Raw genomic sequence first — 144,179 nt, forward strand, 5'->3', positions numbered from 1 at the left:
AGCTAGGATTTGAAGCTGGAGGAAGTGGTGGAATAGCTCTAGAAGCTGATCCTGCCATGTGCTGAGCACCTACTGTTTCTATTGCTATCACTCACTGGGTTTTTTCTTTCCTTCTATCCCTGCATTGACACCCCCCCCCCCACGGTATTAATGGCATTATCCGCTTGTTTTCAGTGATGGATGCTTTCTTACCACATCCATTTATTTTAAAATTAATGTCATATTTGCTCTCCTGTAACTATATAAGAACAACCATACTGGGTCAGACCAAAGGTCCATCCAGCCCAGTATCCTGTCCTCTGACAGTGGCCAATGCCAGGAGCAATGCTGCAAATGTACTGAAGATGAGAAGAAATTTAGAAGAGAGTCCCAAGCTAATAACATACGGTTGCAGTGCTCATTTGATGCACTTCCTAGCCAAAGACTTCAGTGTTCCAGAAGTAAAGGCTACTGTTGTTGAAATTGCAAAATACTTCCCTAACAACCACTTTGCAGTAGCTGCTCTGAAAAAAGTGAGAGGAACCAAGCCAGCTCTCCCAGAAGATGTGCGATGGAACTCAGTAGTGGACTGTTTTGAGCACTGTATCAAGAACTGCCCTAATCTGATGACAGTTTGTGAACAGAACTGTGAAAAAATAGATGGCACTGTCACAGCCAAAGTTCTCTGCATTGGGCTGAAGAGAAATGCTGAACACATGCTGAGTACCCGAAGCCTATTTCTGTAGCCTTGAACAAAAGGCAGGGAAATAGCTGTTTTACCGCTGACGCTGTTGAAATTTGGAAGGAACTGAGTGAGATCTTAAAAAGAGAAATATGCAATGACAGAGATAAAGTACAAGCATTAAAAAAACGAATGGGACTAGCACTATCTCCAGCTCATTTTCTTGCAAATATTCTCATTACGCAGTACCAGGGTCAAACCTTAACTGCTGAAGAAGAGGAGTTGGCTATGACATGGACATCCAGCAATCATCCCTCCATAATGCCAACTATAATAAACTTCAGAGCTAAGGGTGAACCATTCAAGAAATATATGTTTGCTGATGATGTCTTAGAGAAAGTCACACCAGTGAACTGATGGAAGTCACTTAAGTGCTTGGATTCAGAGACTGTTGAAGTGATAACCTCACTTTTAACAGCAGTAGGTTCTCCTCCCGGTGTAAAAAGAATATTTTCTTCCTTTGGACTAATTCATTCCAAACTGAGAAATCGTTTGGGACCTGAAAAAGCAGGAAAGCTTGTTTTTCTTTTCCAGATTACGAACAAACAGGAAAATAAAGGTGAAGATGACTGAGTTAGCTGCAGAAGCCAATATTTTAAGTTTCTCACGTTGACCTGGCTGACACAGTCAATTTAATTTCTGTTTTTGTTTTTTTAAAATATTTCTTTTAACTACTTCAGTTAAAAACAATTTTAACAAAAACAAATCTGGTTTTAAAAAACTTGAATGTTTAACTAAATTCAAAAATTCATATGTTTGTTTTGTTAAAATATTATGTTTGCTGTTGAAGAAAAAAATCCAGAATATATAATGTTGTTGTTTTAGTTAAATAAAACAATTTAAATGTCTGTCTAGTGATGTTCACCTCCTCATACAGCATGGCAAGAAAATCCTCCAAATATTAATGATTAACCTGTTGAATTGGAGATAGTTCATCTCCCAATGACTTCATAAATATCTGCTTCAATTACCTTTTGTAAATGAAATAACCAAACACTCATTCATTTTCTGAGATAGCTATAAAACTAATCTGAAAAGTTTTCAGAACAAATCACTTTAAAAATGTATAGTGTGAACCTTCTAAACATGAAACCTACATCTATCTCTGAGTTGTGAAGAATATGTATTAAGGTTATAACAACCAACAAGAATGCACTTTTATGTAGAAATCCATGATTAAATCAAGTCTTCCTGACTAGTGATTTAAATCATGATTTAAATCAATTTGATTTAAATCAAATCCACCCTGCAAGAGTGTCACAGTTTTCAAACAATCACCATTTAAAAAGTATAAATACTGTCCCACAACATTTTTTCCTTTTTTTCTAAAATAAGGATGTGGGGTGGGGGAACAGGTCTTTCAAGTCATACTACACCAACATCCAGAAGCAGCAACATTCAAAATTAGGCCATTGACAAGTCTGAAAATCAAATCCTTCATGACTTGCCATGACTAGAAACCCATACTCTAGAATTTTAGGCTACCCAGCATTCACTGTTACCCATGGCAGGCCACAAGATAGAACACCCTAAAGTGGTTACACCCAAGAGATGTTTATTTTATTAAGTTCTCAGTGAAAATTAAGCACTTGAAGCTGGACTCTATTGTGTGGACATTGATATGGCACTAACCAAATTTTTAAAGGCCCATAACCCTGACTGTTTCTTTTGTTCTGTTTCTTTGAGTTTAAAGTCAGATTGACGCTGCTGCAATCGATGCAGCAGGTGTCGATTTAGCGGGTCCAGTGAAGACCCGCTACATCAACAGCAGAGCATTCTCAGGTCAACTCCGGTACTCCAGCTCCCCGAGAAGAGTAAGGTAAGTTCACTGGAGAGTGTCCCTCATCGACGCAGCACAGTGAAGGCACTGGGGTAAATCGACCTAAGCTACGTCAACTCCAGCTATGTTATTCACGTAGCTGGAGTAGCGAAACTTAGGTCGACTTACCCCAGTAATGAAGAGAAGCCCTAAGAAAAGGAAAACATAGCAGGAATTAAGGATACTTACCGCTGAGAAGAAAGCAATAAAAAGCAAAAAATTGCATAATGACCCTACCAGAGCTTCAGCACATCTCTCTGTCCAATTAAAGGGCCCATCCCCCAGAAAGGCATACTGAGGAAGTGTTCCTGTAATGGGCTATTAGGATCGTCAGTAAGGAGGATGCTTGTGGGAAAGGAGCTGTGGCTGTTTCTTTGCACCATCACTCTTATTCTATGGTTAGTAACTCTCTTTTCCTAATTTACTGAAGGTCATTTTACTTTTCTTTTAGTGCTCATGCTCGCTACACTTCAGATATGGGGCTAAATCCAGTTTATCTTCAGGAAGGCCACCGTGTGAGCAGGGCAACCAAATTTTGGTTCTTGATCTTCCTTTCTGCACCATTCTCCAATATACAGGTGAGTCGCATCATACGCATATCTAACTTACGCGACTTCAACTATATGCGCTCTGCAAAAAAAAAGAAAAACAACTAGATACCTCTAAATAGTGCGGGCGATTCCGCCAACCATTCCACTCAATAAGTATATGCCCCGGAGCGAGCGTGAGATGGGAGACGTGAATCTGCTGTTCCCTCAGTCGGTCTCAGTTCCCACGTGCCTCTCATAGTGTGAGCATCTCGCCGCGCTGAGTGTGATTCTAGTGTTTAAAGATACTGTACGTATTTTTCGTACCACATGTCCCCTAAACGCAAGCCAACTACTTCATCTGGTGCTCAACTGAAGAAACAGCGATCTGTTCCAACACTGGAGGAAAAACTCGCTGTGTTGGACTTATGGAGAGATGGTATGTCGGTCTCCAATGTGGCGCGTAAATATGGCCACAACGAATATGGCCACAATGAATGCCATCAAGATTTGAGAGAGAGAAATTCATCAAGCCGTGGCATCAAGTACTCCAATAACTGCTAAAGTGATGAGCCAGATGCATGATAAGACTTTAGTGAAGACTGAAAAGGCATTAAACTTATGGCTGGAAGACATGAACCGTAAACGTGTGCCTATCGATGGCAACACATTGCAAGAAAAGGCTCTTAGCCTCTACGTGCTGTTCAAACCTCCCGCCGAAGAGGGACAGCCTTCTGATGAGAAGGAATTCAAAGCCAGGCAAGGTTGGCTTAACAGTTTTAGGAACTGCTTCAACCTCAAAAACGTGCAGACTACTGGTGAAGCTGCATCTGCCAATGAAGAGGCAGCAAAAGCCTACCCCGAACAATTAAAAAAAATCGTAGACGAAAAGGGCTATCTTCCGGAACAAGTTTTTAATGCTGACAAGACTGGGCTCGTCTGGAAAAAAATGCCCAACCACACTTACACTTCAAAATCAGAAAGACAAGCCCCGGCTTCAAAGCAGCTAAAGACCGTGTGACTGTGTTGTTTTGTGGCAATGCGGCTGGGCATTTAATAAAGCCGAGCTTGCTCTACAGGGCTGCAATTCCCCATGCCCTAAAAGGCAAGAACAAAAATCTCCTGCCTGTGTTCTGGCAATCAAATACAAAGGCTTGGGTGACTGCAGCATTATTTCTGGATTGGTTCCACAAGTGTTTCATTCCGGAGGTCAAGTGGTACCTCGAAGAGAAAGGACTTGACTTTAAAGCGTTGCTAATCATAGACAATGCTCCTGGCCACCCTGCGGCACTCTGGTTTCCGCATAACGACATTGAAGTCGTCTTTCTCCCCCACGAATACCACCTCCATCCTCCAACCTCTCAACCAAGGCATGATTCGCTGTTTCAAGGCCACGTACACGAGGCTTACATTCTCACGGATACGTAGCGCTATGGATGCTGATCCCAATCTGAATGTGGTGGAGTGTATACTGTACTTTATGGGCGATTTAAGGGATTTTCAAGGGTAATTTTGACTATACGCGATTTTCGCCTTACGCACTGACTTTAGAACCTAACCCCCGCGTAAGATGCAACTCCACTGTAAAGGCTAATTAAGGCTCCAATCCTGGAAACCCATATGTGCATAGTTTTAAGCATATGAGAAGTTCAACTGAAGTCAATGGTACTACTCGCATGCTTAAAGTTAAGCACCTATAGGTACGTGTTTGCAGGATCAGGGCCTAAAAGTGCTATCTCAGGTTCCTCGATGTACATATGCTCATCATGCACAACATTTTAGCTATAACAGGACACTTAGATGCCAGGGTGAAAAGTACCTTTGAAATGCAACACACAGACAAACAACCCCTCTCTTTCTGCTGTACAGTTATAAAGGCAGCTCCACAGATCAGGAGGGACTCATATTGTGTAGACTGACTTTCTTCTGCTGCTGCCCCTATATGCCCTCAAATGATAGGTAGGGGATCTAATGTTCACAAACTACATTCCTTTTCTATTGTAAAAAACTTGTACAGATTGCTAAACGAGTATTATTGCAACATGTAAATTGGTTACAATCTCTGGCGTCTGGGGCACTAAAAGTCTCTAGATTTAAAAAAGAATTAAGCTTCATATTATAATCCAAAGCAATGGAATGACTAGGCTTCTGTCTCCATTGGGAACTAAGTGTAAGCTGTTACAGAAAAAATAGCTTTTACTGCTGATATATGAATTTTAAAAGAGACAAGTGTGAGCAAACAAAATCTGTTTCTTCAAATACTGTGATAGCAAAATGCAAGAAAAAATGCCAGAATGTACGATGTTAAATAGATGCATTTATTGGTATTTTTAACCCTTTCATTGTCAGTGAGGTTGAAAACCAACACACTGATTACATTATTCCCCTGCAGTGTGTATTCTATTTGCTTTGTCCTGGACAAACCCAGTATTTCAGTCCACTTCGAAGTTTGTTTCAGTACAAAATTTCCCTGGGACACAGTTATATGACCATTTGACTTAAACAGCCAAGCAGAAAGATGGCAATGCACATAGTAATCTTCTTGGAGTGACTTTTGCAACTTACAGAGAGAAGGTAGGTGAGGTAATAAGAGCTTTTATTGGACAAACTTCTGCCGGTGGAAGGTACAAGCTTTCAAGCTACACAGAGCTCTTCTTCAGGTCTGGGGAGGGAAATCAGAGCATCTAAGCTAAATTCTAGTTGCGACAGATTGTTAATCAGAAAGGGTAATGCACATTGTAGGCAATCACTTGAAATGAAGTGGGCAGATGAGGGTTAGATTGTCATGCATAAGGGATCTGAAGTGGGAAATTAAGGAAAGGAGGCAGTGTAGTGCACTACAAATAGTTGTAATGAGCCATAAAACCAGTGTCCCTGGTTTTTGGTGTCTAGCAGAATTATGAATTTAAGTTCCCAGACACACCTTTTGAAGGTGTTGTGCAGGTTTCCTCTGAGGATGAATATAGAACAATCAGCTATGGCGCTTTGTGAAAAGCGTTTGCTCATGGTGATGGAGTGTTTTTGTCTTTTATCATATATCTGTATGAGTTCATTCAAGAACATAGTGCAGTGGTTCCCAAACCTCACCTCCCCCGCAATCCCTGTCAGCATCCCCCTCCCGGAGCCGGGAGTGGGGCCGTGGCTCCGCGGGGGGGGGGAGCACAGACAGGGATAAGGGAGCTGAGGCTGGGCCCTCTGCTGGGGGTGGGGCCAGGAGCGGAGCCAGCAGCCAGGGCGCCAGGCTGGCAGCCCGGACCCCAGGAGTGGGGCTGGGAGCAGAGGAGCCCCAGGCGCAGGAACGGCAGCCAGGGCCAGCAACCAGGGCCAGGAGCACAGCTGGGTGGCACTACCTCTCCAACCCCGTGGGAGCTGGCCCAGGCCCCAGGCGTGCTCCCCTAGGAGGTACGCCCCACAGTTTGGGGACCTCTGACATAGTGATTGTCTGGTTTCACCCACATAATTGTTATATGGGCACTTAATGCAGTGGATGAGATATACCTCATGTTGTGATTCACATGTGTAGGAACCATAGATCTTTAAAGGTGTGTTGTGAGGGGTACAGATCATTATAGCAATGGATATATGTCTGGAGGTTTTGCATCCGTTGCTCTGGCAAGGTATTGGTGCCACTGTGAATTGGTGTGTCCTGGTCTGTGGGGACCTGGCTTCTGAAGATGAGCTTGGGAAGTTGTTTGATGGTCAGAAGAGGGGATTCAGGAAAGATTTCTTGCAGGAAGTGGTCCCAATCAAATATGGATTGTAACTGCTCGATGATACCCCACATGGGTTCTAATGTGGGGTGACAGATGACAACTAGGGGTGTGCGATCAGTGGGGGTTATTTTTCTGTATTGAAGCAGGTTCTTCTGGGGTATTAGGGTGGCCCTTTCCTTGATGCAATCTACAATTGATGTTTTGCAACTGCTGTTACTTACATGCCAGGAGCACTTTCATCTGTAGAGTAGCAGCCATGTTAGTCTGTCTCCGCAAAAAGAAAAGGAGTACTTGTGGCACCTTAGAGACTAACAATTTTATTTGAGCATAAGCTTTCTTGAAAGCTTATGCTCAAATAAAATTGTTAGTCTCTAAGGTGCCACAAGTACTCCTTTTCTTTCATCTGTAGACTGTTTATTGGGTAGTGAGATAAATGGGCTGATCGTGTGTGACAATTAAAGATAAAATGTTGCCAAGAGCCAACCACAAGAATAGGCAGCCAGGGATTTACAGGGAGCGAGGATAGTTAACCAGAGCTGGCAGAGGAGCAGAAACAAACAATTGATACCTGAATGAGATTGAGACACACTGAGTTATTCATTTTTATGGCACCTCTTATGATAATCTCACTGTACACGGTTTATATATAGTAAGGCAAGAAACCATTCCCACATATAAATACTCCACAGCCCCAATCAATACTGTGGCTTTACAAGGATAGAGTCTAAGGGGTAGAACCACACAGGGGATTTAGGTGCAGCATTGCAACACCTGACTTTAAGCCCCAGGCTGCCTAATGGAATTGACAAGTTAGGCACCCAGGATTCCTATAGGATGCATAGGGAGAATTGGGCACCTAAGAATGGGATATACAAAAGCCAATGAGCTGAGCAGGGAGCTGCCTAAGTTAGCCAATAAGTAATGCTGATGAGGGGCTGTGGCCTAAGCCTCACCCCTCAAAGAGACATAGGCACCTAAGTCTGGGTGGCAGGGAAGCACCTATCGCCTCTCAAGAGGCGCAGGCAGGAACCCTCTCCTGGAGTTAGGCACCTGAGCCCTTTCTCACAAGTAGTAAAATAGCAGCAGACTTCCACTGAGCACTCCCCTAGGCTGTGGAGACTCAGGTCCAGTCCCCACTCTGCCTGAGTTGAGCAGGGATTTGAACCCACATATTTTAGCTCTCAGGAGAGTGCCCTAACCAGTGAGATATGGACTATTCTGGGATGGGACCTCAATCTCTGCTGTTGAAGATGTCCCACTGTGTATAAATAATTAAATAACCATTGGAACAAGTGCTTGAACTTAGGCTCCCATATCCCAGGAGAGTACCCCAACCATTGAACTATAGAATATTTCTCTGGTCCAGTGAATATTTAGATACTTATACCAAGTGGGAAAGCTTCAACAGGCTATGGCCCAGTGGTTAGGACACTTGCCTGAGAAATGGGAAACGTGAGTTTAAATCCCTGCTCCAATCAGATGGGGGAGGGGGGGAAATTACTTACCTTATGAATTTAGTTGAAGCTCTGATCAAGAATTCAGGGTGGAAATCACATTAAATGTTGCCTTCTAAAATTTAAAGATAAGAAAACATGCCCTATAGTGACAGACCCAGACCAGTGGGGTACAGGAGTCTGGTCGAAGGCAAATATATTGGCCACTGGATGAACAGGTTTCTGTTCCCTGAGTGACCAGAGCAGGGGCTGCACTAGAGCAATCAAGAACCTGCTAGAAACAATTAAGACAGGCAAGCTAATTAAGACACCTCGAGCCAATTAAGAACATACTAGAATCAATTATGGCAGGCAGACTAATCAGGACACCTGGTTTAAAAAGGACCTCCCCTCAGTTGTGTGTGTGTGTGTGCAAGGAGTGAGAAGGTGTGCTGTTGGATGACTGAGGAGTACAAGTGTGATCAGGCTTCAGGAGGAAGATCCTGTGGTGAGGGTAAAGAAGGTGTTGGGAGGAGGTCATGGGGAAGTAGCCTAGGGAGTTGTAGCTGTCATGCAGCTATTACAAGAGACACTGTAGACAGTTGCAATCCACAGTGCCCTGGGCTGGAACCTGGAGTAGAGGGTGGACCCAGGTTCCCCTCAACTCCCTATTGGAGACAAGAGGAGGTAACCTGGACTGTGGGTCCCACCAGAGGGGAAGGTCCCTGGCCTAGCCCCTGACCCACTAGGTGGGTCAGCAGAGACTGTGGGGATTGTTCTCCTCCCTTTCCCCTTGCTGGCCAGTGATGAGGTTAGCTGAGTGAACGGCAGGTTTGAGCCACTAGCAAAAGTGGCCAAACTGAGGGCAGCCGTGAATCTCTGAGGCAAGCAAATCCACCAATAAGCGCAGGACCCACCAAGGCAGAGGGGGAACTTTGTCACAAGTGATTGAGCTCTTTGAGTCTATCTATTTAGTGTAACAAATAGAAGGTTAAGGGGTGATTTTAATTACTATCTGTAAGTATCTGAATGGGGAACAAATATTTAAGAATGGGCTCTTCAATCTGGCAGAGAAAGATATTACATGATCCAGGGGCTGGAAGCTGAAGGTAGACAAATTCAGATGGGAAACAAGGCATAAATTTTTAATGGTGAGAGTAATTAATCATTGGAACAATTTACCAAGGGTTCTGGTGGATTCTCTATCACAGACCATTTTTAATTCAAAATTGGATTTTTTTTTCTAAAATATGCACTCTAAGAATTATTTTGAAGAAATTCTATGGCCTGTGTTAGGTCAGACTAGATGATCACAATGGTCTCTTCTGGCCTTGGAATCTATGACTCTCTGGTAACTGTTCCAGCCAGGTCAGAACTACTGCAAAGATATATCCTTTATTGTGTTGTTATAGAACTTCTGCTTGGAATGCAGCCACTTCAAAACAATGAAATATAGAGGAAGCTCAACATTGGGAGCTGAGGGTTATAAGTTTATGCATTATATAGTGGGGAAGAGAAGAGTAAAGAAAACTACAATGTTCTCAGTACCGCCTTTCAGAGTATCTTGTCAAATGTTTTATCTTTTAGACTGCAAGCTCCTCAGGGCAAGGACTATCTTTATTTGTGTTTTGTACACATCATAGTCAGAACGCTCTCATTATTGACCGTCTGGTACAATTCAAAGTTGGATATGTTTGTATTTTTTTTCTGAACTGGTGAACCCAAACATGTAGCATTTGGTGAACCTAGCCAAAAGACTAGCCGGTTGGCTTCAAACATTGGACTGCTGAGAATTGCCTTTAATCCCCTTCTTCTGTTGTTGTATCTCTGCTGGTTGGCCTTTAAGTTGGGAATGGGGGGCTGTTTTTAAACTGAGCTTAGTTTATGTAAGCAGAGTCAGGATGAGCTCCACCCTGACATCTGGTGGTGAGTTGTGGAAAAGAACTTCAGGGGCTGATCTCATTTGCATAGGCACACCCACCCCACCTAGCATGAGCCCATACCTGCCCAAATGGTCACTTTGGCTGCTGTGGGATCTCCAGTTTCTCTGTTATTGGGGCAGGAAGAATAAATTGTTATGCTGATTATGTGAATCAAGGACAGTGGAACTGTACTTGGCCTTTTGTTATGATGGAGGGACTCGCCATCAACAAAGTAGCACTCGCTAGGCAAGGGACATGGGTTCCAAAATTCAGTGGGGTATGGGCCCCACATGCTAATTACACTGCCTCCTCTCTCCACTGTGGAATATCAGAGCTCATTTTGATTCCATTAGGAGTCTAGTTACAGGCTGCTGAGCTGAATTCACTTTGGGCCAATGATGCACCAGCATTGAGGCTCCCCCACTAAAAGCTGAAATCACAAAAGAGCTAAACTTACTAAGAGCTGAAATCACTGAGTATTGTTAAGTAGGGGGGGCCTGAAGATATATTGTAGAGCAGTTTGTGGGACGGCTGGCAGAGCAGAGCAGTTCACAGGATGGCTGGAGCAGCTCATGGGACAGCTGGCAGGGCAGAGCAGTTAGAGCAGCTCATGGGGGTGGCTGGCGGGGTGGCTGGCAGAGTGGAGCAATTTGTGGGACAGCTGGTGGAGCAGTGCGGAGTCCCATGGAAAGCTGGGGCAATTGGCTTTGGACCATGTAAGGTGCCCCTTAACCCCCCCCCCCCAATCTCCACCCAGGTTGGGAGGTAAAACTCTGCAGATAAACTTTCAAACTCTGGTGCTGCACTGACCAGGGACAGGCGTTTGGATTGCTGGACTCAAGAATCACAGGGAAAGGATACGCCCCAATTTGCTTGGGGTGGGTTTTTTGCTCATGGGTTGTGTTATGAATCCTGTTGGTGGTGGTTCCCCAATATAATGCCACATTATGGAGCATTCTCTCTGTTATTAAAAGGCTTTTGCTACATTCAGACTCTGTGCTTGTGAGAGGGGAAGTATTGCCTCTTGGAGGCTCCCACCAGGGGTGGTATATATTTGTCCCAGGTCACTGGGTGGGGGCTCAAGCTAGTTTTGCATTGTGTTATTGGAATGGAACCCCTAGATACTGAACCTGGCCCTTGTTGCTGCCAACTCCAACTCACAGAAGGGTTACATTTAGAAGAAGGGATAGTAGAGGTGTGCCATAGAAAAGCCAATACATCACTCTAGTGCCTCACAAACATTCATTTTCTCTATTGTTCTGTTTGGGGCCTTTACATAAAAACAACATTTTACTGGCACTACACTCATACAAGGAAACACTCCCTGTCCCTTACAGTTTACAGTCTCTGTAGTGATGAATTCCTCCTCCTAACACCCCTGTGAGCTGAAGAGACACTACTAGTCCTATTTAACTTCTGTGCCTTTGTTTCACATCTGTAAAGTGACTTCAGAGTCCTTTCTGGTGGACCACAGAATTAAACCTTTTGGGAGCCAAGCAGTGGGAGATAGGAGAGCTGAGGGGAAGAGGCCCAGCAGGAGCAGATTTCTCAGTTATTAGGTAAAGAACCACTGCTGCAAGTGCTTGCAAATTGTATGCTCTCTCCATGCAGTCTTTCGGTTAGCTATTTTTAAGGTACTTTAGATGAGCTTAGGTTGATTATAAAATTCCTTTCTGAAAATTCTCTTTAATGCTGTGAAATTAGCACGTCTGACACAAAATACATGGTCAGGCTTTATATTCAGGCACCATTTAGAAACAGTATATAAAGGGTTAGTCAAAGGTTAATAAACATTTTAATAAATGGTTAATCCATTTTTTTATAGATTACTGAGTCCCACAGGGCAATAGGTTGCTTTTTATCATAACTTATAGCCATCTAGGACACCTAATACTGATGTGTTGACCTAACCACCTATAACACATACCACTTGTCTACAACAAGCTTACAACAAGAAGAGGAGTACTTGTGGCACCTTACAGACTAACACATTTATTTGAGCATAAGCTTTCGTGAGCTACAGCTCACTTCTTCGGATGCAACATCCGAAGAAGTTAGCTGTAGCTCACGAAAGCTTATGCTCAAATAAATGTTAGTCTGTATTTGCAAAAAGAAGAGGAGTACTTGTGCCACCTTAGACTAGCACAGCTGCTACTCTGAAAGCTTACAACAGCTATTGATTATTTACCTAAATTGTTGGTAAATGGAACCTTGATATAAAACTGGTGACAGGGTACATTTTGTCCTGCAGGTATGAATTAAATGATTTAATCACACCCCTCCTGAAATGTCTGTCAGTAGGTTGTGCCAAGAGGAGTGATCTGTGCTTATTAAGTAAACAATAAAGCTGCTACTTGCACTGGAAAACTCTCTCATACGCTGAGGTGACAAGTTGAACCCAGTGAGTTGCACAACACTGGGATATGCTGGGGAGGTTTCCCTCTCCTGACTGGTATAACGAGCTATTTGAGGATCAGCCTGAAAAAGTGCTTTCCTTTTCTTAATACCAGAAGCTCCCTTCCACCCTGAGGGTGGGGGAGGGATTTCAGAAGCCATCTCCCCTGAGTCATTGCACTCCAGGAGGGATTCACCCCTAGGGAAAGGCAGGTAGTGCTGGCAATGCTGCTTTCCCATAAAACAGCTGTCAGGTCATGGCTCTACAAGAGCCCCAGCAGCACAGGCTTTCCAGGGGATGCACTGAAACAGCACATTCCCTGGACACTTCCCTTCCTAAGCCAGCTGCTCCCACTCTTTGGGCTTCAATTATCGCAAGCCCAGGGCAGGGCGAGAGAACTCCTATAATCCCATTTCCAGTGGACTTTCGGCTGCTAGGCTCACGCATAGAATTTTGTCTAAGAGTTGGGAGGGTGTGAAAATTTTTATTTTCTACTTTCAGACATTAACTGTAGTCAACATATATCCCTAGTGTCTTATGCTTTCTTGCCACAAGTTCACAGAAGGGGTAGATACAATGCATCAGGGACATAGGAATCGGGCAATTTTAATTCAGAAGGTATTTCCAGAAGCAAATTATTTAGTAATCTTAATCTTTACATCCCATTCACAAAATTCAACGTGGTGCAGTTAAAAGATGCTAGACTAGACTTACGTTCTGTTTCTGGTTCTGATATTAAGCTGCTGCATGATGCTGAATAAATCACTTCTCTGTGTGTCTCTTCCAAGCCTTTGTCTGGCTTGCTTATTTGGACTGTAAATTGTTTGTGGCAGGGAATACCAATCACTATGTGTTGATGCAACACCTAGTGCTATGGGACCTTGATCTTGGTTGGAGCCTTGAATACAAATAACCATAGTAATTTGATACCATTCTGAAGGGTTGTAAAAGTCCTGCAGGATCAGAGAATCCATAGGGAAAGCGAAAGCACTGGAAGCAGAGGTATAGACAATTTAGTTGGGGAACTTCTTATCCCTCAGAAATCCTTGAGCCAAATGTATCACAGGGCTAACTTCCAATACCCTCACTCACACTGAATAGCACCTTACATCCAGAGTCACAGTCTGGGCCACATTACATAAGGGATTTTCAGGATCAGCCCCAAGAACAAAGCAGGAAAAATGGAGGGTGATGTCACTACTGGGGCATAATTAAGGTTGTTCAGGAGCTTTAAATCAACATATACTTATAAATGTTTGGGTTTCTTTTAGCAATAACCTGAACTGTGAATTTCCTCATTTTCTGATGCAATTTTAAAAATACAGTTACAATGTTTGTGTAGAGTGTGTGTTTGTGGGGTTCCTTTTGTAGGGGATGGCTTTTCTTTCTCATTCCCAAGTTACTATTATTTCCTTACAAACTTAACTCCAGTTTAGTTTTTTTAATCCAGGATTCCTTATAATAAATGTACACTCCCCAGCATGTAGGAGGAGCATATTATTTTCAAATTAAATAAATGAAATACATTTCTCTCTTAATCTTACTTTCCACTATCTCCTTACTACATTTCATTGCTTATAGTTTGGCCAAATTGCATCAGCAGTGAGAAATGCTGGGCATACGAAATAAGATATAGTTCAACTGAGACAAGATCCCAGGACATTATTTTCTGTCTGCCGATTGGCTTTTACCACAAACTCCTCCTGCCCCTTTTTCCAATCACAGTCACTCTGATGGCAGCTCACTCTTCCTGCCTTCCATACAGTATTCCCTCTCTGCTCTCCAAACAACACTTCCTCCCCCACCTTCTCAATATACCTCTTCCCCTTGCTCCTTTTTTTACACACACACACCATTTCCCCTGGTTCCACGCTATCTACCATAATAAAAACAAACATCTACAGAAATCAAATAAATGATCATTGATTTTAGAAAAGAAGAGCTGACAAGTAGCTTGTCTACCATCACCGTGATTACTTCATTGATGTGTAGATTCTCCCCCACCCTTTCTCCTCCTCATATATACACACACGCCCTTTTCCTCTTTTTTGGGGCAGGGACTGTGTCTTCCTACATGTTTGTGCAGCACAATAAGGCCCTACTTGGGGTCTTCCCAATATAAATAGTATCTTGTCTGTAGCACACATGGAAATACAAGATCATAAAAGAGGAAGAAAATGCCCACTTGGGAAGCTACCGCTTAGAAATTATTTTTACCCAGCATTTCCTTGTCTCCCTACTCCAGCTCAATAATCACTCATTTTTTTTTTACCTTATACAAACAAAATATGGCAGCTTTCATTACATTGTCTTTGTCTTATTTCTTCAATTATGTGATTAAGAACAACTCTGGAATTGTTTGCATGCCTTAAAACACACTTTGCCAGTCAGCTTGGCAATATGCAGGACCAACAGCTATATAATGCACATCAACTGAAACATTTCTGTATTTAAGTCTGATAGCAAGTAACTGCATTCCCGGAGACCTTCCCCAGCTCAGCGTGCATGCATTCACAAATGGTTGTAATATTTGCAGTAAGACTATGCTTAGATGACAAGTCTAAGAAGAGGGTTAATGTTTAAGCTGATCAGATGAACAAGGTAGTCACTGTAGTGGCTTTAGCCTACTTTTCAAGAGTACTAGACAAGCATGTGACTCGCTTGTAAGTAGAACAGTATTCGTGTATAATTCAGAAGGCATGATTTTCAAGAAATTTCAAACAAATCCAAATAAAAGCCATTAGGGTATTTTCAGGATTTGTTGATAGATTTTCAAGAACGCTTTCTTCTGCTGTACGTCAAGGAATTTTTGTTGCTCTCTGTTATTTACAAAGTGAGGGACTAGAGAGACAAATATTATTTGATTACATTCATTCTTTTCTACACTTTAAATGCCTTCATATACTTTAACTAATATCTTGTTCTTGATATTGTTGGCTTATTAAACATTGTTGTTAATGGCAAGGTGAGGAGATAAAGGACTTGGTCCAACAAGCCATCCATGGCTCTGACTCCAATGAGCTTTGAATCAGGCCCAAGGTGTGAGGAATTCCATTAAAGTCAATCGGAGTTCCACAAATAGACTAGATGGGCTATTCAGCCTGCTTCTATCCTTTTAATTTTCTATGACAACACAATATTGCTGTTCACATTGGGTGAAATCCTGCCCCCCACAACAATCAATGTCAAACTCCCATTGACTTCAATGCGGGCTAGGATTTCACCCATGAGAATTTAATCTGATATTGCATAAAAGTTAACTGGACTTGCTTTGTATTAAGATCCAGAATGGCATTACCTCCAAGAGTCACTGAATGCAGGTCCCCTAAAAAAAAAAAAAAAAAAAAAAGTATCAAAAGAAAGAGGTAGTGATTGACAAATGTTGAATTTACCAGCTCAAATGCATAAGCAATCATTTCCAATTTTTCACATATCTGATGCAATTTCATTAGCAGTTGCAACATAATTCTAAATTACTAACAGGGCATCTGTCATTTCTTTTCTTCTTCCCATTTCCCCCCTTAGGATGCAGCTGCAAATCACTCAGAACTCATTCATCAACTTCCTTGGATGAAACTTCTATTTCATAAAATGAACATTTGTGCTTTGAGACGCCCTCAGTAAACCTTCAACCATTTTCCATAATTGGGGCTTTCCTTACTACAGGTCACTAGTCTGAAAGCATGTTTTAGCCCTTGAAAAGCACTTGTTCTCTCTTTCTAAAATATGCTTTTGTCAATCTGCACTGAAGTGGAAACTATACATTTGTAAATGAAGAAAAGAACGGGGCTTTATTATTTAAAACAGCAAAGGTAAATCTAATTGCCTCAATCCTAACATCTTACTGTTGTTGTTTTTTTAAAGAAATCTTTATGCCAAAAACAGCAATAAAATAGACCAATTCCCAGTTTCCTATGTTACAGCCAACAAACTGATTACATTAGTGGATAACATCAGCTCTTTGGAATTAGGCTGCTAGCTGAGGTAAAGGTTTTATTATAGCCGTATTGAGTTCACACCATTATGGTAAGCATTTCTATTATAATAGCCTCTTCTGCTCTTTTTTTCTCAAAGGGTTACAGTGTGCACATAAAAATTAACTTCATGCTGAAACACTGATGACATGATGCCAGCCCCGGGTCCAGGGTTGTGGGGTTTTTTAGCACATTTGAGACAAATAGCTTTGGCTGTTCTAAAAAAAATCACGCCGGATTCTGCATTCTCTGCATACTCAGAACTTCCTGTGCATATGCAAGGAACACAGGACTCAGTCCTATGAGTTTAAAAATAAATGTATATTTAAAAATTGTCTTTAGCTTGTATAAATTAAAAATTGGCTTTGAATTCAGAATTAAAATGTGTTTAATAATATCTAACTATTAGGGTACAATTGCTTTTGGAATTATATCCACAACATAATCAAAATGGGCACGTGTCCACCATTTGCAAAGGTAACACATTCTGCAATTGACATAGCATGTTTCTTAAGCATTGCAGTACTCACATTACATAGCATAAATGTCTAAAAAGAGATCCACACAAAGACTTGGGTTAGAATTTGAACAGAAGCAGAAGAATATGTGAATGCTCAACATGAAGGTTTTTGCACCACGCTCTATCTGGGCCTTGCCACAGACTCCATGGAAACCATAAACAGTTAACAGGCCTGTTTGGTAACCATGACTGACCAGAAATACATCACACTTATGCTCTATATTTTTCACTGGCACTATGTCTGATTCCAGGTCCTTTGCAAAAGTCTTGTTTCCTTTTTCTAAATTATTTCCCTATTGAACAAGGGCCAAGCTACCTCAATCACCACCTCTTCCTCTGAACTCCACTATAGTAGCTCAACCAGGACTGATGATCTCAAGGGTGAAACTGTACAGTGCTAAGCACAGAGCATTAGCCGTGGAGGGCCCTGAATTGTAGAATACACTGCCACTAGAGGTCAGTAAGAGCCAGAGTCTTGCAATTTGCCAGGCCTGGCTGGAACAAAATTCATCCGACTAAGGTCTTTCATGCAGCTACAGAGACCAGCACAACAGCCTGGCAAGATTTCCTTCCCCCTACTCTCCCTGAAAGACAACCACAAAGAATATCATCAATTCAGAAGGCAGCTTAGAATGGAGAATGGTTCATATTTAGACACATATAAATGTGACCCTTAATTTTGCATATGGCGCCTAAATCCTTACAGTAAAGTACAAATTTAAAAATGCACATACAGAGTAGAGTTACGCACATTGTACTCAGTATCCAGGCAGGGTTCCAGCTCTGTTTGTGCCCTAGATAGAGAAATGATCTTTTCTGTCAAGGGGCATCCATGCTTCCTGTCAAGCTCTAGCATGCCCAGCTAAATCGCCTCTGTGCTCACTAGGCCCCATAAGGAGGCAGACGTCCACCCCAAGCCCTGCAGGGCCAGGACACACACTGCCCTTTCATGAAAGCCGCACCTTGCTTTTGCCATCCCTCACCAAATAGCCACTCTGGGCAATCATCTATTTAACAAGTAAAGCTCATACAGCCCTGGGAGAGTGAGGTGGATTCTGCCTGGGCTCACCCCTCTTCAACGGCACTGTCAGCTCAAGCGCCATCATGGCAGAGTGATGGTGCAGAATCCAGAAAGAACCGAGCTTGACTTTCAGATCCCTGGGAGTGGGGGGGAGCTGGCCGGCCGGCTGGCAGGGGGAAGAAATCAAAACGCCTCATGACTTCCGAAAGGAGCAGCCTGGCTCTGGCAAGCACCGACTCACAGTCCCCCTGGAACACCAGCGGGCCTGCGGTCTCCAGAGTCCCCGAGCGGCAGCAAACTGCTCTTACGTTGGGCGGCAAAAGCAGGGGCGAGCAGGTGCGCTCCCGGGGCAGCTTGGCCGAGTCAATGCCCCTGCGCTGTTCTAAAAGGGGGTGCACTGGGGCCAGTGTAACACGCTGCTGGGAGCCGGGGGGCCCGTGTCTCCGGCCTCCAGCCCGCCGCGGAGCAGAGCAAGGCGGTGGGGCAGGAGCGCGGCGCGGCCCAGACCTGCCTCCCGAGGCTCGCTTGACTCGCTGCTCCGCTCTTCGGCGGCTGCTCCGGCCCACGGAGAGTCACCTCCCGGCCGAGGCCGCCGCAGCAACATCAGTATTCCGGAGACATTGGCAGGCAGACTAGAGCGCAGGCTTGGAGCCGCCGCTGTCCTCAGATGAACCCGGCTCGGCTGCCAGCCGCCGGCGGAGTGCGCGCAAGGCTGGGGCCGGGGCTCCGAGCGCCGGAGGCGGCTAGCCCCCCTTCTGTAGAGTTCTTAGAGATGCCTCTGGCCACATAGAGTTAGGCGGGGGGCCCTAGATACGCTCCGCAGACAGACTGGCAAGGTAAGATTCAAAGGGAGACAGACACCGGTTGCCGCCAAGACAGAAACAAGGAGGAAGCTGCCGGCGGCAGCCTCAGGAGAGGAGGGAGCCGCGGCGTGGGGAGAGCGCTGCGCCCGGGGGAGCGGGGGGGGGGCTCCTTGCAGGGTGCCGCGCTGCCGGGGCTTCCAGATGTTGCGGGCCTGCAGCAACATCTGGAAGCCGGGAGGGTAGCGTCCAGCGGGACTCGTTTGTACTGGGCGGTAGCAGCAGGCAGAGACTCCTTGGCAAGTCAGTTTAACCCTCAGCCCCCCGGAGCCCTCTCCGCTCTGCAAAGTTGGCCATTGTTCGCCAAAAACTGCCTGCTTATATTGAAAGGTAGCGGATAGATACGGGGGGGGGGGGAGGGGGCAGAGAGACAAATCCTCAATATTCTGCATGCGGGGGGAAATAAATCATTCATATGAACAAAATAATAATGAATACTAATCCGGAAGCCCCTGTTTAAACCCTGGCCCCCGCCCCTTTAAAACCAATAACCCTTTGCACAGTGTGCGTCAGCAAAGAGCCAGAGCCACTTGGGCAAAAGGTGTCTTGTTATCTAAGGAGCTTATCGCCTAAAACCTGGAAGCAAATGAAAGGGCAGCAGCGAGGCGCGCCGCAAAATCAGTGCTCCCAGAGGTCCCTGCAAGTTAGCAGTCCTGTCTCCTTACTCCTGGCCTGGCACCAGGGCACTGGTGTCTCCTCAGGACGATTTTTGCTTTGCCCCCTGGTCACTGTCCAACCCTATCCCCCGCCCCCGACCAAACATTTCTCTGGTGAACCAAGCAGGGTCAGGCTCCGGGGCGGGGGACACATTTCATGGCCTCCCCTTGCTGATTTCGTTAGTTTCGCCTGCCACTTTTTTCCTGGCAGATGAAATAGGCGAGGTCCTACCGAGCCATTAAAAGAAAGAAACACTCGAAATGCCCCCTGCTCCCCGGGGATCCTGCACTGAGCGCAGGCCAAGCCTTCCACGGCCTGAAGTCTACCAGACATTTATCCCCTAATCAAGTGCCCCCTTCTGCCCCAATGGAAACTTCCCCTCCGCCCTCTTAATGGCTTCCAAAAACCTGTTCTTCCCCACTGATTCCCATGGGGCCGGGGGGCGCAGAGCCGCCCGAATTCGAACACCTCCAAATCGAATTAAATGCAGCAGGAGACCAAAGCTCCCCTTGGGAACGGCTGGAACCGTGTTCATCCGCCTTAGAGGGGCGGGAGGGAAGAAAAGAAAAGAAAAGAGCGGCTGTTCAAGCGTGTGACAATGAGCGTGGGGGTTGGGGAGACGGGGTCCTGAAAGCAAACCTATTGGGGGGGGGGGTGTAAATGACTCATTGGGAGGCACAGCAAGCTTTGGGGAATCAGGGGGAGCGCCTTTAAAATTATTCTCTAAATGGGGGAGGGGGGAGAGATGATCTCCTTGCCAGGAGTGAGACGTGGTAGGTCTTTGCACAGGAGTGCTTTCGCGTTAATATTATAACTAGCCAGGAGTACTAGAACAATTGGTGTAGCGGGGGTGCTGAGACTGAGAGCCATTGGCCCGAACTGTAAACCCTGTATATACTGGAAACCACCCTGCACCCTGCACCCCTAGTTCCAGCACCTATGTAACTATTGGACCTTACCACCGATCTATGGCACAGTGACTTGTCCCCCTTCCCAGTCTCTTGCAGCTGCCTTGATTCCTTCTCTCCTTTCCCTGCTTTTGCTTTATTCCTGAGAACCACAACACAATAGCTTCAGAACCATCATTTAAAAATCTACCAGTCTATCGGCGGGGCCTTAATAGCCCTGCACACACGCCCCCGCCCCCTGCAGGGAAAGGAAATGGCACGGTACGAAAGCGTTTGCTGATCGCGTCCTCCCTCGCTCTGGGATGCGCAGCCTCTGGTGAAAGGACCTTGTCCTCAGATGACACCGTCTGCGGCTCCTCCTCCAGTCCCTTCCCTCCCCACGCCGCCTCTCTTCCTCTCGCTTCTCTCACAGCCCTAATTGGGCTCTTGCTAATATGATTAAAGCCCAGTTAAATGTTTCTTGATAAATCTTGTTAAGGGAGGATTTCTTCCCCCCGCCCCTGCGGTTGCGGGTTAAAAGCCCCGGTTACAGACAGGCGACGTTGATGGGGCGGGGGTTGGCATTTCACAGTTGCTCCTTTAACAGGCTGTTTTTTTGGATCGGTTCCTACGGATTGTTCATCCTCAGGTCGGGCTGGCTGATAAGAACCGCCCTTGGCTTTATGTAACACGTTATTATTTGGTCACGATCCCAGATCAGAATGTTTCCTTCGTTGAAATGACCATTCGTATGATCCGCTGAGTTCCTGGGCTGTTTGTTGCCAATTCCCGCACAGGGTGTGTGCTTCGGATCAATTTAAGCTGGTTTTCGGTTGTGCCCTTGTAAACGCTGATTGTTAATCATGTATGTGTAAGAATCAAAATACAATAACACCCCGCCTTCCAGGAGAAAACTTTGGGATCTAAACCCGTATCACTTACAGTGCAAGGTGTAGGTATATTTCGCTCCTTGTTGATTCTGCGGTTTGTTAATATCATTTGTAAAATGTACATTAGGGGATGGTACTTAACTCATACGCTTTTGCGTGGCCCCCTCCCGCTACACCACTAGCCATGTCAGCAAAACTGATCTTTGCGGCTGGCAGGTTGATTTGTTTTTATTTTTCAGAGTAACAGCCGTGTTAGTCTGTATTCGCAAAAAGAAAAGGAGGACTTGTGGCACCTTAGAGACTAACCAATTTATTTGAGCATGAGCTTTCGTGAGCTACAGCTCACTTCAGCGGATGCATACTGTGGAAACTGCAGAAGACATTATATGCACAGAGACCATGAAACAATACCTCCTCCCACGCTACTCTCCTGCTGGTAATAGCTTATCTAAAGTGATCATCAAGTTGATCATCATTCTGCAGTTTCCACAGTATGCATCCGACGAAGTGAGCTGTAGCTCACGAAAGCTCATGCTCAAATAAATTGGTTAGTCTCTAAGGTGCCACAAGTCCTCCTTTTCTTTTTGTTTTTATTTTTGTTTTTCACTGTAACTTTGCCGGCATCCGTTTCGACTCAGCAAATGTCGAAATTGAAATATTGTGATCAAGTGGCGGGGGGGGGTGTCCACCCAACCTTTCGATAAAGGATTTGCGTGAGCTGCGGGGGCGTGTTTTGGGCTTACTGACCTGTCTAAAGGAAAGTAGGGGGGCTGCTCTGGCTTGCTAGCATCCGATTAATGCAAAGAGCTCAGTGAGTGATGGGCGTCCAATGAATTTTCGTCGATCATTTTTCCAGCCCCCCCTGCCCCTACAAGCGGTGCCTGCATATTCGAAATCTCATTGCCCTGCCGCATTCCTTACAGTTGGACTAAATGGGGACAGGTCGAAGGAGCAGCAGCCGGCTCGCTTCCCCTTTAGATGCAATGGGTTTGTGTTAATTGCACTTCCCAAGTAAACACATTTGTCCCTTGTGGATAACTTTTCCTGGAGGATCTCGAGAGGGGCACAGCTCACAAGGCTATTGAACAACTTGCTGTTTCTTGTTGAAAGGTGAAAGATCCCTTCAATGGAATGCTGCTTGTTCGTTGTATTTTAGTAATGACTCGGACAGATTTGCTTATTTTCGTCCCTTCTCTTCCCGGCCCCCAACTCTGGGTAATGAATTTTTTAAAAAATCACACTTTTTTCCCTAATGAAATAAAAATAATTTCGACGTCTCCAGCATCTGAGGATTTGAAAGCACTTGACAGACAAGAATGCATTATGCCTCTTAACATCTGATTGACCCCTGTCCTCACATACCCAGTGTACTTCCTTCGCCTTCCTGTGCCCAGTGGCCGGATGACAGCACTTTACAGAGGCTGGTTTTTAAATAAACGTTGAGATCAATAGACTATGGGAAAGGAGGACAGTGTGTGAAACATCCCAGTTGGCCAAAAAGAAAGAAAGGGAGAAGGGAGGAGGGGAGAGGAGAAGAAGAAGAAGAAAAGAAACGAAAAATAATTCTGAGTCCAGAAAGAACCGTGCCTTTCCCCTTGCGGGAGGGAAACACAAGCAGAGGTTTAAAACAGATTATTTTGGTAAATCCAGATCTTCAGCCCTAAAGAGATGTGGGTGAAAGGAGCAGATCTGCGCTCTCTTTGCTGCTCGAGGGCTGGAAATGGGTAAACTAAGAGTCGAGGGGATGCTAAAGGGAAAACAGCAAGGCTGAAATAGACAAGAGGGAAGGTTAAAAACGTAGCGTTCTGTCCCGTAGCGAAGGGGCTCCCCCTACCCCCCTCTTGAGAATCTCTCCAGGTCTAAGCGGCGGATTTATTTGTTACATTTAGCGCAGTTAGAGAGACCACAAACGAGCCATTGGAGACATTTGCGCTTATTCGCGGATTCCAGATCAGGCTGCCAGAAGCATGAGGGTGAAATGGATTTTATTCTTGCTAATGTAACCAATATCAAAAGTAGGAGCGGGGAACACCCAGCCCCCTGTACGGGGAGAGGGCAAGAAGGTAAATGGATGAAATTGCAGCTACAGAGCGAGGCGTGCAGAGCGCGAAGGTAGCAAGGGGCAGATTGGAATCCAGTCCGCTGCCTCTCGGTGGTCACAGTCAGGGAAAGACAAGGGGCGAGTACAGATAAGGGACTTAAAAGCTGCGCTCATGGCACTAGGCGCCAAAGGAGGAACATCCTCCGGTGCTGTAAATCGGCCCAGAGCCATTGGTTCCAGGGGAGCTACACCGATTTACACCAGCTGAGGGGCTGCAAGAAGCAGCAGCCCTGGGGTCTGGCTTTCTGAACTCTCCTTTCCCAACCCCCCCCCCCCCCCGCCCCCCTCTACCAAGCCTGCAGGGATCTGCATTTGCACAGCTCGTGCCAGGAAAGGGAGCTCACAAGAAGCGCTAGACATGACCCCCGTACCTTGATTTACCCTTCCCCTTCCCGCCCATAAGTTGTACGGATAGTTACACATACAAAGCGGATTGCGTTCAAGTTGGAACGGTCGGTTCTTTCGAAGAACGAGGGCTTTTCTTAGCTGGATTTTATGATCTGTGGCTCACTATAGCCTACAGCGCTTCTGGCATTTCGCACCCCGTGCCTGGCGTGCAGCGAAAAGCCCAAGCTTCCTCCAAGGAGTTCCAAAAACGAGACATTTCTTCAAATAAAATAATAATCAACTAATCAGAATAATTTGCACTTATACCGCATCCGAGGATTTCATAGCGCTTTGCAAACAGCAAAGCGCTATGCCTCTTAACATCCTTGCCTGATAGCTATTATTAGCCCCATTTTACCTGGGGCTACCTGAATTGTTCAAAGTCTCACGGTTAGAGCTAGGAATAAATTATACACTCCTCACACCCATTCCTGATTTAATCACTCACTGCCCACTGATCCCAACAATCTGAATGATCGTTTTCAGTGTTTTGTCCATGCAATTTAAAAAAACAAACACGCTCGGCCAGGAAACAGTTACCTTCGATGATAGTTCTTAGGTTTTAGACTGATTTAAAAAACAAAACAAAAACAAAGCTCCTTTGGACCTTAACTCATGGTCTATCCTGGTTTTAAAGAAATCTGAATGAAGTTTCCAAACTATTTCCTATGAACCCGACACAGAAATACAGCAATTGTTTTCTTTCTGGGTGAATGGAAAGACCTGTCTGACATGCATGTGTTCAATGTAGACAGAAAATACCAGACTCAAATCAACTTGCTTTTCTTACAAAAAGTTGTTCATAGGATTAAGAAGGGAAAGCTCTGAACTTTTAAGATCATTTTCGTTTTAGAAACAGCTTGCCACACAAATCTGAAACAGAAACTGTTTACATTTGAAGATCAAATAGAAGCGATCAAGTACAATTTACAAAGGGGGGTGGAATACCTTGTTTGAATGTTTAGGAAAAGGATAGCTCTGTTTTCGTTTCAGGGCAGTAACTTTTAAATAATATTTAACAAAATAATTGACCTTGGTGTTTAAATTACAACTCCCTTCAGGTCAATAAGCCCACTGGTTTTTTAAAAAAAGTTCAGTATCTGAACTCTAGCATTCACTCTGTTAATCTCGTCACAACATTTGTTTCTGCTGAGATTTTGTTTAATGAACTAATCAGTGAAAGAGAAGTAAAGTTGAGAAAGAGCTCCCTCACAACATGTGTTTTAGAGCTCATTTATATTTTCCTTCCCCCTGAAAAACAGAAAATAAAAAGATATGTGGAAATAACTTTTCAGGTGGAAAGGAACAAGAAAAAGTTTTAGGGCAAATTATGGTCTGTCTGCCTCTTAAACATGCATTCTCACTCTTTAAATGCATGGTAATTATTCAGCACAGGAAAGAATCTGGAAGACAAATTCCACAAAATCATTAGGGCTTCAGTCTGCTTTCTCTGTGTGAATAAAAAAGGAAATAACTCCAAAAGTAAGTGTCTCATAGTACGCTACTAGGACTGCTTAATTTGGTCAGAGATCTCCACCTGCAGAAAGTGGTGCATAGCTACAGAGTCACCTAGGTCAAATATGTTCATTTTTGGCCCATTTCTGTCTTCGTTGCACACTCAACTCTTACATGGAAGTTTGAGTGCACAGAATCAAGTGTGCTTCATTGCAAAATGAAGCATTTTGCTAGCTGTACAGTTTTCATGCATGGAGGAATGTATGTAAATGATCCTACATACCACTTGATTCATGTCCTTTTATACATACTGAGACACTAACTGGGTCCCTCTTGACACATTTTTCTCTCCATCGAGATCCTCCTATCACATCATGAATCTGATCTGTATCACTGTCAACAAAGCACACATCACTAACTGCAACTAACATCCAGTGATCAACAACATTTGGACTCTGAATCCAGCACACAAACAGCCATCTCAACAATCATTGGAGGCCCAGAAACTAAAGTACATGACGGTGTTTCACAACTGGAGACATGACATTATCTTGCAGTCCTGACAGGGTCATATTGATCATGGGATAATGAGAGTTCCATTCAATGTCATGGAGAGCATTGACACAGGTTAGTATCTGTTGTTTCAAACCACAGGCAAATGACAAGAACCACCTTTTGATTTTTAAAAGACTGAACTACAAGGCAATGGGGAGCTTGATGTGACTTCACTTCCCAAGTAATCTGGGAATATCTGTAATAGACATATCCTAAATCCACAATAATCATATGGAACTGCAGTTTTCTGTGCCATGCAGCTGATATTCAAAAGCATGACACACACATTTGCTTTTCCCCTATAGCCTGCCACAAGCTATAGTGATATGTCATATAACATTTCAGACATACTGTGCTGCCATGCCTACATCATCTCTTGTCATTTTGATGGTGACTTCATAAATATCCCCATTACTTCTCAGTCTAATGGCAAGATTGTGCACGGCTGTAAACTGGGGGCAGTGCAGAGCCAAACTGCCTTGCATGCTGCACCTCCCAGACTCTTTCAGAGTGATTTACCCTGTGATTGTCCAAAGTCTTTAGGTGAGATGTGCAAGGAGTCCTCCAGAGATTTCCCTACACCCCCTCTGAACTCCCCCATCATTCCCCCCATGGTCAAACCAACCAAGATGACAAACATAACATGTTGGTATATTCTTGGTTCTTGGTATGTGAAGGTTCAAGTGTTGTATCTACATCTGAACAGCCCAAAGCACAAACACAGCTACTTACTGAAGAAACTATCTAAAGGCAGTTCCTGATTTTGTCAGTCAAACTTGTCCATTTTATTGAAATTAGAAAAGATGGATACTAGTACACCTCTTGCAAAAAAGCTGACAAAGAAGGAAAGTTTCCCACTGCTACAACTGGTAAAAGTGGAGAAGCTTGATTTTCCAGACAGATCAGCAAAGCCAGTGCTGACAAACTACGTGAAAAGGCTGCAAAACACCATGCCTCTGGACTGCATCCACATGTAGAATGCCTTATAAGCCCATCACTGTCAAAGCCAATTTTAGAAGTACTTAATGAGGCTGTTAAGAATGCTGGAGACACAACACAGTTTATGCAAACAAACGTGGCTGTCGCATCATACTTTCTATTTAAGTAAGAGATATCACACAATACAAGCTGTAAATTGGACCCCAAACAGATGTCTGCTTGTGCATTTGTGGAGCTGCAGGCTTCTCTGAAAGACATGGTGAAGCATAAGCAAGAAACAAAAAGTAATTCTTCCTCTCTACTCTGCACTGGAGTATTGTCAAGTTTTGGACACCACATTTCAGGAAAGATGTGGACAAACTGGAGAAAGTCCAGAGGAGAGCAACAAAAATGATGAAAAGTGCAGAAAACATGACCTATGAAGAAAGAAAGAATTGGGTTTGTTTAGTCTGGAGATGAGAAGACTGATGGGGGACATGATGACAGTTTTAAAATACATAAAAGGTTGTTACAATGAGGAGGAGGGAGAAAAAAATGTTCTTGTTAACCTCTGAGGATAGGACAAAGAAGCAATTACAGCAAGGAAGGTTTAAGTTGGACATTAGGAAAAACTTCCTAACTATTAGGGTAGTTAAGCACTAGAATAAATTGCCTAGGGAGGTTGTAGAATCTCTGTGATTGGAGGTCTTTAAGAGCAGGTTAGACAAACACCTGTCAGGAATGGTGAGAATACTTAGTCCTGCCTTGAGTGCAAGGGATTGGAGTATATCTCCCAGGGTCCCTTCCAGTTCTATGATTCTATGATCTATTCAGCTAGCACTAGTACAAGCTGCAGAATCTTCAAAAGACATTAAAAAGCCATACATTTAATGTCTTCATTGTACTCTTTTTTCAACAGTCCAAAAATACTGAACGTCCTGTAAAAAATAGAAGATGCTGTGGGACTGAAGTTCAATTTAGTACAACCTGGGAAAACCTGCTGGCTTTCTCATGAGTGATCCTTGGGTGTTGTCTTCAAATTACTGCAGCTGTTATTAGGTGGCCGTCCAACGTCTCGACAGATGAAAGGAGACACAACAAAGTTGGTCCGTCACTGGTTCTTAGCAACTGTATGGGAAAAGAGCCCAATGTGCAAGTGGCAAACCTTTCCACAGTGGCTACAGGTCCACTCACCAGATGGAGGCTGAAGCACATTCTGCTTCCTGGCTCACTTGCGGGCCTCAGCCTGGACTCTCTGGTGGCTCTTAACGGTGACTGCATTAGTCTTAACCCAGCTTCTCCAAACTAAATGATTATGGGCAGGATTTTCCTAGTTGTCAATGGGAATGCTGAATTTCTTGAGGCCTTGCTTGACCTTGTTGCTATATCGGAGCTTTGGCCTTCCTCTGTAGTTCTTAAGTTGACCATAGAGCTCAACCTTTGACCATAGAGCTCAGCTCCATGTGTCCCAGCCAGCGAAGCCTGCAAACATCCAGCATAGTCTGCATAGACCATAGGCCAGTTCGCTCAAGGATCTTGTTACTGGTGATCCGTTAGTCCCAAGTAACACCAAGGATTTTTCTAAGACAGCGGAGGTGGAGACTGTTCAATCTCCACTTCTGCTTGGAGTACGTAGCCCAACTTTCACAAATGTAAAGGAGGGTACTAAGGACACAAGCCTGATAAACAGACATCTTTGTGTTCAGGGTTAGCAACTTGTTAGTCCAAATACATGAGGTAAGTTTCTCAAAGGTAACAGAAGCTTTGCCTATTCTATCACCAAGTTCCCTATCAAGGGTAAGTGAGTTGGTAAGTCATAATCACATAGCTTTTACAGATGCCAGTCTTATAAAATACCGACAGTTGAGTGGAGTGAGGGGCTGCAATTTGATCAGGACAGAATAGAGAATTTGAACACAGAGTGGAATGTCATACAACAAATGAATAAAGATTTGATTTCAACTTCTTTTTTTATCATCATTAGTGGCTTGACCTAACCTTTGTGCTATGTTTCCTGGGATGAAAGAAGCAGGAATTCATTTCTTGCTACCCCGAGCCACCACAGCTACAGCTGAGCGTTCTTTTTCATCATTGAATAGAATTTTGTGTTCTGAAAGAAGTCGCCTTCTGCCTGATCATGTGAATGAACTAATGAGCATACCAACTGAAGGACTGGAAGTACCGAACACACAAGAAGCCACCAAAGATGAACGCACTGCATTCGAGAAGTTCATTAACAGAGTTATGCGAAATTACAACAAGAAACCAAGAAGGATGTAGTGCTTCATAGAAGGCTTGAGTAGCCAACTTTAATTTGTGTGATGATTTTAAAACATGAGTTAAATCTCATAAAATGGTTGTGAAACATATTTCAGTTTTTATTATTGTTCCATATAGACCACCCTCACCCTCACGATCTCACACCTCGGCCCTCACCTCCCTGGAAATTTTAACACCCCCCTAATTTCAATTCCTGGGGAAAATACTGACCTCATTTCTCCCTCATTCTACTCCTTATCCTCATTCAGTGGCAGAGACAATTAAGGGGCTCTGAATCCTGTGACCCTCTAGTTTTCTTGTTTTAGCACCATGTTACCTGCTACCTTAAAAATCCCCCTATAGTTTCAGTTGAACACAGTATTTTTTACCTCCTCTTCTACATTGTTCCATGCACTGTTAAACACCACTCAATTTTATCCTGCATTTCAATGGTGGGTCAAGAGAGTCTTGTAGAGAGACGGTTTGTAAAGCTCTTTGGGATCCTTCTGAGGGTAAGGTGTTATGTAAATGCCCATAATTACTGATGTTTTCCTAGGTTTAAATGATCCCTTGCTAGACATATTTCCCCTGCCCTTTTTAAACATTTAACATTGTATCAAGCCCATAATCATCCCTTTGTTTCTCTGGACGTGTAGGTTACTGGAAAAGAGGTGCTAAAGGACCCTGGGGAGGTTGAAACCACGATGTGAACTCAAGCTGTGTAGAGAAAATTAGGATCAAGACTGATAGAGTTCTCTGGCACATCAATTCTGCCTGCTGTTTACCAAAGCAGAACAGTCTGCTTGTGACTGGCATGTCCTTCACTTCACTGAGTGATGTGGCGTATGCCAGAAAATAGACCAGCCAGCCTGACTTTGGTACCTCAGAAGCTACTAGAGCAATGTATAAAACATTCAATTTGCAAATACCTGGAGTTTGAAGGGGTGATCACTAGTAGCCAGCATGGATTTTCTAAGAACAAATCATGCCAAACCTGCTTCATTTCCTTCTTTGATGTGGTAACTGGTTTGCTAGTTAGGGGGAATGTGGTGGACATAATATACCTGGACTTTAGCAAGGCTTTTGACACAGTGCCATAGGCTTAGTTTGACGGCTACATTTGGGGGGCCAAGCCCGGTTGCGCATGCACGCAGGCATGCATGTGCACGCTGAAGCCAGTTCCCTAGGTTCACTCCCCCTGCCTGCAGTGGTTCCTGGGCTGCTGGTGCTGGGTCAGCTTAAAGAGGGGAGCCCCAGCTGCTGCTGTAGCGACCTGAGCACTAGCTACTGCAGCGATGTGGTTGCTCTGGTGCCTCCCTGCACTCCTGTGGCCACCTCCTTGCTGGGGCTGGGGCTGCTGCTGCCACTGCCGAAGAGACACCACATACCGGGCTCCTGCTTCCCCATCCCACACACACATTTCCATATCCCATTCTCTTCCCCATCCCCCTTCCCCTCCCCACTGCTCCCATCCCCTTCTCTTCACCTAGCCCTATCCCATCCCCCTTCCCCACTGTGTCTTCCTCCCTTCTCCCCACCCCCACCCCCACCCCCCTTGCTCTGCCCCCTCCCATGGGCACTCACAGAAAACAGGTGGACACTGTGACCCAGCAGGCGGCCTCCAGCTGCAGAGGTAGCAACCCGGAGCAGCTGATCCATCCCACTCCCTGCCTGGACCCGGCTGTCAGGAACAGGGGCCTGGCCCCAGGGCGGGGGGTGGGGCGCAGCATGGGAAGGACAGAGGCCCCCCTCTCTCTTCCCCTCCTCAGAAGGCCAGCGAGCAGAGCAAGCCTTGCAGGGCAGTTCAGCACTCGCAAAAATTGGGGAGGGGGGAGTGGCATGTGACTCTGCCTGCCACCCCCCATGCCTCATCTCTGTTGGGGGGAGGGGGCAATGCCCTCCCTGCACTCCCCAAATTATGCCCAGGAACAGTCCCTTATGACATTCTGATAAGTAAAATGGAGAAATGTGGGCTTAGCCGAACTACCATTAAATGGATACATAACTGGTTAAACCGCAAACAATGACTAACTCTTAATAGAATGATGCCAGCATGGAAGGAGGTCTCGAGTCGGGTTCCACAGGAATCTATTTTGGGTCCAGTGTTATTTAACATCTATATTAATGACTTGGATGCCGGAATAGAGAGCACACTGATCAAATTTGCAGATGACACAAAGTTGGGGGAGTTGCAAACACTTTGGAGGATAGAGCTAAAATTCAAAGGGATCTTGATAAATTGGAGACCTGGGCTATAGACAACAAAATGAAATTCAACAAAGACAAACGTAAAGTGCTCCACTTAGGGAAGAACATCCAAATGCACAAATACAGAATGGGGGATAACTAGCTTGGCAGCAGCACTGCTGAGAAAGCTCTGGGAATTGTGGTGGATCACAACCTCATCAAGCAATGCGATGCTGTTACCAAAAAAAAACCAACACAAATGCAATTTTAGATTGCATTAACAGAGGCACAGCATGCAAGTCACAGGAGGTACCGCTCTACTAGGCCTCAGCTGGAGCACTGTGTCCAATTTTCTATACATCCACCAATGTACAGAAAGGATGTAAAGAAACTGGAAAGGATCCAGAAGCAAGTGACAAAGATGATCAAAGGGATGGAGGCCATATGAGCAAAGGCTGAAGGAACTGGGTATGTTTATTTTGGAAGAAAGGAGATTAAGGGTGAGGGGGAAGGACCTGATAGCGGTCTTCAAATATTTGAAAGGCTGCCATGAAAAAGATGGAGAAAAGCTGTTCTCTCTGGCCACAGAGGGCAGGACAAGAGGTAATGGGTTTAAACTACAGCATAGCAGATGTAGATTAAATCTCAGGAAAAACTTCCTAACTCTCAGAAGAAGTAGGGGACAATGGAACAGACTGCCTAGGGAGGTTGTGGAAGCTCCTTCACTGGAGGTTTTTAAAAAAAGAGGCTAAATAGCCATCTGCCTTGGATGGTTTAGACAACAAATCCTGCATCTTGGCAGAGGGTCAGAAGATGACCCTTGTGGTCCCTTCTAACTCTATGGTTTTATGATTCTATTAAAATGTGTCAACCCACTCTCCATCTCCTCAGCATTAATACTGTGGTAAATGAAAACTAGTCACAGTAAACGAATATGAAAGTTTGACAGGCTCTGCCTAATCCATTCGCACAGTCACAATTACACAAAAAAATTCAATGAAATTTCTTACACGAAGAGTCTGGGGTTGTGTCTTTGGAGCTGAAGTAGGCCCACTTCCACATCAGTGACTGGTTAGCTGCATCCATAGTTAAACTGCAGTTGGACTTTACAATAACAGCCATTTGTATCCCTTGCTGTAGCTCTCAGAAAATAGCACCAAAAGGCCATCGTAAGTACCCAAACCAGGGTGAATTGCATCGGACAAGATTGTCACTTTACAAATTGCCTTGATCAGTGGGCTGGTGCATAGCTGCACTGTCCCAGGAGCAGAATAGGGAGGAAATTCTGATTCTAAGAGTCACAATTAGCTCCCCTTGCTCAAAGGGGAAAGTAATAATCTACAGGTCTGAACCACCAGGAGCAGATTATTTTTCTCCATGCTAGATCAGCATAGGTGGTGAGGAGGCAAGTAAAAGCGCCACTCATTCTGCCTATTTGCTTGTTCCCATAATATAAGAACTAGGGGCCACCAAATGAAATTAATAGGCAGCAGATTAAAACAAATAAAAGGAAGTTCTTCTTCACACAGCACACAGTCAACCTGTGGAACTCCTTGCCTGAGGAGGTTGTGAAGGCTAGGACTATAACAGCGTTTAAAAGAGAACTAGATAAATTCATGGAGGTTAAGTCCATTAATGGTTAAGTCCATTAAGGATGGGTAAGGAATGGTGTCCCTAGCCTCTGTTTGTCAGAGGGTGGAGATGGATGGCAGGAGAGAGATCACTTGATCATTACCTGTTAGGTTCACTCCCTCTGGGGCACCTGGCATTAGCCACTGTCGGCAGACAGGATACGGGACTGGCTGGACCCTTGGTCTGACCCAGTATGGCCGTTCTTATGTTATGTTCTATCTACACCCCTGATGGAGAAGATCTTCCCCCCCATGCTCTAATATGCAGTCCTCCACCCAGGAGAATTGCATATCACAGAAATGCTATGATATGCAATTCACACAGGAGAGTTTTACCCAGTGAGTCAGACTAGAGAGAGGAATCTGTGACACATGTCACATATGTGGCACATGAGCAGAGTGGCATCACATTTCCAGACAAATGGATCTACCACCCCGTGTGAGCATAGTATCTGATCGTATAGATGGTGTGTATTCTCTGTCCCTTGTTATTCATTCATGTGATTAGTCTGGTTCTGATTAGTTTTTTCAGGCACCCTTACTCCCTTGCATGGGTGCATCGGCCAAACCACAGTCTTGCCCTTAAACTATGCAGCAGAGAGAAAAGAATAATCAGAAACAGACTTATCACATGAATAAATACCAAGGTACAGAGATCAGATACTGAACTCACGCTGGGTGGGAGATCCATCTGTCTTGAAATGTGATGTAACTATGCTCGTGTGCCAGATGTGTGATGGGGGGGGGGGGGTCACAGATTCCTCTTCACAGCCCAACTCACTGGGTTAAACTGTGCTTGCTCAGGGAAACCAAAGCTTGTTGAAAAAATATCATTTCTAAATATGAAATGGCAGTCTGGTCTGTGTTCGCATGGAGAAGTTAGGCTGCATGTGACTCAGAAAGAGCAACTGAGCTCCTGTCATTATTGGTTGCTTTCCTGGGATTTACAATCAGAATTGGCAGTGGTCTGGAAACACAGAGATATGCAGCACCATTGCTATGGATTAGGTGTGTCTCTGTGTGCACAGGCCCATTTCTTCTCCTGAAAGGGAATGGAAGAACATCAGGGTTTGCTGGGTGAAGTGACAATATAAAGTACAAATAAGCAAGAACACAATGACAAGTTAACCTAGAGAAAGAGAGGCACATAGTTGGATAATGATCTATACTTCTCAGTACCATTAAAGTACATGCACCATGTCTATCAGTGAAGCTCCTCACTCACCTCCCAAGGGTAGCTCCGCTGCCTGGGAAAGAGGAGTCTCCAGTCACTAATCAAAGACATAAGTAGTGCAGTAACTTGGGGTTAAGCAGAAAGGGAGGAGGTGCACGGTGCCAGACCCCGTTCCTTCCAAGACAGAAGAATTTTCTGAAATGACTGAGGTTCAGTCCCCACAATGTGCTGATACTTGATCCAGGCACTTTGGCAGTATATAAAACTGCCAGTCCTTCACTGAACGTCATATTTTATACAACCTCATGACTTCTACATCCCTGTGGTCCTGCAGCCCTACATCCAGTAATCTCAGTGGCTTTTTATGAGTTTGTCCGTGTGGTAGAGTAAACAATGGGCATATCCTCCAAAAAGAATAATCCACTTGTTTCTAATTGTGAGGGACAGATCTTTACGTCTCTTGGGCCCAATGATGAACAGATGCAGGAGGAGGAAATGAACTCAAACTGGGAGTGAAAAGTTAAGGTATTGCATCTGGAATCAGAGCACTCCGTCTGTGAAACTTGTGGGTGGTCCCCAACTTTTCATGACTCTTCCTGCATCTGCCAGGTACACAGGCTAAGAATTCTGAATCTACAACTGACCACCCCACCCCACCCCCAACTTGCCAGGCTTTGCATTATTTTAGGATTACGTATGCGTTAAATCTGGAAAAAAACATGATATGACAGATGTGAGCATGAAAGGAAGAATGAGGATTCCTTACTTCCCATAAGATATCTGATTTAGAAGAGCCAAGGAGCTTGCACTCAGCCCCACATATTGCAACAAAATTTTGCAGATCTACATGAATACTTGGCCTACATTCATCAGTCATTAGCAGAACTTGTGCAGTTGTACAAACAGCAGATTCCTACACCTACAGGCCCTCATTCATTTCCAGTGAGGGTTTTAGTTTTATTGGCTGCTAGCCTATCTAGCCTACCCGATAAGAGAAGAGCAAAATCATCCTCTAATCTTTGTATCTCAGCTGTCTGCTCTCTGATTCTCATAATAGAAATGTACAAAGATATAGATTGATCTCACATATTTTTAGCCACATATTTACCCTAAACTAAGTGGATTATAATATTTGCTTACTGTATCCATTGCCATGCTGGCATATACTCAGAACTAACTCCTTGGAATGCTACTGAACATTTTGAAATAACTTTGTTTATAATGAAGTGTTTGCCAATGATTGCACATTATACGCATGAATTATCCAAGATGTGCTGGTATTTGAGGGTACATCTGCACTGCAAGTAAAAGGCCTACGGCAGTGAGTCTGAGGGCCCAGTTCAAAAGATTTGGGCTTTTGGGGCTCATGCTGTAGGGCTAAAAATAGCAGTATGGATGTTCCCACTTGGACTGGAGCCCTGGGTCTGAGACCCACCCCCCTCACCGGGTTGAAGAGCCTGAGCTCCAGCCTGAAGAGGACTGTTTACAGTGCAACTGTTAGCCCCATAGCATGAGCCCGACTTGGGCTCTTCGAGTTGCTGGAGCTGGTGGGGAAGGAGTTGCAGTGTGGACATACCCTCTGTTCACAGACCTGCATTTTGGGACACTACATTGTTGTTCTGGGGAAACACAAATGTATCTCCAAGAATGGTGCTGGTGTGGTGCCCATTTACCTTGGTCTTTCACAGGGATATATGGAGTTCTTCCAAATGCTGTCAGGCACTGCAGCAAGGCTAGAGTTTGTGTAGACATCTTCAGCGGAACGCTGTCTGTCAGAAAATGCAGTTTCATCTTCATCAAAGCGTTTCGTGGGAATGTGTGGATTTTAACAATTTTCAAGGGAACAAAGTCAAAACGATTCACTGCAACTTTCTCGTTCAGTTTTGATTTCATTTTGTTTTGACTTTTATATACTATTTTATTAGATTTGTACGCTACCTTCAATATTAAATACATATTATATTACAACATTTCATCATTATCAAAACAAAACAATTGGGCATTATCAAAACAGAACATTCTGATCATTCTTAAGCTTAATTTTTCAAAATTTGCATTTCGTGGGAAATTGAGAAACTTCAGCGTTTTGTTCTGATTTGGAATGAAAAACATTTCAAATATGTCAGAATTTCCCATAGAACAGAATTCCATTTTCCGTCCTTCTCGGATTGAGACCATTGCTCAGGGCTTGCTTCTGTACAAAGAGCTGAAAAGGAAGGACTCATAATCATGCCATTGAAAGCTCTCCGGGTGCATTCTCACCATGGGCCCACATTCTGGCCTCTATTGTGGTAGTTTTTGTTCTGTGATGGAGGTGTAAAAAATGTACATGTATGTGCAATCTTTTGTAGCTGCTCTTTCAAACAAAACATGGGAGTGAGCGCTGAATGAAGGAACTGAGCATAGCATGGGATGGCGAGTTAATCAGCGAGCTAGAGTACAGACACAAAATATCCGGGATTGAAAGACCAGGGTCACGAAGATGGAAAGGTTGAAGCAGAATGATACAAAACAAGACAAAAGGGATGAATGAGGATGTAGCAAGAGAATTTGGCCCCTATGTGCCGACGTTCATCTTCGGGGGGAAATTTAACTTTCCAACACCTCAGAGGTTTGATTAATCAAAGCTTAGAAAACAGAAGTTTCACCATAATCACCATTCAGTTGTCCTTTCTTTCTCATTTACCTTATACCCTGTACAGTTGCTTTACTAGCTTCTGCAGGGATACCTGCCAGCCACACCCAGAGCAGGACCACTGAAAAATTCCCGACTAAAATGCTGCCAGAGTTAACAGTTACTTTTTAACTAACTTAATGAAAGAAAAAAATGCAGTAGCGAATGCTCTTTTAGACAGTGTGAAATACTAAATAAATAAATAAATAATAGTTTAAAAGGTGTGACGTTATAATTCAGGGCATTATTATATTGTAAGAAACATTGCTTTGAATTATAATATAGCTTCAAAATACACTCAACACTTTGAGTCAGATCAAACTCCAGTAATTTCTTTATCAGCTTTCTATGATCACCTTTATCAATACTGTACAATAAACCCATCAGACCCTCTGTTTTCATTCTTAAAATAAGGTATTCTTGACTCTTTCCATAACAGATTGATTCTTCTTGCTATCAAACCAATTTTATTTATCCTTTTAGGCTAGGATTTTCAAAAGAACCTAAGGAATTGAGTGCCCAACTCCCACTGGCTCTTAATTGGATTTGGGCACTGACCTCCCTTCAACTCCTTTGAAAAATCCTTCCTTATAGAGTCAATTGCTTTTTCGCCCTGATCTACCCAAACAACAAAAAGGTAGCTGGAACAGGTGTGCCCATTACAATAGAAAACATTTTATCATCCTTTCTGTATTTCCCAGCCTTATTATTTAAAAACAACTTTTATTGATTTTCCTTTGCGTCAAAAATAAACATGAGAAATTCAAAGTCACAAAATAATATTTTTACAAATAGTTATAATGCAAATAAGAGCTTAGAATGGAATGGTTCCTCCAACCTTAAATTATGGAGTTGCAATTACAGCTCAGTAAAATCACAGAACTTAGAGATGGAAAAGAACTCTTACACCCTCCAATCTAACAATACGGTATTGTTTCCTAAGGTATGTTTTATGGTGTTTTGTCCTGTCTGAAAAGTCCCAGCAATAGGAGTCCCCCTTGAAAGATCATCCTACAACAGTCTAATGCCTCTCAGTTTCAGAAATACACCACAACATGGCTTAGTCCTACAGCCCCACCACTCCAGTGCAATAAGTGACTACAGGATCAAGTCTTTAATTAATTCTGCTCCATGCTATGGGGCAGATCCACAGCTAATGTAAATCAGGGTAGCTCCTGACTTCAGTGAAACTAATTTACACCATTCTTATACTTGTCAACTTTTACCCTACTCCCCCAAGTCAAACTGGGCTCATTTAGCCTCCAGTCTAGCAATGCACATAAACACATGCTTAATTTTGAGCACATCAGTAGCGCCACTGAAGCCACCTGGTAGAGACAGCTAATGGGGTTACAAAGGGAGTCAATGGGACTATTCATGTGCTTAAAGTTAAGCATGGGCGTAAGTACTTTGCTGGATCAGAGCCTTAATCTTTCTTTCTAAAACAGTTTTTCCAATCCCATGGATCATTTTTGTTGCAATTGTCCAAACTCTCTCCAGTTTGTCAATAACTTTTTGGTAATATTGAGCCCAAAACTGAATGCAACGTTACCAGAACCTTTCAGGTGGACTATTTTCTCCCTGCTCTGTGAGATGATGTCTTTACATATACAGCCCATATCACATTGCAAACTCATATCTAATTTGCTGTCCACTGCTGTCCCTATTTCCCCCCTCCTAAGTAGTTTATACATTTCAGATTATCTTTTTTTAGATGCTTGCATTGTTTCATGCTAAACCATATATTTTGTATCCATGTTTCTAATATGCCTACGTCACTCACTTTGTATTATTTATCTGTTGCTTGCATCTCCTCTTGGGTTAGTATCATCAGCAGATTTTACTCTTGTGCTGTTTACGTCCTCTTAATCAAGACATTAAATAGAACCAGACCTAATGACAGTCCCTGCCATACCCACAAGCCATCTCCTCCAACTTTGAAACATTGCAATTTATCATTACCCTTCTCTTCAGCCAGTTTTCAGCCCACATGACGGCGTTCCTATCCAAAACAATTTAAGTTAATTTTTCAAGACTTCATGAGCCAGTATCAAATACTTTAGTTAAATCCAAATATATTACATCTACAACATTCTCTTTATCCACTACAGGCCTGCTCTTACATACACTCTATTGGCTGACCTGTTTGTCTATCTGTTCATATACCATGCTCACTATCTTAGTATCCGAACACTTTCATATTGATGTCAGAGGGAGTTCCCTTTATGGAAGTATCTATAGGATTGAATCCTAATTCTGTGTTTTTTAAATCAGGTTTATTTGGCAAGATTCATACCATTCTAAACCCTAGTTGCTTATTGTTCATAGTCCTCTTATTCTCTATTCCTTCCTTGACATTGGTGAGACTCCATTGAGGCACAAGATGAGAAGGATTTATCCCTAGATGTTTACAACCATTTCATAGATTCAGAGAGTTTAAGGCCATAAGGGACCACTAAATCGTTTAGTCGGTTAAATTTCACCCAGTTACCACTGGACTGAGCCCAATAACTTGCATTTGGCTAAAGCATATCTTCCAGAAAAACCTCCAGTCTTGATTTGAAGACATCGAGAGAGAGCATCCATCATTTCCGTGGGTAGCTTGTTCCAATATTTAATAATCCTCACTATTAAAAATGTGTGCCTCATTTCTCATTTGAATTTTTCTGGCTTCAGCTTCCAGCCCCTGGCTTGTGTTATATCTCTCTGCTAAGGTAAAGAGCCCTTTGGTACCCAGTATTTTCCCCCTTTAAGGTACTTGTATACTGTAATCCATCTTCCTTTTGATAAGCTACACAGACTGAGCACTTTACGTTTCTTACTCTGCAGCATTTCCACCAGCCCTTGTACCATTTTAGGGGAACTTTTCTGCATTATCTCCAATTTTTCAACATCCTTTTTAAAATGTGGACACCAGAACTGGATGTGGTATTCCAGTATCAATCTTACCAGTGCCATATATACAGGTAAAATCATGTCCCTACTCCTCTGTTGATACAGCCAAGGGTCACCTTAGTCCTTTTTGCCTCAGCATTGCACTGGGAGCTCATGTTCCATGTAACATGAGGTAGCACCATTCCATGGCTGAAGTTGAAACTAAACCGATTCAGAATGGAAATAAGGCATACATTTTTAAGAGTGAGAGTAATTAACCACTGGAACAATTTACCAAGAGTCGTGGTAGATTCTCCATCAATGACCATTTTAAAATCAAGATTGGAAGTTCTTCCTAGTAGGAATTATTTTGGGGGAAGTTCTATAGTCTGTGTTATACAGGAGGTCAGACTAGATGAGCAAAGTGGTCCTTTCTGGCCTTGGAATCTATGTTCATTTGCTTGCCCACTACGACCCCTAAATCCTTTTCAGCGTCTCTGTTTTCCAGGACACAGTCCCCCATTCTGTAGCTATGGCCAGCATTCCTCATTCCTAGATGTATGACCTTGCATTTGGCTGTGCTGAAATGCACTTCGTTTGAATGGGCCCAATTTACCAAGCGATCCAGATCATTCTGTATGACTGCCCTGTCCTCCTCATTATTAATTCCTCCACCAATCTGTGTGTCATCCTCCAATTTTATCAGCAGTGATTTTCTATTTATTTCCGGACCATTGATGAAAATGTTGCATACGGCCAGGTTTAGTACCAGTCCCTGTGGAACCCCACTAGAAACACCCACATTCGACGCGGAGTCTCCATTGACAATAATGTTTTGAGGTCAGTCAGCCAGTTCAGAATCCATTTAACATAATACTGTGCTGATTTTGAAATATGGATGCCTATACCAATAGGCTTATTTGCAACAAGGGCTCTGTGGGCAGTCCACTGCATGATCAGGGCCCTGGAAGCTTAACTTTCACTCTTTCTTTGTGCAATCCTATCTTTGCAGCCAGTTTTTTTAAAGATATAATTTATTTTTTCCATCCACCAAGAGCAAAATGTGCTTTCAGTCTGGGGGACTTGTCCTTCAGACTAAGAACACCAGAGAGAGAGAGAGAGAACAAGACTCCTAGCACTGCTCCTAGCAGGCAGACAGGCACAGGGCAATACTCAAACCTTTACAAAGCCACATACGCCCTCACCGCGAGTTTCAGACCACTCCTAATTTATAAATGAACTTTTCTTTTCCCTGACACTCCTTTCCCGCCCCCCAATATATTTGTAGAAGCTCTTATCACCAATCAATTCTTTTTCTGCCCTTAGCTTTTCCCTGCAACCTTAAATGACTAAGCATGACTAATTCTTGTTTGCTTGCCTCCTCTCCTTCCCCAGTGTATTTAACCTCAGGACAGGGAGCAGAGCATATCTAGCATGGAATACATGTCCAACAGTGGCAGCAATGGGTTTCTAACCAGCCTGTTTCCCTATCTGCCTCCTCCTTTCTCTTGGTCAAACAAGCAATTTTACTTTCTACTCATTTTTAGCTTGTCCCTGTTCTTCCTCACATACTTGTTTTTGCCACCAGCCCATGCGGCTGACAGAAAATGCAATTCCTCAATTAAACTGCAAGGAGCATGCTGGGAATCACAGGTCAGTTTGAAGAGTTCTGAGCTAAACTGGGTTATTGTAACTGACAAGACTTCCAGTAAACAAGTCTGGAAGTATCAGAATCCCCTGCTCCCCGTCGAGAAGGCCAAATTAGAAAGAGCTAACATTTCTAATTTCTATTGTGACTCATGCCCATGCTGAGTACATGGTTGAGGAGGTCAGTGACAAGGGTTTCTGTGTTTGGGCTATAGGAAAAAAATGGACTCTGCTAAATGATAAAACAGCCAGAGCAGAATTAAAAGGAGGAAGAGTGCAGAAACCACAAAGGCCCATCAATCACAGCAGGAAAGCAGAGGAGATTGGATAATTCTTCTTGGAAGATTAAGCAGAGACAAGTCACAAGGGACATTTTGTACTTCCATTCACCTACCCTTTCTATTCCTTAACATAAGCTTTTCCTCCCCCAGGAATGTTAAACAAAATCACCTATTCTGCTCAGTTTAAGTGAAAGTGAAATCTCACGGGGTTAGAATAATTTCTTATCTCTGAGTTTACAGTCCCAGTTTGAAAATAAAGGGTCTGATCCTAAAAAACCCTATTGGCATAAGAAGTCCTTACTCATATTAGCATTCCTATTGACACAGCAGCCCCAGTTCAGGATGACCCTAATCAGGACAGCTTTTAAGCACATGCTTAATTTTAAGTATGTGCTTAAGTCTCATCAAAGCCAATGTAACCCAGCCACGTGCTTAAGTGATTACCTGAATCAGGACCTGGGTGAGTAAGGAGTACTCATGGCAACAAAGGGTTGCAGGATGGGACTAAAACTGTCACGTAGGATTGCTGACTATTACCACAGGTGGCCAATGTTTTTTATTTATTAAACAAAGTGACATCATTTATGACACCAGCTGAATATAGAGCCCATTGAGAGAGATGACAAAACCTCCATCCTACTTTAGCCACTGGAGAAAAGAGCTGTAACGTCTAATATGTAATACAATGTTCAATTTTAAATGCTGATTGTTTTTTTAGGATTGTTAAGTACCAAAGCAGGATGGAGACATGCTTTACAGTCTATTGCATTGGGGTCCTGTTCAGCAGGATGGTGTCTGCCAACAGCAGGTTCAGAACTGCCAGTTCTAATTAAAAACTTTATTTTAAAGATACATTTCACAGTTTACTCACGGGAGTAAGTGCTTCTCACCCTCAGAACTTTTAAATTGCTGGATTGAGCAGAGGGTACAGTTTCCTTTTTAATGATTCCCAAGAAATGGTTTTAACTAATTGTTCTAGCAAGTCAGGATTGATGTTCTGTGCCTGTTCAAGTCACTTTGCTTTTATCGATTATTCATTTAGTGTAGACTTTCTAAGCTATCTCCATTTCTTTGCCAGTGGTTTAGATGGGAGGTTACTAACCATTTTATTTTCCTTTGTAATGTTATAATAGATGAGTTTAAAATGGACCAGGATTAGAACAGCTTCAGCAATTTTGATTAGAAAGCCCTTCGGTAGCCTCAGTTATAACTGAATATGCAGCTCCGATGATTTCCACTGGAAATTCTGGTAAAGTAGTATTGTGAAATCTGTATTTTGTAAGCTTATTCCATGGTGCAAACAACTAGGAAAACATTTTGATGACCTTTGCAACTCATGCTGATGGCCAGCTCTCTACCTTACAGGGGAGGAGAGGGTGAAATCTTTATTTGCCTGTTAGAGTCAGTGTGAAAATTTCTTATAAATACCAGCGGCAACAGTAAACAGCTTGTAAAAATACCAGCTATGGAAACATTTTGCACATAAATAGCGAGATTTTGCTTTGGGTTACACCCATGCAGGCTCAGGGTCGGCAGTCAAGTTGCATGAAGATAACTGAGATTCAGAGATTCCAAGGCTACAAGGGACCACTGTGTTCTTCTAGTCTGGCTTCCTGCATGGCACAGGCCAGAGAACGTCCCCATAATAATTCGTATTTGATTTTGAGGATCTTTTAGAAAAACATCCAATCTTGATTTTAAAAAGGTCAGTGAATAGAACAGAATATAGCCTGAATTTCTGACTCACTCTCTCTCATTGCATGATTGTTATTTCTCAAAAAGCTCTTCCAGTGAAGAGATGGATCAGGATCTTTTTATTGGATAAAGGCACAGCTAGAGGTTGGTCTAAGAGAATATCTACACAGAAGCTGGGAGTGTGCTTCCCAGCACAGATAGCCAGACACGCTAGCTCTCTTGGAGCTAGCACACTAAAAATAGCCATGGCATGAGCAATGGCAATGAGCATGAGCAATGGCATGAGCAGCCGCTTGGGCTAGCCACCCGAGCAGGCACCCAGGGGGTTGGATGGGATTGAATATGAGAGGCCGCCCTTGCCTCTGCAGTCACATTGCTATTTTTAGCATGCTAGCTCAAGCAGAGCAAGCATGTGTCAATCCAACCAACACTGGGGCAATGGGCAGGATCTGGCCCAGTATCTTGGGGATTTTCAAATTACGATCATGTGTGAATTGGTGAAATTCAGCCCTGTGCAGAGAGCGAACACGAGGCCTTGGTAAAATTTCACGAGAACAGTAATAGGCAAGAAAATGTCTTAGATAAAACAATGCATAAATATTTTCCATATATATATTCTATGTTTACTTAACAAGAACTGCTCATATCAGACCAACCTCAGTTGTTTCAACCACTGACTAGAATACACTATGCAATAATGAATGAAGTGATTTAATAGTGTCAGATTTTCTGTATCATTTACTACAGATATACATTTCTGGATACAACCAGAGTACATCAGTAGATGTTCCAGTACACCACACTTCCAGCATTTAATTGTCTGTAAAGCCACATCTGAATACATGCAATGAGGGCCTGTTAATTCATTGTAGATCGTTGCACTTTAAGACCTAGTCTACACTGGGAAATAGGGTCGGAATAATTACGTTGCTCAAGGGTGTGACAAATCCACACCGCTGAGTGAGGCAGTTAAATGTACCTAACCCCAGGTGTAGACAGTGCTGGGTCAACAGGAGACTTCTCCCATCGACCTAGCTATTCCCTCTTTGGGAGGTGGATTACCTACACCGACAGGAGAATTCCTCCCATCAGCATAGGTGTCATCTTCACTGAAGTGCTACAGCTGCATCAATGCAGTGTTTTAAGTGTAGACAAGCCCTAGCTCTTGCCTTCCTCACTCTCCTTTCAGGGAAAGCGAAAATGCTTGGCAGTTGGTTGGGCCTGTTTCTGCTCCTACTGAAGTCTGTGGCAAGATTCCCATTGATTTCAATGGAGCGGAAGAGATCCCTTGTCACTGAAAAAAAAAATCACATTCAATTCATTTTACCATCTCTAAGAGAGTAGAAAGCAGGTCATGGGTATGATGCTTCCAATAATAAAGGAACTAAATGGGATGTAGCTGATGGTTTTAGTATAAGTTGAGCTGAAATAATAATGACTTATAAAACATGATTCTTGTCTGATGCACTGCCAGCATATGATGCTTCACAGGAATAGCCTAACATCATACTTCCGTAAAAGGTTAACAGGCTGATTCTCATCTTACTTACACAGGTGTAAATCAAGAGATAACATTTGTACAGTTCCATTTGCTTCAGTGGAGTTAAAGTCTTGAAAAGAGAATCAGGCTGAAGGATTTATTTTAGCATGGCAGTGAAAAGAAAATGTTATCTAGTCTTTGAACCTCATATGCTCAAGTGGTTTGAATCCTTCCGGGACAACAGTGATGAGAAACTGCACCTCCATCACTAGACCTCTGGTTTATATAGTTCCACAAGGATCAATTCTCTCTCTGGTCCTTTTCAGCATCTACATACAATGACTGAGTGAACTGGTCAGACAACATGGACTCAAGAACCAGCAATATGCTCTACCTAACCTTCACCACATACGACCACATCATTACTACCATGATGGCCCCGTGCTTGGAGGAGATCCGTTCCTGGATGAACAGCTGGCTGAATCTGAGCAAGACAGAGGTGATGCTGGTCAGAGTAAGGTATTTTGAAGAGCTTGCAGCCACTGTGCAGTCTCTGTTGGCTGTAGATGCAAACCCACAACTGGTCAATTCAGTCTATAGTCTAGGATTCCTTGCTGATATTGAATTCTCACATAGCAGCATCTGAAAGGAATGCTTTCTACCATCTCCTCTTGGCTAGGAAACTCCATTCCATCCTGGTGGACAAAGATCTGGCCTCAGCACAGGCCCCTCAGCACAGTGCCCCACCCCCAGTCCACCCCTTCTTACCCCCACTCCGCCTCTTTCCATCCCTGCTCCGCTCCCACTCCACTTCTTCCTGTCCCATTCTGCCTCCATCCCCAAGCCCGCTTCACCCTCACTTTGCATCTTCCTGCCCCCACTCCTCCCCCCTCCCTTGCCTCCTGCCTGCCACTGAACAACTGATCAGCAGCAGGTGTGAGGCACTAGGGGGGAGAGGAAGGAGCTGATTGGTGGGGCCTACCAGGGGTACTCAGCATCCACTACTTTTTTCCCCGTGGGTGCTCCAGCCCCAGAGCCCACGGAGTCCACGCCTATGGGCCTCAGTTATTCATGCCTTTGTCACCTGTAATCCAGACAAGAAGAACAATGTGATATACCTGGGTATGAAGCCTTCGGTGCTGAGGAAATTCCAATCAGTACAGAATGCTGCAGCGCTGTCCTCCCTCTCTCTATCTCTCTCTCTCGACTGGCTTCCCATAGACTGTCAAATAGAGTTCAAGGTCTCAGTCCTTCTCTTCAAAATGCTGGATGGCCTGGGTCCAGGACATCTAAAAGATCATCTAATGCAGTGATTCTCAGCCTTTCCAGACTACTGTACCCCTTTCAGGAGCCAAGTTTGTCTTGCATACCCCCAAATTTCACCTCACTTAAAAACTACTTCCTTACAAAACCAGACATAAAAATACAAAAAAAGTGTCACAGCTCACTATTGCTGAAAAATTGCTTATTTTCTCATTTTGTCTGTATGAAATTTTAGTTTGTACTGACTTTGCTAGTGCTATTTATGTAGCCTGTTGTAAAACTAGGCAAATGTCTAGTGATGAGTTGATGTCCCCCCTGTATACTTCCAGGGGTACACATACCCCTGGTTGAGAACCACTGATCTAAAGCTCTGGGATGAAGACCACAGTCAGCTCTAATCCTCTGACACAATGGAACTCTCAATAATAAGTGTAAAGCTCATGTGTGGAAGACAGAACTCTCTTCCGGGGTGGTCTGAGACTCTGGAATAAACTCCCCCAGGAACTAATGACTATCACAAACTTCACCACTGTCTGCTCCGTGTGCCAGGCACATTTCTTTGACCTTGCCTTCTCTAAGATAAGTGCCTGTTGCTATGTGGTGAGGGTTTTTTTTGTTTGTTTTTTTAATAATAATATAAGACACCCACTTTCAGAACAAGACAATCCACTGCACACACTTCTCCCTCTTGGAAGAGGATAAGAGAACAAACAACCTGTGACAGATGTGTAGTCACATGGCTTAATACACTACTGGAAGATGCTCGGATACAATGGTGATGAGCGGGATATAAAAACCTGCATAATAGAGAATAAAATTGAACCTCTCTTATTCTGATGCAGGGGCAGAGTCTGCCACCCATGCTCATGTATAGAGCTGACCTTGTGGTAAAACTGCAGTGTCTTGTCTTCACTGTGTTTTTACCTCAGGATAACTCACATGTTACTTCCCCTGAGGTTTAAAAAAAAATAAAAGTTGTTTTAATCGGCGAAGACAAACCCAGTAATGGCTCTGCTCTTTCTTTAACTTGGTTATATTTCCAACCGTGAGACTCTCATTTGAGGTGGTAATGTGTTGTGACTTATCTTCCCTATCATGAAGCCAGATTCTGCTGTTCTTACTTACATTGAACGTTGCTGTGCCCCATCAGTAGTCCCACTGAAATCACACAACATCTTACAATGTGGCAATTACACGGAGCGTTGCAGTGGAGAATATAGCAAATTCAGCGAAAGAGCACTCCGCTGATGGAGAGTCATAGGAAATTGCTATAACAATAATTACTGGAACCCGATTATTTTGGGCAGATTCTGCAAGCCTTACTCATGCAGAGTAATATCCTGCCCCACTAGCAGTCCCATTTATTTAGCCCTTTGATACTACTCAGAGTGTTTTCTTTTAGAGTTAGGTACGCTCACATTGCATCTTGTTCTGCTGCAATAACCAGGAAATTTCAAAGCTCAGTGCTGTTCTTTCTTGATCACTACAGAAGTGTCTGCATTGTTTCTCTCTTTTAGATATGGGAAATATGGGCATTCACACACTTGTGAGCACTCTCATTATGCACTAAGCTGAAATTAGGAGATGAATGGCTTCTGCAAAAAATCTGAATAATAGTTTATAAATTAATGGAAGCTTTTATCTTACGAAGGAAGTGGTCATCAGTACTAAACCTTTAATAAGTATTATAATTATATGCAAAACAACATCTTTTGTAGACTATAGCTAGAGCAGTACTGAAAAGCTTAACAAAAGGCAGCAGTGTTCTTAAAAGTGTAGAACCACACTACTAACTCCTAGTGTAGAAATTATAAATTCATTTTATTTAATCTATGGTCATTTTTCTTGAATAAATTTCATCAGCTAAAATGTGTGTGTGTATATATCTATATAGACAGAGAGAGAGATAAAGACAGATGGCTATTGACAATTAATATTGCAGACTGCAAGATCATGGATACTAAAAAAAATTTTACATAGTCATTTAGAACAGTAATAAGTAATATAAAACTTTTTTCATTTACATGGCACCTTATGTCTGAGAACCTCTAAACACTATACAAATATGAATTAGTTCTGAGGACATCACTGTGATGCATGTATTTTACAGAGTTAAGCTTTCTGTGCCTCAGTTTACCCAATTTCAAAATGTAACAACCTAAACCAGTAGCAGAACTAGACAGGACTGAAACTCAAGAATTCTGGGCTTCCAGCTCTGTGCTCAAACTATTACCAGATCAAATCTCTTACCAACAGGAAACAATTTTCTAAGATTTAATGTAGACCAACTGACCTGTATCCAAGAGTAGGATCCAGAAGTCCTTAGTCCCCATGTACTTGACACTTAGAATCATAGAATATCAGGGTTGGAAGGGACCTCAGGAGGTCATCTAGTCCAACCCCCTGCTCAGAGCAGGACCAATTCCCAATTTTTGCCCCAGATCCCTAAATGGCCCCCTCAAGGATTGAACTCACAACCCTGGTTTTAGCAGGCCAATGCTCAAACCACTGAGCTATCCCTTCCCCCCAATAATTGACTCACTGCATTATTTCATGGTAGTTTAGTTAATAAATATTGACTTCTAAATAAAACAGGTCCAATCATCTACATACTCTACGTAAATGAATAACAAAGTAATTTTCCAAGTTTCTTGATTAAAATTTAAGAATTTTGTATACAACTTTTATTGCAATAAGAAATTAAATGCCCTTCCACAGTTATATCAGTAAGCTCTGAAAGGCTAACTAATGTCATTTTGCATTTAATATAGCTTTCTTGCAGCCAATCTCAGAAACCTATTGTGGGAAGGTGGTGGGGGGGAGGGTATTTTGTATTTAACTGTTGCATAAATTGGTTAATTTCAATATTTCTTTTAACATAGCAGCTAGTCTGCCCTAGTCAGTCCCTGGATATTATCATCAAATTTATGCATTTACAGACATCAGCTTATTGAAAAAGAATGCTAATGGTCTCAGAACATTTCAGGGCTTTTTGTACATTTTTATTCAGTACTGAAAGGGCCTACTCTACAATTTTTATTTTAGAGACCATCTTTAAATAAATAAATATATATATCACACAGGGGTCATCCATCAATGCATCCGGCACTGCATCCGTGCCAACTTGGACTAAACCTAAAGTAGGCAGTGCCAAGAATATAGGCAGAGGCCAGGTGTTGGGGGAATCATTCTCGCTAACTTCACCTGGGAAAGAGAGGTTTGGGTCTACATGGTATTCAGCAAGATGATTGGCAGTGAATGTAGGGCCTGACTTTCAGAGTTGTTGAGCAGCCACAACTCCCAATAACTTCAAAAGGAGTTGTGAGTAAATAGTATCTCTCAAAGTCAGGCCCCCTGGTTTGTTCTTTCAGTAGGCCTACTATGGACTGTTTCAGGGTGTCCTCTTGTCAACAGTCAGCCAAGGCTTACCTTGCTGACTTGGAACAGTCAAGAATGGCACGAGACTTGATCATAGGTAGTGGAACAAACTTTTTCAGTGTACCCATTACCAATTTCTGTGGGACTAGGCCCAGTTCTGACAAGGTGGGTGGAATGCATGGTTCTCCCTGCTCCAGCATGTCTCTCTTCAGGTGCAGTAGACTGCCATGAATCTGCACGATTTGGGCAAAGTATGGAAAGAGTTTCTGACAGTGGCCATTGGGCAGGGCTGTGGTTGCAAAAAGACAATCCAGATTGTAAAAGGGTTGGAAGTGTGTTTTAACAGAACTTTAATAAAGAATAAACTAAAATACCAAAAGTAATTCATGGGAAGAAGAGCTACATTACCATTATATTAGGGCTTTGACTTATACTTTAGAATCGTCTTTCTTCTGTCAGTGTAGCTGCCACTGTGTCCTTAACTCACTGCATATGTTCCCATGGCTGCTGTTTTCCTTTAGAGGTCATCTTTGTTCACTTTTTTTCATTTTTGGCTGACCATCAGGAAGGGGGCTTTGTTGTTATGGGCTTTGGTTTGTGTCGGGGGGAGGGAGGCGGGTTTGGTGGTGTTTGTTATTTTTGTGCATCAGTGTAAAAGAACAAGAGCTCAAAATGGGATTTTTTTCTGTCTGACTGCTACAAAAATCTCTTTTGATTTCACAGACTTGATTTTGTTTCATTAGTACCATCAGTTTATCTTGTCCACTAGAGCTCATTCTCTGAGGTACTGATATTTTATGTACACTAACATTCATAGAGTTTTCCAGGGAAATTACTTTAACAACAGGTGATACAAATACATCAACTGGGCCAAATTCAACCTTGGAGTAACTCCCTTGAAGCAAATAGGATGAATATGGCCTATCATGATTAAATTCCTTGGTTTCCCTATTGACTAAGCCATCCTTCTTTTTGTGCAGCTTTCTCTTTCCACAGTTTTTCCTGACTGGATACCAAAGATGGGTTTAAACTGTATCTTAGCTATTTGCACTGGATTTTACTGCAAACATTAGTCACTAGCCATGAAAGTAACTACTGCATCAAATGTCTGTCTTTCAATAAGGCCCCCTTTCCAAAATGCACGTGCCATTTGATCCAAATTGGAAACAGCATGTGTCAGAGATTTGCTTCTTCACATGCAGTCATTAATACCAGAGGAGTTCATCATGTAACACTCAGGAATAGGATGAGTACCTAATCTACTTTCTAAAGAAAAAAAAAAAAAGTCAGGTGGCCAGATGTTCCCTCCCCAAAAGGAGATACATATGTAAGAGGGCAAAAGCTGCATGTTCCAGGATGTGAGCAGTGTCTGCACATTTGAACATAAGAACGGCCATAATGGGTCAGACCAAAGGTCCATCCAGCCCAGTATCCTGTCTACCGACAGTGGCTAATGCCAGGTGCCCCAGAGGGAGTGAACCTAACAGGTAATGATCAAGTGATCTCTCTCCTGCCATCCACCTCCACCCTCTGACAAACAGAGTCTAGGGACACCATTCCTTACCCATCCTGGCTAATAGCCATTAATGGACTTAACCTCCATGAATTTATCTAGTTCTCTTTTAAACCCTGTTATAGTCCTAGCATTCACAACCTCCTCAGGCAAGGAGTTCCACAGGTTGACTGTGTGCTGTGTGAAGAAGAACTTCCTTTTATTTGTTTTAAACCTGCTGCCCATTGAAAACCTGCTGCCCATTAAACCTGCTGCCCATCTGGTCATGCAAACTGTCTAGTATTCCCCACAATGATTGTCTCCACCCCGGAACATGCCCTTATCTGCAAAGAAATGGATTTTATCTCAGTGCTCCTGCCTGCAGTCCTCATGGCCAGAAGTAATTCACAACCACCAATGTGCTTGGATCCATTAAGTTCCTTTTGATAGCACCGGGCTGTAACAGCATGTTGCGTCTCATTGTCCTTTCCTGTGAGCGTGTGTATCTCATTCTCCTTGTGCCCTTTACAACACTTGTGCTTCAGGCCTTCTCTTATTGGGGAGGCTTGTCAGAACCTGACCAAAAAGGATGACCAAGAACAGTTTCAGAGGTGGGATGACTGTCATGGGGTTGCTTGCCACACATATCAGACATAGCACTAAATGACACTTATTCCTCTCTAATGAGCTGCAGAGGATATTTGTGGTGGATTGGGAGCTTACTTCAAAAGTTAAATTCCCATTTACTCAGTAAGCCAGGAAGTGATGCGAAGCAACACCGCAGTATATATGAACGTAATACACTCACTGTCACAGCAAGCTGTTTTGGCAATACCTATTAATGGCTCACTTAGGCAAGTTATGGCCAAAATTAAATTTTCTGCAATGAATAGTCTCATAAACACCTTTCCCAGGTAGCAATATATAATTCACTCCTGGCTTCAGAATACCCCACCCACTTTCTCAGAGACCCGTTCCATTTTCTGGCATTGTCATGGTACAGCACCATAGCCTGCACATCTCAGGAATAGTCGTTTGTTTGGTTGGTTGGTCAAGCTCAGAATTGCATCACTTGATCCACTTCTGAGACCCATGCTTATGCTCAACTAGAGATAGAATTTGGCCCCTGGGATTAGCACCTCACAAAAAAAAAAATCAATAGAAGCAAATACCTTGATAAATGGGTCCCCACAGCCTAGCCATCAGCTCCTGAATCTTAATATTAGCCTATTTCATATACTATATTTAATATCAGGGGGAAATGACATTACCCAGCCAGGAACACCTATATGTAGTTCTCTCTCCTTTCCCTTAAATATCTTTATACCTTGCTTAGACCCCAAGGGACTTATGAAGGTGAATCCAGTCTGACACAGAAAATGAGAGGGAGATGCAGGATACAAGGGAAATGCCCACAACACACATTTACAATCCCACAGGAGAGCTATGACGAGACAGAAAGAAAAGTGTCATCTCATGCACCATAGGCATCAGTTTGAAATCATAATCTGTTCTATGTCTCAGCTTCTTGGCAAACATTGAAAAAGAACAAGGATTGGAAGATTAGCGTGACAAGACTATTTCCAGATAGCAAATTGCTTGAAAAACATTTTTGTTAGAATAAGGGAAACACTGTGTATAGGCTACTAAATAAGTAAAAGAAGCCTAACCTGGGATCCAGTTGTGTTTTACCTTCTCTCATACTCAAGTACAGTGAGTTATTTCAATGGGAGTACAAGGGATCTTGCTAACATAAGGCAATTTTCATCAACTGATCCCCCATCTTATCTTGATATCATGTCTTGATGTCATGTTGCTTCCAATTTAGATGATGCATTATGTTGCCCTTAAGCCTGCATTACAAAATAAATAAATAAATAAAGCTGAAAGAAAACTTTCTCCAGTGCTCTGGATTCTATTAACGGACTGAATTTCCCATTATATAATATCTCTTTCCCTTGTGGCTGGAAGCTGTGAAACAGAGCCACATCATACTCCAAGTACGCAAGTCTCTGCTGCCAACAGTTTAATCCCAAATGGTGTCAAAGGGCCCACTTCCAGCAGTTATGCATATATTTTTAAGACACCCCACCACAGTCATCTACTCGGGATATTCCCTCTGAACAATGGATGATTGGCAGATAACATAATGTTTAACTTCTGTCTTTACTTTTGTACATGTTTATGGCTAAATTGCACAGCTGCTCATTTATCAACTACACAGTCTTGTAGCATAGATGACATCAGATATTCCTTAGGCACTGTCTCATGATCTCCTTTGGGCTCTTGAGGTGGACTGTGATGCAACACATCATGTTGCTAGATGTGTAAAAGAATATACTCTGGCATGCTAAAAATGAGCTGATAATGCCTTACCCCTTCTTGAGGCCCTTTAACAGCCTCTTGAGGAAGTTTGAAGAGCTGCCAAGTATTCAAGATGTGCTGTGTTCTGTAGAATATGGCTTGCCAAAGAACAATTTCTCTCCTCCCTTCCTCCCCTCCCCCCACCAGAAACCGTTACACGGAAAATAGATAAGAGGAAAAGAAAAACTGTACGTGAATAAGTGCAGCAAAGAAGAGGCTGAAGTACTTCTGAGATGGTGAGTAAAGGAAAAGAAATCAGGGCTGTCTCCTCTTTCACAGAAAGACCTCTATGTTCTAGGGGACTTCATGTCCAAGTGCCAAATGGAGACAGCTCCAAGGAGCATTGAGCTCTTTCTATTTCAGAAACCCAAGTAGTACAACCTAAATACCACAGGGGCAGGACGGAATACTTGTGCAGGCTATCGCTCCTGTCAGCTTCTGACTAGTGGTGAATTTAATACTAATGAAAGGGTTAAAGCCTGATATGCCAGTTATTAGTTTAGGGTGACTGGGTTTTGCGGGAGTGGGGTGGGGTTTTTGTTGTTGTTGTTGTTTTTTGGTGTGTCATACAAGTACCATGAAATACAGTCCCTGTTATAAACTTTCTTGAGAAATAGGACCCAGTGGTTCCTAATCAAGGCTTCAGTCCAGGAAAACACTTAAGCATGTGTCTCTCTATCACCTGCAAGAAGTCCTACTAACTTCAAAGGGGCATCTCATGTGCCTAAAGTTAAGCTTGTGCATAAGTGCTTTGCTGAATCCAAGCCTCAAGAATTATTGTTTACTAGATAGAATGTAGTGTACTTATATGCAGTAGTTTCCACCTAGATATATCTATATCACGTCAGAAATAAGAATAATTACTTGTCTCCTGGAATGATGGGAGGATTAATTTGTTCAAATTTGCACAGCACTTTGAAGATATAAATTATGATATAGTATTAATAAGCAAGGCTTCGATTAGGTCATGGAATCTGTGACTTCCATTGACCTCCGTGACATTTTCTGTCTCAGGGCTGGAGCTCCCAGCCAGCCCCATACCTGCAGCTCCCAGCCCTCGCCCAGCCATGGCGGGCAGTGGCAGGACCCTGCAGCCCAGTGGCAGCGGGGGGGACCCCATAGCTTCCCAGCCACAGCAGGCTGCTGGGGGACCCCCGCAGCTCCCAACTGCCCCTGGGGGCAAGGGGACTCCGCAGCAGCCCAGCCCCGTGGGCACGGGGTCCCTGCAGCTCCCACACACCGCAGAAGTGTGGGACCAGAAGCAGCAGTGGGTGCTAAATCCGCCTATCCCTTTTGTCAGGGATATTTTTAGCGACAGTCAGGGATAGGTCACGGTTTCTGTTAATTTTTGTTTATTGCCCATGACCTGTCCCTGACTTTTTCCAAAAATATCTGTGACAAAAGCTTAGCTTTATTAATAAGTACACAATACCAGTAGGAAACACCACTAACACATTTAAGGTCCCTGTACTAATAGCTGTTTTGTTTCGCACTTGCAAATATAAGTGAAATTAATGCTGTTTAAATGTGCTGGATCCTCAGCACAAGAGACTGAAGTTCTCCGTTTCTTCACCCAACAGGTACCTCTCCTAGGGTAGAGGCAATGCAGACAGCCTCGCACACCCTCACCAATGTGCCTTATTAGCAGCCTTGGAGAGATGAGAGAGTAATTCTGTCTCTACAGCCCATTTATTAGCTTTCATGATCTAGATATACTGCCTAGGATCTGAGAATACCTACATATTTTGCATATAGCACTGAACTGCTATCAGAAGGGAATGGCTTGTGGTTACTCACAATGTAGGCCAAATTCAAATCAGTGACCTAGAGATGAATGGCTCCCCACCTGAGTACCAGCCAGCGGAGCAAACCAGACTCCTCCTACTAAAATTTCATTGAATGAAATTGTATTGTGAGGTTTAACTAAAATATCTGTTGACAATAGCTGTCCAGAGTTGTCCTTAGGAAGCACAAGCCTTGGTCATGACTGGCACCCTAGTCCTGTTATATCCTTTCCCCAACCCCCGAGGCACTGGAGTCAACATTAGAATAGCCTATTGGCTCAGACCAAAAGTCCATCTAGCTCAGTATCATGTCTGCCAACAGTGGTCAAAGCCAAGTGCCCCAGAGGGAATGAACACAAGAGGTAAACATCAAGTGATCCATCCCGCGTTTCCCATTCCCAGCTTCTTGCAAACAGAGGCTAGGGACACCATCCCTGCCCATCCTGGCTAATAGCCATTGATGGACCTATCCTCCATGAATTTATCTAGTTCTTTTTTGAACCCTGTTATAGTCTTGGCCTTAACATCATCCTCTGGCAATGAGTTCCACAGGTTGATTGTGCATTGTGTGAAGAAACACTTCCCTTTGTTTTAAACCTGCTGCCTATTAATTTCATTTGGTGATCCCTAGCTCTTGTGTTATGAAAAGGAGTAAATAACACTTCCTTATTTACTTTCTCCACACCAGCCATGATTGTATAGACCTCTATCATATACTACCTTACTCGTCTCTTTTCCAAGCTGAAAAGTCCCAGTTTTATTAATCTCTCCTCATAGGGAAACTGTTCCAATCCCCTAATCATTTTTGTTGCCATTTTTTGGACCTTTTCCAATTCCAATATATATTTTTTGAGATGGGGTGACCACATCTGCATGCAGTATTCAAGCTGTGGGTGTACCATGGATTTATATAGAGGCAATATGATATTTTCTGTCATATTATCTGTCCCTTTCCTAATAGTTCCTAACATTCTGGTAGCTTTTTTGACAACTGCTGCACATTGAGCACATGTTTTGAATACTATCCATGACAACTCCAAGATCTTTCTTGAGCAGTGATAGCTAATTTAGACCCCATCATTTTGTATGTTTAGCTGGGATTATTTTTTCCAATGTGCATTACTTTGCACTTATCAACATTAAATTTCATCTGCCATTTTGTTGCCCCGTCATCCAGCCTTGTGAGATCCCTTTGTAACTCTTCACACTGTGCTTTGGACTTAACTATCTTGAGTAGTTTTGTATCTGCAAATTTTGCCTCCTCATTTTGTTTCCCCTTTTTCCAGAGCTTTTATGAATATGAATATACAGACCCCTGGGGGATACCACTACTTACCATTCTGAAAACTGACCATTTATTCCTACCCTTTGTCTCCTATCTTTTAACCAGTTACTGATCCATGAGAGGACTTCCCTCTTATCCATGACAGCTTACTTTGCTTAAGAGCCTTTGGTGAGGAACCCTGTCGAAGGCTTTCTGAAAATCTAAGTACACTATATCCACTGGATCCCCCTTGTCCACATGCTTGTTGATACCTCAAAGAATTCTAGTAGATTGGTGAAGCATGATTTCTCTTTATGAAAACCATGTTCATCTATGTGTCTGACAATTCCATTCTTTCTGTTCTTAGATTCAACCAGTTTGCCCGGTACTGAAGTCAGGCTTACCAGCCTGTAATTGCCAGGATCACCTCTGGAGCCCTTCTTAAAAAATGGCGCCACATTAGCTATCCTCCAGTCATCTGGTACAGAAGCCAATTTAAACGATAGGTTACATATCGTTCACAGTTAGTATAGGTTACATATCATATCATTCACATATCATTCACATCATAGGTTACATATCATTCACAGTTAGTAGTTCTGCAATTTCACATTTGAGTTCCTTCAGAACTCTTGGGTGAATGCCATCTGGTCCTGGTGACTTATTACTGTTTAGTTTATCAATTTGTTCCAAAACCTCCTCTAATGACACCTCAATCTTGGACAGTTCCTCAGATTTGTCTCCTAAAAAGAATGGCTCAGGTTTGGAAATCTCCCTCACATCCTCAGCTGTGAAGACCAATGCAAAGAATTCATTCAGTTTCTCTGCAATGGCCTTATCTTTGGGTGCTCCTTTAGCATCTCAAGCGTCCAGTGGCCCCACTGGTTGTTTAGCAGGCTTCCTGTTTCTGATGTACTTAAAAAAAATTGCTATTATTTTTTGAGGGTTTGGCTAACTGTTCTTCAAATTATTTTTTGGTCTTCCTAATTATATTTTTTTACACTTCACTTGCCAGAGTTTCTCCTTTCTATTTTCCTCACTGGGATTTAACTTCCACTTTTTAAAAGGATGTCTTTTTGCCTCTCACTGCTTCTTTTACTTTGTTGTTTAGCCACGGTGGCACTTTTTTGGTTCTCTTACTATGTTTTTTAATTTGGGGGATATATTTAAATCGAGCCTTTATTATGGTGTCTTTAAAAAGTTTCCATGCAGCTTGCAGGGATTTTACTTTTGGCGCTGTACCTTTTAATTTCTGTTTAATTAACTTCCTCATTTTTGTGTAGTCCCCCTTTCTGAAATTAAATGCTACAGTGCTGGTGTTTTCCCCACCACAGATATGTTAAATTTAATTATATTGTAGTCACTATTACCAAGCAGTTCAGCTATATTCCCCTCTTAGACCAGATCCTGTGCTCCACTCAAGACTAAATTAAGAATTGCCTCTCCTCTTGTGGGTTACAGAGCTAGCTGCTCCAAGAAGCAGTCATTTAAGGTATCAAGAAAGTTTATCTCTGCATCACGTCCTGTGGTGACATGTACTCGTAAATATGGGGACAGTTGAAATCCCCATTATTACTGAGTTTTTTATTTTTATAGCCTCTCTAATCTCCCTGAGCATTTCACAGTCACTATCACCATCCTGGTCAAGTGGTCGGTAGGTAGTGTATCCCTACTGCTATATTCTTATTATTCAAGCATGGAATTACTATCCATAAGGATTCTATGGTACAGTTTTGGTTCATTTAAGATTTCTACTTCATTTGATTTTATGCTTTCTTTCACTATAGTGCCGCTCCCCCACCAGCATGACCCGTTCTGTCCTTCCAATATATTTTATACCCTGGTATTACTGTGTTCTTCTTTATGTAGAACAAATACATAAGTGGGGAGAGCAGCAGAAGTTTTAAAACAAGCTGAGCTGTCTCTGAGATGCTAGGGGAAAGACTGAGGGAGGGCAGCCTGTGAGTAGGGGAAAAGAGAAGGCTTCAATGAACTGGCACCACCACCTCAGCACTTCCTCAAAAAATATGTAGGACTGTCACTGTGGCTCTTCCTCGGCCCGTTAAAACCAAGGATCAGAGGGTGAATATTTCACCAAAGGAAAGCGCCTCTTTTCCCTCTGGTACACTGATTACTTTAAAATTTCTTCCTACCCCTACTCTCTGCTCCCCACCCTCATCCTCACTCCTGCTACCTCTTCAGTATGAGCCCCAGTTAAGAAAACTGATTTAGTCAAAGGTTAAATTTTGCCAAACACATGACATACCAGAGATTGGCATTAGGTGTGACCCTTTCTGAGGTAGGGACTGTAGGGAAGAAAAAAAAAGCAGGAAAGGTTGTTCTGAATATGCATGGCTGGTGGCCACATCTTCATAGGCCTGTGTATTTGTGCAGTTGCTTTTAATGCCATCCAATCTTTCCTTCTGTCCCTAAATGGCCTGTGTTGAAAATGTCCCTGCCTACAGTTGCTCAACTGGAATGAGGACAAGTTGTTTGCAATGGCCCCCTTCCAAGTGCTTGTGCTGTAACTTTTGTCTTGACTAGTCTCTGAAGATATCTCTGGAGTGATTTTCTTATGCCTCACTTGCACTCCCCCCAAAGTGGTGCCTGCTTTTCTTGCTCTACCCTCTTGTAGCTGGATCCACCTTTAAAACTATCACCAAACAGAAATTGATAATATCTACTCACCTAATGCTGGCATAGAACACTCGCTCTTGTGAATTCACACTGAACTGCAAAGGGTCCAGATGTTGCAGGAGTAGAAACACCGGGTTACCTTTGCTCCTAGCAGAACAGAATGGGCACAGATAATGGCAAAAGGGCTGTGACAGTCTTCTGCCAGCTATTACAGCTGATTTGCCACTTATTCCTAAACGCAATGATCTAAGTTCTCTTCTGTGCTAACCTATGAACCATTTTTCTGACGTAGATATTTCTTATTCCTTGGTTTCTCCTGTCTACTTAGTTTTACCAATGGAGGGAGGAGATGTCCCTTCCCTTTAAATCCACATGTGGTTTAATCCAGGCAGAGGAGGAAGAGAAAGAAGCGAGATAACAGATACTGAGTAAGGGGCTATAGCTCTAAGATCACTGGATGAATTTGTGAACATAGACACATTAATATACATTACAAAAGAAAAGAATAATTTCCTCTCTTCTCTATTAGATGTATATGGTACATAATGGCTATAAGGGTGTATGTGTTATCTCTCACCTATTATTTTATTCATCAACCAAAATCTATGTTTCTAAAAGTATCTATGTTAAAAATGTCTCAGCAGAGATTCTTCTTCTGTATGCGGTGCCATAGGTGCACATGTCCCTTTAAGGAAAAATAAGGGACAGCCCTTGTCACAAACAGGACCATAAATTGGCTCCATTTTGCTTGGGTGCAAGGAAGGGGTGTATGAGAAACTCCTCCTTCTCTGAACAGCCGTGCAGGAGCTGAACAGAATCTTATTGAGACAAGGTTGTGGTTAGACTGTTGAGGTGGTAGCAGGGACTCGAGGTGGAGCTTCTGTTACTGCCCCAACAGTTGCTAGCTGCATGCAGGGGCATTAAGGCCAGGATAAGTGGGGCTCCTCCCACTTCCTCTCCACTATCCAAGGGAGATAACCAGCCTGGAGTTTGGAGCATGCTACACCCTTTCCAAGGGTGACAGAGCTACTGCTGCCATGAATAGATCTGGGCACCCCCCACCCCTCGCCCAGGTCACAATACCTAGCCCTGTGGGACAGGAATTACCACTGTAGGGTGAGCGTGGTGTGGGCTCATTCTCCAACCCTCCCACCAGTGGTCATTTTTTTGGAAGGATCTCAGGTTCAGCTTTTGGGCTAGGCCCCCAAAAACCTCTGTGTGGCTCTGGCTCCTGGGAGGCTCCCTGGATGCAGTGCAGCCCTTCCACACAGCCCTCCAGAGGGTGTCAGGTGCAGAATCTTGTTCCCAATTTACTCATTGCAACACAACACTGGACAAAAGGGTGGAGGGGCTTAGGGATTTAACACAACCCTAAGGGGCATCACACTATACTGGCATCGCCTACTCTAGTTTATATTTTTATTGATTTGGACGTGTTATTGTAACCATTAGAGAGAAAGCCTCCTCCCCCCAGGCATTAATGGGTCACTTCACCTTGAATGGTCTCTTGAAATGTGTTAACTTGTGCTAGACAATCTGTTCCACTCTGAGCACAGGTCCCAGACCCGACGAAGAGCTCTGTGTAAACTCGAGAGTTTGTCCTTCTTACCAACAGAAGTTAGGTAACATCTTTTACTGGACCAACCCACCTTCTCTCTGTATTGATTTGGCAAACAGTGATAATCTCCATAACAAATATATCCTCGTTTTGCAGAGATAATACTCTAGCTTGGTGATAAACACAACATGCTTGGGGAGTGGGGGGGGGCATGTTCAGCAATTTCAGTCTTGGCGGAATAGAGGGATTTGGTTTGACTCTGCTGTTATCGGTGGTATGTTAAATCCTTACTAACTCTTTTCTTTTAACACTAACAACAGGTGTGTGTCTGCCTCCATATTAAAATCAGCAGAGTGGGTGCTTGAACCCTATTCCATCTCTCAGAGAACACTAAAATGCTTTGTTTTTACACCTATAATGCTAATGGAAAAAACAAACAAGCCCAGCTTGCTGGTTTATAATTGCATATGTAATGAACTGCTAGCGATATAAATTAGTTCACTGGCCTTTTTATCATCACAACAGTATATCAGATAATAGCTTCCTCTTCATGACTGTCATTTGGTCAGATAGATGGTAATCTCAGATGTACAGAGAACAGCGCAACGTATCGTTAAAAATAAGTTCTGCTCTGCTTGCAAGCATGGTGACAGATACTTTGATATATGCATTGATGCGCACCATACATCTGACATCAGGATCTGTCCTACTGAGTCTTTGGGCCAAATCCCATTGACTCAACTCACTGAAGTCCACGGGCCTGATTCTATGTGATTTTTATACCAGTGTAACTCTGGAGTTACTCCCAGTTGGTACCAGTTAAGTCATGGGGACTGATTCTCTAAATGGGACTACTCACAAGCAAGCAGATTTGCTCACTATCCGACAGATCATTTATTTACAGGTAGTAGACATAGAAATGAGGACAAGCATATTGTCAGTGATTTCCAGGGATAATTTAAGGCTGAAATCCCAAATTTTGCTGCTAAAAAGAGGAGAGAGAGGGCCATGGAATAAAATCCTGCAATTCTATTAAGTGCTTTCTCCCCTTCTTTCCTAGTCCCCACATTTCCAAAGGGACAAAAAGGAGATTGCACAATAGAAGAGAGGAAATCTGAGAGATCGAAAGTCTTAAAAGGAAACACGTGATTGCAAATCAGTTGATATTTTATGTTTTTCAAAGTTTTCTGGAGAGCCAAAAGAGTATCTTTAAAAAGCCGATTTCTCTTCCCCTCCCCTCCAATTGATTTTAACGAAGGCTGAAATAAACTCCAGGGTTTAGGGGAAAGGAAAAAAACCAAACAACTTAGAGAAATTGGATACATAACCAAATTGTAGAATCAATGGGGCTCTAAGGGACCACCCCTCTGCACTGTGGCAGGATTCATTTAATTGTTCTATAAACTGTTCCTGTAGATGGGTGTTTAGCCTCGAATAACTCCAACAACAGCGATTGCACAACTGCCTTTGGCAGCTTGTCCCATCGTCTAAGAGTTCTTCTACAGTTTTGCCTAATATTTAACCTAAAAACTTCCCTCCTGCTTCAGCCAATTATTATTTGTCCTATCCTCAGTGACTAATGAGAATAATTGATCCTTGTCCTCTTTAAAACATTCCTTTATGTTTCCTGTTATGTCCCCCACGCACACTTGTCTTTCCTTTAGGCTAAAGATGCCAAGTTATCTTAACCTTTCCACTTAGATCCTATTTGCCAAACTTCTTACCGTCTTTGTTGCACTCCTCTAAACTCTTCAATTGGTCCATGTGTCTTTTTTTCCCCCATACAGAACTGAATGCAGTTACTCCAGTTAAGCTTTAACCAGTGCCAAGAAGAGCACAATAATTATTTCAGTAACCTGACTGACCCCATCTAACAACAAAGACAAAATGCAGCTTGTAATTAAAAAATTTAAAAAAAAATTTCTTTAAAGCTAATTTCCTTAATGACCAGAACATCCTACTGCTTGGCGCACACAAATTAAGGAACGTAAAGGTTATTGGTCAGTCTAGGCATCTTTTTCAATTATATGCTGTGTATTGTATTTTGGACTAGGTACAGCTTTACCCCGATTAGGAACAGGCTGTACTTCATCTCTTGTGCTCCCTCCCACTCCTTTTGTTTCACCCAGACTTCACTCCTGTCTGCTCCCTGTCGTCCTGTCTACATTTGTTCAGCTCCACTGCCAATGTTAAATTTGGGAGCCTTTGTAGACAGCTGCCACTGGTGTTTTTAACACCTTAGCCTATATTAGGTCTTTCAACTTTACTAACTTCAGTGGAGCTGAACCAACAGTGGGAAATATTGAGAAATTTCCCTCATATAGGCAGAATCTTTATACCTTTTCACCAGGTCCATGCTAGCCCACACCTGGAAAGCCTTCCCAGTTAGCATCCAGCCAGCACTCTCCTTCAAAAAACTTCTCAAAATTCACCTGTTCTGCAAAACATTCCAGCTGTACAGTATGTTCTGTATTCATTAACTTGGTACTTGCCTATTGTTTTGCACTGTATTGTATAACCCCTAGGTTATAATCTTGTCAAGAGAGGAATTCTATTCTTTGGCACACCCTACCTATTATAAAGGGCCATGCGTGGTAATATATAAATAATTGCCCGACAACAGCAGTTCCCAGGAAATAGATACATGAATTCACCATAATAAAATAAATGTGGATCAAGTAGCAAGACTAGCAACCTCTGTGACTTCAAACCTAATCTTTGATTTGATGGCAGCATTTTTATTAAGTTGCTTTTGTACTCCACCATTATACAATGTAAGATCTATAGGTATAATTATTAGTTATTTTTCTATACAGTCTTGATTAAACTGAAGTAGTTCTGCTGGAAAACATGTCCGTGAACATCTTGCAAGTAGAATAGGTGGGATGATTAGCAAGAAAAATAAAAACCTGGCTAATAGTGTAATATTCTGCTATAAACCTTTAAAGTATTAGGTGAAATTCTGCTGTCATTTACACACATACAAGCCCATTGTAGTACATAGGGCTGTGTGCGTACAAATGAGATCAGAATTTGGCTTCAAATAATAACACATCATAACATACCAGAAGTCACTCTATTAAAAAGCATAAGTACTTTATGACTTGGATCCATTAGCCAATATTTCATAAGGCAAAATATTCATTCCTTTTTTATACAACTTGTACGTAGGGCTGTGTCAAGACCTTTTGATATAGATTGGAAGAGTCTAATGCAGTGCAGTCTAAAAGTAAAGGCAGCTCGGAGGGAATGAACAAAATCAAGCAGAAATAGTGACTGCAAGTTATTGGCAGGCAACCAAGAGTCAGTTGGTAGCCAGGAGAACAAGAGTTTGCAAGACCCAGTGAATTTGCATAGTCTTTGCTTGTTGGGCATTTTCGACCCCCCGCCCCTTTTTATTTGTTACAGTATTCTAGATACAAATATTGAGCTAAGAAAGATGATCTTTAACCCACCCTGAAATGAGACTTACAAGCATTTTTATAAATAGATTGAAAAGTTGTCTTGTGGCTTTTGTAAGTACATACTGCTCTATGCTCTACACAAAGGCTGTTTTGTTTCTTATTATAAAACAGTACTCCTCCATGAGCCACAACAGAGATCACTAGGCTGTCCCACACAAGTACTGCTGTACCTTTGGGGGACTCTTTTATTCTTCGTCCTGAACTGGAAGAACACCTCTGAGTAAGGCATGCTAACACAAGTGCTGTAGTTAGGGTCCAATCTAAAGCCTATGGAAGTCAATGGAAATGTCATTCATTTCAGTGGGATTAGGATCAAGCCCATACAATACAGATCTAAAAGTGTTGGGGAGAGGGGATCCTGACCCCACTGAAATCAACAGGGCCAGGATTTCACCCTAGACACATTTGAAATTAAAATAAATAAATAAAAGTTGTGGGCTATTATTCATCCCTCCCAGAGTGTTCTGTCCACAGACTTGCAGTTTTTGTAGGGATGGGGGCAGGGAGAAAAAATCAAACAGATGTCCCTCTCAAACCTGTCCTGTTGTATAAGGAATTAAAGGGGTCATCCCTCCTCCTTGGATCAGAAATTGTGGTTTAATTTAGTTCTATTTTTTAAATACATTTTTATTATAATTCACCCAGAAGCTTACAAAATATGGTGGATATTTATAGTATTGAGACTTACTTATTTTTTGAGGTACATATTTTTATTGGGTAGAAAATATAAATATCATCTCATTCCCTGAGGTGCAAGTTTTATTTTTTATGAATGTAAAATGCCCACATTTCCGTATTGGTACCACAAAAGATATATTTTAGCTGCAATTCCTTATTCCAGGCTTGGGACATTCTGTCCAGGTCATACCCTCATGCTACAGGTCATTGGTTCCAAGAGTGAAACAATATACATGCAGTCAGAAGGGTTTTACACGTGGCAAACCTGAAGACATGCAGACCATGATCTGAGAATTACGAGTTGAGTTAAGCAGGCAAGCTGCCTCCCTAAAGAAGGGACAAAAATAGCAAAAGACTTGCTGAGCCAGTGGCTTGGCATATGGCAGGTGAACCTTAACTTGGGGGGAGGGGTATTTGGGAATCTACAGAGAGGGGCAAGTCTTCGATACTCATTTAGAGCTTAACTTATAGCTGTTTGGTGTGGAGCCTGTACCTTCTCAAACGTGGGTGTCTAAATAAGCAGTGTGGTTTTCAGAGGCACTGAACACCCACAATGCCATGGTCTCCGAGAACAAGGAGCTGCGAGGGGCGGGAAATCAAAGTTTTTCCTGTGTTAAAATGCTTTAATGTTTTTTAATATTAATCCTTCAGGCAGAGCTTCATTGATCTATGCAGAAGGGCTTTCTTCCAAGAGTTCCAGCCAACTGAGCTTGTGCCTCTGTCACTCTCTCTGCTTCCCAAAGAGGGCTTTTCCCAGCCACGTCCTGCAGCATGGGAAAAGATAACTGACAGAGGGGAAGGCTGATAAGAACAGTATAGACAATTTTAAATGTGGTTTGGTAAGACAGAAAAGATTTCAAAGCATTTTACAAATATTAATAAATTAATCCTTCCAAACACCCACAGGAGGTAGACATTAGCATCCCTGTTTTATTGGAGGGGAAACTGAGGCAGAGAGATTTACCCAAGGTTATATTGAAAGTCTAGAACAAGACTGTATATCTGTCTAAGGGGCTCCATTGGTATCAAACTTTCTGAGCATTCTTCTCAATCTTACTGGGATGCTCTCTGAAGGACCTTAGATGCATAGAGGCTAACTGTGGCAATCCATACATTGCTTGGATGCCTTATAAGTTGTGGCAGGGAAATTAATCAACTTGCTAAGAGAATTTGTTTGAGAGAGGAGAACAAGCTGCAAAGTCCAGGGGCCTGATTTGCTTCTCACTTACAATGGTGCAAATCAAGAAGAACTCAATGGAGTAAACTTGTATATGGATAATAAGAATGTGCAGAGTTATTTAGTATTTTAAGGTTTCAGAGTAGCAGCCGTGTTAGTCTGTATTCGCAAAAAGAAAAGGAGTACTTGTGGCACCTTAGCGACTAACCAATTTATTTGCTCAAATAAATTGGTTAGTCTCTAAGGTGCCACAAGTACTCCTCTTTTTTTTTAGTATTTTAAAATGTGCTTAGAAAAGGATATAAAGCTTCAAGACACAAAACAACCTCTAACTTCTGGGAATTAGGAGGAAACTTTCTTGGCTAATCCCCAACTAACAATACAAGATTTCTTTTTCTGAAGCAGCTGGCACTGGCCAGTGTCAGAGAGAGGATCCTGAACTAAACAGACCATTAGTCTGATTCAGTATGGCAAATCCTGTTTAAAACTGGCATCAGAGGAGAATAAGGCCCCAAATCTGGAGCTGGATACAGACTTTGAATACGTAAAAACTTAAGGGAGTTTGGATCTGGGTATTTTGATTCAGCTAATTTTTACAGAGGGGAAAAATATTATCCGCAAAATTCATATCCAGGTTCCTCTTTTTGAACACCCCCAGATTCAGAGCAGGCACCTATCTGGGCCTAACTCTCGTCTGTTCTATCCTTCACACATTATCATTGTTCATGGGAGGCACATGGAGGAAGACATAGTCCATCCAAAAAGAGTCTAATTGACAGGAACTTATTAAGGATCCAGCTCTTAGAAAGGGAGCAGAATATTAAGTCTTGGATCACATTCAAGAGAAGCACAGACCAGGTCTGCTCCCCTGGAAATATATTATTGCTATTGTGCTGTCTGAAAGGACAACATAGAAGAAAAAAACAAGAGTTTGGGAAATTGATCCCCCAACTTTATAGAAGTCAAGATTTCTCCCCCTTCCCCCAAGGGATTTCTTAAAGAAAATGTTGTCCAAATACCACAAAAGCCAAAATTGTAACTTCCAGAGAAACTGAGGCTACAGTCCAACAAAGATTGCAAAATAAAGAGGATTTTAGAAATCCTAATTTTAATAAACTTCAAAAAAGCAATAAAATTGAGATAAAAGTGTAGAAAAAGAGTCCTGTTTACAATCACCTTTAATAAATGATGGTGACCATAAAGTGGATTTAAACTTTAGTTACTCATGGAGACATTAAACAGAATAAGGTTGACTCAAGTTTTAGATTTCTAAAAGCAAAACATCTCTCGATGAGTTTCAGGAAAAAGTTTTTGGCCAGCTATAAACTGCTGCCATTTAACAGGGAAAAAAGAATAGCAGAGCCAGTAACGGCTTAAAAATATGTTCAGGTTTGCCATGCTTTGTCTGTGCACATCAGTGTTAAGTGACACTCAGGGACTAAGGATGACATACAGCAGAGTAGCTCTATCTGTGCGCCTTGGAATTGTTATAATATATTATCCACCACCACACAATCTGAACACCTCAGAAATATCAGTACATCTATACTTACAAACACTCCTGTGAGATAGCAGCAGGATTCCCATTTTACAGCAGGGGAGATTAAAGTCCCAGTTCAGCAAAACACTTAAACATGTGCTTAACTTTAAATCTCTGAGTAGTTCCATTGAAATCAAGTTACCGTTAAGCATGTGTTTAAGTGCTTTGCTGGACTGGGGACAAAATGACTTACCCAAGGTCATTGTGAAAGTCTGTAGCAGAGCTAGACAGAAAAGTTCTGAAACAACCTGCCTCCTTTCCTGCCAGCCTGCTTTGCAGTCAGGAACCAAGGGCTTTCAAGGTTGATGGCAGCCCCCAGGTGGACTGCCCTAGAGCAAGTCACCATATTATGTGTGATAGAAATCCTCTACAAAATGGAATGACTTAAGTCATCAGAGCTCTACACATGGCTTCTGAGTCCCAGCCCATTGTCTTAGCCACTGGAACATTCCTCAGGTTTAGAATGGAATTCAAGGATAATGGCAATACAGGATTTCTGAAATAAACTGGAGAACCCATAAAGAATTAAAGAACTTTCAATCAAGACATAAAGTGTCCAATCCCATTGACTTCAGAACTTTGCTGAATTGGGCCCAAGTTCAAGAGGGCAAATTGGTTCAAATAAAGTAAGACCTAACCCAGTCTTACACCTAAAACTAGCACCAAAACATTTGGTTTGCTAGCTAGGTTTGCTAGCATTCAGTTAACTTCTTACTTGTATTTATGTACACAACTGCTTTGGGCAGAGACCAGAAGACCACACCACAATGCTGTAACAAAGGCTATTCATTGGGTACCCGACCTCTCCAACCTGGCTGGAACCAGGAATTACCAGAAATCGCAACAGAGGGCATTTATTCTCATGCAGGTTTCAGAGTAGCAGCCGTGTTAGTCTGTATTTGCAAAAAGAAAAGGAGTGCTTGTGACACCTTAGAGACTAACAAATTTATTTGAGTATAAACTTTCGTGAGCTACAGCTAAGTGAGCTGTAGCTCACGAAAGCTTATGCTCAAATAAATCTGTTAGTCTCTAAGGTGCCACAAGTACTCCTATTCTCATGCAGTGTCAATACCAGTTACTCGATCAAAGAGATTTGACTATGTTTCAGTGGATCATCTGAACCTTTTGATGCTCAGCTGAATGGATCTTCAAACCTTGAAACATTTGCCCATTGCTAACAAATTCTTACGGTTTATTATTGGAGAGCTAGACTAGTATTTTTTTAAGCTGGTTATTTTCTGCTTTGAGAAGGCAGCTGGAACTAGGAGGTGTATGATTGTATTTTATAATTTATGTCAAAGGCACTCTTTTACATACCTATACTTCTAATTAAGTAAAAATGAGAATGATCATTTTTTGCACCCTATAAGGCAGTACACTCGCCACCCGTAGCATCCTCTTGTAGCAGGTACGATATTGCAAGGGCCTTTGTCTCCAGGCTGCAGGCCATCCGCCTCTCACCCGGTCTTCCAAAGCTTGGCCATCCAGCTGAGTCACTAAGTTCAGTCCCCTTCTAGGGTAACAGACGGTCCAACTGAAAGGCCAGGATAAACATCCCAATAATAATTCTGCCGGCCCTCTTGGGCTCCACTGCAGTGTTCTTACTGGCCTTCACTCAAGGCCTCCCGCACAGGAGCCTAACCTACTTCTTCAATTGGGTTTGCATGTCCCTTCCTCAGGGTCTGCTAGGGGAACCCAGGTCCACTCTCTACTCTCAGGGCCACCCCACAGGAGCCTGACACGGCTCCTGGGGAAAGTGGGGGGTTGTCCTACCTGCAGAAGAGTCCTGACTTCTCTGTAGTCTCTCTCCCCGAGACTGACTTCTCAGCTCTGCTTGAATCGTCCCTCTGATTCTCTGCAGCTGGGGAATGCTTAGCACTAAGTTGCCAAATCACCATTAGCAGGGGGCTAGCAGGTAGGTCACAGGCAAGGCTGAGCATGGCTTGCCTTTAAAGGGCCAGCCAGCCTCTGACAAACCCCAGTTAGGGGCTTGTGCTTGTTACTGTACCACACAGAAGAGATACACAATAGGTAACAATGCAAGGTATGTCACACCCCACTAGTGAGAGAGTTTAAGGGACAGACTGGAAGATGGTACAGAGGTAAAAAGGTCTGGAAGAGTTTATACGGGGCAGGCTAAACACAAGGTAAGGGAGAGAGAGAGGCAATAGAAATGCAAAGCACGAGGAGGTAAGACTGCAGCACAACTGCGTAAAAACAGGCTTTGTGTAGTATGTTCACATGGCCCATTCTCTAAACCAGCAATTTCCAAACTGTGGTGCACAGGCCACGGATGGCCCACAAATCACTTACTGTCGGTCCACAGACAGCTGGCTGGTCATATGGTGCTGTTTTCTTTTCCTTGTTTCCAGCTGCTGTGTTGCATTAAAAAGATTTATTGTACGCATTTTGGTTTTCCTTCTAAGCAATCACTGTAGCTGCCACAGAGACATTACAGAGTTGCATGTGGTGAGGCAGCCCATGTGACTGGAACTGGGAGGTGAGCTGTCCCTGAGAAATGCTCTGTTGGGACCTACATTCACTATGAAAAAGCCTGAGACCTGCTCTATACTAACTCCCTTTCTGTGCCTGCTTATTAACACCTCACAGCAGTGGATTTAATGCAGCACAGCAGCAAAGATCCTTCTATGTCATATGGGATTGAGGAAGCAAAGTGGTGGTTTGAGGATACATTTAAATAAGTACAAAACAATTGGGAGTACGGTCTCAGCATGGTATTCAATTTCCAAGATACTGGAAATACACAGGTGCTACCCATATCAAGGAGATTCAGCCAAACAACGTAAGCCCGCAGTTCTCATGTGGACAGAGAGATTCTCCCCAGTTTGACTTTATACATTTGAATGTAAAAAAAAAAAAAAAAAAAGATTGAAAATAAGAATGTATTTCTTCCCTCCAGCTACCTAAAGATGCAGAGGACTGGATAAAAAGTATATAAGGACCATACAGTCATTGGCAATGGGACAGAACACACAAATCAGATCCAGATGCAAACTTTTCCAAATTTAAGGTGGGGAGAGGAGAGTTGGTTTGGTCCATTACAGATTCAAGCGCAGGGAGCAAAATTCAGCTCTTGACCCAGATGTGACCACCTTCATGGCTCTTGTGTTTTGGTTTGGGCTCAGTGCTACGAGCATTCTAACAATCAGATATACACAACCTAATCTACAATGACCATTCCCGGGTAATGTGGTCATCACAGGCCAAATTTTTCAGCTACGGCCCTAAACTTACATACACAGATTGAGTGCCCAGCTACTTGACTTGCCTGTGTAGCTGTCTGTATGCATGTAAAAACATGAGTCTGTTTTTGCCTGTGCAAAAATTTGCATTTGAGAGGTCAGCTGGAAACATGCTGCAAATGAGAGCCTGTGTGTAAATACTGCATTTTTAAAAGCCTTCATGAAGGAAGGAAAGCAAATTTAGCTCCTGGTTTAGGAAGACCCCTCTTGCACAAGAAGAAACTGTGCTGGACCCCCAAACAATCAAACACCCAATGGAAATTATTCTGACACAGGTTTTCTGTGTCAGTCAATGCGGTCCATGATCCTTTGGCCCTGGTTCTCTTAATAGAAGGAGTGTTATTTTAGACATCTTAGCATTAGGAATTATGGGGAGCTGGCAATTGCAAAATAGGAATGAAGTACAGAGAATGGCACTTTGAAATCATTTAACACGGCTTCATTTCTTTTTCAAGCCTAATAGAAAGCAAATGGAGCAGAGAAGTAGGATGCCTCAGGAGAACATCCCAGACCTCAACCTACACTCCTCTCCCACAAGACTAAAACAGATGTCACCACATGTATGCAGCAGGCTTATTATCTTCTAAGAGTCCACAGTGTTCAGTCAGGGTCCTGCCCCTTTGTGTAAATCACCCCAGTCCTTATTTTTTTTAAGTTGCACACTGAGTGTTAGACCTATAACTACCATTAATATCAATAGGAGTCACAAAACTAAAACTTTGTGCCATAACATATATTATAGGCATACATGCTTAAAAAGAAAGATAGTTGGGTGGAATAAAAAATAGGCTTAACTAATAGAATGGCCTAATGGATAGAGCACTGGGCTGGGACTCAGGAGAGCTGGGTTCTATTCCTGGCTCTGCCACTAGGCTATGTGGGGCAAATCACTTCACCACTCAGGGCCTCAGTTTTCTCATCTGTAAAATGGGGATAAAGATACTACCCTCTGTAAAGTGCTTTGAGATCAACAGATGAAAAGCACTATGTAAGAGGTAGTTATTATTAATGGTGAAAAGGAGGGAGGGGGTGTAAAGGAAAAAAGCCACAGCCATTTTCAAAGTAAAGAAATACTATGAAAATCTCTTTCAACCATAAGAATGTTTATTCTTATGAGGCATAGATGGCACTTTGCAGACCCCACTACATCTAAATTAGACTGGGCAGAGCACTTGAATAATATATGAAACAGTCCAGCCCTAATAGCTGGAAGAATAATGGGAGCTAATAGGATTTTCCCATCTCTAATTCCTACTAGCTCAGGAATGCTGGTTAAAAAGTGGTGAAAGTGATGGCGGTAGCTTTGGAGAGAATACAAAATACTTGTGTGTGCTGTAAAATAAGCCCTGAAGATGTGACCATGCTTGAATAATTCCTCTAGCCTAGCCCTGTATAAACACCATTTGGATTAGTTAGGGGTGCCCCAGCAGCAGCTTTTGCTTGTGCGCTCATCTAGTCAAGAATATACAGTTTTCATTTCCAGACTTCATGTTTCACTTGCGTGTATTTATTGAACTTTCTTTTTCCACTCTTGTCACTTCCTTGTCATCTTGCAGGGCCCAACCACAGTCTCACACCAAGCTCCTAGTTCCCTTATGTATTTGTATTGGAGCTACACCTAGGGATACCAATCAAGAATCAGGACCAGAGGCGATGCATGGGGGGGTGGGCATGAGGAGGCACATGTCCCCCCAGATTTCTGCCAGGGTGTATATGCCCTGCCCTGAAGGCCACTGCATACCACCAGAATCTTTACATTGAGACCCCCACCCTCCACTATCAACAGTTATGTGTCATCTCTGATCGGGACCTTGTCACGCTAATCACGATACAGACAAACACTAAAAAGAAAATCCCTGCCCCAAAGAGTCTAGGTCATGACAAGTGGCAACAGGAGGATGAGACAAAGAAGCAGGGGAGAAGAGAAGAGGATAACTATAAAGTGAACCAGTTAGTGTGCAGTAAGTGAGAGGTCTCTGCTCCCTAGCTGCCTAGCTGTTCTGCCAGTTGACTATAATTGATAGGCCTCTTGCTTTGTCATGGCAATTGTTTTGTGAAAAGTCCCTTGGGCATCCTGGTACAAAAGGGCAAGAGTCATAGAAACACAAAGTAAAGGAAGGCATCCCAAGAGTGAGAGTGTGTGTGTGTAATAAAACTTTTCTTTTCCAGTTTTGGTGTAAATTATGAGAGCAAACTCAATCCATCGCTCCAAATTTTAAAATAATTATAGATTAGAAAAAACAAATTAAGATAGATCCCAGCAGTGGACAGAAAAAACTTGGCAGCTGTCAAAGTTCTCAGCAAAATTTGGTTAGGACCATCACATCCATCCACTCTCAGATAAAGTGCCAATAGGTGCTTACTGGACAGTCCTTTCCCCAAGGAGCTCACAGTCTTGTTCAATTGACCCTTGTACAATTTTTAATCGAGCTTGGATTAAAAATGTACTTGAACCCTAGTACAGCATAAGTTATTCAGTGTGGCCTTAACACCAGTTTAGTATGTGCCCTGGTTAATGAAGTGAGCATTAAATAAATCAAGGCATATAATTGTACCAGGGATATCATTTCTGCTCTCCCTACTATATCCTCCAGTTACCCTCTGAACTATGTGATTTTTTAATACTGAAAAGCATGTTTTGACTTTGATTTCACATGCAAATGTATAAGAAAGCACTGTGGTATTCCGAGTTTGTGCTAACATTTTTATTTTCTTGCCATTACAGTTTTTGTGGACAGTAAAAATCACAGTCCACTCCCACAGAATAAAAAATAATATTTTAAAAGCTTCAAGATTTAGAGTATAATATATCAGGAATTTTGCCTCAGACAATCCACTCCACTATCGATGTGTTTTGTAATATAACAGGAAACCTTTTTTCCTTAGAATTGTGTTTGTAATGCTCCCAAATGTGATTGCAAATCACTGCCCCAGTTTATCATTATAATTAAATACAATAAAAAAGCCATCAAAACTGCTCACATTGCTTGCCAGAAACAAACTAACTGAACTTTTGCAGCACAAGGCAAACAACACACTGCCAAATCCTGCAGCCTTTACTCAACTCTTAGCCAGGCAAGACTCCCACCAGCACCAGTGATGAGTTTTACCCAAGTAAGGACAGAAAGAATTGGTAAACAATTTGCAGGGTTTTAATATCAGAATATTCCAGCAATAGCCATCTCTAATAGACACTTCCTTACAAAAAAACATGGAATTTTGCTGGTTATGAATGTTGGTTCTTTTATCTGTGCAATGCTCTGTGCCAAAACATTTCACAAAGATCATTACAAAATGCTGGGATAAATACATCCTTGATGAAATTCCACTGAGTTCAATAAGGTCACGCCAGGGATTAAATACTACCTTAGCGTGTAGATCTGAAGACAGTTATGAGATAGTACATGAACACCCCAAAGTACTTCTCTCAAGCTCTTAGTTTGTTGTACCAATAGTACAACTATTAAAGAATCCCTAAATTCACACTTATCCACTGGATGATAAAATGGAGCTAGTCTCTATTATTATCCTGTCCAGAGATCCTACAATATGGTGCTGTCCCTTGCTGTGGAGGGGGCAGCACCATGTATATGAAGTGGATGAAACGGTCAATCAAGGGCACCTCTGTGTAATAGCCATATTTTCCAGTCATTGAAATGATATTATGAAGCATTTTATGCTATAAAAGTTCTTTGATTCAGGTATCTGAGGAAAGTATTGCACTTATGTGCTATATAGACTGTCATGTCACATGGAAGGCAGCATGGGCTAGTGGTTAAAGTAGTTGACAGGAGTCAGCAGTTTTAGGAGATCTAGTTTTTAGTCTTGAAATTGCTACTGGCCTGCTCTGTGGCCTAACTCTTCTGTGACTCAGTTTCCACCTCTCCAAGAGGAGATCACAATAGCTAACATCATAAAGCATTTCAAGACCTCACATAAAAGCTGCTAAGTTCTAAGTCGTAGTAGCTGTCGTGGTCAGTCAACACATTTTGAACATGTGCCCAAAGATTCTTTGATGAGTATGCATTATACAACTCCAAATAACAACTAAATGTCCCTCTCGAGAGTGGAACTTGGAGAGTGGAAAGAGCAGTAAACATGAAACACAAAGAGAAAGCCACTGCTGAATGAGGTTACCCTGGCCTGAGCCTTTATGGCAGATGCATCAATGGACTCTCACAGATTTTATGCACAGGCAATTGCTTCTAATTTGGCAAGCAGAAGGCAGTTCTGGCTTCCAGCATGAAAAGAAGCAGAGTATCAGGGTAAAACTTACTAGTATCCTCCAAATATGTAGGGTGTAGTCCACATACTGAAGGGCTGAATAAAGAAGTGGCAGAATGCTCCCATCTTCCAAGCCTCAGACTAAGAAAAATAAACTCTTCAAGCAATTCAACAAAGTTCTCTTTGTTCATGGATAGGTCCAACAGATGAAATGGATCCAGTGCAAGAAACCAATCAAGGGATAGCTTTGCCAGAGGGGGAAGTTCAGAAAGAACCTTCTCTCTAAAAAAGGTTCCTCTAACAGAAGAAGTGTGTGACTATCACATGAGCCTCACAAAGTCCAGAATCAAAGCTGCTGATTCTGGTTTTACACAGTCTAAGCTGCACCAATGTCAAAAGAGTTCAGACTGGTGAAAGATCAGAATTAGTCCCAGGATGCAGGGAGGAGACCATCTTTAATCAAGCCAGAAGTGCTCAGATTCATGAAAGGTGCCTAGAAATGCTTCAGGAAGGAAATCATGTTAAACTGGTTCCCAATGCCAAGCTTTGTCCAATTCCCAGCATTAAGCCATGAAGAAGGCAGCCAGATGGCCATTATATATAGGAACAATCGAGTAAATCCTTCAGCTGGAGGATTCTTGATCATCTTTGTGATCCCAAAAAGACTGAGGGGGAAAGTGTTGCATTTGAAGTCCTTACCCAAGCATATCACAAACCCAAATTCAAATTAACGTTTTCCTCATCCGTCTTACTAACAATTTTACTGGAGGGCTTCCTGTCATCTATGGACTTGATAGATGTTTATCTTCAACGTGCCACTTCACGCCAGCCACAGAACTGTCCTCAAAGTTACATATGTTAGAACCACATTCAGTACAGGTGTCTTCTTTACAAATTGTCAGTGATGCCAAGGCTGTTTATGAAGATTCCCATATCAGTACTAGCACTTCTTCTATTTCAGACTCCCCACATCCACCCAAGCTTCCATTTAATGGGCTTCTGTCTCAGAGCAAGTCACAGCATGTGTCGGGAAACAATAGCAGGGACCTCAGCAGACCCCCTACAGCTGACTTTAGCTGAGCCATTCACCTGGAGAGGGTAGAGGGGAAACCGACTTCACCCTACAGCTGCTCTTAACATGGATAAATCTTGAGTCTCTTATGTGTGAGAGCAGAAGTGCCATGTGTTTTTCTTCAATCTAGGGTTATAGCGAGGCAGATCCCTATCCATCCTTCAGGGGAAATCTTTCTGTTGATTTCAGTGGTTTTTGGATTGGGCACTCGAAATAGGGGTTTTATTATTATTTATTTGTATTGTGATAATTCCTCAAGGCACCAACCAACATCAGGGCCCCATGGTGCTAGCTGCTCTACAAACACACAGGAGGGGACAGTCTCTGCCCAAATGAGCTTACATTCACCTTTTCCACCGGACTTCGTAATCCTCTCTGAGGGCCTCACCACCCTGAGGCTGGGTGTGGCTGAGATGTCAAATTTTAAAAAAATAATTTACATAAATAAAAGGTTTGCCCTTTGGTTCCCCAAAGCAACAAAACTAAATGAGCTTCCAAACATTAGGGCTTGCTGCTAAGCAAACAAACTACATTGCAATAGAGACACTGCAAACAGCGGATGCTTCAACCACCATACTTTCTCTGTATGTAGGCAGAACTTGCTGGAGCAAATCCTGAAGGGTTGGCTGATGGCTGAATTCCAGCAGTCTCCAGTACCTCCATAGATATGAACAAGCCCGCTGTGCCGGATGGCTCCAAGAACAGAAATTGTCAGGTAAGACCAATTTTTCTCTTTGGTCCATCATGTTAAACAACCTTGTGTTAACTGGTCCTTAAGAAATGAGAGCCTGATCCAAAGCACATTGGGATCAAAGGAAAAATCCCCACGATCTTCAATGGGATTTGTATCAGACCTATATTGACAAGTCCTAATGCAATCTACAGTGCATGATTATTTCACAGCTATTCAAACTGCAGGTGACCTTCCATATCACATGTTCCCTAATAGCCACCAGAGAGGGTTTAGACCACGTGTCAGGCTTAATTGTGGATTTTAACTTGGTTCAATAGTACTGAAATTAGGAATACCCTAATTGTTCTTTTGCTTCCCCTCTCCCCAATGTCTGGTATTAATGCAAGTGACCTTTCCTAGTGCCTGGTGAAAAAAAAAAATCAAGTTTGCACACTGAAACAATGGTACTATCATTGCAGGCTGAGTTAATCTAAACCCCACTACTTACAGTTGGAAAGCAATTTTTTATTACTGTAAATGTAAGATGAATAGTTTCAGAGAACCCAAATGATAATAGGGATAGGTCACTAAGGACCCTGCCTGACATTCTGTGCAGCCCCTTTTGACCCTAAGCACAACACCCGATTTGATTCACACAATCAAACACAGTCCTATAACCTCATTTCCAGTTATGTTTATGCACTATTTTTATTCCAAGTGTAACCCTTCTGCCCGTCAGAGTTGGCAGCAACAAGGGCCGGGTTCAGTATCTAGGGGTTCCATTCTAATAACACAATGCAAAACCGGCTTGCACCCCCACCCAGTGACCTGGGACAAATATATACCACCCCCGGTGGGCACCTCCAAAAGGCAATACTTCCCCTCTCACAAGCACAGAGTCTGAGTGTGGCAAAAAACCTTTTAATAACAGAGAGAAACAATGTGGCATTATGTTGGGGAAACACCACCAACAGGATTCATATGAGCAAACCCATGAGCAAAAAACCCACCCCAAGCAAATTGGGGCATGTCCTTTCCCTTTGGTTCTTGAGTCCAGCAACCCAAAATCACCCAAAGTCCCAAAAGTCCAACAACCCAAAAGTCTCTTGTCCCTGGTCAGGGCAGCCCCAGAGTTCACAAGTTTATCTGCAGAGTTCTACCTCCCAACCTGAGTGGAGATGGGGGGGGGGGGGTTAAAGGGCACCTTACATGGTCCAAAGCTGATTGCCCCACCTCTCCATGGGGCTCCGCTCTGCCAGCTATCCCCATGAGCTGCTCAGGGCATCCAACAAACTGCTCTGCTCCACCAGCCACTCTGATCTGCCAGCCATCCTGCAAACTGCTCTGCTCCAAGAGGCCGCTCTGCTCTGCCGCAAACTGCTCCGCAATATATCTTCAGGCTCCCCCACTACTTAACACAACATTCAATGATTTCAGCTCTCAGTAAGTTTAGGTCTTTTGTGATTTCAGCTTGTAGTAGGAGAGCCTCAGTGCTGGTGCACCTTTAGCCCAAAGTGAATTCAGCTCAGCAACCTGTAACTAGACTCCTAATGGGATCAAAATTCACTCTGATATTCCACAGTGGAAAGAGGAAGAAGTACAATTCGCATGTAAGGCCCTCACCAAGGGGCCCATACCACCAAATATTAATACTTGACCCTAAGTACCTCTCCATTCACTGGGAGTTGGAACCCTTGCCTAGCGAGTGCTGCTTAGTTGATGGTGAGTCCCTCCATCATAACAAAAGCCCAAGTACAGTTCCACGGTCCTTGATTCACATAATCAGGATAATAACAGTTTATTCCTGCCCCAATAACAGAGAAACTGGGGCTCCTACAGCCGCCAAAGTGACCATCTAGACAGGGTGGGTGTGCCTATGCAAATGAGATCAGCCCCTGAAGTTCTTTTCCACAACCCACCATGACTCACCACCAGATGTCAGGGTAGAGCTCATCCTGACTCTGCTTACACAAGTATTCTTTGGCAAGGTTTAAGAGCTCCTGAACTATTTAATAGCTACTTAAAAGAAACAACAAGCACTATTTACAGCAGATTTAACCTAGGGAAGCTAGACAAGTCATTATGTTTATAAGAAATGAGTGTGTTGGGACAGGATATGCAAGACACAGGCATCAATCAAAATGCTGCATGATTCATATGTGCATTAACAAGTTGAAAACAAAAATGGTCTTAGAAAGTTAAGGGCAGAATAGTTCAGTTATGAACATTTACAAGAAGTGGCTGACCTCACTGGGAACTGCAGGGGTTCAGCCCCCCTGAAAAATCAAGCCACTTATTTAGGTGCCTAGATCTGGATACCTAAGTCGAGGCAAGCACGTTCGAACATTTTGGCCATTATTTTCTTTTAATAATTATAATGATGATGCTGGTCATGAACAGGCTGCAGTGTGTGAATTCAGGTAGGGGCAGTAGGAAAGGGTATAGGATAAAGTGTCTCTGTTCTCTTAGGGCCTGACCCAAAGCCCATTGATACCAATGGAAAGATTCTCACGGACTTCTATGGGCTTTGGATCAGACCCTGAGAGAGCTTTTCTTTCTGTGGAATCCATTACTTCCCCTCCCCTTTTCTTGCTCAATTTGTTTTTTCCCTGATGTCAGAACTTTTTCCCAAATATTGGTAATAAATCTTTATAATCTTTGGCCTCTAATTGAGTCTTTCTTCCCAAGCACACTGTTGCATTGTATGTATGACTGGGTGGCTGAATGTTGCTCTGGCAATTACTCATGAAGAATTGCATGGTAATAACCACACTTGTAAGTATGTGTAGGTTGCAGCATCCCCTGTGGGTCTTTGTGGCAAATCATAAATTCCCATTTCCAGGAAAGTTTCAAAAGTTTTATTTTCTAAGAAGGAATGTTAATTATCAGAATCCAGATGACCTATCCCATTTCTCCATCCATTTTCACCCTTTTATGCCCAGTCTAGTGTAGCAGGTAGGAGCCCTAGAACAAGCAGATTTTATAGCAATAACCATCTCATAAATATTACACCCACATGGCTGTTTGCTCACGAGTTCTGCAAGGCTCCTGGGGAACCATGTCCTCAGAGGCTGCAGAGTAGCAATGAAGCTGCTCATCGGGCACTACTCCAAACCCAGGGCTTCCAATAATCGCCATGGCTGCCAAACCATTCTGTCTGGTGCAGTGGCTAGGGCACTAGCTTAGGATTTAGGAGACCTGACCTCAATTCCCTGCACTGCCACAGACTTCCTGTGTGACCTTGGGAAAGTCACTCAGCTGCTCTGTGCCTCAGTTTCCCCACCTGTCAAATTTAAATGATGGCACTACCCTACCTCACTGAGGTGCTGTGAGGATAAATACATTAAAGATTGTGAGGTGCTTAGATAATACATTAATGGGGAGCATATAAATACCATAGATAGACTAGCTTCAGAGTAACAGCCGTGTTAGTCTGTATTCGCAAAAAGAAAAGGAGTACTTGTGGCACCTTAGAGACTAACCAATTTATCTGAGCATAAGCTGTCGTGAGCTACAGCTCACTTCATCGGATGCATGTAAGTTCTAAAACTCCATTCCTTTCTGTTCCCAGCAAAAGCATCACACAGATAGACTAGTCAGTGGATCTATGTAGTTGTGAAGTCAACAGTCATATCCCCTGAACATCTTCAAAAAAACCCTCTGCATTAGGGTGGAGGGACCAGAGCCCATGACACAAAGATGGCACTGACTTCTTTGCAGACTCTCCACACCCAGCACCCCACCCTGTGAAACAGAACCACTCCAGTTTCCAAATTCCTTTCTGGCTTTGATGAAATTCATAAAGCTGAGCTGTATGTCTACTACTCACTGAAATGTACTGTTTTCATGTACATAAACTTTAGCATTCAGTGATATTTTGTAGAAGGGTAAACCGAGGCACAAAGAAATTTAGTGACTTGCCAAAGGTCACAGTGCAAGACAATAGCAGAGGTGCCAGTAGGACTCAGGTTGCTTGAGACTCAATCCTCTGTTCCAGTGATTAGACCAGAGGTGGGCAAACTACGGCCCGTGGGCCACATCCGGCCCATGGGACTGTCCTGCCCAGCCCTGGAGCTCCCGGACGGGGAGGGTAGCCCCTGGCTCCTCCCCCGCTGTCCCCCCTTCCCCACAGCCTCAGCTTCCCGCACCGCCAGCGCTCTGGCCTGCCGCTTCTGCTGAGCAGCGCGGCTGGCTCCAGCCAGGCAGCAAGACTGCTAGCTCCTGCCACTCTGAGTGGCATGGTAAGGGGGCGGGGAGAGGGGGGTTGGATAAGGAGCAGGGGGTCCTGGGGGGCAGTCAGGGGATGGGGAATAGGGGGGTTGGATAAGCGTGGGAGTCCCGGGGGGCCTGTCAGGGGCCGGGGTGTGGATAGGGGCCAGGGCAGTCAGGGACCAGGGAGAAGGGGGGGTTGGATAGGGGGTGGGGTACCAGGGGGGCAGTTAGGAGTGGGACATCCCGGAAGTGGGCGGTTGGGGACAAGGAGCAGGGGGGGTTGGATGGGGGAGGTCCCGGGCAGGGTGTCAGGGGACAAGGGGGGGTTGGATGGGGGGGGGGGTTCTGAGGAGGGCAGTCAGGGGGCAGGAAGTGGGAGGGGGAGGATAGGGGGCGGGGGCCAGGCTGTTTCGGGAGGCACAGCCTTCGCTACCCGGCCATCCATACAGTTTTGCAACCCCGTTGTGGCCCTCGGGCCAAAAAGTTTGCCCACCCCTGGATTAGACAATGCTGCTCAATATGTTTGATGTTCATGCTTGAACCTAGAATACACTTTTTTTTTAAAGTCTTTTTAAACTATCCTACAGGATCGATTAGGCACCAAATCTGTGTTTAAACTGGTCAGTCTCCGTATTGGCTGTTTTGATATCAATGAGTCAATATTCCAATAGCAGATGTAAGGATTTTTTTACATCAATATTTCATTTTCATTAAAATCAGTGTAACTTCTGCTAAGAGTTAATCCACTGAAACGTACAAATATGCAGGAAGGGCTCAAGAAGAATTACAATACCACTTCAAAAGGAGCTGGTTTAGGAGTCAGGACCCTACTTTTTGCAATAACTTATGCATCATGAACTTACTTAACTGGCAGAAGATAACATCTCACACTCCTAGTTTTACGACCTTGGGTTGACAACAGTGTAAACTGAAATTTTTGCTTACGGTAAAACTGGTGGAGTCCAATGACCAAAAATATTTTCATGCCCAAACTGATGTTTTATCAAAACAGTTTCCCCATTGTTATGTGCTTTCTGTTGTTACTAAATTTCTCTCTAATAAATGGCTATTCTGATGTTTCTGAGCAAAAAAAAAATTCTTGTTTTCTGAATAGGACTAATGTCAGTGAATAAGAAATATCTAAAACACAGAAAAAATATACTTTCCTAATTCAGATTTCACCAGAAAGCATTTGTTAGAAAGCACCAAATTATAAAACTTTACTGTTACCTTGTTCTCCCTACATCATGTCAGTTTAGTCACCTATTGGAAGAGTGTGAATCCTAGATTGTTAGCTTTCTGGGATAGGGGCTTATTGTCTTATGGTCATTTGTTCAGTGCCTAGTATAACACGGACATAATCCCTGCTTAGGGTCCTCAGGCACTACCAAAATGAAATCATGAACAATAATAAATTGTTATAATTAAGGGTAGATTTTCAAAGGAGCCTTGGGAAGATTGGCGCTCAAAATTTTTTGAAATTCAATGGGAGAAGGGTCCCTACATCTCTTAGGCTCCTCTGAAAGCCCAGCCTAGAAACACTATAAGGTTTGTTTTTTCTCCTGGGAGAGAAGTGTATTGAAAACATAACCTAACAACAATAATTCATATCACATAATTCACTGTCGTTTATCGTAAAATAATAAAAGAGAAAGGGAAATACGGGCATTTTACTTTAAAGGAGGATAACCTATCCATAACATGAAAAAGCCACAATTTCAGTTCGGAAAGACAATGCAACAGTGCCCTCCTCACCTTCCACTTTCAGCCCGAAAGCATGAGCCAGAAGCAGTGGAGGGTTAAAAAGAATGCATTTTGCCAGACATAATTGGCTGCCTGTTTTGATAGAATTTTAAGTGAATGAAGGGAATCCACTAACTATAATATATTGTGATTTTAGTAAAATACTTGATACTGTGTCTCATGAAGTTTTCTTTGAAAATTAGTTGGACTGGATAGACTAACTGACTTGGATAGAAACACTGTCCTATGGATTGAAACCTGACTAACAGACCATAAGCAAAGAGTGATCAATGGCAGTGTAGTACAGTTGGGGGAGATCTGCAGGGATTGAGGTTTGATCCAATATTATTGCACATCTCAAATGATTATCTCAAAGAGTGAGTAACCCTCAGTGAAATTCTCTGGCAGTACTAAAGTGGGAGAAGTTGTGAACAACAGTCATGAGAGAGGAATAACACAAAGGAACTTACAAATATTAGAAACATGGGCTAAAAATGAAAATCACATTGGCAAAATTCAAGTTAGTATATATAGGGAGAACCAATGGAACACAATCCCACATATAATCATTGGGAGGAATAAACATGAGAAGCAGCACTGTTGAAAGAGGCCGAGGGTTAAGTATGGACAGTACACATGAGGTGAGGTTGCAATGTCACATGGCAGCAAAATAAGGCACTTTTAGGCTGCATATGCAATGGCATCTCATGTGAGATTAACTCCTTCTCTGGCATGACTGTATCTGAATATTACATTCAGGTCTGGGCACCATATTCCCAGAAAGATGCTGACAAACTAGAAGGAGTTCACAGAATCATTGGCTGGAGGAACTGACATATGAGGAAACTAATTGTGCATTGATTAGCTAAACAATGACAAAGGCAGAACATCATAAAAATGTACAATTGTTCTCTATGTCCACTGAACATAGGACAAGAAGTAATCAGCTTAATCTGCAGCAAGCAAGATTTAGGTTAGATATTAGGATATTTCTAGCAACAAGGGTAGTTAAGCTCTGGAGTTTATTAGAATTCTTTGAGGGGGTCAACAACCATGTGGAGAAGGGTGATCCAGTAGATACACTGTATTTGATCTTTCCGAAAGCCTCTTAAAAGGTCCCACACCAAGGGCTCTTAAGCACAGTAAGCAGTCATGGGATAAGAGGGAAGCTCCTCTAATGGATCAATAACTGGTTAAAAGATAGGAAACAAAGGGTAGGAATAAATGAGTTTCACAATGGTGAAACACAATGGTGAGAGGTAAATAGATCCACAAGGACCTGTACTAAGACCTGTGATGTTCAGCATATTCATAAATGCTCTGGAAAAAGGGGTAAACAGTGAGGTGACAAAGTTTACAGACTATACAAAATTATTCAAGATATTTAAGTCCAAAGTGGACTATGTAGAATTAGGAAGAGATCTCACCAGGCCGGGTGACTGGGCAACAAAATGAGAGATGAAATTTAGTGTTGATAAATACAAAGTTATGCACATTGGAAAACATAATCCCAGCTATACATACAAAATGATGGGATCTAAATTAGCTGTTACCACTCAAGAAAGATCTTGGAGTCATCGTGGATAGTTTTCTGAAAACATCTGCTCAATGTGCAGCAGCTGTCAAAAACGCTACCAGAATGTTAAGAACTATTAGGAAAGGGACAGATAATAAGATAGAAAATATAATAATGCCACTGTATAAATCCATGGTATGCCCATACCTTGAACACTGCATGCAGTCCTGGTCACCCCATCTCAAAAGGGACACATTAGAATTGAAAAAAATACAGAAAAGGGCAACAAAAATAATTAGGGGTAGGGAACATCTTCCATATGAGGAGAGACTGAAACTGAGACTGTTCATCTTAGAAAAGAGGCAACTGAGGGGGGATATGATGGAGGTCTATAAAATCATGACTGGTGTGGAAAAAGTGATTAAAGAAATGTTATTTACCCCTTCACGAAACACAAGAACTAAAGGTGACCCAATGAAATTAATAAGCAGTAGGCTTAAAACAAACATAAGGAAGTACTTCTTCACACAATGCACAGTTAACCTGTGAAATTCATTGCTAAGGGTTGGTGTGAAGGCCAAAAGTATAACTGGGTTCAAAAAAGAATTAGATAAGTTCATGGAGGATAGGTCCATCAATGGCTATTAGCCAGGAGGGTCAGGGACACAACCCCATGCTCTGGGTGTCCCTAAACTTCTGACTGCCAGAATCTGGGACTGGACGGGAGACAGATCACTCAATAACTGCCCCATTCTGTTCATTCCTTCTGAAGCATCTGGCACCAGCCACTGTTGGAAGACAGGATATCGGGCTAGATGGACCATTGGTCTGATGTAGTGCAGCCAATCTTATGTTCTTAGTAGACTTCCAAGAGAGGTTGTGGAATCCCTATCATTAGAGATTTTTAGGAACAGGTTGGACAAATACCCATCAGGGATGGTCCAGGTTTACTTGGTCCTGCAGCAGCAAAAGAGCCTGGACTTGTCTTCTCAAGGTCCCTTCCAGCCCTAGATTCCTATGATTCTGTGATATGGCTGTTACTCCCTGTTCTGGATTTCTTCAGTGTTCCCTGTCTCCTCTCTGCCAGTCTTTTAGACTTTTAGCTCTTTGAGGCAAATACCTTGTCAGCATGCAAATAATAAATGTAATAAACAACAAGAAGTTACACAGACAAGATTTCTATGAATATTTCCAAATGAGGGTCAAGATTTTCAAAAGTCATATGTGACTTTGAATGCCTCAAATCCTTGGTGCCCAACTTGAAATATTTTTAAAGGGGCCTGATTTTCAGAAAATGCTGAAAAATCAAGACTTTTAAAGTGTCCCAATTTGGGCACCCAAAATTGGAGTAATCTAAGATTACTTTTTAAAATCGTGGCCATATCCTTAAACACAGAGGGCCACATTCTGCTCTTAGCAACAGGGATGTAAATATGACTCTGCCCCATTCTCTGAATTAAAGAGCAACAATGCCCTTTAGAAGACTCAATAGATATATATATATAAACCAAGATCACTAAAGGCAAATGCAAAATACACTCCTGTCTCATGGAGGACAAATATATATAAACACAAAGGAAATAGCAGAAAAATATGAAAATTAGTTTCAGTTTCAGATTGCAGAGCAGGGATGAAAGGAGATTTGCGCAGACGCATATAAATGCATCACTGCCGCAAGCTGGCGAGAATTTCAATGGAAAATAATCAAATATTTCTGTACACCAATCATACAAAACAAACTAGATTCAACTAAATCTGATTTATGCTGAAGACTGTGTGGTTAGAGAGGCATACATGCACATGGTGTTCTGGTTATATCTCAAAATTAAAGTTTGCTGGACTCAAAATTGTGTAACACTTATAAAGAGAGATTTCTCTCTTCTGTTTTTTTCAATCTCTTCTCTGAAAATTTCTGGGAGCAGTGTTGGAAACTACAGTAAGGCAACACAAAGAAAGTTATCTGTGGGGAATTGTGATCACTGCAGCAAAGAAATGAATCTTTATACTCTGGTTAAATTAATCAAGCCCTTCTGCTAAATGATGGTATCTGAAAATAAGGGACATACTGAAAATGGAAAGAATAGCAGCCAATCAGCAACAAGACCATCTGTTATTAACTAAAGAATATACAATAATGAAGCCAGATCTTCAACCAAAAATTAAACAAGAATAATACCTACACATTAAGAATAATAATTTACAACAAATACTTCAAAGCACCACTCATATATGGGGTTAATTTATAATTGTAAGACTTCTAATAGATTTCTGCTTTTATCACTCGGGGAAATTCACCTTATCTTTCGACATTAATAAAAAATGCCATATTTTTAAATGGGCATTAACTGCAGAAATAATAAGTGGGCAGATAATGGACAAGAAAATGTACTAAAATGGATGTAGACAAAAATTAAATGGCAAGATTACACAGTCTGTGTGGCTTTTCCTCTTGACCACTTTTAATTAAATGGCAATGTATTAAGACACAGTAAAATAGAAACCATTCTCTAATGGATGGCATCACTGTTTACAAAAGCAAATGCACCTTTGGATCACTAGTTTGTATTGTCTCACATTAGTAACAATCAAAATTCATTACTACATAGTGGCTATGGAGTGACATGCATTGACCATCTCAGTGAAGTCCCTAGTCAGCAAGTGTACATGACAGAAACAACCAACACAACTATAACACTTGGCAGGAGTCTCAGCAAAGAGGCCAAGGACTGCATCCACTTGAAGAATGAGCTATCTTCCTGTCCCTTATGGTCTGCCCCTACAGATCACAGTAGAAGTCCACTGACAGCACAGTATGGGAAAGCTCAGCTGTGGAAAATGTATTGAATATGAGCAGAGGAATGTGTAACAAGATTAGAAGATATAGATTCAGATGGTACTGAAGCTATACAGTATGTCAATAATCAGTAATGAACCACAGGCAGCCCAGATGAAGAAAGAAAGCACGGAAAGTGAATATGCTTTACAACAATGAATTCTTTTAAAAAAAAAACATGAACTCTTCTGAAAAGATATACACTGAAGAACATTATTGTTTGACTTTGGTGCATTCATTTCAGCAATCTTTGACAATATTCACAACACAGGCTCAATTAATTCAAACTTTTCTGATTCAAGACTTCCTGTAATCCAAAACAAGGTCAACTCCCCCAGCATGTATTGCCTTGAAAATTCCACTCTTAGTCAAAACCTTGACTGCTGGGGCTTACTCAGTGTCTCCCATGACATTCGGATGATCAAGGTTGTACTGTACTAGTGAGTCACATTAAATATTTTATCTAATGTAAGCGTATGTAATGTGCTGTATTTTCCTCATTGAAAAAATATTTGGTTTATTAAAGATAAAAGTTACACGTTGTACTTCTGTTCATGTTTTTGGCACTTTCAGCCTAACAATGGGCCAGATCATGGCCAACTGTTACACGGTCACACAGGAGCATAAGAGGAAGTTAAAATCACACTCCCCCACACTCCTGTCTGCATAATCTCCCCAGACACAGAGAGAAAAGCAGGGGCTGAGTGTCCAGCACATCTCAATCTTTCCCACATCAGAGAGGCACAGCTGGATTGGTTCCACCCACACACTAGCCAACAAAACTGAGCTTACATGGTGCGGACAGTAATCTCCCTTTCAATCCAACAATACCATCACCATTAATGCACACAAAGAGCTGAAAATCATATTGTGACATTCAACCTTAACCCCTGCATTCCAGTGTTATGTTGTTTAATCTTTCAATGACAATTATCAACTTAAAATTACTAGCCGGCACCTCTACGTAACATACACTAGAGAAAGAATTCAAAACTTCTTACCTATTCAAAAACACAAGTTTCTACCACGTACTTACTATTGACTTCCTCAAAATGTCAACTGCACAGTGTACACTACTAAATTAAATCTTACCCACTGAATTGTACAGATGCATACGGATTCATATGTTTACTAATAGTATGTTACACAACAAAGCAGCAAGTCAACCACTTGAAATCAAGGGTGAGCGCTGCCATGTGATTTTCCAGTTATTTGGGTTGGATACTGAAGTCAATGATATTGTTAAACTGAAAGTGAGAGTGTTAGAGAGAGTTACTAGTTGAGGAGCGTCATCACAGCTGCCAGATAACACTTTGAAACTGGCATTGCACTGGATGTGAGTGGTCTATATCTTTGTTGCCTTGCTTATGATTTCTTGCTTTTAGTGTAAGGAAATAACAGAGTCAACATTGCTCAAATGTAACAAAGTACTTGGTGTGGGATAAAAGTTAGTACTAGATCTGGTGCAAACCTTTCAGAAGGAGCAATGTAAATTAATCTTCCCAATTCCCATGATTGGTAGTGGAAGCATTTATTCCAGTACAGTATGTGATGACAAGATTCATAATGGGTAATTTTGGTGTACTTCTGTACCATAGCTAGCGTCAAAGGAGTTTAATCAATTACATCATCTTCCCCCCGCGTCCCAGAGAAAAAATAGCCCACTATATCCAAACCAAAGGAAATCTTTAACCGGAGACCTCTTAGAAGCAGTGTAGAGTGGAGATCTTTGATAGAGCCCTTCCCTGAATGATTAGAAATCTGAGCAAGTTTCAAATTTCCTCAGAATAGCTTCATAAAATTATGGTATCAGCACTGCCTCCCGCTGTCAAGTGTTCTGCTTTCACCATCTATTTGCCATGAGTTGAACTGGGGGAGAGAGGATAATTGGTGGTGGTAGTACTTTCCCAAGTTCCACCCACAAAATAAGCAGCACCCATACGGATCACCAACATGAGAGGCTGCTCAAAGGAGATAATACAGCTGTTCCAAATATGATTGTGTACCTTTGTCAGGATCCTGGGTGAAGGTAGACAGGACTAGTAGCAGGACCTTGGGAACCAGGAACTGAAGCAAAGGGTCAGAGCTGGTATCAGTGTCAAGAGTCAAGTTGAAGCTCAAAGGCAAAGTCAGAATCAGGAATTAGACTGAGGGTCAATACCAAGTATCAAGGCCAGTGTTGGGTTCTGGGGCTCAATTAGGAGTCACAGTCAGAACTGATATCAGTACTGAGAGTTCAGAAGCAGACTGGTCATGGCAGCTAGCTAGAGATCCATATTGGTGCCTGGACGCTTCCTGGTACGCTCCATGGGCTTATACATTAATAAGGAGCCAATCAGGGATCACTAAGACAACAGTCAGTTGAATCACTTGAAGCAGAACTTCCTGTGGAGTGAAATCTCTGCATCTTGTGGGTCACAGGGAGTGGCCAGGTTATAGCTGCTGCCAGGTGCAGTTTGGGGATGTTGGTTACCTAGTCCAGGTTCAAGTCCTGCTGATTCTTACAGTGCTTCTCAGCTCTACAGGGCTCCTTGAGCTTGTCTCCCTCGTGATGGGACTTGAATGTGCTCTGCTAGACCCCTTGGGCTTAGCTCCTTCTTGAGGCGGGGGAGGGGAGAGCAGGAAATAAGTGATGAGTCTCTCTCTAATGCCACCCACTTTGGCACCAAAACAAGAGGTCACTCAATAAATTGTGCAAATCTGTGACCCTCCCTCCCCTTCTTACATGAAGAATGAAATGGTTAAACGTATTGATATTTAAATCATCATTGGGCATGACATAACATCTCATCAAGATGACTGAGGCAGGTCACTCCTCTCCTGTCATTCCTGGCTGTCCTCAGACACATCACTGCATCAGTTACACTTGGTTCACACTTTCCAGATTTTCTTCACAAACATAAAAGCTAGAGTTTTACACTGTTTGGGAGGAAGAAAGGGGTTATAATGAACGCTAAGAGTGTAGAGTCCAAGATAGCAACTTCAGACAAGTGCTGGTAGACTGTGTCACCACAGTTCAGCCCAAGTCCTGTATCATACTTAGGGCTTAATCAACATTCTGAAACCCATTTAAATCAATAGGACTCTGTCAGTAATAAGTGCTATGCCCACTAGCAAGTGTGGACAGAATCAGGCCCAATTACGCTCCATCTGAAATCAACAGTAATTTTGCAAATGAATCCAAAGGGATTAGGATATATCATAGTCACTGATCCACTTGCCCTGGACCCCAGACAGAATGGGGCAGATGAAGACATACATGACACAATTCTGTGAGATGCTCCTTGCCCCGCAGAACTGTACAAAGGCCTGATCCACCACAGAAATAAAAGGAAAATGTCCCCTTGACTTCAGTGGTCTTTGAATCAGGTCCTAGTTCCACTACCTCACTGGCCATACCCTGGAGAGATGTGTGGGAGGGACAAGATTTAATTGGGATCTACTGTACATTTAAAAAAAAATAGGTTTACAATGGATTTTATATGTCTGCACAGTCCTGATTGTAGAAATAAAGCATGCTGAAATACCAGTCTGTACTAATAATCTTTAATAACAAAAATATGATGAATAGCAAAACAATTTTACTGTAAACTTGTTGCATGACCTGAAAAGGCACTTTAGTCAATTAAAAAATATTATGTTTTAAATATAGATTTCTAATCACCTGTAGGCAAATCCTCAGTGGCTGTAAATTGACAATCTGACAATTTACACCCATTGAGGATCTGTCCCTCATGATTAGTAGGGCTCAGAGATTATTAAACAAATGTGGTTCCTATTCTGGTGTCCCGTTAGATCCCATCCTGAAAAACTCCTTTGGCCATGGACAACAAACTGAATTGTATTTGAAATCAGAATTTTAATTAAAATCAGTCTCTCTGAGCCTGCTACTGGCAGTTATTTTCCTGCTGAAAAGGGACAGCTGCTTCCATTGGCAGCCCGATGTCAGGAATTGTTAAACCAGTATTAATGCAGGATGGAAGCAGTGAGAGCATGCAGCAGCAGAGGGGTGAGCTAAGGATGAATTCAGAGCCTTTACCTCTGAGTGGCTTTCACTTTCACCATTTAAGTTATTATGCTGCTATTTCAATTCCTGAGATTTGTTGTTGTTTTTCCATTTGTTTTTGGCTCAACTGGTGCACAACACCAATTAAAATTAGATAATGAAGAAAATGTCAGTTTCTCCAAATACATCATCATTTGTGAAAATGTTCCCTCAGTACATATTAAGTCCAGGTTTTGTTTGCAGTAAGCAAGCATTTCAAACAGCTGCCCTTTTTGGGGTGGACTTAAGAGAATTTGATTTTCTTTACATTTAATATTCAACATTTCTAGCTTTATACATATATTATTCCATAAAGCTATTCTGCAGAATACCTATTCTAAATAAATACTGTTTTCTTATTTCAAGGGATTTAAATGAGGTTTCAGGTAATAACTAGCAGCAAAGGACTAACATTCCCGTATAATTAATTGAAAAAAGCAGTAGTGAATATAGATGGATTTCTTGGTTTTGTAGGCATTAATATTCAAATGCAATCAGCTTCCCTTAAATTAAGGTTTGCAGAGGTACTGGACCCACTCTAAGCATCCACAGTAATTCATCCCCAGAGAAGAGTGAATCAGAATCCAAAATTTAATACTTGAGTTTGAAATACGCACTTCATCTTTGTTTGATTTTCCTACAGAGCTTCATGAGAAAATGATGGGATATATCACATAGTTATACTTTTCACATTTTTCCCTATAAAGATACTGTACTATTTAGTTTAAGAATACCCTTGAAATTCACAGATTAAATAACTGTTATTTCTCTAAAAACAGAAAGGTATAGAAGCAAAGGTATAGTGACCTCACAAATCAACCTGAGCTTTTAAACTAACCGAATACTCAAACTAGCTGTTAAACTAACCTAACTTTGGGTGACATCCTAACCCCACTGAAGTCAATAGGATTTTTGCTTTATTTCTCTTTTGGTTCTAAGGAATACAAAATGGAAAGAGTTCTATGTAAACAAATTAAACTGTAAAAATGCATCATTTTCAAAGGAACATTTTAATCAATAAGATAAGCTTAATTCCCTGTCTGCATAGCTTAACTAAATAAACAACAACGTAAAATCAAAACATAAGGAAACTGCAAAGATCAGCAGTAGATGTGATTTTAAATCAATACTAGATATATGATAGTATAAAATAGAATTTGCCACTTATAGGGAAAATGTAATGATCATGTAAGATACTGAGAAATTTCATCTGAGCATTAAACTATGTGCAGTTTCCTGCCTACGGGGAAAAATTAGATAACAAATTCAACTCCCCGTTATGCCAAAGATCTTCTCTTCATCCAAGAACAGAGGAGCTATTGGGGTTACACAATTTTTATGTCAATTAAAATGTTCCATATAAACAATCTATACTTGTCCAAACTAACAGATTGCCACTTCCAAGTCTTTCTGGGCAATAGTTTAGAAAGAAATACTGTATTACAATTTAAAATAAGCAAATTGCATCTATTTTGGATCAAAGAATTACATGCTATTCTTCAGTTGAATAGTTCACGTTTGTCAGAGTCTATCTGGCTGCAACAGTCTATTTTTACATTGTCTCAAACTTGTCCAGAAACTAGCTATAATTCTCTCTATTATTGATTAACAAAGCCTTTCAGTTGCATTAAATTAGGAGATGAAGAGGTGTGTTCCTTCCAATTTTTGTGTTATGTTTTGTCATTAGTAGAATATAACATTGCCAAACCCTGACCACAGAAATGGTAAAAATAAATACCAAAGGTCTGGGAACAGAAATCCTACAGCCATGAAGAGAAGGTAACTTCAAGGGAGTATCCTGGAAATTAAGATTTATAAATCACCAAGATCTGAAAGAAACAAATTTCAGATGTTGCATAATGCCATTTTATATGGCTAAAAATAATGGAGTTATGGTGCAAATGCCAGGAAAAAAATCTGTGGAAAACTGCGCAAACACTTATGTTCAAAGAAAAGCCCTGAAACGAGCAAATCATTTGAAGAGTTGGTAAGAATACAGACAATATAATGCATTCTAGATTTATGTTGAGAAGACCATTCATTTAATGCAGTTCCATCTTACTTAAAATGATCATTTTCACAGAAGTAAGGCATACTGTGTGTGTAATATGAGTTTTAGTGTTGTTTCTGGCTTTGGGGTGATAAAAACACTTAAAAGCTCAGTAGCCTACTCATCTTAGTTCCATGTTTTAAAGTAGTCTAACATTCCTGCCTCTCTACTGCATAGTGAACTCCTACATTCTTGTTAAACTATTCATGCCTCAGCTCCAGAGCTTATTCAAAAAATGTTAAACCATTGCTGGATAAAATCTTTACATTCTAAGAAGTGAAGGTCACTTTGCAAAAGATTATTCTACTCGTGATCCCTAAAGATTTCTTCTTGAATCGACATTTGCTTTAATGCTGCTTTACCGCTCCCCTAGTCAGTTGTAGACTGAAAACAAAAACATCCATGTTCATTTCAGATGAGGAGCACATCACAGTCTGGACAAGTCAAGGTTTCAGGGTTTTATTTTTCTAAAGGCATTACAAAAATGTGGTAAACTCTATTACACTTCCCAAACGCAGCACAGTGAAACAGCAATTTTCTGATTCTTCATCCCTTTTTGGATCCTGTTATCTCTCTACGCAGCATGGGTGAAATCCTGACTCCACTGAAGTCAACAGGAGCTCTGCCTATATAGTATTTCTGGCCCAAGAATCAGCACCAAACAAAGAGTGACATACAGTGATGAAACTTGCCCACAGTAGAAGATGCTCAGCAGTGTGCTGATCATCTTCCTCCAATAGAGCTGGGACCCAGTTTGCCAGTTCACAAGTCAAGTCTTCTGTGGGACAAGAGCCACTTGATAGAGTCTTGACAAGATATTGTTGCATCGGAATATTTAGGTGCTGCAGTAAAAAGATGAAGAACTAACCTTATTTCCATCAAGCATATATATTGTCTGTTTTCATTCTTCTGAATTATGTTAGTTGATTGAACTCTGTAGCCATTGAAAACACTAACTCCTGTTATAAAACTTCTGTACAGCACAGAGTTTGGTATAATTTGCCATAGTCTTCTCAGAAGAGGTCCAGATCTAAGCAAATAATGAGTCTCATTCCTAAGAAAAGTCGTCTTTCTGTATCATGCCTGAAGTCACTGTGAAAAAGGTAGAGAGACTAGCACTGTCCCTCCCCAGGTACTTGATCTGTATTCAGTGTGTATAAAGCTTCAGGTTACATTCAGCTCCATGGAGTTCAATTTCTGGACTAGGCTGCTGCCTTTGCTATGGAGCAAACCACAATGATGGCTACAATTATACTGTATCACCATAGGGCCAAACCTTCTCATGAGTTCTCCACTGCAGAGTTCTAATAGGAGACTAATAGTGTTTGAATCAACACGGTTATTCCACCCCATAGAATTAATGTTCTATCTACTGTTCTTTACAGTCTCTCAGGCACCATGCATTATATTAGTGTTCTGAGTGCCAAACAGGGTACTATTTAAGGGGAGAGGAGCATGTTGGGGTAGGAGCCTAGATATTCTACATTTCCCCCTCCACCTCCCAAAAATATGTTTCTCTATTTGGGGCATGAGTTATAATAATCCATTTCTGAAGAGCCCCCTTTCTTCTCTGTCCCTTAAGATGGTGTGCAGAACAATAAAAACATTAGTCCAGCTTTTATCGCACTTCAGAGAAGTGGAATTAATAGCAGAGGATACAACACATACAGGGCCAGCTAAGATAGTATTAAAACCCAATGTAGGGAAAAAATGCTAGGTGAACTGAGATGCTCTGAGACCCTGGTCAAAGGGCAGCAAGACCTATACTAACTAGGAATAATTGCTCCACTGTAGTTACTTGGGATGAGTAGCCACTTATGGGAGGAGAAACTGTTTATTTGCAGATTTAGGTCTCATCCAAAGTTCAATGAGATTAATACAAGTCTTTCCCATCTCTTTTACATTTTCTGTCCTAACACATTAACTACATGTAACTAAAAAGATACTAGATGTGGGAAGTGTTATATGCTTTTGCGCTGGGAATTAGAAAACAGAAAATAAACATGTACATATACCATTTCAACACATCCTCTAGATCAAAGCAGAACTGATGTTTTTAATTTTAGCTTTTTGAGGTTTTGTTTTTATAAGTTGCTGAATTTATTTTGTAGCAGCTGGTAAAAAACACAAACTTTACCACAAGGCTAGAAATCAAATTTACCAAATTACGAAAAACTAGAACAACAAAAAACCTCAAACGGGGGAAAAGAAAGTTTAAAACATAGACACATACATATGTATAATTATACATTTTAATGTACACACACACAAGGTTAGTCACTGTAGACCATAGACCACATGTAGATGGGTGAAAACCACCCATACCCAGATGTGCTATTGTATTGTACAGCGTTTAGAATAATGTGTTCTCTGAGATCTCCAATGCTGAGGATTGGGCAGATACAAGAGTTTTCCTTGCTAGAAGTCTTTGTACATTCAAAAGAAATACAGGCTCTAGTTCTAACAGCAGGGTTTGGCCCTTAGCAACTACATCAGTTTGGCTTAACAGACTGAAGGCACATAAATGTAACCGAAATTGTGAATAGTGTCCCATTTAATATAAAAGGCTCTGGTTACAGATTTAAAAAAACAACAACACTATAATGAGCACTGTTACTCCTTTAGACCCAAGTAGGGTGAGCAAGTGTGAAAAATCAGGACACTTTTTTTTTTCGGGAAGGGAGGGGGATATAGTTACTTATATAACACTAAGCCTCTCATATTGGGACATCTGGTCACCCTAGACCCAAGTGGCTGACCAAAGTTTGGGGTCCTGTGGGTTATTTAGTTAGGAGGAGAAATTGATGGAGTCAGGTATCTTCAATTGCAAACCTGTTTATTTACAAAGAATGTACAAAGTCCTGTTTCCCTGAATGCAGGAGAAATAAAACAATAGGAGATAGTTTCTTTGCTCATAACTCCAGGACCCTTTCAGCCAGCACTCTCTCTGTCTTTAGGCTTTTCTTAGAGCCATACTCTTAGGGCTGTGTCTGGCTTCCTACGCCTTCTGTTTCTGTGGAGTTTCTCTCCTTCTCTTCCTCACACAGACACATCTTTACTCAAAACAACACCCAGCAAAACTCCGCCACCTACATGTGCTTTTGTTTTGAGTGGCAATGTGTGTCTGTGTTTGGGGTCGAGGCTGATATTGTTTCACAAAAGGAGCTTAACTGTTTCTTAGCACTCTTTTAAATGCAGGGCGTTAGAGACGCCCACCCCACCTTCAATGACATTTTGTCCAGCTCACCTCACCTCCCATCTTAACTTTGCCCATCGCCTTGATGAGGCCAAAAATGGTGACATCATAAACAACCAATCCCAGACAGGAAGAAAATAAACACTAACAAAAATTACAAATGATACAAACTTAACTATTTGCATAGTGTCCTTCTGCTCAAATATGTTCACATCACCAACCTCAAATAATGTTACGCCCCCACCAGCTCTCTTTGGAGTTCTTCTCTCCTTGCCTGATTGTCTTTCCATCCCCAGGGAGGAGCCACTTACAGTGTGCTCTTGAAGTGTGTCTATTGTTTCTGTGGAACTGGCTTGCTTCACCTTTTATGTTCTAAAGCAGGACTCATTACTCACAGCACTTTCCCAGCCTCAGCTTCCACAGCTACATTTTATCTTTGGGGGACAGACATACTGAAATCCTGTCCCCCCTGATACCTTCTCAGATGGTCCTTATGGAGTGCTTTGGTTTAGCCCTGAACCCAAACGTATCCTATACATCACATCATTTATTCACGTTAGTACTGTATAGGGTCCCTCCCAAGGTGGATCCATCTTAGGGATCCTAGCCTTCTTCCTCCTAGGATTGGTGAACCAGATCAGGTCCCCTCTTTTAAAAATCAACCCATGTGACCTTACATCATTTAGCCTTTTCATCTGACCAGAGGCTAACCTTAGATTGTCTCTAGAAAAATGTGAGCTTTTTCAGTTTTGGATTGTAGGGTTTCTACATAGTCCAAATGGTCTAAATCCCTTTGTTCCTCTTCAGGAACTCCCTACATGGGGTTTGCTCGGGTCCTTAGCTCAGCACAAACATGAAGAGTGCTGGGGTACAATTTGTACTCTCATTGACTGCTGTTCTATAAGCCATCAAAGGAATAGGATATGCTGGTCTCAGTCCCCTTCAGTACCATTCTACAAAGGTAGTCAACTGAACTCACAGTGTTCAATTGAATCTTTCCACCATCCCATCAGATTATGGGTGTGATGTGGTGCTGCAAGTTGTGTGGACCTGTAGAATATCACAAGCCTGCTGAAATATTTTAGATTCAAAGTTTCTCCCTTGACTGGTGTGTAACTCCCTCAGCCCCCAAGTCTGGTGAAGAATTCATTCACTAAGATTCCTCATACTGTCACAGCCTTTTGACTTCTTATTGGGTAAGCCTCAGGCCATTTTGTGAAATAGTCCACAGCTACCAGCAAGTATTGATTGCCCACCTCTGTCTCAGGCAAAGACCCAACGCACATCAATGGGAATATGCTCTACTGGTGCGCCCATGAGATACTGCTGCAAAGGGGCTCTCCTTGTCTTAGGGAGACCCTTCTTTGAATCACATTTCCTGCACCAATATTCTGCATTTTACCCAATAGAAATTCTCCCTTCACTTGGCTAAGGTTTTTGCAACTCCAAAATATCCAGCAGTTTTAAAATCATGCCATAACATCAGAACCTCCTTTTTCAATGTATCTGCTACAACCAGCTGGTATCTGTATCCCTCTGGCTGGTTCCTCCCATCTATTATACAACATTCCATCTTCCAATCCAAGCTTTCCCACTATGACCAGAAAGCTTTTACTGTGGTGTTGCAAGGTGACAACTTTCCAGGGTGGCTGTGTTTGCCAGCTGATTTTCCAATCACACACTATTCTGATATCAGGATCCGATCCACTCTTTAGGAACTTTTTAGTTCTGGAGTCCATTCCTGCAACCCCGTGCCTACTGTTCCAGTGGATGAAGTAGGAACATTTGTACTTTTCCATATTATGTGAAGAGAGGAGAAAGCCATCTCTTCTGAGCACCCTCATTCACTTGAGCAACTAATACTTTGCTCCCCTGGTCAGGGCAGTGTTTGCAATTATCGCACCCAACGAGGCATCAGCATTACTATGTGCTTTTGCCCAGGCCTGTGTGTAATTGTGAAATCAGAGCAGTGCAGTTTTTCCAACCACCTGGCAAGTTGTTCCTCGGGATTTCTGAATCCAAACAGCCATTGCAGGAAAGCATGGTTTGTCCTGACCATAAACTTCTTCCCATATAAATAAGTGATGAAAATGTTCTACATATTTAACCACGACTAGGAGTTCTTTCAGGGTGGTGGGATAATTTCTTTCAGGAGAACTTAGACTTTTGCTGTAAAAGCCACAACCCTCTCAAGCCCTCTTCCCTTGTGGCAGTACCACCCAACAGGAAAGGGGTTTTGAAACATGAGTAGACCAAGACAGGAGCAGCCACTAGAGCCTTTTTCAGCTCTGAAAATGCTGCATCACACTCTGCTGACCACTGAAATGATTTCCATTTCTTACCCAACCTAAGCAATGGTTTTGCAACATTAGCAAACCCACAAATAAACCTTCTGTAGCGGGAGCAGAGTCCTACAAAATTCTGCACATTTGTTTCAGAGTAACAGCAGTGTTAGTCTGTATTCGCAAAAAGAAAAGGAGTACTTGTGGCACCTTAGAGACTAACCAATTTATTTGAGCATAAGCTTTCGTGAGCTACAGCTCACTTCATCGGATGCATCCAATGAAGTGAGCTGTAGCTCACGAAAGCTTATGCTCAAATAAATTGGTTAGTCTCTAAGGTGTCACAAGTACTCCTTTTCTTTCTGCACATTTGTGCATGTCTAGGGAGTCAGCCAGCTCTGTAAAGCTTTTCTGCAGTGGAAATTCCCTCTTCGCTAATTGTGTGCCCAAGGTAAAGGACCTCTTTTGGAAACAACTCACATGTAGTTGGGTTTAATTTCAGATTGGCATCCTTCAGCTTATCCCAGGCCACTAGTAAGTGTATCAGTTCTTGTGCAAAGGTTTTAGCATGCACCAAGATATCATCTAGGTATACCAGACAGGCTCAGAGGGACATGCCATGGAATCCCTCTCAAATGTGGCTAGTGCATTGCACAAGGCAAAAGCATCACTTAAAATTGCCACAGACCTTGCCCTGCTGTGAAGACAGTTTTTCCTGTCCTTTGCATCCACTTCCACTTGCCAATACCCACTTTTAAGATCCAGTGTAGAAATCCAGATTGAATGTGCTACATCATCCAGGGTATCATCTATGTGTGGTGAGGGATAAGAATCCAAGTGACTTCATTTAGTTTTCGATAGTCACACAGAATCTGGGACTGCGATCCTTTTCCTTAACTGGAATTATGGATAAGGCCCAAGGGTGGCTGAAGGCTCATTTATGCAAAGAGGAAAGAGGCATTATAGGCCACTGAGGAAATGTATTAGGAAAGCATAAACTGTTTATTGGGTTGTTTTCTCCTACTATCAATCTTACTCTGGACTAGTACAGTGCAACCTATACCTTTGTTTGACAGGGAGAACAACTCCTGATTCCTCATCAGAAAGTCTTGTAGACCATTCTGCTGTTCCCTATTTAAGTGTACACCACTGTGCTGCAACAAGTGCAAGGGTTAGTCTGCACGGTGCTGCAAATGCACACTACCAGAGTGTGATTTCTAACGCACCCTAATACATTTCATACTAATTGGTCCATGCAGACCCTGCTGGTGCACAGTAAGAGTTCCTTAGTTTCAAACAGCACTATGGAAAGCACACTAGGAACTTTTTGTGCACATCCCAGCAGGGTCTACATGGACCAATCAGTGCGTAAGATATGCATGTTGCCGCTCCATGTAGACAAGCCCCAACAGAACTCTGTGAGCTCACCTTTACCCCTTGGCCCCTTGTAGTTTTCTTCTATATCAGCATTTACCAGATCAACTGGTTCACATTTTGCAACCAATGCTCTCTTCATTACTATTTGTTGCTTGTTGGAAACATTTCCTGTTTAAGTGCCACAACAGCTTTAGCAGCTAAAATTCCCCCAAGACCCTAGGTCTCAAAACAGGTTTCAGTCACTGCCCATCTTCCTTTTTCTGGAAAGCTACCATAGCATGTCGCTGTTATGACGACTTCTGCCCACGGAAGCAGGGAAACTTGTCCACTGTGAGCCAACTGCCTACAAACCATTTGTTTCACCTGGGCTACTTCTTTAACGGGAATTTCTACAGACTGGATTTGTAAGACACCAGCCTGGCAATTATTACACAGTTATTAGCCATAAAAAAATTCAAACAATTATCAGCTCATCCACTACTTTGGCTACCCAGATTTCTTGCTCTAATTCCAGAGGTCCAATTTTCAAACCCAATTTTCCCAAATAACTCCCTAGTCGTTGTCTCTATTTGAGACAAATTAGTTGGTTCAATTTGTCAATAGATCCCCTAATCCCTAGGCTTTTTAGCATGTCTGGTTTAATAATTTATGTTTGAGCCAGCGTCCACTATGGCCACACTTTTCACAGATCCCAATATGTACTCAATAGCCAAACTTCCAGTTTTGTTCTTTAGCTGCCCAGATTTTTTTTTTAAATGACTCTGGTCCTTGCCAAGATTTGCCCCTTCAGCATGGTGTCCCCCCATTTGCCAGCTAGGAGTGAGGGCTTTCATTAGATACTTGTGATGCTGTATTCTGGCCTACCTTATATTTACAATAGTCCCTTTTATTATTCATTTTTTTCCACAGTACTAGCATTTAACTGAACTGCTTCCCTTAGTTTTGCATGATTGCCAATTTCCCTTGTTTTGCAAACCAAAGTTATCAGTTTTTCTAACTGTTCAATAAGGTCATGAACCAGATTATAAACACCTTCTTCCTCATACATAGTAGACTCAGAGCTGTACTTATAGCCTAGGGCTCATAGCACTCAGCTTCCCTCTTCCTCACGAGCAGCTGCTTCCTCTTCCGGTGCACCTCTGCAAGGAAAGATTCAAGTTCACTAGCAAATTCCATAGCTTCTCAGCGTGCTCATCTTGATCTGCAAATCCAAGTCCAGCTGAGCATCTATAAAATGGTCTGTTGCCAATTTACCCTGGAAGTCCTCCTTGGTGTCTGAATATGCCAGGAATGCAAATCTTCTCAGGTCCTCTGTCAGGCCAGGTGGGGTCTTCTCCCCTCTCCTTCTAGCTCTATTTAGCTGCAAGTGAGGGTTGAATTTAGACACCATCTTATATAACCTCACATCAGTATGAAATTATGCCCCCAGATTGTATTTGGAGTCCATAGCAAAAGAGTGCAGACACTGGCCACTGCAGCAATTGTTCCGCCAGGTGCTCTGCCCAACACAGTTGTCCACACCTAAATAGGAAGCCACAATTCAAAAGTACCTCTCAAACTGAAAAGAAAAAACAAAGTTGTTTGCATGGAATGGAGAGTGAGGGATTTCCAAAGGCATAAACTAAGACTGAATTTCCAATCTTTTTCCACCAAGGAATCTATATAAAACTCCATATTTTGGTGCCTTGGGGTCACTCCCAATGATTTGACAGAGTAAAGTTTGTTGATGTTCAAGGTTGCGAGACCCATCTGTTTACTCAGGTTTTTGTCTGTCAGCATAGTTGGAGGGGGATGCTTTGAGAGTTCCAGCTTTTTTTGCTGGGGGTTTCTTTAGAGCCAACATAATTTGTTACTGTGTTCATTTAGAAGCTTTAATTTGTGGTTTTGAAGATTGTGTAACTGCACTAAGAGGTGGCAAGAGGCCCATATGAGGAGTTCAGCAATAAGTTTAACAATACAGTAAATAACTGTTCGGTAATTTGCCCTGTACTGAGCATCATGGCATGCACTATAAGTTATTAGTCCGGGCTCAAAGACAAAGAACAGTCCTAGTGCATTAACATGTCTTTATGAGGTGCCTAGTAAAAAGGAAATAAAAATGCAGTTCCATTTGGATAACAGAACACTGAATCACTTCACTCACTGTTGTCACACATTAAGGATGACCCACAGTTAGCCTCGGGACTGAGGGCACAGTTACATTATTTCACAATAGTCTATTTTGGAATAGAAGAAGAAGAATGAGGATAATACTTTCACAGGGCCTTTCTCCATGGTTCTCAAGACAATTTTCATGAACATTAAACCTTCTAGACCCCTGTGAGGTAGTTAAGTGTTATTACCTCCATTTTACAGATTGTGAACCTAAGACAGAGAGGTATGCAGCCAAAATTTTCTGAAGTGTTCATTGAAGTCAATGGGAGCTGCAGATCCTCAGCACTGCTGAAAATCAGGCACCAGACATCTTAATTGATCACACAACAACAGAGGCATTCAGAATTAGTGACTGCTTTTGAATACTTAGGACTAAGTGACAGCAAGTCAGTGGCAATGCTGGGTATGGAATCCAGAGCTTCTGACTATGAATCCCTTGCTCCATCCCCTAGACCAGTGGTCTCCAAAGTGGGGTGCACGCACCCCAGGGGATGTGCAAGACCATCCCTGGGGGATGCACAGCACGGCGGCAGCAGCGCTCCTGGACCTCTGATTCTTCGGCGGCACCCGGCTCTTCCCCGCTCCGCCTTCGGCGGCACGCCGGCGGCAGCTCGGCTCTTCCCCGCTCCGCCTTCGGCGGCACGCCGGCGGCAGCTCGGCTCTTCCCCGCTCCGCCTTCGGCGGCACGCCGGCGGCAGCTCGGCTCTTCCCCGCTCCGTCTTCGGCGGCACGCCGGCGGCAGCTCGGCTCTTCCCCGCTCCGCCCTTGGCGGCACGCCGGCGGCAGCTCGGCTCTTCCCCGCTCCGCCCTCGGCGGCACGCCGGCGGCAGCTCGGCTCTTCCCCGCTCCGCCCTCGGCGGCACGCCGGCGGCAGCTCGGCTCTTCCCCGCTCCGCCTTTGGCGGCACGCCGGCGGCACCTCGGCTCTTCCCCACTCTGCCTTCGGCGGCACGCCGGTGGCACCTCGGCTCTTCCCCGCTCCGCCTTCGGCGGCACGCCGGCGGCAGCTCGGCTCTTCCCCTCTCCGCCTTCGGCGGCACGCCGGCGGCACCTCGGCTCTTCCCCGCTCCGCCCTCGGCGGCACGCCGGCAGCACCTCGGCTCTTCCCCGCTCCGCCCTCGGCGGCACGCCGGCGGCAGCTCGGCTCTTCCCCGCTCCGCCCTCGGAGGCACGCCGGCGGCAGCTCGGCTCTTCCCCGCTCTGCCTTCTGCGGCACGCCGGCGGCAGCTCTTTTTAATTTTTTTCCCCTTCCCTAGAGCTGGCCCTGGGGGTGCCCGATCTAAAAAAAAAGTTTGGAGACCAATGCCCTAGACAATACTCCACCCGCCTATTTAAAGTATTTTGCTCCATCACCAATTGTCATGAGAAGTTTATATTCATACTCCTCTTGATCATGGAAAGGGTTTTTTTCTGTGCATTATGTTATTTGCTGTCTCTGTCTGTTTGGGTTTTTTAAGTGAACATTCAACCTGACTTAGTCAATGTTGATTTAACTGGTTCCATACTGTTACAGACCCCACTGCACGCAGCAAATCCCATCCTACCATTTCAGATTAAATTTGATAATACATATTTGTTACCCCATGCCCAGAAGATCAAGTAGACAAGAAATGGTCTAACTGTCCCAATAAAGGCAGTGCTCAGATATTACCGCAACAGGGGACAGATATATACCCAGATAACCAGGATAGACCTAGATTTTTGGAGACTTAGAATTTCTCAGAAAGAATGAGACAAGATGGTCATGAGATAAAGGCACCAGACTGAGACTGAAGAAGTCTGAGCTCTATTCCCTGTTCTGCCACAGGCCTATATTCCTCATCTGTAAAATGGGGATAAATAGCATTTCCTTTCTGTTTAGGTTGTAAGACCCAGACCCACTTCAATGGCAGTTAGCTAAATACTTTTGAGAATCTGGGTCTAAGACGGGGTGGGCAAACTTTTTGGCCCGAGGGCCACATCTGGGTATGGAAATTGTATGGCAGCCATGAATGCTCATGGTTCCTGGCCAATGGGAGCTGTGGGGGTGGCGCTTGGGGCAGGGGCAGAGTGTGGAGCCCTCTGGGTGCCCCTACACGAAGGAACAGGAGGGGGGACATGCCATTGCGTCCAGGAGCCACGCCGAGCACTGGCACGTGCAGAGCAGGGCAAGCCCTGGACCCCGCACCCTGTCGGGAGCTTGAGGGTCGGATTAAAACGTCTGAAGGGCCGGATGCGGCTCCCGGGCTGTAGTTTGCCCACCCCTGGTCAAAGCTCTTTGGGGACAAAGACTCATCTGTTAGTGTATCTTTGCACCTTGCCTAGCATAGTAGGGCCCTGATCTCAGTTGCAGCCTGTAGGCGTTTCTGTACTGGAAATAAGAAAGGACAGTAATGTTCAATGACAGGAAATTACCCCCGAGGGATCAGAGTGGAGAGAATGAAGAGCCAACAGGTCACAAGTTCACCGGCTTGTCACTGTGAAGGGATACTTGGTCAAGGTGAACTCAAGGCTTCTGCTTTCTGCAGCAGAGGGAAGAGCCGGCAGGGGTTATGTAAGATTACAACGGGAGAGGCGGCCACGGCTCTGCAAAGAGGCGAGAAGGATCTCTCCCTTCCCCACCCGCAGCAGCGCGGGGACGTTTCAGCTTTCGGACAACAGCTACCCCTAGTGGCGAGGAATCGCTTCCCTTTTCTCTCGCCCCTCTCGTTGATTTCGTGCTGTCAACAGGTTTAGTAACTAGAGGCGGCGAGTGGTCATTAACCTGGCAAGCGCCCCCGTCCCTTCCTCCAGCACAGACCCCCGGCGGCTGCAGCCCAGCGAGGCCGCTTGCAGTCGCTCCCCGGCCTGGGCGCAGGGCGCACCGCGGGCTGCCGGGGGACCGGGCGTTTGTTTGCTCGTCCAAGGCAGAGCAAGAGCGAAGCGCCCCTTAACCAAACGTACCTCCTGGGTACAGCCCCTTCCAGGGCCCAGCCCTCCAGCGTGGCCAAGGCGGAGGGTATCCCTGTCCGACCCCCACACCCCCAGCCTCTCCCAGGCCACGGCCCCGCCGCTCCGCTGGGGAAAGTTCGCCCTGCAGCCTCTGGCTCCTGAAGTTAGGGAAGGGGGGGGGGGGGCGTGTCAGGGACCCGGGGAGGGGAACCTTCGCAGCAATAGCCGCGATCAATCGCAGGGAATTACTGCTCCTGCCCCCGGGGTGGAGGCGCCTGGGGGGGGCGAGCGGCTATGGCGGGCACGCGCGCTGCCCCCACACGTGCGCTGCCCCCCAGGCGCGCACACTCCTGGAGCGCAGTGGGGAGGGGGCGGGGCCGCGGAGCTCGCCTGTTGCATCGTCCAGGCCGGGTTGTTTGTAAGAGAGTGTGTGTGTGTGTTTGTGTTTGATATCTGCGCCGGAGCCCCCAGCAGTGCCCTGGCTCTCGGCTGCTGCCGGATAGTGGCTGCTCCCTGCTCCGTGGCACGTCCCTCGCAGCTCCTGTCCGGTCTCTCTCCTCCTCCCTGTGTATTTTTAGGTCATTGGAGTGGAGGCTAGGTAATCCCCGGGCTTAAGTTCCAAGGGGGCGGGTTCTGGCCGGAGGTGGAGTCACTTTTCATTTAAATCCCTGACTATAAAATGGGCTTAAAGAGACGCGGGATCCCAGCTGCGCTGCACAGAGCCCGGCAGGCAGGCGTGTGTCGAAGGGGGCGGGAGCCCGGCAGCCGTCAAGATGCTCCACTCCCTCGGCGTTCACACCTTGCAGCTGCTCACCCAGGTCGCTGCCTGCATCCTCCTGTTCCCCCGCTTCCTGCTCACCGCGCTGATGCTCTGGCTCCTGGATTTTCTGTGCATCAGGAAGAAGGTGCTGCTGATGGGTAGCAGGGCTGAGGAGGAAGCCTGCCCTGGCCAGGAGCCGCCCCCGGACGACCCCCCGGTCTGCGTGTCCGACTCCAACCGCATGTTCACCCTGGAGTCCCTGAAAGCCGTGTGGCACGGGCAGAAGCTGGACTTCTTCAAGTCAGCCCACGTGGGCTCCTCCGCCCCCAACCCCGAAGTCATCCAGCTGGACGGGCAGAAGCGGCTCAGGATCCTGGACTACGCCCGAGGCAAGAGACCCCTGATCCTGAACTTTGGGAGCTGCACCTGACCTCCCTTCATGGCTCGCCTGAGGTCCTTCCAGCGCCTAGCTGCGCACTTCGTGGACATCGCTGACTTCCTGCTGGTGTACATCGAAGAGGCTCACCCCTCCGACGGCTGGGTCAGCTCGGACGCAGCCTACCAGATCCCCAAGCACCAGTGCCTCCAAGACCGGCTGAGGGCGGCTCAGCTGATGCAGGAAGGGGCGCCTGGCTGCCCCCTGGCAGTGGACACCATGGACAATGCTTCCAGCGCCGCCTATGGAGCCTTCTTTGAAAGGCTCTACATCATCCAGGAGGAGGTGGTGATGTACCAGGGAGGCAGAGGACCAGAGGGCTACAAGATCTCCGAACTGCGGAGCTGGCTCGACCAGTACAAAAACCGGCTCCAGAGCCCCAGTACGGTGGTCATCCACGTGTAAAAGGAAACTGTGCTGGGGAGAGGAGGGGGGGTGTGCTGCCCCGGGGGGGCCCGGGGGTGGGGGGTGGCAGGAGCTGTTCTCTGCTCCTCTCCCTGGGGACGGCAGGCTGCTGTGTGAGTTTCATGCACGTGCCATCGTTGCCCCCTCTCTGATCGAATCATGTTGATTTGCCAGCCCCGCTGCGTTCATGCTGCATGTCCTCGTGCATCTTGTAAATACCCCCTTTTTTTTGTAACAAACAAAGTGTTCCCTATTTTTATGGAGGTTTTTCTAGGGGGTCTGGGTCCGCGCGCGCGTGTACACGAGTGCTCTGCCGAGTGCCCGGAAAACACTAGTTGGGATTTCTAGTCTCTCTTGGTGACGACCGATTTTGAAATGGTTTTCAAAATACCAGGAAATCGAGTCCGATGTTGTTAGAGACTGGAAGTGCCACTAGCCGGGGCAAAACGGAATGTCCTATTTATGGGGTCTCCCTCCGCTCTTTTTGTAAAATGTTCATTTTTTTTATGAAACTTTTTATAGTAATAAAGATCTGGAATAAAACAACACGCCTGCTCTTGGCTCCTCGTCACGGAACTGATAAGCTAATGCAATCGCTGCCGTGTAACCTCCCTCCGAGCTGCTGGGGCTCTGGCGGGCGGGAGGAGATAGCTGGGGCAGGAGAGGCGGACCTGCAGGGGCTGGGGCCGCAGGAGGGCGCGCGCTACCCCGGCTACTTAGGGCCCCCCCGACAGCGTCGGCGCTCTGCAGAAAACCTGCCCCGGAGGGTGCGTTACAGCCTCCCCCGCTGAGCTCCGTAAAGTTACAAATCAACCGCTACCGCTGCGGAGCCCCCTCCGGAGGTCGCGCTCACCCCGCGCTTGGGGCTTCCCGCGAGGGGCTGGGCGCAGGCAATTCAGCCCTTTTCCCCGGGGCGGGCAGCAGCTTGTCTCCACCGCGTAGCCCAAACTGTGCCCCGGCTTCCCAGCTGCGCGCACTGCAGTAACCTGCTGGGCTCCGGCCCGCGTGCCGCCCCGCAAGGGCTGGGAAGCCGCTCCCCGTCAGCCTACAATTTAGCGCATCTCCGAAGGCCCCGATTCAGAGGAGGTACCTGGGCACCTGCCTAACTTTAAACAGCTGGCCCATCCCATTGACGGCAAGGTGGCTACTCACCTGGTTAAACTAAGGCACCTGTTTAAGCGCCTCACTGACTCCAGCTCCAAGCCCTAGCTGAACAAAGGACAGCTGCGCATCCCCGGAGAGCGGACAGGTTCAAAATGCTCAGGGTTCAGAGGGGCAGCCGTGTTAGTCTGTATCAGCAAAAACAAGGAGGGGTCCTCGTGGCACCTTAGAGATTAACACATTTATTTGGGTATAAGCTTTTGTGGGTTAAAATCTGATGAAGTGGGTTTTAGCCCACGAAAGTTTATGCCCAAATGAATGTGTTAGTCTCTAAAGTGCCATAAGAACTCCTCGTTGTTGTGGGGTTTTTTTTTTTTTCTTTCAAAATGCTCAGTAATCTGAAATGTATTAGAAGAATGGGTTAGTGGGGGATGGTAGCCCTATTTTCCTCTGTGTGTCATCAATCCCACAGGCTTTTCTGTAACCCAAACCTTGGGAAAACAGCAATTTGATTTCAAGTTGCAGGTGTTCATTACTACATGCTGCTTTGAAGTCCTAGGGTAAAACCAAACAGGGAAAATAAGTCATCATCAATTTATGATGAAACCACAAAGGCTAAAACATTCAATTCATCTGACTGCTGAACAAGTATATGAAGCCCAAGCAAGAATCCAGAAACAACACTTCTAAGTGATTATGCCCAAGTATTGTTTTTTTCTGCCTTGGACATGATCTTTTTGGAAACCATCAACGAATGATAGAAGGTTTAGAATAACCTTTCCTCATAAATCAGGTTACAAAGTGGGCATGTTTTATCTCCAAGAAAAGAAGGGGGGAGGGGTGTTAACAGTCTTCAAATACCTTAAGGGCTCTTATAAAGAGGATGCGGATCAATTGTTCTCCATGTCCACTGAAGGTATGGCAAGAAGTAAGAGGCTTTATCTGCAGCAAGGGAGATTTAGGTGAGGTATTAGGAAAAGTCTTTTAACGACAAAGATAGTTAAGTTCTGAAATAGGCTTCCAAGGGAGGTGGTGGAATCCCCCTTATTGGAGTTTTTAAGAAGAGTTTAGACAAACACCTATCCAGGAGGGTCTAGGTTTACTTCATGCTGTCTCAGCACAGGGGGCTGGACTCAATGACTTCTCAAAGTCCTTTTCAGCCCTACGCTTCTATGATTCTGCAAGTAATGACCATTGGAAATTTATTAATCACACTTATCAAGACATTTTGGGATAAAGGCATCTTCTTGTAATGTCTTTAATAGCTCCTCGTAGGAAAGATGAAGGGGAGAAACTTAAATTGTTGCAATCTTCCTGATTACGTTTAACAAGATTTCCCCCATATCAGATTAAATCTAATGAGAAATCAGAAGAACTTTTAAAGCAATTTATGACCTATTATGCAAACTAATGTTGTTAACTTTGCAGAAAACAGTTTATAAACATATTACAACCTTCTCTTTTCAGAAATAGGTTGCCATATCCATACAACCACTTCAGGCTTATGGAATGTATACCACTTAATTCCCCTCATAAGTCTGCAACCAAAACTATATTGGCCAACATTTTCATACATGTGCACCTAAAGCTAGGCACTCAAATCAAACTGGTTTCATATTAAAACTGCTGGCTCCCCACAACTCTCAATGACGTCAGTAGGTGCTGTGAGTGCTCAGCTTTTCTAAAAATTAGGTCATTTTGATATAGGTTCCAAAATATCAAATCAAGTACCTAACTTTAGGCATCCAAGTTTGAAAAATTTGGATGTTCCATAGCCATGCATTTAATATGATACCTCTCTGCATATTTGTGGGTCTGCACAACTTACCATCTTGATAAAGGGAAACCAAATGGCCCCATCCATTTCATACCTTCCTGAACTGAATCCATTTGCTGTCACAAACATTAGTCGGACACACAAAACGGGCCGTCTCTCGTGCTGTGGGCTACAGGGGATTATGGTTATGGGGTTACTGCTTCTCATAGACATATAAAATCCCTCACACATCTTCCAAACCTCCAAGAATAGTTTGCTTTCCAAAGTCAGGTGGTGAAGACTAATCTTAGCATCTGCAATGAAACCCTGACCCATGGGGGAAGTAACTCTTCTGAATTACCCAAAGCAGTGCACTCTGCAACAGTACCATCATCATTATTTTGACTCTCTGTCTTTGGATTTGAGCATGGAACCGGTACAAGGATCACCATTAAAGACAAATGTTTTACCTGTCCATTGACACTGCAATCTAAAGTAAAAAATTAATTAATTCTATTTGAATGGGTCACATCTAAGGATTTTTTTTTATCTGGCTCTGGATACATTTAAAGCATTTAGGTTTAATGTTGGAATCTTTCCCCTCATTCTGTAAACCCCCACCAGAACACAAAAACTCCGTTCCCCTCCCTCAGCATATCAATCACTTCACTTCTTACTCTTGCAAACATTGGGCTGCCTCTTCCACAAGGATATCATTTTCAAAGTGATAGGTTCAACTTCCTTCAAAACTATTCCTGCGTTGGAAGGACCCAAAGCAGTTAGCAATATACTCCCCCGGTTTAAAAAGAACAGAAGAAAAGAACCAGCCCCTGGAAATAAACTGAACGGCTGTGCCCTGTCATGAATCATTTACATGAGAGGGTTCAAAGGAAATAAGCCCAGCGATGAGTATCAGTTGGTGTTCAGATACTCTCATGAAATGCACAGTCTCCAGTCTTTCTTAACCCTGGGAGTTGGCTATCTTGAATACATTGCTGTTCTCCTCTTGCAGTGCACTGCTGTGTTACTCTTCTTCCCAGGACCTAACAATGGACACTGTTTCTCTCACCCATATAGGTATCCTGAGACAATATATGCTGCATCTTATGGCCCCTCCTAAATGGCACCTGGCCTTTGGACTGAGAAAAGAAGACAAAACTGTGAAATCAGAGACTTTGGACATCAATTTGAATAAAGAAAACCTAAGACAATTACAAGAGTGCAGTGCAAACCAGAGCTATTCCAAATTGTCTCCCTTTCTGGTTAGTTTGTAACAAAGAAAGAAAAAAATTCTGACCCAATCCATATCTGTGCAATCTTACTAACATTAACATCATACAATATTCACCCTGTGCAGCCCCCCTCTTGTCTTCACTAGAACATTTTATCTTGTTTGAAAACAAGGATAAAGAGTCAAGTTATCTGCTACAATGCAGTTAGGGTAGACCAGCATCATAGCAACTAATTGTGATTTAATCCCAGCAGCGATTAAACACAATTACCTGAAATGATGCTGCTCACAATTTCAGTGTCAACCAGAATTTGTGTTCATCATCAGATCAGCTAACTATGATGAAATGCAGATCCCAGCCGCATTTAGACACAATTAGCTGACATAATGCTGAACACAACTTGCCACGATCTAAACAGACCTGTAGTCATGGTCAGCATTGTGTCACCTAACTGGGCTCTTCACAGTCTTGTTCAACTATGATGAAGAGCTCACCGTGGCTGCAGTTTACCAAGGCAGAATTTAGCCAGTATTATTGGTTCCAGATTTTAGTTTTTCCTTGCTTTGCAATAAAGTTCACCTTCTGCGTTCTCACTCCTCGTATCTCTTAGTCCCACGTTTCTGGCACACTTTAGTTAAAGCCTGGAGTTTTCTGCAGCTTGCTAGCTCAGGCTCACTCTCATTTCCTGGCTCATAAAATGATTTCCACCCCGACAAAATGTGGAAGGAAGTGGTCCCTGTCTTTAACTGGCTTCTATAGTTAAAGGATCATGCCCCAGTATACCTTCAGCAATTACTAAACTTTGGTAAAAGGCTATTGGAGGTCATCAGTTTTTTATCAGTTTTGAAATAAATCAGCTTTCAGATCCACATTCTTGCTTCTAAACAGAAAGCAGATCACATATTTATCACTTTCCCTTTAAAGAGCAACAGAAGAGAAATTTGCAGTGAATGCCAGGAATCCTTGAAAGAGATCACACTTTCCCTTTTGTACAAATCAAAGTTATCTGATCCTCTTACATCCTCCACTCAAAATAAATCTTAAGCACTGAGGTTTCTCAGGGAAAGTTGTTTAGATCAGATTAGAACAATATGCTCCACTTCTGAAAAGCTCAGATATGTCAGAAGTATTTCCAGTTGCTACAGTGTATTGAGAAACATGCTATTTTAAAACACATTTTATTGCCTTGGCTTTTTTACCCCCCTTCAGCTGGATGACAAACAGAAGTCAAAAGGGATATATCAAACAGCATGATTTAAGCTGTAATTACCTGTTCCTGTCAATAGTTAATTGAGTTATACTCTTAACAAAATCACACTTTCAGTGTTCAAGCTTGGAGGGATAGAATACGAAGGAACTTTTGGTGTGGTCTAAAGGGGATGCTTCCAGACATTAAAAAAATATAACTGTCATGTAACATAATGCAATCTCCTGCTTTGAGCAGGGGGCTGGAGTAGATGACCTCCTGAGGTCCCTTCCAACCCTGAGATTCTATGATTCTATGATCTGGTGCATTTTGAGACACATCTTACTACTAAATATTGTGTAATTCTCTTTACAAAATATATACAGCAAAAAGCTCACACACTTGTTTTAATTGAGAACTACTTATACTGGGCAAAGGAAGATATTTTATGACAAATAGGCCAGAGATCTTACTTATTGTTAAAAAAAACTTTTTATTCTTTGTTTTTGCACTTTGTTTCAAATTATCCGGAAGAAGAGAGAGAATCAAACCTCGTCTAGCAACAAATAGTGTCCCAGGTACAAATCTGGAAATGAAACACTCAAACACTCCTGCAAACAATTCTTAATCTAACATTAATTTCTTCTATGCTTCCTTCCACCAACAAGGGATACCTACCATTATTAGTTAGTTAGTTAGTTGCTAAGTGCTGTCAGAGTGCTCAGATCTGTACACACATGCAGGAAAACAGAGGGCCTGATTAAATTCTTTCTTGCACCAGTTTTACACTGGAATAACTCATCTGATATCAACGTACTCTCTCCAGATTTACATTGGATTTAACTATGATCAAAATCTGGGCCATTGTGTTTATCTTCTGTGACAGTTCAAAACCTCAATTTTTCTACAATGAATTGTGAAAAAACATCCATTTGTTTGCATTTATAGCTTAAGAAGCCATTCTCAACTGGAAGTATTTCCCCATATCAGGGTTAGAAGGGACCTCAGGAAGTCATCTAGTCCAACCTGCTGCTCACAGCAGGACCAAGCCCCAGTTTTTGCCCCAGATCCCTAAATGGCCCTCTCAGGGATTGAGCTCACAACCCTGTGTTTAGCAGGCCAATGCTCAAACCACCGAGCTATCCCTCCCCATACAGCCCTTCAGCAGTTTACACCATCAGCAACCTACTACATCTTGTTTACATTCTTTGAACCCTACTTGCCGCCTTCCTCCATATAAAGTTCCTTCCACTTGGGAAGTTGTCTCATTTTGTTTGGTAGTTATAGCTTTCTTTGGTCAGGCATGCCTACCATTTGCTTGCATCATGAAACTTTCTCAGAGAGAGATTTTTCAAAAACACAAATGAGAGTTAGGCATTCAACTCCCATTGACTTTCAATGGGAGCTGGACACCTAACTGCTTTTGTGTCTTTGAAAATCTCCAGACTGTTCAGCCTTTACTCGCATGGGTGAATACTTGCTCCCTTTCATCCCACTGAAATCAATCTTGCTAGTTGTGTGGGTAAGGATTACACAATCTGGTCCATGGAGTTTATGTGTGTTTCTAACATCCAGGCTGTCAGGCCTTTCTTGTGTCTCTCTCCAAACTCATGGCTCATTCCCTTTCTCTGGCTTGTGCCTCTTGTTTATATCTTTATATCCAATATTAATTGAATCCCCACATTCCTAGATAGGACGTATATTTTAAATTTCCTCTCATTTAACACAACTTATTTCAAAAGATCCCTTTGAGCCTGGCTAGGTGTTAGGTGTAGACACTCTGAATCAGATCTTGGCCCCTGACCTCTGACCCCATCTCCTTTGCCATGCAGCACAAAGAGGATGGAGAACATCCCTAACACAGCAGCTGGGATTCCCCTAACACAGGGGAAATCCCCAGGTGAGGTAAAGCCAGCATATCAAGCTCTATCTCACCCATCCACAGGCCTAGGAGGCATGCCTGGATGGGCCATGTAACTGGGGGCAGGGGTACATCTGTCTATCTGGCACAATTTAGAGTAATCTCTAGGCTGCACTAAATTGCACTGTTGTTTGGTTTGATCCGCAGTAAGGCTAAGTGGAAAGGTAGCTTAAAGCCATTTTCCCCCACTACCCACCCCATTCAAGGTTATACACCAAACACAACTTGGCTGGAAATGGGATCTGACCCAGAATCTTTGAATATTTCACATAGCTTCACATCTATTCCAAGATGTCCTGAATAACATAAAGTTCATTTACATGTGAACAGTTCTTTCCCCTGGGGCTTCTTGCTGTTCTTACCTGACTGGTTAGACAGTATGTAAGTCCCTTGTAGTCCCAATAGTAAGCAGAGTATGTGTATTTAATACCTCCAGTTTGCATCTGATATTATCTCTCCTGGATGGTAAGTGATCCACCACAGTATTCACACCAGCTCTTTATACAGTGAAGCAGCTCACTTCCAATGCTATAGTTACTGTAGTAAAATACTCAAAGCTTTTCCAAAGTCCCAGTACTTCATATCTATGGTATTTTCTATGTCCATGTCCTTTGTTAGTTTGAAATAGAAATACATAATAGAAGTAACTCCTAAAAATAAACATTCTTATGTAGCCAGAGAGCAAATTTACCCCCCCACCACACACACACACCCACACATTTCACCTGATTCTGATATCTGTAGTAACAAACGAAAGCAGAGGGATATCTAGTATGACTTTTTAAAATAGTTTTTTTAGGCTGCTGAGCTAGGGGTTGAGGAAATTCTGGGAACCATACAATGCAGAGCAAAAAGAAAAAATGTTTCAAGTTATTTGATAGCAGCACTTAACCTTTGTCATGAAGGACAATCAGGAAAGAATACTGTGCGAAGCTGTTGTCAGCCAGATTTGTGGCACATGGATGTGGAGAACATACTGTGCTACTAATTCCTCAGGCACATGCATGCAATTTCAAACAGAGATCAAAATTAGCCTAAAAGGGTTTGGGCAAGGTGGGAAAGGGGGGTGCATTTTATAAAGGGAACCATTTATTTGAGAAAGTGATAATTGTATTAAAACTTAAGCAAACTACCAGGATGATTTCTTTTTCTCCTGTCAATGAGAGTTAGGGTCTTTCTACTAGGCTATATGTCAAGTGACTAGCAAATGACTCGAGAGACACATGAGACAAATTCAGGTGGTACTGAATTTGAGTTTTTCTCCACTACTCTTTGCCAGTGTATTTTCGCTTTCAGTTGTGTATTTCTTTTCTAAAAGATATGCCCAGTAAAAAGAAAAGGAGGACTTGTGGCACCTTAGAGACTAACCTATTTATTTATTTATTTATTATTGCTCAGTGAATGCATCCGATGAAGTGAGCTGTAGCTCACGAAAGCTTATGCTCAGATAAATTGGTTAGTCTCTAAGGTGCCACAAGTCCTCCTTTTCTTTTTGTGAGTACAGACTAACACGGCTGCTACTCTGAAACATGCCCAGTAAAGTAATTACCATTGTAGCTCTGTTTTTCTGAAGTTCATGCAAGTTCATAGTTTTAAAAATTAATGTTGAATCAAAATTATGTGTGTAATATCACAAATATACAACTATAATATGAAGCTGCATTGATAAAAGTTTTACCTGTTCGATGCCTTCTCGAGACCATTTGTGCCATAACACCTACAAGAAATCAGCCAGTGTTTAATGGCTAGGCTGAGATGCAATTGAGCAGAGATGCCATAAGATGGGGGAGGGAAATTCAATGAAAAAAATCACAGAAAATGTTCTTTTGTTTGGCTGAATTTTCAAAGTTTTCTGGCTAGCTTTGGTGGACAGCTGAGGGGGATCTGGAGAAAGTCAATATTGATTTATTTATGGAATTGCAAACCTAAAATATACACATAGGAAATGTATGTAAATGCAGATATTTAGATAGATAAATTGGGTATATTTGATTATTTTTCTTCCCCCCACATTTCATAGGCTCATCTTCTTAGAGCATAATCTCTTCAGGGCATGGACTGCTTCTGTGGGCTAGATCCTGCACATGGATGTGCCCAGGCACAAGCCTGCACCCATGCAGGACCTCATTGATTTCAAGCACAAGCACAGGACTATTCCCAGGTGGATCCATTTGTAAGATCTAGGCCTATGGTTATATGGCACCCAGCACAACTGGGCCCTCATTCTGACTGGGTCTGCTGGATGCTACTGTAGCATAAGTACTTAATAACAATGTGCATGCGTGAAGTAATAAATAAGATTAACGCAAAGTACAAGTTTTCCTGTGAGTACGGTGAGCTTCACGTCTCACAGCCAGCTGGTGGTTTTGCAGCTTTCCATTGCATCACAGTACACTATGGGCTTTGACAGGGGCCTTTCCATTGACTTCAGTGGGCTTTGGCTCAAGCCTTAGGGCATCTAAATGTTGAAAAGTCGGTGCATGCTCCGGCCCCTGGGTACTTCTTTGAAAAAGTGTAGGATGCAGCAAGCAAATAGGCTCCCGGGAGATTAATAAAAGCACAGTTGCAATTATGGCATCTTTAACTTGAAACTGAAAGAGAGGGCGTTTGAGACAGGTCCACATCCTGTCAATAAGGCTGCACACCTCTTGAGTCAGCGTGGAGGGTAGGTGTAGCTATACACAGCAGTGAAAAGCGGGCTGCATCCACACTGTGGTGTGTAGTTACATGTCAGCGAAAAGCTCTGACACGGGGGAGGCAGTGGGGAAAGGATCGGTAGCAGGGAGCTGCTGGAACTTTTCCTCACTGCCTCCCCCGCCAGAGCCTTTCCCCGCTGCCGGAGTCTTTCACAGTGGCAGAGCTAGACTCCAGCAGGTCCCTGTGGTGGGAAAAGGCTCCAGTAGCAGGGGGCTGCTGGAACCTTTTCCCACTGCCTCCCCCCTGCCAATGTCTTTTCCCCCTTGCTGGATCCTTTCCCTCCAGCGGGGAAAGACCCCAGCAGCAGGGAGGCAGCTGCAGGACATTCCACTGCTAAAAATAGCAGTACAGATGAGGAGGCACAACTTGGGGGAGCAACGGGTTCAGGCATGTCTTTATTCACATCTCTGTCTACACTGCTGTTTACACCCGTGCTAGGAGGGCATGCAGTGTATGTAATCTACAGACAGCCAAAAGGAGCGTGCAGTGTAGACATACCTTAGGTGTACCTTCATGTAACATACACTGTGAAAATATAAGCACGTAAAGAAAATATCCAGGGTCTAGATGACACCATAAACCTGCTGATAGGCTACACATTGCCATGGCTGTGCTTTTCTCTTTGCAGTGCTGCTTTTTTTCTAGCCGTACAGTGCAGTAACCAGGAAGATAGGACAACCCGATTCTCAATATTCCATTAGCTCTATAATTATGTTTATATTTCCCAAAGCCAAAACCACTATTTTCTTCAGTTTAAACTTCCTGGAAACTTCCTAGCTTGACTAAGGCTGTCATCTTCTTGGATTTAGGCACCCTACATTTGAGATTAGGTGCATACAATCTGCCACACATTCATGATTTTTTTGAAGATAAATGTGAAGGCTTTGTAGTGAGCGGGTATGGTCTCTACAGTCCTGTCTACCTTAAGGAAATACTCATGAGTATATAGCCATGGAGATGCAAAGCAGGATTTATGCCAGTGCAGTTTCAGCTGGTAACACAGAAATAAGCCACACTGGTTTGAACCCGGCTTTGCACTAGGGCAGTATTTCTGCATCAGTTTTGCTCTGAAATGCAACTACATTGGTGCAAATTTACTTAGTGTAAACAGGGGCTAAGTTTAGTGGACAAACTATGAAGAAACTGCTGAACACTGACTGATTGGACATTTTTAGTCAATATGCAATTATATTCTTTAAAATTCCAGCATGCTTGGTTTCTCTGACCTTCGGCAAAACATTTGTACAGAGGTTTAAGGGCCAAAGCTTTAGTCCTACCTAAATCACCTTTAGCATATAAAGGTGCTCCTTAAATTCCAACATATAAGGGGTGTCACCCTTAAGGGTTCAGCCTGTAATAGATCACTCTCCCCCTCCCCCCAGCTAATCCCAATCAGCTGGAGATCAGGTTGCTCTATTTAGTTAGCAAACCTCTGAGGAAGAGCTGGGGATTTTCATATGGAGCTGGGTGAGCTCAATTAGAGAGGTGAGGTGGCAAATGACCTCTGTATGAAATACTCTGAAAAAAGGCTAAGTAGAAAGGCGGGAAAAAGCAGACAGGCTACTCCCAGGGTGAGTTGGATGCCTAATTGGAGGCAGGATCCCTGAAGAGCTGCAGGCTGCCTGAGCTCCTGATGGGGAGCAACGTGCCCCAGCCCCTGGGGCTGTGGGAGCATAGGACTCTGGGATGAGGTGTAGGGCAAGCCTATCACAACTGAGGTGTGTCTGGGAGGAAAAGGTGGTCTGCTGGGCTGAGGGTCTGGCTGTGGTCAAGTTTTCTGTTAGACGTTGGTAGAAAACTCAGAAGCCTTGGAAGGGGCTGGACTCTGTAAAGTTGTGTGACTAGAAGACCAAGACACTCCTATGGCCAGAGTACACCAACAGAAAATGAGGGAAATGGTGCTGTAATACCATATCTAGCCAGGAGAGGGTGTGTTGGGGCAGCAGTTTTGCTACAAGGGGTTATAAGTAGAATCCAATTTCCCTGCCCATTATATGGGTGATGTGTGAGTAGCAGGGCTATACAAGAAAAGGGGATGCTGTCTTATGGGAGACCACATAAGGGGAAGTGTGTGTATTCGTCCCTCACAGCTTGCTGGAAACTGGAAAAACATCTGTTGACTGTTACCTTGTGTTTGCTGTAACTTTGATCCTGTTTTAAAGCCTTCTTTATCTTAATAAAGCCAATCCTAAGGAAAGAGACTTAAAATAAACTCTCTCCAAACTCTCCTTCAGTTCATCTTCCCAGATGGTGTATCTGCCTACTGTCTTGGAAGCAATTTCTACTCATTGATTTTAATACCATGTGTTAACTTTAATACCAGGCATTAAATCAGGATACATCTGTTTGCAATACTTACTATTATATCCATCCTGTTGAATGTACCATCACTAGTAAATACAACAACTCAGTTTTTGGAAAAGAAGTCAACGCTCAAGCCAGGCTTTTGAGCAAGTCAAGAGACAGCTAAGAATATTATGGGCGTCTGCATTTCACTCTTTAATAAGGCCAAATAAAAACATTACTGGATGGGACTAGTATCAGCTACTGCTTTGATACAGACAAGCAAAGATGATGGCTGATGGTTGTAAATTCATCATGAAGGATACCACGCTGTGTCACTTAGTTTGGGGTTTTTTATTTAAATCTCATGCAAGACAATAGAAAAGTGCAATATTAACTCGTGAGTATTTGGACTGAGCTGCATATCCATAACTGGGTATCTCAGTAAAACGTTTCCAAGTCATGACTCAAACTTACCTGCTACACAGTTCAAAAAAATGCAGATTGTCTTGCTATATTTTAATGATTGCTGAAATGTGGTATTTGCAATGGTTCAATTTAATGGTGTGGGGGTTTTTTTGGTTTTTGTTTTTGTTTTTTCCAATCTGTCTGCAATCCTGTCTGTTGATAGGGGAATCTTATATGGCCTTGAGTTGCAGATTTTGTCACCAAGTCTGAGTCTGCAAATGGCCACTTATGTTCAGTATGCTTTAAAAAAATCCTACCCTGAAATCCACAACAGGATTGGCAATATTAAAATGAATAACTTATGTTAATCACTTCATAAATGAGGCATTTCTTAACTACTGACTTAGGATGATGCTCAGGATATCTGGTAGAATTATTTGTTTAGTCTTTCTCCTGTTCATGTATCATTCTTGAACTGACTGATATTTAATGTATTGATAATCCTTCACTGACTGTTAGGCGAACAAATTTCAACCTAGCACTTGTAAGCCCATTGTTTCAACTCTCTGCTTATTTGTGGTATGTGATTGGTAATCTCATATCCTGTTGATTTTGTTCCCCCATTAGATGCCTGAAAATTCTTTAAAAGGAGTCTAACAACTAGCAAATAACACTTATTTGGTATGAATAATCATGTATCAAACACTTAAGATTTATGAATCTCCAATGGACATTTGAACACTAATGAACACCTAATAATATGACCATAAAAATTATTTGAACTTACTCATCTTCTTTTGTACTATTCATCTAGCTCTAGTTCTCAGTACAATGCAGGATAGGGACCAAAACTGCCGTAACACTTAATAAAGGGGATACACCATAAAACTTGGTTTCACTATTTTTGCAAAAATCTAAACAGTCAGAGCCCTTATGTCTGTCTCTTACTGCATCCAAGACACTGCATAACAATTTATTTTACAGTCAAACAGTTAAAAAGAAGATTCTATGAAGTACAGCTGAAGCTTACTCCTCAAAAACTCCGCATTTATAAAATTACAGAATATGTGGCATCTGATACTGTACATAAATCAAACTGGGCTCTAGAATGCTGACACTTATTTTAAACAGCCTGTGGCAGGATATGCCAGACCCTCTGGGACCCCCCTACTGGAGGCCTCAGGGCCCTGCCACACCCTGCCCCAAAAAAGGGCAGTGAAGGGGGTCCTCCAAGCTGCCTAGAGTGTTTGTGTCCTGGGCCCAGCAGCCTAGTATAAAAAGACCTGCAGGGCCAAAGGGAGTTCAGTTCCTTGCTGGAGCTGTAGGAGCGTGGCTGGCTGACAGAGCTACAGACAGGGCAGTGCTGCCAGAAGCCAAGGAGAGCTAGAAGGAGTCTTGAGCTGGTTGCTGGGACTGTATTAGGACAAGGCCTTGAGGTAAGGGTGAAGATGGCACGGGGAGGTGGCCCAGGGAATTAGAGAAGCCATGTGACAGTTAAAGGGACACAGCAGCTGGCTGCTACCTACAGGGTCCCTTGGCTGGGACTCGGAGTAGTGGGCCTGGGTTTCTCACCCACCCACCCACGGCCAGTTAGCTGCTGGGGGGAAGTGGCCTGGACACTGAGGCACCTCAGAGGGGGAACTGAACTATAGTGGCCCAGCTGGAGGGCTGTAGCCAAGAGTACAAAGACATTGTTCCTGCTCTAGGTTAGGGCAGTGCCCCAAGGCTCCCTCCCTGGAGACAATCTGAGAGAGAGAGCAGGCACATGCACTTGGCCAAAGGGGTGCTCATGAGAAGTGAGAGTACTCCATCACACAGCCCTTGTTAGCACTGGTGAATTTTTCAAAAGTGCCATTGATATCTAGCTTTTACTGTTAGTGTCCTATGACAGAGCTCTAGCAGTCTTTAAAAAATGCCCTCTGTGACCAGAAATTCCTTCCAGAACCAGAGAAACCTTTATTAGTTAAAGTTTTGTCAAACCACCACATTTCACACACAACATTTAATTGGAATTTTTTTGAATAAAAATGCTCGCTCAAAAAGTTCCTCACAAGCTCTTGTACAGTAAAGCTCATGTTCAAATAAATTGGTTAGTCTCTAAGGTGCCACAAGTACTCCTTTTCTTTTTGCGAATACAGACTAACACGGCTGTTACTCTGAAACCTGTCACTCAGTGGTGTGAAGTTGAATTCAGTATTTGATTGGCCAACATGCTAATACATCACCTCTGCTGAAAACATGGCTAAGCATTGGCTAGCATCCCTGCCTGTACAATCAAATTCTGAAAAGCAATGAACCTGCCCCCACCAATGGAATCACATGTTCTCAATCTGAACAAATCTATATTGTCTGACCACCTCTCCCAATCTTCGGCCTCTCTCTTCTTTCTTCCTCTCCAGCTATGTTCTTTCTCCATCACTACATTCTTGTGTTGCTGTTCTGCTGCCCTCCAGTCTACGTTCTGGCATTACAGTGAAACTTCCAAGAATTCCCTTCTTTGAAGGGTGTTTGTGAATCATTCTGTAGTCTTCAACAATATTTTTAAAGCCCCAATGTTTTCTTAATCGCTCCTGAGACCCACAAAATAAAGTAAGGATATTATCTTTCTAATGTGCAGCCTTGGTTGTTTTTTCTTTTGCCACCCACACTCTCTCATCTCTCTCCAGATGCTCTACTCTGCTCTCTTAGTAGAGCAGGCGTATGGTTCGCAAGCATGCCAGCATCTGACTTCACATTTCTGTTATTTTACTCCTGTATAAAGCATAGAGGGATGTTACTACACCTAAGACCATGTGGGGAGAGGGGTAAGAATAGCTTTAATGGGGTCTCCACCTTTTCAGAGATAAAAGGTGTAGTGGTCTATGAAACTAATTGGGGCATGGCAGTTCTCAATAATAATTGATCATGTTGGGTATCCCACTTCCAATAAGTGACCTATGTCTGATGTTTCAGAGGTAGGTCAAAATGCACTGGTGCAATGGTGTCTACAAAAAGAAGGAAATGCCTGCCTGACCCCTGCAGTGATCAGATAAACCCTGCAGTGGAAGAGTTGGTTATCCTTAACTTAGTAACATTAAACTGATCACAAAACTACACAGCCTTTTTTAGCTGTTTGAGGACTTTCCATTTTAAGGAGACAAGGAGAGGAGAACCATTCAGAATTCTAATAAATTATGGTAAATTAATCCGTTATTTCTCAGTTTATATTCAGTGCCCTCTCCTTTCTATTGCTCCCTGAAGATACTTCTGTTTGTATTACAGGGACTTATCTGAAGTTTGTCTGAGAGAAAGATTTCCCACCTCAATGTTACAGTCTGCCCCACGGCTGCTCAAGCAACACGCTAAATGGATAAATCTCAGGGTAAGCATATACATTTCATGTTTATGAACAATAGGGATTCAGTAAGAGAGGTCCCTAAAAACAACAGTTATCTGAACAGTCCATGAAATTGCTGGAGAGAGAACTTCTTGCTTGAAGCACTCAGGGATGGTTGAGTGGCCAGTGAAAGTGGTTAGTAAAAGCTGCCATGGGATTAGGCAGGATCAGGAGGATGAGGGACCCATGATTAGAGACTCAAAGTAAGTCGTTAACCATTTGAAAAAAAACCCACACTCAGTCCTCCCAAAATGACTGAAAGATGAAAAGTTCAGTGAACTTCCCATGAGAGAGGGGATTTGAGGCAGGAGAGAAGAACATTGTTACGATAATGGAACTTGCCAAGCCAATTTGCAGCAGCCTCATCAGCGAAGTGCAGAGCCTTCAGACCACCATCCAATCTGGCCAGAGCTGGCAGCCAGCAGTGAGTTGTGATGTCTGTCTTTGGCCACAACTGCATTTGGGATCTTCTCATTGGCCCCAGGTGTGATGGCTGGCTGCACATTGACCCTGTGCCTATTCAAAATCGGTTCAGAAAGGCCCAAGAGTGGCGTGGCAAATCAAAGCATGGTACATGCATGGTTGGGTATATTATAAGAGACCAGTTTCTGATGTCAGTTGCAGACAGTTCTTCATGCCGCATTGATGTCAGAAAGATATCTGGACAGGGCAAGTGGGCCCACAACAGGTGCCTTGACAATAAGCACTCTCTTGGGGGGGTTAAACAGGTCTGTGTACAGTGATACGATCGGGTTTGCCCTGATCTTCTCAACCATTCTGGCTGTAGCATCCTCATGACAGATGTGTAGGGGAGTAACGTTGCTTAACACAGGGAACCACATTACTGTTGTGGGTCAAATCATCCTGGTTATGATGCGCATGGTTGGGTGTAGCTGGGTGTCAACCAACTTGACATGAGAAGAACCGAGCCAGCCCAGAGCACAGTCTTCTGCTGCAGAGAATCAGAAGACTAAACCGATGATCAGAGAGTTTGAGCATTTGATCCCCAAGAATATGTGGCCAATTTGCATAGAAGGCTGTTACGTATCCTCATCATAGCCACAGTTTTCCTCAGGTGGTTAAGATATGTGAGAGATCTATCTAGAGTTACTCCAAGATAGAATGTGTGGGATTCATGTTTCAAACAATGACCATTGAGAAAGATATTTCATTCTTGATCTGCTCTGCCATTGCAAAGACGGAACATACTTGAAACAGTTTTGGTCAAACTTGGTTGTTCATGTCATGGATACTATCATGGATTACAGTATTCAGCCAATCAAGTCAGCCTTTAGGGCACCTTTAAGTTCTGGGAATCACCATGCTTGGATGCCTAAGCAAATACCATCCATATATGTGACTGAGTGAGTGGAAGGTTGTTTCTGTACAGTTGAATAGCATCAACACCAGCACAGTCCCTTGGGTAGACCATTAGTTTGTCTTTTTCACACATTAATTCTGCCTCCCATGTACACTCGGAAATGTCTGTTGCAGAGGAGAAGTTAAGCAACACTGACAACCCAGGCGGTGTAAGAGCCCCATGTGCCAGGCCACATCATATTCTGCTGTTAGGTCTAGAAATAAGGCTCCTCCCTTCTTCAGGTTTTTCTGAAAATCTTTATTAATGACTGTTGTCAAAGCAAGCAGCTGAATGCAGGTGCTCTGACCTCTCCAAAAGCCTGCTTGTTTGATGCTGAATATTGACTCCACTTGTGGGGAGATGCAATGAAGAATAAGACACTCCAGCACCTGGAATGGCACAGACAACAGATATGAGTCGATAGCTAGCAACATTATGTGGGTCTTTCTCTGGTTTCAAACCCCTTCCATTTTAAAAGCATTTGCAGTTTTTATCTTCAGTCACTGTAGATGTTCAAAGTGGGGAAATCCCCAGTTGTCTCAATGTCTTTCCATTAACTTTAATAGCTCATTCTTGTCTTTTCCTGGGTTGTATAATGGATCATTCCTTGAGTCTGGTTTTGTGTAAACACCTGGCTTGGGGTGCCCTTCCCTAGCTGATCGCTCACTGTCCTGCTGTGAGGTGGAGCTGATGTTTGAGCCCAGTTCTCTATATACATATATATCCAGGTCATGGTTATGAATTTATCTCATAGTGATTAAGTTTTGAACACTATCTTCCCTAAAGACCTTAATTGACATATTTGTACAGCACAGTAACCTTGTATACAATCAGCTGATTTAACTGCTTATTCTTGAGTCAAACCCCCTGTTCTCCCATTGGGATATCTGGACCCTGATTGTCACAGGACATTGGAGACAAGATCAGATTTCCTTAGGAAGGGGTGGGAGCAACAGTTCTGAGTAAGAATGGAATGGTGGTAATGATGCAGGAAGCTAATGTTAATAAGCAAGATCATCCAAGAAACAAACTCAGCTGGGCTCAATTTTTAAACGCACCTCAAACTTGTCCAGTTTGCTCATGCTTTGTTCACCTCAAAATGATCTTTGCCCATTGCCTATACCTAAATGCATGCAGAACAACTTTTCCATTACTTTCGGCAGCATTTAGATTCTGCTCTGTCTGTTTTTAAGCAGTCAGTGTGAATTACTTTTTGAGCTGCTCTTATATTGATCCTAAGCTTTTTGAACTGGTGCTGCCATCGGGCTAAGAAGTTTGAAAATGAAAAATGACCTGACCAGGGGCGTTCTTGTGACTTCATGGAAAGTGGTCACTCTTCTAGGAAACAATAGGGCCAATATATTCAAGTGTGGGTGCCTAAAGTTAGGTTCCTTAATCCATATTTAGTTTCTTAAATGCCAGCCTTATTTAAGTGACAAGCATCCACAAATCCCAATAAACATAGTGTGAGCTCAGGAACTCACTGCCCATCATGAGTTTTTATAATTAAAGGTCTAGATATAGATTTAGGAGTCTAATTTTAAGCGCCCAGGTTTAAAAATTCTGGTTTAAGTTTGGGGGGGGGGGTTTCAGATCTTTGGTAGCTGGCGAGACTGTGTTTGTTGGCTCAAAGAATTTCCATTTCTTATTAGTTACTTTGACTGAAGGAGTATCCAGTAAATCTTCCTCTTGATTCTTCTACACAGCAGCTATATGTCCCTTCTTGTAGAACTACAATAATATACCATGCTGTTTCACACCAAGGACATGTGATGCACCTTTCAATGACAAGGATTAAAATTCACATACATCAGCTGGTAACGTCTCTGCATTCCTTACTTCTGCAACTTATTTCTGCATTCATACCCGCTAGAATCCAAGAAGATTCAATCCCGTTATGACCTAACCAGAGCTAATATTCGATGCCTCCAGCAGGACAAGGTGTTAATACTGCAGTGTAGACAATGACCTCTGCTCTGAGCAGAACACCTCAAGCACAGAGAAAGGAATTAAATTAATTGCTAATGAATAACTAAAACTTCTGACTCTCTCTGGAACTGCTTTCCCGACAGGGCTTCCTCCAGCTTCTACATAATAATTAAAAGCAGGTTTTGGTGGCACCATTTCAGGGAGTTTAAAGCAAGCAGGAATTTCTGAAAGTGAGCTATTGCACTTTTTTAACAGCAAGAAGTGAACAGAATAAGCACTCCTGATTTAACACACACAAGAAAAGAAGAAAATGGAATCAGTGATGGGAACAAGCAATAAAAAAATACAAGCTATGAAAATTAAGACTGATGTAAACTGGGGGAAAGGGCTATTTAATATGGGGGTCCAATTCAGTCTGTTCCCTGATGTTCATCTCCTCTGGCCTCTCCGCTCCAGAGCTCAGACTTCCAGACCCATTGGAATGTACAGCCAAAGCAAAAATGGATCACGTTCTCCAGAAGTTGCCTATACACATTTGGAAAAGAAAGCACATAATGTGATATATGAAGGATCATGAGTAGACATGAAGGAAAAACACACCTTTAGTTCATTAAATAAACAGATAATTATTTCCTGAACCTGAAATACTTCCAAGACATTTTCCTTTTCTTGCACAAAATATGGCTTTAAAATTCAGCTCTACATACCAGCAACTCCTTCTATGAATTCATATTTCTTTGACACAGTCATGCTGTTTTATTCACAAACATAAGTGAAATGTGTTATTTTGTTGATTCTTTCTGCTCTCTATAAAATGTCATTCCCATGTCAATATGATTTTATAAATGTTAGCAAACTACTCAGCAAAAAAAATTTCAAAACCCCAAAGTGACGTAGATGCCTATGTCTCATTGAAAGTCAGTGGGACTTATGCTCCTAAATGACTCTTGAGAATGGGTCTTAGCTGCTTTTGAAAATTCTAGACTTTTCCTTTTCAAAGTGCTTTATAAATATTGACTAACTCCCAGAGGTCAGTTAACAGTATTATTCCTATCTTACATGGGAGAAACTGAGGCAGAGTCATTCGTTGACTTGCCCATTGCACGCAATGAGCTGGTATCAGAGCAAGGATTCTATCTCAGGAATTCCTAGTGCCCACTTCTGTATTTTGACCACATCTGTCTAATAACAAAATGCCACTGTTGTTCCTCTTCTTTTCTTTAAATGGATGAAATTCACCTGTGTGAAAAAAGTTGATTGTAAACCATTCCACAGTGTTTAAGACCTGTACAAAGGCTGTGTAAGAGGCTTGCTGGACAAGCAGCCATATAGGGGTGTCTACATTCTATGGAAGAGCCTGTGCACGAGCCCTGCCTAGGCTGAGATAGAAGGCTACACTGGGGGCTGGATCAGGACAAATGGGGGCAGGAATCAAATATCAGCACTAATACAATACAGTGTCTCCAGCTTCCCATACAACTGGCAGAGAACTGATGTGACCACTATCCCAGCCTATAGACTGGAGTATCAGCAGCCTTGCCCCTTGGTTTCAGGTGGTAAATTTCAAATCATTGCATACTCCACTTACATATTGCTCAGCTGGGCTTTTTGCAGGTGGAATAGATTTCACTATCCGAAACTAATTCATTTTTTTAATGCTTTTCCTTGCTGCCCAGTTCTCTCTATTCTAAATAGGTTCTGACTCTGCGATATTTTTCTGTTGAGATCAAAATGCATTGGAACATTCTAGTGTTTGGGTAAGAATTAAAGGAGGAAAGGGCAGAGTAGGAAAGAGTCTTTTCCCCCACATAGCAGAAAGCAAAGACATACTACAAATAAAGGAGGGTGATTGATTAATAAAAAAGAAAAGAGACACACTTGTGATGACTCCAAAATGGCAGAACTACTAGACTCCTTTTTTAAAATGTCTTTAACTAGAAAACTAAGGATAAGAGGTCTAAGCAACTGGAGAGTTATGGAAATTTAGCTAGTATAGCTGTTTATAAGAAGCAGATAAGAAAATATCTAGAAACATTAATATATGTCAATCAACAGGTTTGGATGGAAGATGCATCCCAAAGTCTTAAGGAACTTAAGCTCTTTAACTTAATGAAGAACTGGCAGTTATTTTTGGTATGGCAGTGAGAGGCAGGTACTAAGCACAGTTGTGTAAATAATTGATTTTTTTCAGTTCTGTGATCTTATTCATAGAACTGTAGGGCTAGGTGGGACCTTGAGAGATCATGTAATCCAGGGGTTCTCAAACTGGGGGTCGGGTTGTGAGGTTATTACCTGAGGGGTCGCGAGCTGTCTGCCTCCACCCCAAACCCCACTTTGCCTCCAGCATTTATAATGGTGTTTTATATATGTGTTTTTAATTTATTAGGGGGGTCACACTCAGAGGCTTGCTAGATGAAAGGGGTCACCAATAAAAAAGTTTGAGAACCACTGATCTAGTCCTTCCCCCTATGCTGAGGCAGGACCAAGTATACTTACATCTTTTAGGAATGGTCTTTGTCCAACCTGTCCTTAAAAATCTCCAATGACGGGGATTCCACAACCTCCTTTGGAAGCTTATTTATACTTAACTACCCTTATAGTTAGAAAGATTTTCCTAATATCTAACCTAAATATCCCTTGCTGCAAATTAATCCCATTACTTCTTGTCCTGCACTTGGTGGACATGGAGAACAACTGATCACAGTCCTCTTTATAACAGTCCTTAACATATTTGAAGATTGTTATCAGGTCCTACCTCAGTCTTCTCTTCTCGAGACTAAACCTGTCCAGAGTTTTCTTAAACTTTTCCTCATAGGTCAGGTTTTCTAAATATTTTATCATTTTAGCTGCTCTCCCCTGGATGCTCTCCAATTTGTTCACCACTTTCTTAAAGTTTTGTGCCCAAAAGTGGAAACGATGCCCCAGATGAAAGCCTCACCAATACCAAGTAGAATAGGACAAGTACCGCCTGTGTCTTATGTCCAACACTCCTGTTTAATACACCCCAGAATGATATTAGCCTTTTCTGCAACTGCATCACATTGTTGGCTCATATTCAATTTGTGATCCACTATAAACCTTAGATTGTTGTCAGCAGTACTACTGCCAAATCAGTTATTTCCCATTTTGTACTGGTGCATCTGATGGCTTTTTTTTCCTTCCTAAGTGTAATATTTTGCCTTTGTCTTTAATGAATTTATCTTGTTGATTTCAGGCTCATTCTTGAATTTGTCAAGGTCACTTTGAATTCTAATCCTGTCTTCCAAAATGCTTGCAACCTCTCCCAACTTAGTTCCATCTGCACATTTCATAAGCGTGCCCCCCACCCCGTTGTCTAGTCAGTAATGAAAACATGGAACAGTACCAGACCCATGACAGAAACCCCAGGGCTCCTCTAGATATGTCCTCCAAATTTGACAATGAACCACTGATAACTACGCTGAGTATGCTTTTCAACCAGTTGTGCACCCACTTTATTATTCCCTCTAGATTACATTTCCCTAGTTTATGAGACTGTCATGTGGGACTTCTCAAAAACCTTACTAAAATCAAGATATATCACATATATAGCTTCCCCCTCATTCACTAGGCCAGTAACCCAGTCAAAGAAGAAAATTAGGTTGGTTTGGCATGATATGTTTTTGACAAATCCATGCTGGCTATTACTTATCACCCTTTTATCCTCTAGATCAGGGATCGGCAACCTTTGGCAAGTGGCCCATCAGGAAAATCTGCTGGCGGGCCAGGCTGGTTTGTTTACCTACAGCATCCACAGGTTCGGCTGATCGCAGCTCCCACTGGCCGCAGTTCGCTGTTCCAGGCCAATGGGAGCTGCGGGAAGCGGCGGCCAGCACATCCCTCGGCCCATGCCGCTTCCCACAGCCCCCATTGGCCTGGAGCAGCAAACTGCAGCCAGTGGGAGCTGCGATCGGCTGACCCTGCGGACGATGTAGGTAAACAAACCGGCTCGGCCCGCCAGCGGATTTCCCTGACGGGCTGTGTGCCAAAGGTTGCCAATCCCTGCTCTTGATGCTTACAAATTGACTGTTTAATAATTTGTTCTAGTATCTTTCCAGGTATTGAAGTTAGGTTGACTGGTCCATAATTCTCTGGGTCCTTCTCCCCCCCTCCCCTTTAAAGAGAGGTACTATGGTTGCCCTTCAGTCCTCAGGGACTTCACCCATCCTCTGTGAGTCTGAAAAGATAATTGCTTATTGTTCTGAGACTGCTTCAGCTAGTTCCTGAAGTACCCCAGGATGAATTTAGTCAGGCCCTGTTAACTTTAATATCTCTAACTTACCTAAATAGCCTTGTGACAAAATGCATCCCTGTATTAACACCCTACACATTATTGTAATAATCTCTGTACAAAGTATATCTTGTGAGGGTTCATTTAAAAACTAGGGCTGTCAAGCGATTTAAAAAAATTAATCATGATTAATAGCGTGATTAAACAATAATAGAATACCATTTATTTAAATATTTTTTGATGTTTTCTCCATTTTCAAATACATCGATTTCAGTTACAACACATAATTCAAAGTGTACAGTGCTCATTTCATACATATTTTTATTACAAATATTTGCACTGTAACAAAGAAATAAAACAAATATTATTTTTCAATTCGCCTAATACAAGTACTGTAACACAATCTCTTTATCATGAAAGTTGACCTTGCAAATGTAGAATTATATACAAAAAAATCTGCATTCAAAAATAAAACAATGTAAAACGTTAGAGCCTACAAGTCCACTCAGTCCTACTTCTTGTTCAGCCAATTGCTCAGACAAACAAGTTTGTTTACATTTGCAGGAGATAATGCTGCCCACTTCTTGTTTACAATGACATCTGAAGTGAGAACAGGCATTCACATGGAACTGTTATAGCCAGCATTGCAAGATATTTACGTGCCAGATGCGCTAAAGATTCCTATGTCCCTTCATCTTCAACCACCATTCCAGAGGATATGCATCCATGCTGATGACAGGTTCTGCTCAATAACGATCCAAAGCAGTGCAAACCGACGCATGTTCACTTTCATCATCTGTGTCAGATGCCACCAGCAGAAGGTTGATTTTTCATTTTTGATGGTTCAGGTGCTGTAGTTTCCGCATCAGAATGTTGCTCTTTTAAGACATCTGAAAGCATGTGCCACATGCTGTCCTGATCAGATTTTGGAAGGCACTTCAGATTCCTAAACTTTGTGTCGAGTGCTGTAGCTATCTTTAGAAATCTCACATTGGTACCTTCTTTGCGTTTTGTCATATCTGCAGTGAAAGTGTTCTTAAAATGAACGTGTGCTGGGTCATCATCCGAGACTGCTATAACATGAAATACATGGCAGAATGCAGGTAAAACAGAGCAGGAGACATACTATTCTTCCCCAAGGAGTTCAGTCAAAATTTAATTAATGCATTTTTTTTTTAACTAGTGTCATCAGCATGGAAGCATCTCCTCTGGAATGGGGCTGAAGCATGAAGGGGCATACGAACGTTTAGCATATCTGGCACGTAAATACCTTACAATGCCGGCTACAAAAGTGCCATGCGAATGCCTGGTCTCACTTTCAGGTGACACTGTAAATAAGAAGCCAGCAGTATTATCTCCCATAAATGTAAACAAACTTGTTTCTCTTAGTGATTGGCTGAAGAAGAAGTAGAACTGAGTGGACTTGTAGGCTCTAAAGTTTTACACTATTTTATTTTCTACATTTGTAAGTTGCACTTTCACAATAAAGAGATTGCACTACAGTACTTGTATGAGGTGAATTGAAAAATACTATTTCTTTTGCTTATCATTTTTACAGTGCAAATATTTGTAATAAAAAATAATCTAAATTGAGCACTGTACACTTTTTATTCTGTGTTGCAATATAAATCAATATATTTGAAAATGTAGAAAAAAATCCAAAAATATTTAATAAATTTCAATTGGTATTCTGTTGTTTAACAGTGTGATTAAAACTGCGATTAATCGCAATTAATTTTTTTAATCATGATTTTTTTTTAGTTAATCATGTAAGTTAACTGCAATTAATTGGCAGCCCTATTAAAAACTCATAATTTGCTGGTCATTATTGTCCTGGTAAAATGTGTGGCAACAGTGTACATAAAGTTCCAAACTGAGGTTGGCGAAGAGGCTTTTCTTAAACAAAGGAATGTGTGCTCTTTTGCATTTAAGCAATAAACAGAGTCATCAAGCAGGAAGGGGAAACAAAGGAACCTCAAACAGGTGAGGAAAAAGCAGCAGGGAACATCCTTCCCCATTGGCTTTGTGTTTCCTGATAGCGAGCTGGAAATGTTTTTTCAAGAGGAGAACTGGAACAGGAGGGATAAACAGGAGGGACAAACACCTCAAGGCACCCCTCTCCCTGCCCATCGCATTCACCACACTTGAAGTGAAAAAGGAAGCATTAGCTGGATTCTGAGAGAAGGGGTCTTGATCCAAGAAGTTTGTTCAGTAAGATTACTAAAAGCAGGTGGTAAGAAAACTGCTTTGAATTTAACATAATTTGTTAAGTTAGGCAGCAGTTGCATTTTATCTTTTTCTTCTAACCAAATCTGACTTTTATGCCTCATTACTTGTACTCACTTAAAATCTATCTCTTTGCACTTAATAAATTTGTTTTATTGTTTTATCTAATCCAGTTTGCTTGAATTGAAGTGTCTGGAAACTCCATTTGGAGTGGCAAGTTGTGTGCATATTATTTCTATTGAAGAAATAATGGAGTTAATATAACTTGTATTGTCCAGGAGAAGGCTGGGCAGTATAGGACATACATTTCTGGGGGGAAATCTAAGACTGGGAGTGTGTTGGGGTCACCCTGCAGTATAACCCAGGCTGGTGAGAGTCAGAGTGTAACCCAAGTGTAGCTGGCAGGCTGCAGTTACATACAAACATTCGGTTGTGGCTTGCATGCTAGAAGGCTCTCTGTGAGTGGACCAGATGCGACCTCCTTCAGCATGGCATGATAAGGCACACAAGGTTGCATGGCAAGGGTGGCACAGCTGCTCATTAATCTAGATTGTTCCCAGGTATATCACAATTCTTTAACTTGTTCTTTCCATATTCTAGTTTGTGTTCCTTCCCCCTTGTTGTTAATATTAATAGTGTTAAGGAACTGGTCACACTAACTTTTTTAGCAAAGATTGAAGCAAACTAGGCATTAAACACCTTGGCCTTCTTGGTGTTGTCTGTTATTAGCTCTCCTTCCCAGCTAAGTAGTGGGACTACACTTTCCTTCATCTTTCTCTGGTTTCTAACATATTTAAAGAACCTCTTCTTATTGCATTTTATGTCCTTTTACAGGTGTAACTCATTTTGTGCATGAGCCATTTTGATTTTGTCTCTACATTCTTGTGCTATTTTGTCGTACTCATCTTAGCAATTCATCCATGTTTTCACTTTTTGTAGGATTCCTTTTCATTTCCAGTCATTAAAGAGCTCCTGATGCAGTCATATTGGCCTCTTTCCATTCTTGCTATGTTTCCTTCACATCAGAATAGTTTGATGTTGTGCCTTTAATATTGTCTCTCTCCCGAATTCTTTTTTTCCTTAGATTTTCTTCCCATAGGACCTTATCTACCAGTTCTCTGAAAAACAGTTCTATGTTAAAACCTGCTGTTTTGAAGTCCATTGTCCTTATTCTGCTGCTCTCTCATTCCTTTCTTTAAAATCCTGAATCTACCATTTCATGATCACTTTCATCGAAGTTGCCTTCCACCTTCATTTTGGTAACCAATTCCACCCCATTAGTCAGAATTGAGTCTAAAATGGCTTCCTCCGGATTACTTCCTCCAACTTCTTTTCCTTTAGCAATCCTCAGCAATAATTGGTACATGGTCTCCTTACTGACTTTAACCAGTCATGAAGGGCGTGGGGATTTATCTTCCAAGTGGTGGGATGCAGCTTTCAAGCAAATCCTACATTTCAGTAAATGAAAGTGGCTTGAAAACCCAGTAGTAAAAGTGGTTTCTCCCCCTTTAATCCTCTGCTCACTGAAGCATCTACCTCTGTCCTGATCTGAGCTGTGAAAGAAAATGAGTGGTTTCCACTGAGAATCTCTCAATTGTTTTATTGAGCCTGGCAAATCAGAGTGCCCACAGCTCAGAATGGTCTGGTTCTGCTAGTCTGGATGTCACAGATACTACTGCTGAGGAAAAGAAAACTATCTTTTTCTCATGTGTAGCATAAAAATACCAACATCCTGTGTGGTGTGATGGACTAAATTCTCAGTGAACCTTTGTGATCCAGCCATCTCCCTTGCTGCTTCATCAGTTGCACGCCATGTTGACCTGTTAAGGGGAATAGGGACATCTTGATGCCTTTCCCTGCAGAGTCAATGGTCATGGATAGCAAAGGCTACAATATTCCAAGAGTGGCCCAGTAGCTGATTAGTTATAAAGCCCTGCGTCATTCTGGAAAGTCATAAGTAAATTGTAGCTCATGTGGAGGTTTAAAAACTTCCTATTCTTAGCATTAAAAACAAAAATCTACTTTTATTGGACTCTTGAGGTGCAGCTGACCTTTCCTGGAAAATGTTGAAAAGAATTTTATTTCAAAACACTCAGATTTATGCTTTATATGTCTTCTGAATCTTTTCTCCTTAAGAGCTCATCTACTGTTGCTGATAAATTATCCCCCTACATAACAGTGTAATCTTCATGATGGGCCCAATCCTGTGAAATGCTAAGCACCCAATTTCCACTGTGTTCAGCACCAATCATGATTTGACCCTTTCTGACATAATTTTTAAATTAATCAGTTACGATGTCACAAACTGAGAATCATAATTTCCGGTGGGTAATAAACAGGAGCACATGGACTGTTTAAAAAAGATACTTTCAAGAAAATATCGATAACAGAAATGGGGAAAGGGAAATATGGATAATATGATCCAGGAGAATTGTTATTGAGTTGTATTTTTCAGATTTCTTTTTTTTTTTTGGTGAGGCTTCAGAAGGTCTGTTTAGAAAGCAGTGCCTCTGCATTTTTTTTATACCCAAAGTCCCACTTGATATTTATTATATGGGTACTGCAAAAATCAGATGTCTTGCCTGAAATCTCAGGTTTCAATTAATAAGGATATTTTTTCAGATACAGAAAAAGAGTGACAGGATTATAGACCCAAATTGTTTGGTATTTTAAGAATCTGACAGGCTCAGCACCATGTGCCATTCTAGCCTCCCAGTGTATCCTCCGTGGTTAAAATTCTTAAGCACTTTAAATTCTTTTGGTCAGTATTTTTTTTTCTTTCAGGGAAGACAAATAGTAGCACATTCCAAGTAACCATTTACAGTGTACAGAAAATTACAAGATACTAAAATCACCTCTTTGAAGGTGTTTCCAAGGTTTAGATAACCAAACAAATTTGTTCTTTTAACTGTTTAAATCTAGAATGTACTTACTGTATTCCAACTTAAATGAAAGACAACAATAGAAACACAGTAAACAATATGGGTCAGATCCTACAGTGGGAATTTTGCCTGAGTAAGGATGGCAGGGTCAGGCCCTAAATTATGACAATTTAGCAAGCCATTCCAATGGAATCAGCTATGAAACAATACATAGGATGTTTATTTCTAGTTGTCCTCAGTGAAACTTTAGAATCACAGTACTCATGGTGCCTCAACAACAACAAAATAATTCAAATTACAATAATCTAAAATTACAATGGACAATCTGCAAACAGCCAGGATAATAAGACCCCTCAAGTCAGACTTGGGTATCTGAATGAGATGGGGGACATGAGAGCAATCTGGAGAAGCGGGTCACTTTCCCAAAGTGTGGTCACTTCCCAAATACCTTCGAGACTTTATTTCAATAAATTCTTCAGATAATCAATTTTAGGCTAAATCTGATTATAGTATGTATAAATCAATTTACAAATGGATGGATAAAATCTATAGTCTCGTGTGGAAATTCCATCGGATGAATGCTCAGACTATTCATTTTGCTGGTCCATACTAGGAATAATCTGGTTCTAAAAACATATTTGTGTTGTACCACTTGTGCACCAATTGTGTGGATTGTTTGCATTTTTCTTAGGAAGGATATAAAAGCCAGTAAAAAGAATATGCTTTTAAATCAGTTCTACCTCTTGGTTGCTGCATTTCTCCTCCTTTAATGCTGATTATGATTCAAATTTCTTTTTAAATATCAACAAGAATCCTGACTAATAACTCATCGTCTTACCTGATTTATTTCATGCTACTGAGGGAAGGGGAACAAACCCGAGAATAAAAACATACAACATTAAAGGTCAGATTTTCAAAGCTAGACTTGTAATTGCACAAATATATTTGTATACCCACACAGTCAGGCACCTAATGGCCAGCTGTGATTGCAAGTACATACATACTGTGGGATTGGTGCCAAAATGCATGCAAATACCTGGATGCAGTTGTATGCACCTACCTTTTTATTGATAACATTTCCAAAAATGAGATTGAACAGCCCCTAGCACATCATGATGGGGGCCTGTAAATACAACCACAAATACATAGTGATTAATATTAACTACTAACACTTTATACAATTGTATAAATTCTGCACAATAACTGTGCCAAAAACAAGCATCAAAAATACTTTAAAAATCATAATGTCCATGAACCCTCAAGTCATTCTGTGGCGCACACAAAGAGTGAAATCTGAGATTAACAATAAATGGGAGCCTTGTTTCAGCAGGGGGTTGCAGACTGCTTAAACCCCCCCAGAGGGATCCAAGGGGATCTTTTGAGAATTAAGGTTATAGAGCTATCAGGTAGAAAAGGGGTATTTGTCTCTATCTGCCCCACCAATGCACTGAACTCAGTCTTCTCCTCCAGAAGCAGAGCTTCCTCTGCTGATTTATGGGAGGCACTAAACCAGGGGCGGGCAAACTTTTTGCCCTGAGGGCCACATCTGGGTATGGAAATTGTATCGCGGGCCACGAATGCTCATGAAATTGGGTGTTGGGGTGTAGGAGGGGATGAGGGCTCCAGCTGGGGTGCAGGCTGGGGGGGGCAGAAATGAGGAGTTGAGGGTGCAGGAGGACCCTCCAGGCTGGAGAAGAGGGTTGGGGTGCGGGTGGGGGGGTGAGGGCTTTGGCTGGGGGTGTGGGCTCTGGAGTGCAGAAGGGTTGAACCGAGGGGTTCGGAGAGTGGGAGGGGTTCAGAGGGCAGCCAATGGGAGCGGCGGGAGCACCACTTGGGGTGGGGGCAGTGTGCGGATCCCACACCTGCCCCTAGGTGTAGGAGCCAGAGGGGGTGGACATGCTGCTGCTTCTGGGAGCCACGTGAAGCCACGGCACACGTGCAGCGGGGCAAGCCCCGGACCCCGCTCCTCGGCAGGAGCTTGAGGGCCAGATTAAAATGTCTGAAGGCCCGGATGCGGCCCCCGGGCCATAGTTTGCTCACCTCTGGACTAACCCTCATGCTATCAAATCAAGAGAGAGCAGCAATGAAATAGATGGACTAAGAACTGCATAAGCAATAAAAAGTGTCTGACAATTTAAAAAAAAATAATGGTGCTTGTTTTCAGCTTCTGGGGTTTTGGCGAGATCTCAGGTCCCTCGGCTCACTTTTGTATACACACTGGAATGATGGGCTTGATTTAGAGACAATAATCCCCTGAGTTTTTACTATCCTAATCCATTGAAGTGGGAATGGATATGATGCCAAAATCAAAGAGTCATGTCCAGAGCCAGTGGAAAACCACAGACACAAAAACATTATGGATTCCTCAGTTTTTCAGGCCTTTTGTAATTTTTGTTGCTACGCGCTGCATCTAAGCTTCACAATGTAATCAGTTTTCCACCCCAGCCTTGCAGAGAACTACCTCCAGCCCAACAGCAAAAATGTTGGCCTAAATCTTTCCATGGTGTTGTTTCATTAAAGTCACTGGAATTACATGAAGGATAGATTTGGTCTGTTAATTCTACCCACCAAACACTTCAATTCACTGTGATGAGGTATAAAAGGAAGAACACAGATGCTGGCTCTGTGCTATGCTAAGGCTGGACTGCTGAGGAACCCTCCCCCATGTTCTGCTGTCCCAACTGATTTCTGATTTCCAGTAAAGTCGATGGGAATTGCAGCTGTTTAAAAAATTTGCATCTCAAAATTTGGCCTTAATTCAGAGATCCCTCCATCCACCCGTGAAATGCACCCACCTCTGGGGTGAAACTTGGAACTTGTTTAATAGACTTGTTTAATAGAGGTAGGTGTGATGGGGTGCATCAACCCCTGCACTGGGCCAGTGGGGCCTGACCAATCACCAAGGGCCCAGGAGACCACTCTCCCTTGACCCTGCTGCGCATGCTCCAGGTGGAAGGGACAGATAAAAGGAGGCAGTCCAGCTCAGTCTGGGCTGGCTGAGGAGGAGGAAGGACATGTATTGCAGGCTTCAGCAGAAGTGCCTGCAGCTCTCCAAGTGGTGGGAACTGTGGCCCTGTACGACACTGTGGATGACCAGCTAGCTGTGGAGACTGACTTCAATGCCGAGACTAGCAGTAGGAAGTAACCCAGGGAATGTATTAGAAGCTGATGTTTAACCCCTTACCTGGTAATTTCCTCACTTCATAGGGCCCTGGGTCAGAACCTGGTGGCATTGGGGGGTGCAGGTTCCCCTACTCCCACCCCCTTACATTGCCAGTAGGTTTGGCTACTGAGAGCTTGCTCTGCCCTGACCAGGCACTACAGACTAATTGTTCTGCCCTACCCAGAGGGTCAGAACCCCCAACTGCTATTGCCTGCCCCAGCCAGGAGGCTCAGGAGCCATAAACAGTTTACTCTGCTCTGCCTCACGCAGGGGCTACAGACTGGTTGTTTGCTTGGCCCCACCAGGGGCTCTGAGCTTTCCTTATTGCAATTGCCTGAGCCCACAGGGAGTCACCCCAATTGCATGACAGCGTGTACCAGCCCTGCACTGGGCCAACAGGGGTGGGTCTGCTTGACATGCAGGGCCCCCTGTGACAGTAGAGCACAAAATGAAGCTGCAAGTAGGCAAAGTAGAATGTGGCCAAGACACTGTGGTTAATGCTCCTGCTCTTAGGAAAAGTACAACATGGTCTAGTGACCATGAGTTTTATATCTCATCTGCAGGATCATTTAAAAGACAAGGAAAAACATGTTGAAGAATAGGAGTCAGGGCTACTGCTCACGATGACTGCAAAGGACATCCAACCTCCCCACATTTTCCGCTAGATGGGGCTAGTCTTTAGACTACATGGCTGGTTTCTCCACCCTCTCTCCAGGACAAAAGTTTCAGGAAGAGAGAGAGAGAGCGAGAGAGACAGCTCTTTGGCCTCTGACTACTCTTGACATTTTTTCTCAGCAGACTGATATTCAGTCAGCTGGTAAAGAACCCATCTCATTAGGCTGTCAGAGAGATTCAATCTCCTGATATTATTCTCATGATCCATCACATGTGGTGACCGAGCGAGGATACTCCATACCTTCTAGATCTGAGTTGTACTTGTTTCAGTAGCACTACGTGAAACTGAATGCAGGTTAAATTGAACAAATGGAACTTTACTAAACCCTGTGGACTGCTCTGTCCATGTAGCTGAGTTGCATCAAGCCTAACTCTCCATGTTTCCAATTCCTCTAGTGTTCGCTCTATAGTAGTCCCTCCAGGGGCTCCCTGACTCCAGTCCCACTGACAGTGATACAGTGCTCCCTCAGTGATACAAGCAATGGTCTCTAGATTTACAACCTATGTAGGAGGCCGATGGAGCACCTGTGAGCCCCTTGGAAAATATGTAAAATTCTCATAGCAATGTGTCTATGGCAAAAATCTACAACTTTTCATAATTGTTTGGGTTATTTCTGGTTTAGATTGCATATGCTGGTGTGTGTTGTTCTGTATGCTTTAGTTCTTTTATCATTTTCATTAGGTGTCTTTTCCATCTGCATTTCAGAGTGTTATGAAATTGTGAATATTTTATGGGAGAGTTACACTTTTTATTTTTTTTAAACGTTGTGGTTCTGATTCTGGTATTTGGTAACTTTTGCCCTTCATTTATTCTTTTGTATTTCCTTAAGGCAGCAAGCCATTTTTGTGGTGCTATCTGAGTTGTCTTGCCAGCAAAATTCTTCTTGCACGTTATACTGCATTGAAATGATTTTCACCACCCATTCAGTATTTGTAAAAAGCTAAGCTGACCAGCAACTGTATCCACAGAGCTAAATTTTTCCCTCAGTTATACCTGTGAGACCTCTATTTGTCTTCAATTTGCTACTGAAGGCAGAATTTGGCCCATGCTGTATAACATAGTTACATGTACACTATTATAGTGGTTAAGTACCTATATATAGTGCTGTTACTGTCTATAGATAAACAGGTATGATCTATTATTCAGTACAGAACAATGAGTTCAACAATGTATTGTTAAGTAGGTATAACAAAATGTGATTATCAGTCACTGAAAAATGTTCCTGGTAAAGGGGCATGGTTAAATAGAACCAGACGTTTTGTTTGGGGGTTTTTTCCCATGATTTTTAAAGGATTTTTCAGAATCTGATATAAATAGAAAATGTTTTCATAATTCTTTAAAATTTCAATCAAAGCCATTCCTATGAAATTTTACTATTCTCCTGCAGTGCTGAAAACTAAAACCCAACAGCACTGTGACAGTGTTAGAGAACCAAAAAGTGAAATGGTTTAGAAACAGATGGTGAAACTGACCAGTTTAGTTTAATTACATGACCTCAAGAGGAGTGAAAAAACAAATACCAGACAACATAAATGGTGAAAATAAGTAGTGTTTTAGTTCTAATAATCTATTATGGGACTGATACAAAACTCTGACATCAGTGGAAAGACTCCTATTGACTTCAGTGGGCTTTAGATCAAGATCTCTCTCTATTTTATTGAACCCTCAACTAAATATTTATTTATTTAGTCTGTCAGTCTTAGGTACTTTACAGGGCCCTTATTACCATATCTAAGCACCTTACAATCTTTCATGTATTTATCCTCTCAACATCTGTGTGCAGTAGGTAAGTATTAATATCCTCAGTGTACACAAGAGTAAATGAGACCCAGAGACACAAGGGACTTAGGATATATCTATGCAGCAATAAAAATCCCGCTGCACTGAATGGCAAAACCCAATCAGTTGACTCAGGTATATGGGGCTTGGGCTGTGGAGCTAAAAAAATCGATGTCAGGGCTCGGGCTGGCATCCAGGATCTGAAACCCACCCCCTCTCAGGGTTTCAGAGCCTGGGCTTCAGCCAGAGCCCGAATGTCTACACTGCAATTTTTAGCCCCGCTAGTCCAAGTCAGCTGACACAGCCAGCCAGTGCTGTGCTGTGGTCTTTTAATGCAGTGTAGATGTATATTCCTTAGGCGTTCCAATGCTGACTGTCACAGCGCCTAGAAAATCACAGGAAGAACACCACAATCCACATAGCCCAAGTTAGGCACCTAGGTTCCTATACAATAAATGGAGAGGGACAGGCATCTTAGACTGCAATCCACAAAGCCAGCACACTAAGCAGGGATACTGTATGCTAAGCCACTTCCCTTTCTGAGATAGGCACCTGGGTGCCTTGAGTGAGGTTGCAGAGACAAAGCGCCTATGTGGGGAAACAGTGCACATGCTTTAAGGCAACAATTTAGGTGCCAAGTTAGCTTAGGTGCCTACAGGATTAGGTGACAACTAAGCAGCAGTTTTGTAGATTGTAGTGGCCTTAAAATGAGAATAAGGTGCCCAAGTACCTTTATGGATTGTACCCAGAGAGGCTAAGTGACTTTCCCAAGATAATTCAGGAAATCTGTGGCACAACAGAGCTAACTTAGGTTTCCCAGATAACGGGGTAGCACTCCTAGCCACTTGGTCATTTACCTCTATGCATTTCACCTATCACCCTTTGGATGCAAACAATTTTTTTTAAATCAATCAAATATGTCAATGACATGAGCAGCAGCAGTTCCCTAAGAAATCCATCTGACCCCACAGAAAACTTCTCCCCATTTTCCATACTGTAACCTTAATCAGTCCTTCCATCCTCCAGAAAAAGCTTTGGAAAACCCACATTTCTTACAGCTGATGGAGGGGTAGCTGACCCAAACATAAGCAGCACTGCAACCCTATGTGCTAGGTTACAATGCCTGGAGTGTGGAACTGGGCACAACCATGCAGAACAGGGCCCACCTCTATGGTGTGAGTGTGGGGCAGGCTTGCTTTCCACCTACCTCCCCCTCACTGCCCAGGGCCTCCCCTCTGCACTGGGCCTGCAACCCACCTAGAACCTTCTTATGTCCCACTGGTGAGTCCTATCATTTGGGAAACATTGCACTAAGGCTCAGAGACAATGTGTGATAATTGTGTGATAATGAAGAGATGCTAATGTCATTTAATTCAATACAAGACAAACTCAAGGCATTCAAACACACAATGGTTTTCCTCCCCTTATTTGCAAGTCATACACATTCTATTTAATTTGGCAAACCAACTCTGGATTCTTTAGTTCCGTCTCAGGATTATGCTTCTAGGACAGCTTTGTCTAGAGACTTCATATCTAATGCATACTGACACCTGACTAAATCCTACCTAAATACTCTGGACCACGTATACAGTTGTGGTGTTGAACCCATGGGTTCCCGTAAAGGAGGATTAACTCAGCCTGGAAAAATGCCCGAAAAGCCTTCAGATCTTCAGAAAAAAATTAAAACTAGTAAATGTCAGATTTGCATAAATCCCCAAATTGTGACAAAATTAAACGTTTCATCAATTGGGTGTGCTGGAGCTGTGGCAGCTTAAATGGGGATATTAAGTATATTTCTTGGCACTGCTTTACAGCACAAAGAATTTCAACGGGAATTCCACTACACTTAAATGACATTAACATAGATGCATGCCCTGATCCAGTTAATTGTTTTCTAAGGCTTAAGGATCACGCAGCTCTTACTAACGGGCAATATGATCTATCCGTCTCAGTAATCGTATAGCTCTTAAAATGAAGAGGTTTTTTTCTCTTTTTAAAGAGTGATGGATTTCTTTTCTTGAGTGCATGAATTATTAGAAACATCTAATCCAGAGTATCCATCTCTTAGATGATTTCAGTAGTCTTCTTTAGAAGATAGATTCATCACTTAGTCACTCTACCCAGCATACTAGAACCCCATTTTTGTTTCACGAGAAAGCAAATGCCAAAGCGTCGGTGTTTTATTGATTGATGTTTGGGGGGCTTTCCCACTAGTTTTATCCCCATGCTCAAGAGACTTCTCTCCCTCTTCAAGGAACAGTCTTCAGAGTACAATGAGCAAGATTTGGGGCCCGTCTGCCACTAAGCAACAGAAGCCTTTGCAAGAGAAGGGCAGTCAGTGCTTACAGAGTACTTGTCTGATCCTCTTCCTCCAGGAAACAGCATTCCCTGAGAAAGGAAAAGTAGCATTTAGGGGAAGTGGTTTGGAAGTAGCCATAGAGAGCAAGTTCCTGGCCCCCTTTCTATCAGGCTACAGTGGCCTTTGGGGGAAGGGGGGCAGACCTGAACAGGCAGTATTTGGGGATACCAGTAGTGTGGGCACAGGCTCCTTGGCTCATTTCCCCAGACAAATCCAGTTTGGGGCAAGGAGAGCAGTTGCAGCCTTCCACAAATGGTGAGCAGAAATCAGGGACACTCCTTATCACAAAGTTATGGACAAAAGGAAGGCTAATGAACACTGATTGCTTTCAGGAAGTAGGGCTGAGGCATTGGAGCTGGCTCCTCCTCTCCCAAGGAGAACTGCAGTGCTGTAATGCCAGATTTTCTTTGCTGGTGCCAGCTTTCTCTGGCTGTCAGTGCTGGCCTTTTCCCACTGTCCACAGTGGAAGTTATTGCTTATGCCCAACATGCTATCACTGCCTGAAGGGGTAATCATTTACTTTTTGGTCACATGACCAAGTTTCAACCAATAAAATTTGTTAAAGTGCATTTCCACATACATGCTGAATGTCAAGTAGGAATTTGCCACCTGTGTTAAATGGATTATGGGATACTAGTCTCCAGTCTATGAAAAAGTTTTCTTTTTGTGCTTGGACACATCTGTATAACAAAAGCAATAGATTATGTGATTTTTACCTTTGTTTGCCATTACTGTAGCTGATCCTACTTCCATAAAATCAAAGTCAAAACTCCCATTGACTTCAGTAGCGCAGGATTGAATCCTAAATGTGCAAATAAGAGGCTGTTGTATAGTCAGTAGGAGGCCATTTGACCAATGACAGTATTTTTGCCAAATGATATCATTAACATAAATGAGAGGGTTCAGCTGAAAGGATTTAAAATGAAAACATAATTTTTATCAATTCTTCCTACTTTCATCCCTACCCATCTCAGATCTCCTCGCACAAACAGTGAATTACTTACACAGCTGCGGCTAGTACAGAGTGGGTTTGGAATAACCATGCCATTCCATGGCTCAGTCAGAAGCATGCTTTGGATGAAAAATTCAGAGAATGGCTCAAATTCCATACATGGATTTTTTTCCCCCCAAAATAAAAACCATCTTCCACCTTAGTGCGAAAAAAAATGAATAATATGCCAAAGTGGGAA

At 42.8% G+C, this 144,179-nt stretch overlaps 1 protein-coding gene and 3 long non-coding RNA genes across 5 annotated transcripts; 3 read left to right on the forward strand and 1 right to left on the reverse strand.

Annotated features, from left to right (window-relative positions):
• The first annotated feature begins 8,674 nt into the window (after positions 1–8,674).
• On the forward strand, positions 8,675–16,437 carry LOC122466180. Its single transcript, XR_006291504.1, has 2 exons — positions 8,675–8,721; positions 16,056–16,437. It is a non-coding gene; the product is annotated as an uncharacterized LOC122466180 (long non-coding RNA).
• A 33,758-nt stretch (positions 16,438–50,195) lies between these two features.
• LOC122466179 lies at positions 50,196–69,122 on the reverse strand. 2 transcript variants are annotated; one of them, XR_006291503.1, is made up of 4 exons: positions 69,030–69,122; positions 62,122–62,267; positions 52,461–52,643; positions 50,196–50,564 (listed from the first exon to the last, which is right to left on the reverse strand). It is a non-coding gene; the product is annotated as an uncharacterized LOC122466179 (long non-coding RNA). The 2 variants fall into 2 exon arrangements; XR_006291502.1 differs by lacking the exon at positions 50,196–50,564 and adding an exon at positions 51,170–51,366.
• Positions 53,187–87,335, forward strand: LOC119566464. The gene is made up of 3 exons (XR_006291501.1): positions 53,187–53,390; positions 76,408–76,530; positions 85,882–87,335. It is a non-coding gene; the product is annotated as an uncharacterized LOC119566464 (long non-coding RNA).
• Positions 87,336–105,463: 18,128 nt separating this feature from the next.
• DIO3 (iodothyronine deiodinase 3) lies at positions 105,464–106,954 on the forward strand. The gene has a single exon (XM_007072727.4). The coding sequence runs from the start codon at positions 105,579–105,581 to the stop codon at positions 106,404–106,406; it is 828 nt and encodes a 275-aa protein (XP_007072789.2). The 5' UTR covers positions 105,464–105,578; the 3' UTR covers positions 106,407–106,954.
• The last annotated feature ends 37,225 nt before the right edge of the window (positions 106,955–144,179 follow it).

This window comes from Chelonia mydas, chromosome 6 (assembly GCF_015237465.2).
Source record: "Chelonia mydas isolate rCheMyd1 chromosome 6, rCheMyd1.pri.v2, whole genome shotgun sequence".
NCBI lineage: Eukaryota > Metazoa > Chordata > Testudines > Cheloniidae > Chelonia > Chelonia mydas.